Raw genomic sequence first — 140,347 nt, 5'->3', positions numbered from 1 at the left:
CCAGGTGTGTTTGTTTGGTAAGAAATAAGACCTGAGCTGCAGGTTGATAATGGCAAAGGGATCCTTGCCCCAGTCTCTGGGACAAGGACACCACGAGGTTAAAAGAGGAGGTTACCTAGAAAGAGCGAAGGGCCTTTCAGCCTCCTGAGCTGGGTCAAGATGCCCCCAACTCCCTTCAGAAGAAGCCCAAGGGGAACTTTAAAAAAAAATGGAATATGGGAAGTTCTAAAATTCATCTGATGAATAAATGCATAAGGATTGCTGAGAATATTTTGTAAAGGAAGAATGACGAGGGAGGATGTGCCCTATCAGATACTGAAACATACTAAAAACAACACAGCCAGAGCAGTCTGGGACCCACAGGGAGAGCTAACCAAGGGTAAGGACACAGAAAGGAGGGGAACAGGCCACGTGGGTCTTTACTATGTGACAAAGGCAGTATTTCAAATCAGTAGGGAAGGATGGAGGTGTCAATAAATGTCCCTGAGACAATTAGCTATATTGCTGGAGAAACGAAAATCCATTTCCTGCTCACATAATACATAAACACATTTAATTGCATTACAGAGCCGAATGTAAAAATTATTTTTTTAAAGATTTTATTTATGTACTTGAGAGAGAGAGAGAGAGAGAGATAGTGAGAGACAGCAGAGAAAGCAGAGAGAGCACGAGTAGGGGGGAGAGGGAGAAGCAGGGTCCCCGATGCAGGGCTCAATTCCAGGGCCCTGAGATCATGACCTGAGCTGAAGGCAGATGCTTAACTGACTGAGTCAGCCAGGTGCCCCCCAAATGTAAAACTTATTAAGATACTGGAAACACAAGGAAGTATCTTCACAATAGTAAGGCCTTCCTAAATATGAGATGCAGAATACATAACAGCTTTGATGACACTTAGAATAATTGTTGACAATTCCTTACAATGCAAAGTCAATATGCAAATGGCAGACCAGGAGCAAACATCTACAAACACCCAAAATATACACAAGCTTGTCTCCTACAAATCAATACAAAAAAAGACAACCTAACAGAAAAATGGGCACACAGTCTGAACAGGAGATGAGAGAAAACAGAAAAGGTCAATAAATGAATGAAAAGATAGTTAATTTCCCTAGTAATGAAAGAAACAAAAATGAAAACAGTAATGAGATGACATTTTCCTTCTGATTAACAAAGGTATAAAATATTGATAACATCCAAGGTTGATGCGGGAGCAAATTCTCTCCTATGCTGTTGGCAAGAGTGTGAACTAGGGCTTTCTTCTCAGGAGACTGGACATGAGCTTTCAAAAATGTTGGCCAGGACCCTGACCTAGAAATTCTACATCTAGGAATCCACCTCGAGGACATCGATCCAGGTGTGCGGGGACACAGTTAATGAAAGTTGTTGCAACCATTTTTATAAGAGCAAAAACCCAAACACGACCCAAACTCCATCCATAGGGGAATGATTAGGCAAACTATAGCCTATTCAGACTAGGAACTACTATGTGGTTGATTTAAAAGAAGAATGAGGTAGGGTTCTATGTACAAACATGAACGAATCTCAAAATTATAAGCCTCCTTTTGTTAAGGACAACCCCACCAGTGGCGTGCTGGAGCCCGCTCACACTGGCTCCTGAGGGCTGGAGGTGTTCCGTTCGTCCCGACTCCACGTTGGTGGTAGCTTATCCATGACTTGAAATAAGCCACGATGGACAGATTTGTACATGCAGACTGGAAAAATGCTAAAAATCAAGTTTTTTTTTTCCCCTTGAGAGCCAGATGTTAAACATCTGCCAGCACACCTGTGAACTCACCCCACTCCAAACCCTATATCTGCATCTATATCTCTGTCATGGGTGTAAGAGGGCCCGGGAGGAAACACAACAGACCATTACTAAGCAGCTCAGCAAACATGAAGAGCTGGGCCCTGGAGCCTGATGCCTGGGCCCAATGCTGGCTCTGACACTTATAACCTGTGTGACCTTAGGCAAATGACTTCATCTTCGTTTCCTCATCTGTACAGTGGAAATAATAGTACCTACCTTTCAGAGTTGTTGAGAGGGAGCAGGGCTTGGCACATAGTCAGTGACCAGACAGGGACGAGAGGTGTGACAGGGACCTTTGTGTTCTCTTTCCTTGTATCTATACTAAGTTCGTTACAAGCACGTGTTTCCCTTGTATTAAAACAAAAGCCCCAGGAGGAAAGAACTAATAAACCCAATTTAAAAAGCAGTATCAGGGATCCCTGGGTGGCGCAGCGGTTTGGCGCCTGCCTTTGGCCCAGGGCGCGATCCTGGAGACCCGGGATCGAATCCCACGTCGGGCTCCCGGTGCATGGAGCTTGCTTCTCCCTCTGCCTGTGTCTCTGCCTCTCTCTCTCTCTCTGTGACTATCATAAATAAATAAAAATTAAAAAAAAAAAAATATATTAAAAAAAAAAAAAAAAAAAGAAGTTCACTTTAAAAAAAAAAAAAAAAAAAAAAAAAAAAAAGGGATCCCTGGGTGGCGCAGCGGTTTGGCGCCTGCCTTTGGCCCAGGGCGCGATCCTCGAGACCCGGGATCGAATCCCACATCGGGCTCCCGGTGCATGGAGCCTGCTTCTCCCTCTGCCTGTGTCTCTGCCTCTCTCTCTCTCTGTAACTATCATAAATAAATAAAAATTAAAAAAAAAAAAAAAAGAATAAAAAGCAGTATCAGGGCACCTGGGTGGCTTAGTGGTGAAGCATCTGCCTTTGGCTCAGGGCATGATCCTAGGGTTCTGGAATCGAGTCCTGCATCAGGCTCTCCACAGGGAGCCTGCTTCTCCCTCTGCCTATGTCTCTGCCTCTCTCTCTTTCTCTGCATCACTCATGAATAAAATAAATAAAATCTTTAAAATTTAAAAAAAAATTTAAAATAAAAAAACAAAAAGCAGTATAGACAGGTTTCTGTCCTCCTCCCATCCTCCGCTGCCACCCACTACTTACCATCAGTGAAAAGAGGCTCAGGTAGTTTTCGGAAGAAGGACTTGAGCAGACTGCTGATCACGTTGAGGTCTTGCCAGCGCTGGGGAGAGGGCAAAGACATCAGGCCCCAGGCAGGCGTGGTGCGGCGCGCATGCTTCCATGCTTGTCCAGCCCTCAAGCCCAGTCTGCCGCAACCCAGGCCCTCCCCGGGGAACACTCACAGCTGTGCCCAGACCATGGATCTCCAGGCTAAGAAGACTCCTCAGGGTGGTGGTGGCAGAACAGTCCCCAGCTGGGTCCTGGCCCCCTGAGCAAATGGCCCCAACCCCCTCGTGTTCCAGAAAGCCAAGTGGTCTCCAATCTTTGCCTACCCACAGAAAGTACCATCTACCTACCAGCTACCTGCTTTGGTGCAAGCATTGTGGGACAGAAGTAAGTGAAACCTCCTTGGTGACTGGGCTTCTTTGGGCCTCCTAGAGCCCCCTCCCTGCCTCCCAGAGCTCCCCATTTAGCAGAGTCATCCCTGGACCCCCTCTCTTTATCCATGGCCCAGTAGTCACTTGTGCCTGGCACCTTGCTGTCTCAGGCCCTTTGCACTTGCTGATTCCCTCCCCCAGAACCTTCCTTTCCTGCCTTCACAGGCCTGGCTTCTCATCCTGCCCAAAGGTCACTTCTTCAGGGAGGCCTTCCCTGACAGTCCCAGCTAACGCAGCCCCCACTGCCACTGCCCCGTCATCTGTGCAACAGCCCTGACTTTGTTTCTTCTGTGGTGCTTGCCACACTTTGTAACTGTGGTATGCATTTGTCTCCTTGCCCCTGCCTGTCTGCCTGGCAGACTGCAGCTCCCTGAGGAGCAGGGACCCTATCTGTCCTGTCCCCCACCGTGCTCCTACCACCTGTCGAGCTCAATGAGCCTGGCACTTAAATGGTCTAAGTCGGCAATTCTCAACAGGAGTGGAATCACCCCCCCAGGGACATCTGGTGGTATCTAGAACCACTTTGGTTTCCACAACTGGGGAGTGCCACTGGCATCCAGTGGATAGAGTCTGGGGATGCTTTCAAACTTTCTGTGATGCACAGGACAACTTTCCATGACAAAGAACTATTCTGCCTAAAGAGTCAAGATTGAGAAACCCTGTTCTAAATGAACGGGTTGTTAAATGCAAGAATCACTGAAGCATGGACGGGTCATTGTCCCCTCTCACCACCAGGGGGCACCACCATCGTGCACAAAGTCAAGGGTAAAAGACTTGAGAACCGCTTAGAATAATTCAGGCACAGAAAACAAGGCAATGCTCTCCACAAAGACACAGAGCTCCACAATATACACACTCTGTACAGTGGGGCCACAGCCCAATGCCACACCATCCCACAAACAATAGCTTCCCCTCAGGCTCAGCAGGAGTTACAGCCACCCTGCCCACAACAATTAACTTCCAGCCATCCCCAGGATAAAGGACAGGACTGATGCCTGAGACAAAACCACACACCCAACACAATGGGTGTACCCACACTCTGGGCCTTGACGTGGGCCAGCTGCCTGTCCAGCTCTGGCCATGCTTCTTCCTGGCTAAGGTTCCACGAATGTGCTTCAGCGCATACCTACCCCTGCCCAGTGCAGCTCCTGCCCACCTGCCCCTTCAGCTCCTGGCTTGGGGGATGGTCTCTTCTCATCTCCCAGCTGCCAAACCCAAGGCTTCTGGACCCCTCTTGTGTGTGCATATCAGCCCCTCATCCTCAGCCTCACCTGAGCCCTCTCCTCTGTCCCATGCAGAGCCTGGCCCTTCACTCCTGATGCTCTCTGTCTGTCCACCTAGCAGTTCCCTCCATTGTCCTGCTCTGTGCCCCAATGTGACCACACCCATCCCCCCAGTCCACTCTTGGGCAGTGCCTGATTGTGCCATCACCCCAAATCCGATGGAGGCCCTACCTGACATATCCTCTTCTCTGGCCCTACTCCCCCAGTTTCTGCCAGAGAGATACTATCAGCCCCCAGTTCAAATGTTGGCTCTTCCCTGCCCCTCCTCATGCAGTCAACTCCTAGAGCTGCTCCCATCCTCCCTAATTCCTCTGGGACCACTGTGTCCTCCTGGCCCCTGGCACTTCCCACATATCAGCAGTTTCCCCTACAGATGCCCTACTCTGGGCCTCCCTCATTCATATCCATCAGGCATAAGCTAACGCAGACCCCATGCTCATTTATACCTCCCCAGCTGAAGAACCAGTGAAGACTCCCTATTGTCCACTGGATCAAGATCAAAGGCTCCAGTGCAGCCATCAATAGCCCTCTGCCTCCTGCCCTGGGCTTCACCCTCCCCACTGCCAAGCTCAGGAAGGAGGAAGGGGGTGGGTCTGTTCTCTCTTGACACTCAGACCGTTCTTTGGGATTTTGGAAAATGCTATCATTCCCAGCCTGGACTGCCTTCTTGTCCACCTGCCCACTCCCATTCATCCTTCAAAGATTCCAACACTCAAGCTTCCCACTTGCTCCAGCCCTCAGCATCTTCTCCTTCCTCATCACAGTCTGGTCCTTGATGAGAGATCAGCCTTTTCTCATGGCTACTATCCCACATATCATGTCTCGCCACTTCCTCCCCAAGGGCAGGAAGACTGGCATGTATCACATAAGGTTTCACAATATGTGACTTGTGGGACTTCATTGCCCAGATTCATGGCCTTCCACATCTTTCTCAGCAGAGCCCCTTTTGTTGAACAGAATTATCCATGAAAACCCAATATGAAAATAATTGACATTAAAAGAAAAATTAACAACGCAGATTACTCTAGTTCAAACAAGGAAGGGGGGAGGCGGTACTCTGACCTGTTCCAGGCCTCCCACAGCTCCTCTGGGGAAGATGGTTTGAGAAACACTGGCCTTGCTGCAAATACTTTTGTTATTTTCTTTTTCCACACTGAAATATGTTTTTGGCTTTTCTTCCAGCTTTACTGAGATGTAACTGACATGTAACCTGCTGCGAGTTCATAAGTGTGGCTGTCACATTCCTTCCCGAGCTGGCTGTGTCACACCCCACCAGCCCCTCCTCTTCCCGTGTTGTAACCGCTCAAAGTGCTGGCTGCTCCAGAAAATACCACATGCTCGCCTTCTAAGCCAGGGGTCTGCAAACCATAACCTGTAGGTCAAGTCCAGCCAGCTGTCTGGTTTTGTATGACCCTTGAGCTAAGAATGGTTTTTACACGTTTAAAAGGCTGGGAAGAAGAAGAAGGAGGAGGAGGCAGAGGAGAAGGAGACCGCATGATGGTAACCAATGTCTAAAGCATTTGCAACCTGGCCCTTTACAGAGAAGGTGAGTTGACTACTGGCTGCACCTCTGCCCTGGCCATTCCTTCCACCTGGAATGTGCCTACCTACCCAGCTTTCACTGACACTGGGGAACTCTATTCATCCTCAAGGCCTCAAAACCTATTACCTGCAAGCCTCCACCTCAGGGATCCCCAGTCATGACTGTGTCTGTCTCTCAGGCTTCAGCTGGGGTGATGGCCATCCGCGGGACTAGCCTGCCTGGGCAGGTCCTGTCTCACCCATCTGGATGCCCTGGCCCACTGCCAGGCACATCACAGGGTCTGATGAACACAACAGACACACATACCACCTTGCCCCCACCTCCACTCCTGCTTTCAGACTCCCCAGCTGCACCCACCTCATCCTGTAGGTTGATGTCACCGGGCCCACGGTTGAGCTGCTCCTGCAGGCTGGACACCACTGCATTGTTGCCTGGCACTCGGTAAATGCCCGTGGACTCCAGCCCCCGTGCCTCCACAATGCGACAGCACGCAGCCACAATCAGGGGGACCCTCTGGGGACACAGGCAGGGCAGACATGTTAGGAAGGTAAAGGGCAGGCCAGAAGAGGCGGAAAGGCCAAGACGGGAGCAGCAAAAGGCCAGAGCTGCTACCCAGAGCCCCGTGCAGGGGCATAAAAGGCCACTGTCTCCAGTTCAGGGGCTGGAAGTAACACCAGAGCCTCGCCAAGGTCTGCAGAGGACTACCACCCAAGGGTCAGGAATTCTGGGTTCTGCCTCAGCTCCACAGTTCCCTCTCTGAGTGCCCTCCGACCACTGTGTCTCTAAGATGAGCTGGAGAGCTGGTTCCAAAGTCCCTCACAGCTCTGTGCCTTGGTCTCCCCCATTAACCGCTGGCTCTGGAGTGTAGCGGGGACTCACCTGGTTCTCGATGGCTGGCTGGCACTCCTCCAGCCGGACCCCAAATGCCCGAGGAGCTGCCTTCTTGTTTTTCTTGATAATGTTGATGCCCCAAGGGGTTTTAGGAGTGGCAGCACTGTCATCTGGGGAGGGGGGGGGAGGCAGACAAAGCCAGGCTGAGCTGGGGGCAGGGGGAGGAGTAGCAGCCACACCAGGTCACACACACCTCATCCCATGCTTGGACGTATGGGGACTCCATCAAGAGGCGACTGAAATGATGAGGGCTGATGGGAAATTATATCCCAAGGGATAGCCTAAGAGATGAGGGTGTGTATTCCTGACAAGACAGCCTCAGGGTAATGTAAGGACTTCTATATGGTCTCAAGGGCTAAAACAACAAGGTGAGAGCCAGAGATTCTGGTACAACCAAAGAAAGAACTTTCTTTTTTTTTTTTAAAGATTTTATTTATTTATTCATGATAGTCACACAGAGAGAGAGAGAGAGGCAGAGACATAGGCAGAGGGAGAAGCAGGCTCCATGCAGGGAGCCCGATGTGGGATTCGATCCCGGGTCTCCAGGATCGCGCCCTGGGCCAAAGGCAGGCGCCAAACCGCTGCGCCACCCAGGGATCCCGAAAGAACTTTCTAGTAGCCCAAAGTGTATAAAGATGGAAAAGGCTGCCTCCAGAGAGAATGAGCCTTTAGCTCCTGAAGGATGACACAAACAGAGACTTGGAGTCTACCCAGCTAGGATGTCATGGGGGGGAAGTCAGGTTCTAGGCCCTTCCAGCCTTGAGACTAGGAGCCCGCAGACCCTCAGAGGCACACATCCACAGGCGTGCACGCACACACACACACACACACACACACACACACACGAGCCCTTGGCACACAGGCCAATCCACGGGGCTGACCCCCTCCCCATCTTCCCACACGCATGCACACACACACATTATCCCCTCAGCAGCCACCTTCATACCCTTGTTTCCTGCAGGCTGGTCCTGAGTCCGGAGGCCACGTGCAGCACTCTGTTTGAGGAACTCAGACTTGAGGCCCCCCAGGCCACGAGAGATTTTTGGGGAGGAATCAGCTTTGGGCGCAGAGCTATGGCTGTGTAGGAAAAGGGGAAGAGAAGTCTTCATCTGGGGTGACCCAGTGTGCTGCCTGCCCCAGCCTCCTACCACTTTGGACCTCCCCTCCGTCCCTGAAGCAATGAGTTTGATGCCCCTGCCATCCTGCCTGCCCCCCTGCAGAGGGTGACTCGGGGGCTGCCCTCAGGCCTGGAGGTGGGCCAGGAGGATGACCTCTGTTTGGAGTGTCCCTGCCCTATGGCCAGGACCACTTAGGAGAGCCGGATGACCTCTGTTTGGAGTGTCCCTGCCCTATGGCCAGGACCACTTAGGAGAGCCGGGCCTCACCTTACTTTGCGATAATCATTAAGCTTCTTGCTGATCAGAGCTTGGTTGGCACAGCCGGGGTCCTGGAGGAGAGGAAAGAAAAAGCAGACCCCATCAGTGCCCACAATCAGCCAACTCAGGTCTCACCCCTGGTCCCTGCCTCGGCTTTGCCTCCCCTCTCCTCCATCTGCCAGCTGGAGGGCTCACACCCTGGAGTGAGAAAGACCAGGGCTGGACTCCTGAGCACCCCTCACCAGCTGTGTGACCTAGGGTAATCCACTAGCCTCTCTGAGCCTCAGTCTCACCCACAGTAGCAAAGGAGAGAATATGGCAACCTCAGGGTTGGGGTGCATAACTATGCATCTGGCACTGATCACATTCCTGGCAAGGCACTGAGGAGGCACCCCATGACCGGCAGCTATTGCAATAATGAAGGTCACTTAAGACCCCCCCCCCCGCCCCCGACTGTGCCCTGCTGGGAACAGCCTCAGCCAGGAGCCCCTAGAGCAGGAGCCACAGTTTCCAGGTACTTTCCTCCTTACAGTAAGGAAAGACAATGTCCTGAGGGAAAGCAGAGCCTGGTTCAGTGAGAGCATATGCCTCCCCTCAGTGAGAGGGCCTGTGGCTATGTACTAGTGTCCCTCTCCCCGTGGCCAGAGCAGGTGCACACCTGGACCAGGGCGCAGGCCCACCATCCTCATGGTAGAGACCAGCCCCTGAGCCCAGGACCCCCACATGACTTTGTGCGGAGACAACATGGTGCAGGCACTTGGTGGGGAGGGCAAGGGGAGGCAGACAACCTCCCAGCCCAAGCTCCTGGTGTGAGGCTGCAGCTGCCCAAGAGGGGGCGCCATTTAAAAATTACACCGAAATCCCTGCCAAAGCCTTTGGCTCAACCACTACAGCTTGCTGCCAAAGGCCAATCCTCTTGGCCTCCTCCCAAGGTCAATGTGTTCATGCCCTGCTGACAGGCCAGGCCTGTCAGAAGTGCCAGCCACAGTTCTGGCACGGGGGCACCTCATTCTGTAATACACTCCAGAAGAAACCTCTGCTTCCTGAACCCCAACTTGAGGTTGGCCTGGAGCTGACCTGTCTGTGCCAGAGCCTGCCCAAGGCAGTAATAATAATTAATAATGATAATAATAATAATTAGTGTCATTCCTCCAGTTATTATTGTTCCTGCCAGCCAGGGAACACTGAGGATGCCAGGTGCTCTGTGAGCCACTGCCTGCATTTTTCTCTTCACACCAAAGCCCAGGTGGGTACAGCTACAAGGTGTACTCCTGTTAGCCCATTTTCTGGCTGAGGGAACTGAGGCTCAGAGCGGCAAAGCGAGGTCCACTGGCAGGTGAGGAGCGGCCCTGGCTCCCCACCCTCCCGGCTGATCCCCGCCCCGGCCCGGGTGGGCGGCCGGGCCCTCACCTCGCCCTCGGCCCTGCTGTTCTCTCGGATCGCTCTGATCCAGCCCAGCATGTCATCCCGGTCCTCAGCCTGAAAGAGATATTCACAGAAGTCAGCGGTGGTCAGCCGGAACACGTGCCTCCTCTTGGTCTCGCTGTAGGAGATGTCCACCAGGCAGGAGCCGATGCAGACGGGCGCCGCCTCGTCCTCACCTGCGACGGCCGCCGCCGCCCCCGCCGCCGCCGGCCCGGGCTCCCGCCGCTCCTTGCTCAGCGAGAGCGAGCGCGCCCGCAGCGCGGCGTACACCCGCTTCCACTGGCGCAGGCCGCCGCCCGCTTTCTGCAGGGAGACACGGGGGAGGGGGAGACACGGGGCGCGTGAGAGGCCGGCCCGCCCCGCCCCCACAGCCCGAGGGGGCTCTAGGAGCCGTGGGCGGCCACAGCCGGGGGCCCCCACTCCTGCCCAGCCCCTCCCCTGCTGGACCCCCCACCTATTACGGTTCTCAGTGCCCCCTGCCCCCGTGTCCCCAGTCGTCCTTGAATACCAGCGTCAGCAGCGTCTGGCGGCGGCACTGCCATTCCCAGGCCACGCTGCCCCCTGCGCAGCTCTAGCGCAGAGCTGTCCGCCGCACCTGCTCTCCCCACTCTGGCCGCTGGCTCAAGCCTCTGCTGAGTATCCCGGCAGAAGAGGCTCACAAGGTCAGCCAGGACGCCCATGTTACCCAAGCCAGTGGCAGCTTCTCCGTCCTTCTCGGCTCTTTCTTAACCCCTCTGAGGCATGTGACCCAGCCTGACACTCCTTCCTTCTCTAAACCCTCTCTTGGCACCTGGGACCCCAGGGTCCCTGTTTTTCCTCCTAAAATCCCACTGGCTCCTTCTTGGTCTCCTCCATTGGTTCCCTTCCCCGCAACATCCTCTTGCCAGCCATTCTCGATGGAGGCGAACCGGTGCCCAGGGGACATTAGTCTGGAGACGTTTTCAGGTGTCACACCTGGGCAAGTGCTATGACATCTAGTGGGTAGAGAGGCCAAGGATGCTGCTAAACATCCCCTGATGTCCAAGACAGCCCCCTACAACATAGAATCGTCTGGCCCCCCATGGCACTACAGCTGATGTTGAGACCCTGCCCTAAAGCACGGGGTGGCGCTCCAGACCTCTATCCTGGGTTCCCCTTTCCATCCATGCCTCTACTCTGATGTCATCCACAGCTGTGGCTTTAAATCCCATCTGTCTGCTGACTCACAAATGTATCCCTGGTCTGGCACCCCCCACACACCCCAGCCACAGTGCTGCACCCCCCACTGCCTGCCCAGTGTCCCCACTTGCATTCCCATAGGCACTCTGCACACTACTTGCTCACCATGGGGCACTTGGTTTGTGTCATCAAACTTGTTCTCCACAGCAGCCCCCCCTCCAACTCCTCCAGCTCAGTAAATCCACCCAGTGGTCCAGAAACCTGGGGGTTGCCCTTCACCCCTCCCTTTTCCTTACCCTTGACATCCAACCCATCACAAAGTCACAGCTGCTCTGCTTCCAAAATATCACCTGTCTCCATCCTTCTTGCTCTCTACCACCTTGCCCATGCCACCAACGCTTCTTACCTGGGCAACTACACAAACCTTCCCAGTCCCCACCCTTGCCTCCTGTAATCCACTCTCCACCCAGCAGCTGCGGCCACCATGTTTTTAAGTAATCTCTGCACCCAACTTGGAGCTCAAACTCATGACCCTGAGACCAAGAGTTGCACGTTCTATGGGATGAGCCAGCCAGCTGTGCCGCGGCCACCATTTTAAAATGTAAATGAGATTGTGTCTCTCCCCTGCTTAGCACCCTCTCAGTGGGCTCCTGCTGCCCCCGGAATCAAATCCAAGAATTTCTGTGTCCCTCCCCCTCCAAACTCAACTTCTCCACCGACTTCTTTCTCACTATATCACGACACAGGGGCCTTCTCTGTGAACAAGCCAACCATCCCCTGCTAGGGACCTTGCTCTCTCTGTTCCTTCTGCCCAGAGTCTCTTCTCTTGCTTCTCCATGTGGCCTCCCTCTTGCCCTTTAGGTTTGCTCAAATGTCACAAACATCACCTCCTCAGCAAGGTCTTCTCTGACCATTTTTTTTCTAACAGCAGCTTCCCCACTACCTCCAAATTTAAAGGCAATCATGTGGGCAGCCCTGGTGGCCCAGTGGTTTAGCGCCGCCTTCGGCCCAGGGTGTGATCCTGGAGACCCGGGACTGAGTCCCACGTCAGGCTCCCAGCATGGAGCCTGCTTCTCCCTCTGCCTGTGTCTCTGCCTCTCTCTCTCTCTCTCTGTGTGTCTCTCATGAATAAATAAATAAAATCATATATATATATATATATATATATATATATATACATAAAGGCAATCATGTCACCCAGTTCATTTTCCCTGAGTGCTTACTGCAACCTCCAGTTATACTAGTTGCGGATCTCTCCAGTAAATGGAAAGCTCTTGGGAGCTTGTCTCTCCTCTCACGTCCACACCCAAGAGCCGTAGAGCAGCCACAGGCATAGGGTAAGTGGTCATCAATATTCACTGAATAAATGAATTAATCATTCCCAGAGCACACTAAGGGCAGGAGCTCCATCTCCCTCATCAGATGGAGGGCTCCCTTCCTTGGGCTGGTGGCCTACCTGCTCCTCCTCCCCCAACACGGGCCTCTGCCCTCAGAACAAACCAGGTGAGGAAACTCCATGGCTGGCAGGGAACACAGCCACATCTGGCCATGAGCCCTGCCCACCACCGCAGACCTGCTGGACCCAGAGAGGATCGTCAGAGCAGGAGACGGCATGGTCCTCCAGGGGATTTTTTAATGTCAGGGTGAGGTGCTGGCAAGGTACCCCTTTGAGACCAAGCCAGCTAGATGACCTTGGACAAGTCGGTCCCCTGGCATCAGTGTTCCCTATTGGTAAAATGAAAAGTGAACTAGCTGGTCTCAAAGGTTACATCCAGCTCAAATGCTGGGTCTGTGACTGCAGGGACTTGTCTTGTCACAACCATGCACACCCCCCCGCCCCCGCCCGCTGCCCAGTAGTGAACAGCCTCTGAAAGAGGAGGCTGGGGTTACCCAGGAGAGGCTAGATTTGCTAGAGTGGACAACATCTGTCTGGCAATCAGTTTCCTGGACAGACTAAGGGCCTGAAGCTAACCTAAGGAACCCTCTCCTAACTCCTGGGCCACAGCATCTAGGGGATAAGTGAAATCGGGTCCTGGCCAAGCCAGGAGTGGAAGCCTCTGTCCTTTGGAACTGGTCAGTGAGCAGGAAGGGGCCAGCTCCTCTCCCTGCCTGGGAGAGACACTGGTAGGGCTGCCAGGAGCCATCCACAGCTGGGGGACAGGATACCTGCAGGCAAGAGTCAGCAGCTCTCCCCAGGCCCTCAGAGGGGCTCAAACTTCAGGCTGGAAGGGTTTGCCCACCCTGGCTGCCCTTCCTCAGCTCCCACAGCTGGCTCCTGCTGCTCCTCCTAGGCAACCCCTCCTGCCATCCTGCTGGCTTTCCTTCTTGGTCTGCGTTCCCCACTCCCTCTCAAGGTGTAGCTGGGCTCTTGCCTTCTCCCTCAGTGCTCCCCAACCCATGGAGGCAGAGGCCCATGCACACCTGGATGGACTCCCTCCTGAGTGCCATGCCTCCGGAGCTTCTGTTCCCAGGACACCTCCCCTGGGATACATCCCAGGGCCCTTGGACTCCACAAGTTGCCATATGAACCCTTGGCTTTCTCTCACCAAACCTGCCCCTCCTGTGCCCTATGGCTCAGGGGAAGGCTCCATCATCCCCACAGCCATCATCTGCCTCCTCCACCCCCTCTCACCTCCTGGCCATCAGCAAGCCCAGGGCATCCCTCCCTTAATCTCTCCAAATTGTCCCTTCCCTTCAGCCCCATGCCACAACCTTGGTCAGGGCCCCCACCCTGGCTCACCTGGACAACAGCAGTGGTGTTGTCTTCTCCTGTCACAGACATGACTCTTGCCTCCTAGGCTTACATACCTCTCACCCCCATTGAAACCCCTGCAAAGGCTTGCTGTGAGTGTTGAGGTCCCACGAGGAGGCGCCTGATTCCCCACCTCGGCTTCCACCTCGCAGCCTGGCTTGCAGCCACCCAGCATGCCCTCTGTTCTCCCAGACTATCCAGGAGGACATCTCTGCTGTCAGAGCACTCCTTGCCCTCCCTGCTTTGTGGATTCTCACGCACCCTTCAAGTCATAGCCTCCTGGACATCATTCTGCACCCCACCAAGGCTGGGATCACCTACTGCATGCTGCTCTGCTCTTCCACCATAACAGCCATGTACCGGCAACTATTATGCACCATGTGCTTTCTCTGCTTATCCTGAGCCCCAGCAGGGCAGGACTGGTCTGGCTCCCTCTCTACAAAATACCGAGAACCTTGACCTCAAATCGGGAACACGGCAGGCACTCAGTCATTTCACGGACTGGACGAAGGCATGGATGAATGAAGCCGCCCCGCCTGGCCTACCCAGCTCACTTCCCCTCACACCAGTCCAGGGCACAGGATAACCTCGTCCCCATCTTACAGATTGGAAAAGTGAGGCACAGAGGTTAAGAGGGCTACCCAAAGCTTTATGCTGGCCAAAGTGGCTGGGCAGGAACTCCAAAATTGTCTGACTTCAAAGCTTATGTTCTTTCTCCAGGTACAAGACCCCTAGAAGGCAAGGCAGGAAATTCGAATCACAGCCAGAGCATAGCTTCCTGGGTACACTTTTTGTGGGCCTGGCTACACTTTTGCTCAGGTCAACTTGTTTGATCCTCAGCAACAGATGTATGTGCTGGGGGCTGTCATTAGCTCTATTTACAGATGAGGAAACTGAGTCATAGGCAGCTGAGTCACCCAAGCTCTCCCAGCAATGCATGATGCAGTCAAGGGCCAAGCCCAGGTTTATGCTAACCGCTCTCCTCAGTCCTGCCTGGGCTGTGTCTCTTCCTTCCTCCTCAGCCACAGCATGGTCTGGAACCAGGGCTTCAGACTCAGGGGCCCCGCCCTCTCAATTTGGGATCCTGTTGGTCTCCCTCTGCCACCCTCGGGCCCAGCCATTTTCATCGCTCACCTGGATCACTGTGGTGGCTCTTAATTGGTCTTCTGGCCTCCAGTCGGGCCCTCTCTAACTCATTCCCCAGGAAGCCAAATGAAAGAGGCCCCGGGAGCTTTCAATTGCTTTAGGATAAAGACTAAAAGCTCTGCTGGCCCTGCAAAACCCTGAAAAGTGGAACCTCTGCATTCTTCTGGGGTCTCAGCTCCCCTAAGAGAATCACCCTGGCCTTGCCCCTTCATTTTCCAAGAGCCCCCGTAGCCGTTCTTGGGGTGATCTGCCAACCAAAGATTACTGTGGGATGGTTCTGTCAGAATTCCAGGCACAATTTGACCGGACCCATCCCACAGCAGAGACCATCTTTCTGGTTAACCTCTGTTTCAGGAGTTCTTTAGGTCCCCCAGGAAACTCTTCCTGACATCTAGCTTTCACCCCTCATGCTACAGGCTTAGCTGGTTCTCTCTGGCTCCAGAGGCTGTGGGATAGGTGTAGACGCTGAAGAGTTCCGCCAGAGATGGCTTCCATCCACCTCTATCTCATTCTGGCAACTACCTTACCTTCCCCTTCTTGGTGAGGACCTGCTTATAATACAACCAGCCTTCTCTCCTGATATCACTGAAGGTTGCATCCGAGAGGTCAGAGGTGGAGTGTCGCTTAGAGGGAGCATCGGCATCTTCAGAAGTGCCCCAGCTATCCAAGGACTGTGGTGAGACAACAGAGGGCAACTTAGGGTGACTCCCACAGTGCCAGCATGCCAGGAGCCCCATGGACCTCACACAGTCACACAGGCCTGGGATATGCCTGTGGTATGCTCTGCTATGCTGTGTGGCTTCACGGGCCCCACATGCCCTTTCTGAACCACTGTGCTGAGGTCATGGGACGTATGTGCCAAGGAAACCAGAAAGCAGGAAAGGCCATGCCGACCACATGCCTCATCACGCTAGAAAAGCCAATCTGGAACCTCCTGTCATTTTACAGACTTGAAGAAACTAAGGAAACAGAGGAAGTGATTGTGTCAACATGGAGTTAAATAAACAGAGGAAGTAGAAACATCAACAGAGGCTGAGTTAGTGGAGCAGGTAGTCATGTCCACAAGGAGTTAAACAGAGGAAGTGATAGTGTCAACAAGACTCCAGCAACAGAAGTGACAGGTCAAGGGAGAGTTAAGTAAGCAGAGGAAGTGATAAGGAATAAGGCAGGTGACAATGTCCTCAAGGTGTCAAATGAACCAAAGATACTGAGGGTATGAAATCAAAATGGCTTTTCCAGTCCATCTGCAATCACAAAGAGTGAAGGCCATTTCAGAACTGACCCTAGGGGCACCCAGGTGGCTCAGTGGTTGAGCATCTGCCTTTGGCTTGGGTCGTGATCCCAGGGTCCTGGGATGGAGTTCCACATCAGGCTCCCCACAGGGAGCCTGCTTCTCCCTCTGCCTATGTCTCTGCCTCTCTCTCTGTATCTTTCATGAATAAATTTAAAAAACAACAACAACAACAACGAACTGACCCTGTGTGGTCCCCAGGGGTGGAGCCTGGGAACTCCAGCCCATCCATCACTCTCAATGCTGTGTCCCCCTCCTTTCCAGTGTCCCCTTGTCCCCTGAAGACACCACGCAGTTACTGCCCAATGCTGCACAGGGAAGGCAGTTTTAGGGACCCACGGGAACAAGCAAGCCAAATGAAATCCCTGTCCTCAGGGAGCTTACATTCTAGCTGGGAGACAGGCAAGCAAGGAGACAGATGTATGCATGGTATCCCATGAGGAGTGCTAAGGAAAAAAGCCTAGGTGGCGAAAAGAGGCATGAAATGTCAGGGGTGAAGACTTGAAATCTCAGAAAAAACCTGAAGAAAGTAACAAAGTGAGTCACATGGCTATGGAGGGGTGTGTGTGGAAAGGACATTCTCGATGGGAGAAAGACAAGGGCTGAGGCCTTGGGTGGGAGGGTGCAGGTGTCTTTAGGTGATGACAGAGAGCCCCCATGGCTGACGTGAGGGGGGTCGGGCACAGCAGGGGGAAGGGAGACAGGAGCCAGAGTGTACCACTTCTGGTCAGGGGTGTCACTCCAAGACTGGACTTCGGAGCTGAAGCATTGGTCACTTCCAGCCCCCCCCCCCCCCGCCCAACATTGTTGCTCTCACACACACTCACCACTCACCCCGTCAGTGAAGAAGCTTCGCAGCATCCGCAGGCTGGGTACCCGGTTTGGCAGGCGCCTGGGAAGTGAGAACTGAGTGTGAGGGATATAGGAAGCGCAGCTGGGACTTCCCCCCCAAGTCCCAAGGCTCAGAAGCCTTCCCAGGAGGGAACTCATTGGCCTGGAGGACAGCAGAGCCAAATGTCCCATCACAGCCCAGTTGGGGTGGCTGGGATGCTCACACCCTGTCCTCACCTCAGAGCCCTGCCCTCTTCCCGGAAGGTGTTGAGCCCATCGTCACAGGACTTGGAGCGCTCGGTGGTGATGGCCAGAAGGTAGGAGGAGCGGCGGCCGGCCTTGATGCTACCTGCAAAGCCGCCCACATTGGGCCACAAGGTCAGCAGGGTGGTGGGGCAGGGACTTCCCTGGAGCCCTCCCGTCTGGCAGGGCCAGGAGGTGACTTTACCCATGGGGCCCTGGGGTAGCAGAAGCCAGCAGGAAGAGGCCAGACATCAGGCAGCAGGCCCGGCAGAGACCTCTGAGGGCCAAGCAGCCAGGGACAGGATGGGCTGGGATTCAGGGAGCACTCACTGCAGTCCTGGGAGTAATGGCGGCCGAGAGCAAAGGTGAAGGTTGGGGAGGATGGGCTGGTGCCCAGGACAGGGGCTGAATTCATGGCGCTGGAGACCACAGCAGAGGCAGGGACGTGCTTGGCTTGGAGGTCAATGCTGGGGCTGGTGGGTTCATCTGCAAGCAGAGGGAGTGCTGGCAAAAGGTGGCAGAAAGCTAAGCCTGCCTGCCTCCCACCCCCAGCCTCATGTCCAGGACCAGATCACATTCCCAGGGCCCTGCTGGCAATATGCCCATGGCCAAGGGTCCCCACCCTCCTAGACTGTGGGCATGGAGGCTCAGTCCCCCTCCCCCTTCACACTGAGGTGACCCAGGCATGAGATTGACCCACCCTCCCTAGACTGGGCTTCTAGACTGAGAGTCTCTTGAGGATAAAGACCACCTCGTCCATCGGTTGGGGGTTCCTTGAGGGTAGGTGCTATGTTTCTCCCTCAGACTAGGAACAATTTGAAAATAAAGGCTTCACCTCTCTGAGCGAGCTCGGTGCTCTGGTTCCTAGACCAGGAACTTACTAAAGGCTGTGTCTGCCTACTCAGACCAAAGGCTGGCCAGGGAAGGTCAGGGCTGGGTCTCCCCTCCCTGGTCTGGCCTCTTCTCCCTCACTCCCATGACTACACATAGGGTGAGCTCACCATGCTCAGCTGTAGGCACCATCTCTCGGCTCCTGGCTCCCAGTCTCATGATCTTGCATCTGGTCTTTCTCTCAAGCCCCTACACCCAGCCCAGCCCATCCTGCACCCTCATGACACAGTAGCAAACCCTAAGCCTTTTCCTGCCCTATTCTCATTCCCAATATGGAGGGGAGGCACAACCCTCTAGCTAGGCCAGAAACCTGGGAATCACCTGTCCTCTTCCTTACCCAACATCTGTTTCCCTGGCAGCAAACTTTCAGTGCCTCCTCTGCTCTCAGGATAAAGTCCAAACTCCCCCAGAGAATGACACGGCCCCTCTGATGACCTGGAAGGGCAGCCTGCCTCTCTCACTTCAGAGTCTTGGTATATTCTATTCTCTTCCTTGATAGTCTCCCCCTGACTCACTCCTTCTCATCCTTCAAATCTTAGCTCTAATCTCCTTTCTTCAAGATTCTCTCCTTGGCTACCACGCCTCAATTTGGCCATGTCACCCTTCTCTGTCTCCTAGAGTTTCCTGTACTTCCATCACACACACATCATGGCGTTGTTCTTGTCTGATCATCTGTCCCCGCTGCTGGACCACACACTCCAGGAGAGCACGGAACCTCGCACAGTGCCTAACACAAATATTTGTTGGATGAATGGATGGATGGAGGGTGGATGGAAGGAACAAGGAGTGAAAGGAACAAAGGAAGGATAGAAAAAAGAAAGAATGGAAGGAAGAAATGAATGGACAAAGGGAGGAGGGAGAAAGAAAGGGAGGAGGAAAGAAGATAAATGATGAGGTAGGTGGGTGGGTGGGTGGGCAAAAGGAAGAAGGGAGGGAAAGAAGCGAGGCAAGACAGAAGGAAAAATAAAAACAGAGCTGAAGAGAAAGAGGGAGAGAGCAAGAGAAGGAAGAAGAGAAGGGAGGGAGGGAAGACGGCTGGGGGAGAAACGAACAGGAGAAAGGATGACAGGATACAAGACAGCACAGAAGGATGGATGGATGGATGGATGGACAAATGGATGGATGGACAGAGAAACAGACTGATCCTAACAGCGCTCAACCCAGGTTTCACCCGTGTGACAGGTGGGTGGGGTACAACAGGGCACAAATGACCAAATCTCCCAAGCCCCCTGTACCATCACTCACCAATGAAGGGGATGGAAGCCAGAGAATCTTCGGTAGTGGCCAAAGGGGCCATCTTCCTGCCCAAGCGTTCCACGCGCCCACTGGTCTCTGGCTCTGGGGACTCTTCACCAAACCCAAGGTTCATCTGTCTTGCAGGGGGCAGCTGGACCTTGCGGCCCGTGGGAGGCTTTTGCCTCAGGACCACCTCGTCGCGGCGATCCTCAGTGGGAGGCTCCAGAGCCCGGGTGCCAGGTTCTGGGCGGACAACCCTTGGTGGTTCGGAGGCCTCCGGTGGGAATGATGCTGGGGACTGGGCCAAGTTGAAGGTGGGTAGCCCCCCAAATGGTGAGTCCCGGAAGGAGAGTGCATGCAGGAGGCCAGTCCGGCGCTGGAATGATGGACTGTAGCTCCGGTATCCAATGTACCCAATGTCGTCCAGGCCTTGCAGACCAGGCGGGGGTGGGGCCTGGGGTGCGGGAAGGTCCCTGGGTGGGCAGGCAGAGGTGTGGGCAGACGGACGCTGGGAAGCCCAGCCACAGCGCTCAAAACGGGGTGATACCAGTGCTCCTGGCCCCAGTGCCTCAGCTGAGCGGGTGGCCCGGCTCAAGTAGTCGTCTGAGCGAGCTCGGTGCCAGCCTTCCTGGCCCAACTGGCTCAAGGCACCCTGGGAGGTGGAGCAGGGCCATGGGTGGTGGGCAGTCACTTCCTCTAACCGGTCCTGGGAGGCACTGCGGGCCCGGGGGGGCATGGCAGGGCACCGTCTCTCCCCCGCCCTGCGGGGTACCTGGTTTGACAGCCAGTGTGACAAGGCCTGTTGGCACTCCAGTCTGCTGGGGGGCACCCGGCTGCCAGGCTCAGGGAAGGCACGGGGCATCCGGGGCTCCGGGGGGAGGCGGGGGAAGGCACCAGGGCTGGGGCGGGGCTGGCTCATTCCCGAGGAAGAGTTGTCCAGATGGGAACGGGTGGTGGAAGGGACGCGGGGCCCCGGGTCGCTCCAGGCAGCAGGACTCCGGGGGTCACTGGGCAGTGCTGAGAGGGGCTCAGGCACCATAGTGGCCCAGGTGGAGACCCGGGCTGGCGGGGCATAAGTCTTTCGAGGGTAGCAGATTGGGGGTGGCTCTGGGATGCTCCGGGCCTCTCCAGAATACGGCTCGTTCCCCTTCAGGTAGGCGTCCTGGGAGTAGGCCTGACCGGGGACACAAAGGCAGGTGAGCAGGGTGAGACAAGTCCCACAAAGCAGGGCTACAGCAGCCGTGGGAGATCAGGACCCTGGGGAAGGGGACTGAGGGAACAGACCAAGCAGGGGAGCCCTGAGTGGGTGGGGGAAGGAGGGCATGCTCCACAGAGAGTCAAGTGGAAGGAAGGGAGAGAACAAAGAAATTAGAGGCCTTTGGGAGTCTCTCTGTCATACATACACACACACACACACACACACACACAAACACTCTCTTTCACTGGAGAAAGAGCCAGGATTTCTCTAAGACTTATGACAAGGACTGCCTTTAGCCACAAACATTCCGACATCTGTTTTCTGGGGTCCTTCCCCCACACTGGCCTCAGCTGCCTCCTTGCTTCCTGACATCCAACAGTACCCACAGTCCCTCTAGCAGAGCTGGGAAACCCCACCAGAGACCAGTCTAGGTGGCCAGAGACAGAAAAAAGCCGACTAAGGGGTGTGTCCACAGTGGGGTGGGCTGGGAAAGCCCAGCTGTCCCTCTGTCCCTCCCCACCGACAGGGAGCTGGGGCCTGGCTCCTGGGCCTCTGGAGTGAGGAGAAACTTGCCCACCTCTTGCTCCCTCTAGGCCAGGCTTAGGGGAGGGGCCAGACTGCCTAAGGGGCCCTGGGCCACCTCCTGCCACCCCAGGCCTGGAATCTGGCCCTGGGAGCTGAGGCTGACGCTGCATTGCTGAGGAGTGACAGGCCCAGTGCCCAGGCCCAGCCAAAAAAGGAGGCAGCCCCCAGGGACCGCGGCCTTGTGGCCCTGGCCTGGCCTGGCCCATGGGTGCGCAGGGGCCTATTGCAGGGTGAAGTATCAAAGGCTGGGAGGGTGAAACACACAGACACACTCACACATGCGCAAGCGCGTGCATGTGCCACACCACAAGGAGATACCGGAAAATACACACCCAAAGACACACACACACAACGAAACACAATGAGACACACACACACACAAATAACTATACCTCCAGTCCCAGGCACACACATCATGTGCTGAAGACAAGTTAGACCACACCCCCCCACACACACACACACACACTCAGCCCCCTCCAGACCCATACACCCAGTCGGCAACACTCACATACCTCTCCCTCCTGCCATCCTGCCGGCTCCCCAGGCTCCCCGCATCAAGGCGGTGGCGGTGGCGGCGCCAGCATCTCGGCCAGCCTTCGGCCTCCCAGGCTCCTCCGGGCTAACCCCCACTGACCACTGTGCTGGCCTAGCCTCCGTTCCCCCCCACACCCCCAGTCTGGGCTCCCAGCGCCTGCCCTCCGCCCCCACCGGCGCTCGTGCTCGAGCGCTCGCTCGCGCGCGCTCGCGCACTCTCTCTCTCTCTCTCTCTCTCTCTCTCTCTCTGCTGGCGGGAGGAGGAGGAGGGAGGGGAAGATGGGTGTGGAGGGGCCTCGCCGCGTCGGCGGTGGCGTCAGCAGCTGCCGAGGCCCCATTGGCCCCCAGCTTTGGCTCCCAACCACAGGAATGCCTGGGCCCCACCCTCGGGCTGGCCCAGGGTGGGGGGTGGCAGTGGAGGGCCCCAGATGCTAACATCTGGGGCTGCCTTCCCACCTCGATCTCAAACCTCTCAAATCTCTAGAAAAGAGCTCAAGGCTGCTGCTCTGTCCCCACCCCTGTCCTCCTCCAGCGCTGGCTGGCGGTCACTCCCTCATTGCTTGCCTCGCCTCCGCCTGGGGAAGCATACCCACAGGGCCTTTGAGACTTGCGGAGTTTGGGAGGTTTGCGAGTTGAGTTCGTTCATCTCTCTGGGCCTCCAGCCTTACCTCCCCCTCCCCAGGAAGGACAAGGGGGACAATCCAGGTCAGAGGGCGGAGGTTCCCAGAAGGGCTCCGTGCCAGGCATGGCACTGTGATTACAGTGATTATGAGAGTGTGTCCAGGGCAGAAGCCAGCACGGCGGCTCCCAGGGCCTCCTGGGTTTGGCCCTCAGCCTCCCCCCCAGGGGGCTGTGACCTTGGGGGCAAGCAAGCTGGCATCTGACTGAGACCCATGAGATCAGGAAACTGGACACTGGGCAGAGAGGACTGCCCTGGGCTCTGGGCCAGGACTGAGGTTGGGGTGCACAGAGACAGCATGTGTGTGTGCACATGTACGTGTGTGTCTCAGGGCACAGAGCATGTGGGGCAGACAGATATACATGTTAGTGCTGGGTACCGGCTCTGTGTGTGGTGGCCCAGGGCAAGTTCTGGGTGTGCTGATGCACCCAGGTGTGGGAAGGGGCATCTGGAGTGTGTATCACCATAGTGTAAGTTTTGGTTACTGGGCTGACATGTTGGGCCGGAGCATGCTGTGATGTCCGTGGGCATACGTGCCATGACAACAGAGAGTATCTAATATCAGCGAGTTTTCATGTTGTGGTAAGAAGTAAGAGTCCGTGTGTTTTGACACCTCATGGTATATTGTGGGGAATTGAGACACTGAGGAACACGTTGTGCTATTTTGAGGTTTGTGTATGGTGATGCTTCAGTATGTGTGGGTATGTGCCTGTGCGCAGCACTGAGAGATTGTTTGTGTCATGGCACGTGACTGGTATGATATAGCTGGTTTACTGCATGTTATCACGTCCTGTAGTGTAGGGTGTGCTGGATGAAGGGTAGGTGCTGTGAGGTTATGTTGTGTGACTGTGTATCTAGCATGTTCTGCTAGCGTACCAAGTGGTTCATGGTATATTATATGAACAAAAGCACTTGAAGGTGGAGTGGGGTAGGGTGGGGTGGAATGTGCTGTGTGTGTGTATACGTGTGTACGTGTGGACACATCTACAGGAGACATGCTCACTCAGGGCCAGGCAGGGAGGGGGTGTGGAGAACAGGCTCATGGGAGCCGACAAGAACATGCCAGTCTGGCAGGGCCCGCTGGGCCACCTCCTTCCAGATACCCTGGCAAGAATCCTGCCTGCCAAGGCCAGAGCCTCCCCCTCCCCCAGCATAGAGCAGCCCTGAATGAAGCAACAACCAGCCCCAGCCCAGGGATGGGCCTGGCATCCCCAGTTGGGCAATAGTGGGTTGGTGCTGCACCCCCTACACTCTTCTTTGCCTCCCAAAGTGTCCAGTGTAGAAGGGAGGCCCAAGAAGAAGGGCTGTATCCTGCCCACAGGCCCCAGGGCCCTCCACCTCAGATGGTAGGGCAGGACTCACCAGCTGGAGGATATCCTCGTCCTTGGGCATGATGGAGAGCTCCAGAGTATCATCGCTACAGAGACAGGGCAGGGGGTCAGGCCAGGCTGAGGCAACAGGGTCTGGGAGAACAGGGATCCTGGTCGCCAGGGCACCCCCAGGGTCAAGGGGGTGAGGTGCAGGGACTCAGTAAGTAGGCTGGGAGCTATTACAGGAGAAGGGAGGCAGGGGGCGCTCACCTATTCTGGATCAGAGCTATGACCTGGGAGTAGGTCTTCCCAATGACGCTCTCCCCATTCACCTTCACCAGCCGGTCCCCTGGAGAAGAAGGGCAGGGTCACACGTGAGCAGGCAAAGGGGCAGCAGTAGCTTCTCCTGAGAACCCCTGTCTCAGGTATGGATGATGGTACCAGGACAGGCGCTTCCCCAACACCCAGATCTGAGAATCCTATCCTTAACCAGAAGTACAACCAGAGAAGTACAATGAGCTGGGCCACTGGGACAGCTCACCTGTGCGAAGCCCCGCTCTATGGGCAGGGCCATCATCCTTCACGTTCTTGACAAAGATGGTATCCATGGGCTCCAGGCGGTGGTGCCGGGGGGAGGGTCCTGGTGAGCATCAGCCAGGTTAGCTGGGGGTGGCCGCTGAAGGTCACACGCACAGCTATACACACAGGGGACACACACTCAGAGAATGATCACACTCACACAGACACAAACATGGGTCCACACATTCACAGAGACAGGGATGCATTTGGAGGAGACAAAGAGACACAACCCTGGGAGAACAAAAACCCATGTGGACGAAAACCTCCACGGACATATCAAAGTCACTCCTCAGATACCTCTCACGTCTTAGCACTCTGCCAGAAAGGAGACTTATAAGGAAGGACACATGTGGGCCTTGCCCTCCTGCAGCTGCCCAGCCAGTGGAGCGGACACCCACACATGCAGAACGTCCACGCCCACGGACCTGGGGGAGCCGTAGAAAGGCCCTGCAGCTCCCAGACAATCAATCCCCACACCTCCCACCCTCCCCCTTCCCCAAGGTCAAGGGGGCTCTAAGCAGAGGCCTAAAGATCCTGAGATGGACGCTTTCCTCCATGCGACATCACATGACACCCCGGCAATCATCCTCTGCTGCTGTCTCCATCAGAGAAATGGGCCTATTCTAGGTCAGCTGGCTCTTGCCCTCACCCCCATGGGCCTCTGTGATGGGGACTCGGGAAGACAGTGTTGCCATGGCTTCCCAGCAGAAGCTCCAGTGGCACAAAAAGAAGGCTGCCCGTCTTAAATACCCTGGGTGGCAGAAAGGGGCCCTCTGGCTTAGCAAGGGTGACAGCCAGGGGAGTTAGGCCCACATCTGAAAAGATAAAGACTTCAAGGCTCCCCTTATACCCAAAAGAACCCCAGTGTCTCTGTCCCTGAGGACAGTCATTGGTCAGTTTCTTCCTACCACTAGCCCCCAGGCTCTGCAACCCTGTCTGTGCCTCAGTCTAGGCTGGGAGTAACTTCCAGGGGCAGGGGCCAGGTCTTAGAAAGGCCTCTGCTCTCCAGAGTGCCACCCCGAGTGTGAAATGGACAGGCCCAGAGGGAGAGAAATGTGAGAAAAGAAAAGTAGGATCGAGAGAGAGAGAGAGAGAGAGAGAGAGATTGAGAGAGAGAGAGAAAGAGAGAGAGAGAGAGATTGAGAGAGAGAGAGAAAGAGAGAGCACAGATATCCAGAGTAGACACAGAAAAAAGATGGAAAAAACAGTCAGGGCCGAGGTTTGGGGGTGAGGGACAATAAAATCCAGGCTGATTTGGGGTAGAGGGGGAGGACAGGCCCCAGCTCAGCCCCAGCCTTAGCACCCATCCTCACCACTCCTTACCTCCTCCTCCTCCTCCTCCTCCTCCTCGGCCTCCATTCTCTTCCTCCTGTGGGGGACAGAGAGGTAGGTGTGGGGCCTCTATCCAGCGATCAGCAGCAACACCCAGGCGGGCCCCTCAAGCTCCCCCACCCAGCAGCCTCCCTCTTATCTTCCTGCAACTAGCCCAGGACCCAGAAGGCGCGGGAGGGGTGTCAGCGGGGACATCGAGCCCCAAGCAATCTTCCCCAGTAACATGAACCCTCTCTCATGACTGCTGATCCCACAGCCTTGTATCTCAGCCATCTGAAAGCCCCCAATTCAATGGGGGGACCCATGACCCCTTCCCTTGAGGAGCTCAAAGCCCGATGGAGGAGGTTCCAAACATGCTAACTCACAGAGAGAATTCAGGCAGACACAGATAAGCAGGCAGGACAAGTGCAAACAGTGGCTATCAGCTCATAGAGAATGGAAGGGAAGGCCTGATTAGCACCCCTCTGGGGGAGGGGATTTTAAGGCAAGTTTGGGGAGGGAGGGGGAGGGCGTTGTGGGGGAGGGAAGGGGGTATGCAGGCACTGGGTGGGAGAAAGAAGCAAGCAATTGTGGGATTGGATCAGCTGAGCTGAAGGAGAAAGAAAGCAACACCAGCAAGTGACAGAAGCCAGACTAAAGCATCCGGGTGTGAAAGGAGAGAAAGAGGGACCCGGTGAAGGTTCCTGGGTGGGAGAGAGCAGATGAGAAATGCCAGTTAGGGAAAAGGAGTCTAGCATCTAGCAGGGCTAAGAAATGGAGTCCAGGAGCCCTACTAGGGAGGCCTTAGGGATCATCCCAGTAGTTAGAGGGAGAGGACTGGATTTGGGGAGGAAACAGAAATGAGAGAAAGAGAAGAAGGTCAGAGAGACAGGACAGGGTAGCAGGATGTGGTACATTAGAGCTGGATGCGATGTCTGCTGTCATCTTATCTACTACTCTCCTGCAGACCATCCATTCTACAGCAGATGACGGGGTGTGACTTGTCCAAGGCCACTCAGGGACGGTAGCAGAACCAGGGCTGAAACCCAGGACTCTTTGGCACCCCAGCCGGGACACAAAGGCTGCTGGGCACTGCTGGAGAGCAGTCCCTTGGCCCCTGCCCTCCCCACATGGAGTGCGTGCCTGCTGATGTGAGCTGACAGCAGAGTGAGCTGGTGGCAGAGGCAGATGGATACATTTAGATGGCTGAGCTCCCTGCGGGCTCCCAGCCCTGGGCAGTTTCTGGAAACGGGATGGAGCCTGTCCCTGCCCTGCCCTGCCCTGCCTAGTGTTTTCCAGCACCCCACAGGAGCGAGGTCTCTCTGAGACAGGTCCACCACCCAGCCTAGACCACTCGGGCTGCTTCTGCCCCAGTCACCCCTCAGCAAGGTCCCCTGAGAGAAGGTAGCCGGGGCCAGGCAGGAGGGACATTCTGGAGTAAAAGAAAGGAAGGACTGGAGGTTCCAGGGCAGGGACCCAGGACGCTGGGGTCTTCGGGCTTCAAGGCTGGGGGGTTGGGCCCCTCTCAGACACCATCACCCTCCACTTACACTCTGAAGCATGGCTGCAGCCAATGAGAAGAGTTCATGCGGGTACTCCCAGATTCAGACATGGATGAAGGTACACAGCGACATGTACACAAGATGCATTTCTACAGATACTCACATGCACATGTCCAGATAGACAAACATACATGCACATGACCAGTATACTGTGCACTCATCTGCACACAAAGAGAACCAAGCAAGTCCATAGACACAGGCCACGAAATGCAAGGCTTTGGTTCTCTGGCAGGTGGGACCAAGCTCCCCAAGGGAGAGCCCCCAACAGCTGATCCCAGCCCTGAGGGTAGGGGAGAATCGGGTTCATTGACTCCCAAACAAATCTGTCGCCTCCCCTGCTGGAAGAGAGGCAGGGGAGGTCTCAGAGCCCTCAGGGGGAGCCCTGGTTCCTGCCTAGGAGCCCCCCACATCTTCCTGCATGCCTGCTTCACCTCCTTCATGGTCAGGGAGCCCCCCACCCCCCGGCCACATTGTCAGTTGGGCATAGCAGCCCTGGTTCCTGGTCTCGGAGAACCTGATATTTATATTAGGGCCAGAAGGGCTCTTAGGGGTCAAGGAGATAAATGCCCTCATGTTACAGCAGGAGAAATGGAGCCCAGAGAGGACTGAGACGCCCTCAAGATCCATAGGGAATTAGGAGCTGCACCAGGATTGGAACCTAGGGCCCCCTTCTTCCAGCCTGGTACGGGCTGGGCCACTCCAGGAGAGTCCCAGAGGTGTGTTAGGACAGATTCTCCAGGAGTTCAGGCTAGGGAGGGCGCAACAAACCCAGCTCAGAAGCGGCCAAAGAAGACCAAGAGTCCTGGGAACTCCATTTCTCCGAGTTTTCTCCATTTCTCCATTATTCACTTTCCAAAAGCCAAGAGTCTATGGGTGGGCATGAGCATCCCAGCTCCCTCCAAAAGTTCCTTGCCCAGAACCATCCACCCTGCCCCTTCTCCTGGGAAGACCAAACCCAGGGTAGTTAGGGATCTTGTCCACAAGCATACAATGCATATGACCCAGCCAGGGCCATCTCTACCTCTCAGTGACCCTCCTCCCAGGCCACAGAAGAAAGGCTATGGAGGGGCCGGTGTGAAGGAATTTCCCCTCGCCCCATTAAAGCTTCCTTAGGACAGGACAGGGCAGTGGGCAGGTCGGGTGTACCTTCAGGCTACAGTGCACGGCTGACTCTGGTGGGTACACGATGAAGTGGCGCAAGGTGAAGCCAAAGCCATCCTGGAGACTTTTGTGCAGCAGCAGTGTCCGCGGCCCTTGCCAGGGGAGGGGGCGCCCAGGGGAGCACCCATCTCTCGGGCCCAGTGGCAGCTGTGGGAGCACAGGGAGACAGGGCTGAGTGGCCGTGTGGCCCACACTTCCAAATCTGCACATTGCCTCCTGCAGCCAGGAGGGATGGGGCACGGGGTGAGGTGCATGGGCCCTGGGGTTCCAGGCCCCCTCCTGTGCTCCTGACCTCCTTCTTGCCCCCTTCCTTCCTCTCCCACCTTCATTAGCCCAAAGCTGCTTCTTTCTTTCCCCTCCCTCCCCTCATGACACCTTTGCCTCCAGGGAAACAATTCCCTGCAGCCAGCCAAGTATTTTCATTCAGGTCAGTTTGGCAAGTGTTTGCTGAGCACCTACTGTGCTCTGGAAGCTGGACACACAGCCTTCTTGCCTGGGAAGTGTCTGCTGCCATCTGAGCTCATCCCTGCCTGCTGCACAATCTCACACACAGACACAGACACACTTCTGCGGACACGGACGCATCCACACACACTCCTGCAGACAGAACACACCATACACCCAGACAAGCACACTCTGGTGCAAAGGTGTACCCAGACGGGCACGCCAATGATTATACACATACATACTTATGTAGACAAACATGCGTATGTCACACAATCACACCTAATCAGTCACACACAGACACATGCACACAGCACATGCAGCAGACATACAGACACACATGTACAGACAGACTGGCACACACGCATCCTGCAGGAGCAGCAGCAGCAACAGGTAAGGGCCTAGAGCCATGAGGGAGCAGACTGGACATCAGACAACTGAAGGCTGTTCAAACTGACTTCCAGAGGCTCCAGAGCACAGCCAGAGGCATGGCTGTTCGCTGGATCTGAGAGGGGAACAGGGGCGGGGGGGTGGAGGGAGAGACACTCTGCTGCGCTCTGGCCCTACCAGATGGAATGCCTAGGATTCCCCAAGATGATATGGCAGAAGATGTCTGAGGACTAGGGTCTGGGGGCACACAGGTCTGCTTCTGGGGCAAGAGGGGGAGAGAGGCCTCACTTCAGGTCCCCTGTTCAGATGCAGAGAGGGAAAGCGGGTGATAGAAGGGTGTCGAAGAGCTGCATGCCCAGGGAGGCAGATAGCAGATTGGCAGAGAAGGAAGACAAGGGTGGGCTGCCTGGTGAAAAGCCAGGATGTCTCCCTAGGGGCTCTTTAACCCACAACCTCAGGCATCCTAACCTGAGGACTCTAAAATCCAAACCTCAGAGGACAAAAAGGCCCTATCCCCACCCTCAACAGTCCTCAACCTCTTCACTCCTCCTTGGCACCAGGTGGGAGTCCTCAGGGGTGGGGAGTGGGGGGAGAAAGGCAGTCTGGGTGTAGAGGGAAGAAGCCCACCAGCTCTGGGGTGAGGACTCCCCCCAACCTTTGCCACTCAGATGACCTGATCCTAAGACGTTCCTTCATGTATCCATTCCCCAGCCTGTTCACATTTCTGGTGGAAAGTAGCCTTGGGCCCAGCCCTTTGCTAGGGATTTCTGTGTGGGGTAGAGATTTCTAGGTGGCACAGAGGTCAGAAAGGCTTGGGAGAGGGGGTGTATCTTCACATCTTCTGTATCCAAAAGATGAAATAAAAACATGACAGAGGCAGTAGGTTTGCTTCATGTAATCCCAGCGAACATAGCTAGGTGGAAGGTACAGGAGGCCAAGTGAGGCCCCGGCCAGGGAGACCAACCTAATCATATCTGTCTGGAAAGCTACCAGATGAGGTTGTGAATGCACAGTCTCCTGAAGGGTCTGAGCAAAAACTGGGTGCTCCCCAGTCTGGGAGGCCTTGGCTGAGATTCCAGCCTGGGTCAGGAGGTCCAGTGATAGCCCTTCGGCTCCTTCCACTTGTGGCTATAGTACAGCCAGTTCCACTGAGCCCCACACCCCCCCCTCCCCCATCCCAGGGGTCTGAAGAGTCCAGAGGAGAAACTTCTCTGGGAATTCTGCTGAGGTCTGAAATCCCCTGGATTTCCTATCTCTGCTGACCTGGCAAGGAACTGATCAGGGAGGGGAGAGGGCCTGGGGGAAGCCCCCTGACTGCTGCTACCAGAAGCCCCTGCTCCTCCCCAGTGTGGGCTGCCTCCCCTGAACGCCCTCTGCCCGGGCTCAGAGCTGAGAGGCTGTTTGCAGGGCCCATTGTTTTGCCGGTGTCCTGGATTAAGGTTTAAGCCACCAGCTGCCCCAGTGATGAGAAGTGGCTGGGACAGGTCCCCGCACGCCCCCCACCCCTCCTCCAGCACACATCCTGCCTGGAGCTGCCAGCTGCCTTGCCTTGGGGGTGCCACTCTCCCAGGGCCTGGCTGTAACCCAGGGCAGGCCTTCTTCTCTCAGGTCCCCCCTTGGCCCAAGCAGCCTCCCCCCTTATCTCTGCCTCTCCCTTTCCTCCTTTCCTTCCTCCCAGTCTCCCTTCCCCCATCCCTTCCAACTAGCTCCTGAGAATGTCAGTGTGGTAATGCCCCTGCCACAGCTACTATACCCCTGCCTGAAGAGGAGACACCATAGTCCCCATCAACTATTAGATTTGGCAGCTCGGCTCCCCTGTGGGAAGTTCTTCTTTGATTTTAACCTCAATCCTTCATGTTACTATGCTCAAATTTTCTCTCCTCCCCTCTGACCTGGGACAACACTGGGTCTGGCTCTCATCTTGACAGGAAGGGAGGTGATAGACACAGAAAGAGAGAAGGAGCCAGCAATGGGAACAGAAAGGTGACTAGACTGGGAAGGGGTTTAGCTCACACACATCCCAAAATCTGCTTCTCTGGGGTAGGCACAGAGACAAGGGGATGGAGATGGAGAGGCTCAGGGGACATGGGGACATCACTGATTACCATCCTCCTAGCCCAGATCTATCTCCAAATGTTCTCAGCCTCATGTCAGGAAAGAAAGAGACATCCAGAAATGCCAGCTGATGGTGGGAAGAGGGCAGATGGCCCCAGGGCCACAAATTAGAACTAGACACGTGGTGGGTTAGCAACACCAGGAACCAGAACCCAGGAGTCCTGCTCCTCCCCCCTAGGAGCATAAAGAGGTCATTGCAGGGAGCACAGCGTTCATGCTGGGCATGGTTCCCACTGTGACTCACGCCCTACCAGCCCGGTCGATCCCGGACATCAGACACACTGTCCCCACCCCCTATCTCCAGCCCTGTCAGTCCTCACCCCAAGATCACCCATTACCTGCCACCTCAGCCTCCTTTGCCCACTAGGAAACCCTTGTGTGCCCCTGTGCCCACGGCCCCTACGGGAGAGGGTAGCGTGGTACCCTCCACTCCACTTACTAAGACCCTTGCCTGCCTCTGACTCGGGCTCCCTGCCCAGCAAAGTCCTCAGGACTCCAGGCCCCAGCATCTATTCAAACAACCCTGGTCCCTTCTATCCTTCCACTGCCTATAAACCAAGAAGTTTGAGGCCCTAGAGGCCATCACTCAGACTGGGGAGCCTCTTCCAGCGCCCCGGGAAAAGCTCCCGGCCACAACCTGCCACCCTGGCCCGCATCTCTCCAGCTCCTCACTCACTCCGCGCTTGGGGACATGGGTCCCTTGGGGGCATGGGTCCCGGGACACAGGGCGCACTCAACTCCAAGACCCCAGGGGGCCGGCGGCCTGACCCCACCCGCCTCGAGGAGGCCCACCCTGCCCTGCACCTCCACCCCGCCGGCCCGGCAGCCCGGCAGCCCGCGGCTCTCACCCTGGCGAGGCGCGGCCCGGGCGCGCGGCGGTCGCTGTGGGCGAGGCAGGGCAGCCAGAGGCAGCGCGGCTCCGGGGCGCTGCAGTCCACGCCGACGGCGCGTTCCCAGCGCCAGCCCCAGGCCCCCGCGCGCTCCACGCGCCACACCGCGCTGCCCACGAGCGCCGCGGCCGGCGGGGGCCCCCGGGCCCGGCCGCCGCCCCGGCCCCAGTGCGCCGCGGGCCGGGCTTCCGGAGCGGGGCGCGCCGCGCGGGGGCCCCCGGCTGTTCCACGGCGCCCGGCCGGCGGCGTCCTCGGCCCCCCGGGTGGCGGCCGGGCCCCGGGGGCCCCCGCCCGCCCCCCGGAGCCGCGGGCCCGGGGCCCAGGGGCCCCGAGGGGACGGCCGGCCCGCGCGGACGGCGGCAGGACGGCTGCAGCAGCTCCGCGCCTCCCGCGCCTCCCGAGCCTCCCGGCTGAAGGCGCCTGAGCCCGGACACGCCGGCGAGTCGCGCAGGGCAGACGCCTCCCCCTCCGGGGCGGCCCCTGTGCGCGGCCGCCCCCATCCCACACACACCCACATGCACGCGGGAGGCCCGATACAGCGCCCCCGCACAGCCACACGCGGCACACTCTGCACACGGGCGCGCGCACACACTTTCACCCTCCCACTCGCGACGAAAACTCACGATGCACCGGCCCCACTTGTACTCGACGGTACACACGCACAACCAGCCTCACGTGCCTGAGAAACACACATTCACTCCAGCACATATGTTCCTCGCATGGATGCACACATGTAAACACACACCCTCTCCACCCTATACAGACCCACACCACACCCACACACATCTATACACCTGATATTCTCACATCCACACACACACACACTCACTCTCCCTCTATCCACAGACACTACATAAACACACTATTCCCCTTACATATACATTGTGTGTGGACACCTTTCCATATACACACACACTTTGGACACCCTCCCATGCATATATGGTCCACACACCCCAAAGAGACACATTTGTGAGCATACCCACTGTGTCCCTAAAAGCACACCAGATCCCCTGGTACCCACCCATACACTCCCCACATACCCACAGAGATACCCATGAAGCCAGCTAGATGACATGCACACATTGCCCAGGACATGTACACATTGCCCAGAACACACACTCCATACATTGATGGTGTACCTCCTTGGTTCACACACACACATAACACTCCACACCAGAGTTATGATATACCCTAACGTTGCAGGTGGAGTCCCCACCACCACTTGTAGGGAATTGTGACCAACCCTCTTCCCCAGGACCCCCCTGCCCATTAGTTCCACCCAGAGGGGCAACGACCAAGCTGACAATGGGCTCCAACCTGGCCACCCCCCTCCCCCAGCATGTGAGTCAGACAGGAAGCTCATGTTGATGGCAGACCCTGCCTGCCTCCCTTCCTGGCGGTCTCTTCCCAGGCCCCTTCCCGGGTGGGGCCTTGGCTAGTAGGTGTGTATTTGCCACCACCATTTCTATCTCGTCTGACTGTTCACAGTGTGCTTCTCCCCACAGCCACTCACTGTGGCCCAGGGCCCCTGCTATGACCCAATATTCAGGGAAGGCAATGGAGGCCCAAGAACACTCAGCTTGTTATGGCAGCATGGAACTCCAAGCCCAGATCCCCTCATTCCAACTTTGTATCTTATATCCAAATTCTAGCCAGAAGCCAGAGAAGGGAGGCTGGGGAGGGGGAGCAACTGTAGCCCACCCCTGCTCCCAAATTTAGGAGTTCAGGGAGGAAGAGCCATAGGGCTGGGCCCTTGAGGGGCAGCCACCAGAAGGGAGAATCCTGCAGAAGGGGTACCTCCCTCTGCCTGCCCCCATCCCATCACCTGCGTCCTCTACAAGGACAGCCACAGGGGTGGATTGTGGTGGACTGAGTGGGAGGCAGAGGTAGGGGCACTAGTGGACTACAGGGCTGGGTAGGAGCAAGGGAGGGAGAAGGAAGGGAGGAGGAAGGGTGAGGGTGAGGCAGGCGAGTGGGGGCCAGGGAGCCAGGGAGCGGTTTTGTTCTCCTGCTTCCTGTTTGCCGCTTGCTGGGCCCCCTGTACAAGAGCTGGACCCCCACCCCCACCCGGGCGGAAGCCAGACGGGAAGAGCAAGGCTGCCACCAGCGCTGAGTCAGGAGGGCTTAGGGGCAGAGTAGGAAAGAACTGCAGTCAGGAGGAGCAGAGACCAGGCATCTCCATTAGCACTCTGCCTCCTGTCCCTCCATCACCAGAAAACCAAGGATTCTGGGTCAGGCCCACTCCTGCCCTTGCCTGCCCTGTGCCTCCCTATCAAGCCCCCGCCAAGATCAGGCCTTCAGAAACCAGCTGGGAGCTCCACCAAGCTGTCCTCAGCTATGTCAGACTCCAGACTCTGTGGCCCCAAGCAGAGGGCAACGTCCATAGGGATGTCCTCGTTCAGAGTCTGGCCTGCTCTCCCAGTAAGCAGCCAGTAAAGTCCTCCCAGCTGCCTGACTTCCTTTCCTCTTGCTGCCAATGCAGCCCCCTGCTTCTGAGGAAGTGGAGTAACTCTCCCCCCTCGTGCCCCACGGAGCCTCTCAGGGCCAACAGGTGCTGCTGTGGGTCTGGATCAAGAATCCACTTCCCTCGAAACTGCTGAGGTTTCTGAGAGCTACAGGGAGGGGCGAGGCCGAGAAGCAGCACAGGGTTTCTGTGTTCAGAGACCTAGGAAATGATAAACCCTGTATGATGTCCACTTCCTGCCCTCTAACCTGGCTGGGCAGCAAGGGGGGACCAGGCTCTTCCAACCCAAATGTGCACTTTCTCCACACCACCTCTTTTGCCCAGCCACCTCTATAGGGATGTCAGGAGAGGGGTGCACACAGTAGGGCCTTGAAGGTTGTACAGAGTTTGAATAGATGATTCTACAGGCCTGGGGAGCCTCTCAACCCCCTCCCCCATTTCCTCTGGGAAAGGAATGTGGGGTGGGTCCTAGAGGGTGGGGGGGATGGGGCCCAGGGCTGGGAAATACCAGGCGTTGCTGAGATTCTATTCCAAGCCTTCCTGCCTCGTGTGAGTCCTCCTCCCCTACACCCTCCCCAGCTTCCTCCCCCCAAATCAGGAATTACCCCGCTGAGCAGTCCCTCCCATCATCCTCTAGTTTGACCAGCTTGCAAAATCCATTCACCTTTATCTTGCTAAGGGTCCCTGGGGCAGGGCTTGGGGGCTGTACTTCCAAGGGGAGGGCATCTAGTCTTCCTCTTTCCAAATGAGATAATCATTCTTTACTGTTAGAAAGCACTTTCACTGGATTTCATGTGGCCCTTACCCTACCCAGTGCTATCCAGGGATTGTTTTATACCCATTTTTCAGATGTAGAAACTGAGACCCAAGAGGGCAAATGCCTAGCTCAAGACGTCACTTTTACTAAGCTGACACTCTATCTCAGACTAACTCAGATCTCTTTCTGTTACCCCCTTGTTTATCCATTCAACAACTGCGTCTGGAGTGCCTGCTATGAGCCAGGAGCCAGGCCAGGGGCTAGGACACACGTGGGAGAATAAGACAAGTACACACCTTGCCCTCAGGGGCACTTAAATTTCTACTAGCATCCCAGCTCCTGAAACCTTCAGGGCTCCCCAAATTCCAGATTCAGGTCTGAGCCAGCTGCCTCCACTCCCACCAACAGAGACCCCCACATACCAAGGGAGTCCCTGTGCTAGGGGCTCGGGCCTCTTCTATGAGGAGACAATTTGTTTGACGGTGGGGTCAGAGGCCTTCCAGGTTAGACCTCCAACAAGAGGGTGGCCTGGGCTGTAGAAGCGGAAGACTGCAGGGTCAGCCTGACAACCAGGGACTGGGAAAGAGGAGGAGAGCATCCTGGGGCCCAAGGGTCAAGGCATATAAAAAGAAAAGCAGGGGCGCCTGGGCTGCTCTGTTGGTTAGGCGTCTGACTCTTGATCTCAGCTCAGGTCTTGATCTCAGGGTCGTGGGGTTGGGTCCTGCGTCAGGCCCCGCATTGGGCCCCACAATGGGCTCCATTTCTCTGGCTTTATTGCTAAGCCTCCTCCCAGAATGTAGACCCCCAAACCACATGACAAACAATGCCTCTACTCCAAAAGAATCATCCCACATTTATGACTCTCTGACAGGTCCCATATATTCATCACGTACTACCAAACATGTACCCATAACCACCCCACAACCTCACACACAGACAGTAAATCTACCGCCAGTCCCCATCCATCCCAGGCATGCGGGCAATGTGATACCCAAGGCATGCCCTTCCAGCCCACGCCTGGGCCTCTGACCCCTGCCCCAGTCTCTCAGCTCAAGGGCTGCCTCCCCCAGGCCTCCTCCACCCCTTTGCCCCATTCAGATGCCTGGTTCCCAGCACCACTTGTGTGCAGTCCTGGCATGCCCTAACAGGCCAAGCTGATGAGCCGGCCAAGCAAGCCTGCGTCTCTTCAACTAACTCAATGTGCCATAACCCTGCGTCACTGGGAGCCCCGGTAGCCCACTCAGACTGATCTATGGGGCAGAGGGTGGTCCAAAGGGTCTTTCCAGACTCCATGCTCTTCCCATCCAGAGCCAATCTTGCCCTGAGTTGGGGTGTTTGTGAAACCCTCCTCTCTCACTCTCAAACTGGACCAGAGCCAAGGAAGGCTGGAGGAGGAAAGGGAGGAGGAAGCACTTGCCCTGCCAGGAGTCCTACTGTCGTCTCAAGGAGGGATTGACACAATCTCAGCAGTCAGAATCCCTTGGTTATTCCAAAGAGAGCATGGCTCAGGGGGTTGCATATGGGCTCTGGAGTCCTCTAGAGTCCTCAACTTCAGAATCTGAGTCCAATCTCTACCACTTCCTGGCTGTGAGACCTTGGGCAATTTACTTAACTTCTTGGAGCTTCTGTTCCTCACTAATAAAATGGGTATGACACTCATTTCCACCTCATAGGTTGTTGGGAGAATGAAGTAATTTAAAGGAAGTCCTGAGCACATAGTAAGAGTTCAAGAAATGCAAGCTGGGTTCAGGGTGATTTTTTTTTTCTTTACAATTTTTTTTATTGAGGTATAATTGACACACATATTAGTTTCAGGTGTGCAACCTAATGATTCACTATTTGTATATATTACAAAATGATCACTACAATAAGTCTACTTAACATCTATCACCACACATAGTTACACAAGTTTCTTGTGATAAGAACTTTTAAGATCAGGTCCTTGGGTGGCTCAGTCGGTTAAGCATCTGCCTTTGGCTCAGGTCATGATCTCAGAATCCTGGGATGGAGCCCTGCATCTAGCTCTCTGCTGAGCTAGGAGTCTGCTTCTTCCTTTCCCTCTACCCTGCCCCTTGCTCATTCCTTCTCTCTCTTTCTCTCAAACAAATAAATAAAATCTAAAATAAAAAGAACTTTTAAGATCTTTCACAACTTTCAAATATGCAATTCTGTATTATTAACTATAGTCATCATGTCCTACATTACATCCCTGTGACTTCTTTATTCTTTTATTTTTTTAAAGATTTTATTTATTTATTCATGAGAGACACACAGAGAGAGAGTCAGAGACACAGGCAGAGGAAGAAGCAGGCTCCACACAGGGAGCCCAACATGGGACTCGATCCCAATCCCGGGACTCCAGGATCATGCCCTGGGCCAAAGGCAGGCGCCAAACCATTGAGCCAGCCAGGGATCCCTCTTGTGACTTCTTTATTTTATAACTGAAAGTTTGTACCTTTTGACTTCCTTCACCCATTTTGCCAGCCCCAAGCCCCTGCCTCTGATCACCAAATTTGTTCTGCGTGTCTTTGCTGTTGTCCTTGTTTTTAGATTCCATATATAAGTGAGACTATAGGGATCCCTGGGTGGCGCAGCGGTTTGGCGCCTGCCTTTGGCCCAGGGCGCGATCCTGGAGACCTGGGATCGAATCCCACGTCGGGCTCCCGGTGCATGGAGCCTGCTTCTCCCTCTGCCTGTGTCTCTGCCTCTCTCTCTCTCTCTCTCTCTCTGTGACTATCATAAATAAATAAAAAATTAAAAAAAAAAAGTGAGTCTATAAAGTACTTGTCTTCCTCTGTTTGACTGATTTCACTTAGCATAATGCCCTCGAGGGCAATGCAAGCTGTTCTGATTGTCTTCTGGATCTTCACATTCTCTCACACCCAGCCACACTCAACAATCAGACTTGCATGTGTATACACAATCACAACTCAGCCATGTGTACACAAGGACACCTTAACACAGGCAGACACTCACGGAGGTCTGAGCAGACCCAGCTGAACCCATTCACATGGGCATCACCACCACCTCCCACTGTCAGCCCCCTACAGGCTCCCACATGCCCCAATCTCCCCAGGCAGTCAGGCAGGGAGGCATCATCAGAAGGCCCCATTTCCATAGCATAACTTTGACCCTTTGGGAGTGGGGAAGTAGGCAATATGAGACCCTGGTAGGCAAGGAACATGGAGAAGGTGCCAGGCTGGCAGGGCCTCCACCCTGCAGGAGAGCCAGGCCCCTCCTCAGGGACACCAGAGAGAGGGGAGACTAAAGAGCGTCTTTTCTTATGGTGGGAAATGAACACTTTCAGAAAAGGGTGAGTCTGGAGCCAGCCACAAAGTAAACAACAGGGCCATTGCCCGGGCAACCACAGGCTGGTGTGGGACAGAGCCCACCACAAGTCCTCTCCACCCCCTGATTTACTCCACTCAGCAGGCCTGGCTGTCTCAGTGCATGCCCTCCATGTATCCATTCAGGTGTCTGGGCCCATCTGGGACTCCTCAGAGGAAGAGGCTAAGACTCCTCCATCAGACTAAGGGGCTCCCTGAGAGCAGACAGGGGTTTTGTTCTTGTGTTTTGTGTTTTCATCCCGTATCAGTCCAGGGTCTCCAAGAGGTCATGGCCCGTGTCTTTCCCCTCAGATTGGAGACTGCTCAAGGCATGGCCTGAGTCTCCCTCATTAGCCTGAGAGCTTCCTAAGGACAACTTTTCAGAAATGGATTTGTACAACTAGAATGCCTTGTGCTCCGTAGGCTCTTAAAAAATTGTTAATGGTAAAGATGTGGAGAAATGGGAACCTGCATGCTTTGCTGTTGGAATGCAAAATGGTGTCATTGTTGTGGAAAACAGTATGGCAGGTCTTCTTAATTTTTAAAAATATTTTATTTATTTGAGAGAGAGTGTGTATGCAAAGAGAGAGAGAGAGAGAGAGCGCACAAGCAGGGGAAGGGGCAGAGAGAGAAGCAGATAGACTCCCCGCTGAGCAGGGAGCCTGATGTGGAACTCCATCCTAGGACCGTGGGACCATGACCTGAGCCAAGGACAGATGCTTAACCAACTGAGCTACCCAATGCACCCCAGGTCTTCCTAAAATTAAACAGAATTACTGTATGATCCAGCAATTCTGCTTGTCTCCAAAAGAAGTGAAAACAGGGACTCAAAGCAGTATGTGCGGGCAGCCCCAGTGGCTCAACTGTTTGGTGCCGCCTTCGGTCCAGGGTGTGATCCTAGAGACCCAGGATCGAGTCCCGCGTCGGGCTCCCTGCATGGAGCCTGCTCCTCCCTGTGTCTGTGTCTCTGCCTCTCTCTCTCTCTCTCTCTCTGTCTTTCATGAATAAATAAATAAAATCTTTAAGGAAAAAAAGCAGTATGTGCATGTGCACACCCACATTCATGACAGCATTATTTGCAATAGCCAAAAGGTGGAAACAACCCGAATGTCCCCTGATGCACAAATGGATAAACATAATGTGGTATATCCATACAATAGAATTTATCTGGTCTTAAAAAGGAAGGAAATTACAACACTATGAACCTTGAAGACGTTATGCTTAGTGAAATAAGGTGGGAACCAAAGGAGAAACGTTACATGATACTGCTTATACGAGCTATCTAGATTCACAGAGACAGAATAGAATGGTGGTTGCCACTGGGAAAGGGGTAAGTGAGTGGTTGTTTAATGGGCAGAGAGTAGAAAAAGTTCTAGAGATGGATGGTGGTGATGGTTGCATACAATGAGAACATACTTAATGCCACTGGACTTTCCACTGAAAATGGTAAATTTTACAGTATATGTGTTTTACCACAATTTTAAAAAATGGCAAAGTCCTATTCAAATTCAGATTTGAAGAACATTGTTGCCAGAAGATGGGACAAATGAACAGGTCTCCCAGTGGGGCCTGGAGCAGACCTTCTTCACAGAGGTTGCCCAAGATAGCTGGGTGCCTCCTGTCTGGAGGGCCTTTCCCTCCCACCCCTCTCCATTATGCTTTCTCGGAGTCCCTTTTGTCATCTTTGGGGTCCTATGAGTTCCTGAATAGGAGGAGCTCTTAGGCTGCCAGGGGAGTCTGAACTTTGTCATTGATGAGGACCTACCATCTGGACCCATGGAGGCCCAAACTCTTGGCATGTCACACCCAATGCATCAGGACCTTGGAAGAATTTCCCTAGCAAAAGCCTGCTAACTGTGGGGTTGCCACCCCCTGAGGCCTCACCCCCTCAGCACACACGTCTGTTCCAAGCCTACATACTACCTGTAACACATACACACACGAGGGTGTGCACGCAGAGGCAAGTCCCTTTTCTCAAATGCTTTCTCATACATACACTCCAAGAAAAACATGCCTACACACCGAAGAGTGTACATTTTTGTCAGAGATGCAAGGCAGGTCCCATGTGCAGCAGAGCCCCCTGCTGGCCCAGGTCCGGCACACTTATCTTTCTCACAGTCCAGAGTGGGCAGGGTGCCCTCATTCCCTCCACTCCACCTCTCCCCACTGCATTCCTAAGTCCCTCAGCCCCAAAACAGGTCCCAGGACCACCACTCCCCATCTCCTACAGAGGAGCAGATTCTCTGCAGGAGGACAGGATGACTTGAGACCTTAGGAAGGGTCTCCTACTGGAAAGAGGCCAGGGCCCTTTTTCAGACTAGATCATATTCAGGGTAGTTATTCCTGGAGGCAGGAGAATATTTGCAAGGACTCTGCTCCAAAGTTACATCCATTCTCCTACTCCACACTGGACAGTTCATTTCAGAAGAGACTGAAAGAGAACTCTGGGAGTGGCTCTTCCTATGGCCCCATACAACACTCTTCAGAAGTTCTTCCTGTTGTCCGACCACCTGAGCGGAGACAACAGGTGTACCCACTGGGTTTCTCTCAGGGGAGAGCTCAGTCCTAGTCAAGCTGAGACCACATCCCCTCCCAGGGCAGGTCTCAGCAGATTCCGAAAGTCTCCCCCAGGGTACATGGGGCTCCCGGCAGGGAGAGGCTCTCAGCCCCACCCCTGAAACCACCCACCCCCTCACCCCAGGCCCTGCCCAACCCGCCCAGGTCATCCCTTCACCCAGCCTGTGAGCTGAACCTCTCCCTAATCCAGTCCATGATGCCCCAGAAGCAGCTGGAAGGGTGGAGGGGATGGTGGCTCTGTAGGGACAAACAACCTCCCTTGGCTCTTGCCCATGGGGGAGCTGGGATGGTTTCTGGGCTAGGCTCTGTGGTCAGAAGACACATGGCATCGCCTTTGGCCTCAGATCATACTCTCACCAGCCTGCCTGGCCCCAAATTTGAGACATGGTAACTATCACAGCAGTAATTAAGATCAAACCCTTACTATATGCCAGGCATTCTGCACATGTATTCTCTCATTTAACAGCAGAGCAGCCTCTTGGGACAAATGTGGCACATACCCACTCACTACTCTGGCCCTTTGGACCCCCCACCCTGTCTGGTACAAGGTAGGGAATGCTTAGTGCAGAGGCATTGAGGGGTGGGAGACAGGAGGCAGTGAGAGATTGCTGTCCTAGCATGAATTGGGAGAGAGCATCACACTTGCCATTGATACTGGCCCTTCCCCTTTCCTGGGCTATGTGACCTCCAGGTCAGTCAGGTTTTCTTACTTCTTCAGCTACAAAATGAAGGTAGGGATAGGAGCCTGACAAAGTTGCTGGGAAAGCACTCTGAGAACCAAGAAATGGGAAGTTTTATGGCTTATAACCCTATATTTCACTCATCAGAGTGTGCCCTGCTTCCCAAATGTCTCCTGAGTCTACCCACGAGACCACTTTACCATGTCCATCACTCTGTTCCAAGCTGCCATCACTCCTCTGGTCCCTGACAGTCCAGCCTCATTGTTTTAGTTATGACCACCAGGCCCTGTGGGATGCTTCCAAGCTTCATACCCACAACACCCCCCTCCTCTGTGTTCTGCTACCCTGGTCTACTTCCAGTTCCTTTAGGGTCTAGGAACCTTTCCAGCCGCAGGCCCTTTGCACATGCTGTTTCTGGAATGCTGTTCTCTCTTCCTCAGCTCTTTCCCTGCCTAAGCAAACCACACCCTAATTAATTCCTTTCCACCCTGTAGTTCTAGCAAAAAAGCCACTTCCCCAGAAACACCTCCTCTGGGTCCCAGATTGGGTCAGGTCCCCATGTACCAACTCACATCACTCTTGAATTAGTGTCTATGTATTTATGAGTGTGCTGGGCACACTGTTTCTGAATGGGAAGGAATAAATGAAACTCTCTTTAGAGGGAGACCCCATTGGCCAGAACCCTGTCTCCAGGAGGAGTCTATCTGGGGCAGGGGCTGCTTCGGACCTTTGGTCATCTTTTTGTACCCTTTCCTCAGTGGGAACTGGGTCCAGAAAGTGGGGGTGCTGCAATAAGGGAGTAAGGGGTGGGGAGAAAAGGGAAGCTGCTCCAATCCCCTTTTCAGGGCCCTCTGTCCACCCTCACCCCCAGCCCAGCTGGCCAGACCCTTGTCCACCCAGGCAAGGCTGGCCCCCTACATCCACAGATCTCTCTCCCCCTCCCCCATCTTCCTCCAGGTCTCAGCTTGACGGTTTAGGAAAAACTTCCTGATCCAAGCTAAAGAACTTGCCAGGGTCCTGCAGCTAGTGGCTGCTCTGACTCAAGCCCAGGTCTGTCTGCGGGCAGAGCCCAGGCTCTTAGCCACCTCATTACACGCCTCATTACTACCAGTTTCTCCCTCGAGGCCAGGCCAAAAGACACGCCCCCTCTCCGGGCCTCAGTTTCCTCTTGGGGACTGGGCCACCTCTAGATTTCTGGAAGGCTGACGCAGAAGTCGAAGGTGGGGGAGGGAAGAGGCAGGGACAGGAGCGGGTAAGCTATAGGAGGGAGGAGCGCGGAGGGGCGGCAGCCTCCGGCCAGCCAGACGTGAGAAACGCCAAGTATGCGAACTACGCCAGCCCGAGCTATGAATAGTGCGGCCAAGCTGGCAGCCCAGGTCTGCCCAGCCCGCCCGGCAGCCCCCCCGGCAGCACCCCCGGCAGCCCCCAGCCCCAGCCCGCCCACGCCAGCCCAGCACCGGGGGCCAGACATTCGGCGGGGGCAGGGGAGGCGCGCTGGGGAGCGGAGGTGGAGCCACGGGACCGAAGGGGCGTGGTCATGCAAATAGAAGGCAAATAGAGAGCAGTGCGCCTATCTGATTGGCTGGTCTTGGCAGGTCTGGGAACCAGAGCCGAAGGGGCAGTCCACGGGAGGCGGTGGCCACGCCCAGCGCCGAGCCCGGCCCCTGCTCACACCCGCTTCCACCCTGGCGCCTGGAGGTCCTTCGGGTCACCCCGTGGCTGGTATCCCACTGATGCAGTGCCTCCAGAGGAGGCCTCTCACCCTGTTCATAGGCCCTATGAGGCTCTGCCGCCTTAAGACACCGACCCTCCCACCCCAGAGCCAGGTCAGCCCCGCTTTCTTGGAACTCACCTGTCTGACAGATGGCTGGCACTTGGAAAATTTACAGTGGCTCCCTGGCCTGCCTCTGGACACCCTTTGCTCATCAATGAGGGAGCACACTGGCCTAGGGGCAGAAGACTCAGCCCCTGGCCTAGTCCTGCCCTTGTGTGTCCCTAAACACATCAGTCAACCTCAGAGCCCAGCCCCTAGTCTCATTCTGAGACTATTGACTGTCACTGAGGATGAGGGAGTCAAAAGAGATCTAAGATCGGGTCCCAGCTGTGCGACCCAAGTCAAGTCTCTTCCCTCTCCAAGCTTTTGTCTTCTCAGTTGTAAATGGGGCCCTTTAGAGGACTCAGTGTTGAGTGCTTGACACATAAGAGTTGCTGAACAGGGGGATCCCTGGGTGGCAGAGCGGTTTAGCACCTGCCTTTGGCCCAGGGCGCGATCCTGGAGACCCGGGATCAAATCCCACGTCGGGCTCCCGGTGCATGGAGCCTGCTTCTCCCTCTCCCTCTGCCTGTGTCTCTGCCTCTCTCTCTCTCTCTCTCTCTCTCTGTGACTATCATAAATAAATAAAAATGAAAAAAAAAAGTTGCTGAACAAATCTGAGCTCAGTACTCCACAGAGGCCTTTTTTTTTTTTTTAATGAAACCGTCCCTGATTTTATGAAGAGACAGGCATGCAGCAAATAAAGAGGCTATAAAGCATAGTGTCCAAACATTCCTAAAGAGAATTCAGAGGAATCTGAGTTTGAACCCCAACCTGCCCACTTCTTAGCTGTGTGTCCTTGGACTAGTAACTAACCTCTCTGAGTTTTCTATAATTATAAAACAGAAATAATCTATTCCTCATGGAGTTGTGCAGATTAAAGAGATAGTGTATGTAAAGTGCTTGGCACAGCAGTGTCCAGCACAGGAATGGTCAATGTTAGTTGTGAGGTGCCTGGGTGACTTAGTCAGTTAAGCATCTGCCTTCAGCTGAAGTCATGATCCTGGTATCCTGGGATCGAGTCCAGAGTCGGGCTACCTGCTTAGTGGGGCATCTCCTTCTCCTTCCTCACCCCTGGTGCTCTCTCTCTCTAATAAAGAAATAAAATCTTCTAAAAAATTAAATGTTAGGTGTCATCAATATTCCTGTTATTAACACGTGGTTCTCATAATGCATGCCAAATGCTATGGGAATGTTCATTCATCAACCAACAATATTCAGTCAACAGGTCCTGGTCTAGAAGCTGGAGGTAAAGCAGTGAACAAGATTAAGTCCCTACCTTCGTGGGGCTTAAGAACTACTGCCCAAAGGGGAAGTCCCAATATATTTGAGGAAATGGGGTAGAGTTGGGGGCTTACAGAGAAGGGTATTTGAACTGGGCACTGAAGGATGAATAGGAGTTTAAAAAAAACAAAGAAGGCAGGGAAGGCTTTATCAGACAAGGGGAAGAGATGGTATGACAAGTTTCTGGAAAAGGGAAAAGGATGATACATTCCACCTCTACCCTGTCCTCTCCATCCTTACCTCCAGTTTCAACCCTCATCATCTCTCATGTGATCTGCTGCCTCCACAGTCTTAGACCCTTCCACAGCTCCAAAGTGTCTATGGATGCAAGTCAACTTCCTTAGTATGGCCTGAGGGCTCTGCCATGATGGTGGAGGGGAGGGGTAGGATCTGGCTTTCACCTTCCTTGACAATCTCAACTCTACTCTTGGTCTCGCACTCATTGATGCCTTAAGAGGCCAGGCTATTTCACATCTCTTTTGCCTTTGCTCATGCCGGATCCTTCTGTCTGGAATGCTACTCTCTTTCTCCTCCATGAGCCCCTCTGTCCCAGCAGACATCTTTCAAACCCTGGCAAGCCTTGCCCCCTCAGTGAAGCCTTCTTCCACTTAGAGCTGGAGCACCTTTAGAGGAGGCAGGGGCTTTGCCCAAATATACTGATGGAACCCAGGGCACCCCTATACCACTCAAGAGCAAACCCAAGGAGACACGGGGAGAACGCTTGTGCCCAGCATGGTCATGGAGAAGCAGAACATAATTGTGCTGCCTGCATCCACCACCAGATTATGTCTGCCCTCCCCTCTCCTTCACCATATCAACCCCTACTTGGATTTCAAGGCTCAGCTGGGGGCAAGAGGAAGGGTCCACCTTCCCAGAGTGGTGTGGGTGTCCTCCAGGCTTTTCCTTGTCAAGGAATGTAGCAGTGACCACAGGAACAGGCTTAGGATTCAGAAAATCACAGTTCAATGCAAATGCTAGCTGACCTTCAGTGATATCATCTACCTTCTCCAGGTCTCAGTTCTAGTACCAGTAAATATGTAACCACTGTCTGACGGCCCTTGAAAATGATCAAAAGGAGTTTCACACAAGAATCCTCAACTTAGGGGATCCCTGGGTGGCTCAGTGGTTTAGCGCCTGCCTTTGGCCCAGGGCGTGATCCTGGAGTCTCAGGATCGAGTCCTGCGTCGGGTTCCCGGCGTGGAGCCTGCTTCTCCCTCCTCCTGTCTCTGCCTCTCTCTCTCTATGTGTATCATAAATAAATAAATACATCTTAAAAAAAAAAAGAATCCTCAACTTAACAATAGGTTTAGAAACAGGAGATGAGAGAAAGGAGATTAATCTTATCACCAACTGTTTTTTGTTTTGTTTTTTTTTTTTTACTAACACCTACAGCAATTCTATCCACCAACTCTCTTTCCATCGTGAAACCCTTCTTCCCATCTTTGGGACCACAGTCACACTCAGATGATATCACAGTGAAGACACTCCCTTGTGCCTGCTTCTGTCTGGCTCCTCAGTAAAGCCAGGTCATTTTTATGTCAAGAATTTTGGTAAAGGGCTGCAAAAAATGTTCTGGAATGGCAGGCAGTATAGAGATAAATCTCAGAACCTGTGGTTATGACATCTTAGTGAAGCTTTTGGGTGGTAGGAAAGGCAGACAATGAACCCCTTGAGGGCAGAGCTATGTCTTACTCATCCAGATCCCAAGACCATAGAGGGAGCTGGGAACACAGGAACTCTACATAGGAAATGGTCACCAGATGGACAAAGGTCTGTGTGCATTAAGACCTGGTTTGCATTAAGATCTGGTCATGGTCTGATTTCTCCACTTCCTGGAGTCAGGTCCTCCTGCTGCCCCCAGTGAAGTTAGGGAGAAGAGGAACACTCTATGTATATGCCAGGCCTGGGAATGTCCTCACTGTCCCAGGCCACACCCAGTCTCTCAGATAACACTTTAGCTAGAAAGGTGGGGACCTAAGAGTCTGGGAGCCACTGGAAGAGGAACAGGTCCCAGGAGTGAAGGAAGGGGGGCTGTTTCTCTGTCCCAATAGCAGTCTCAGCCTTGTTGCTTAGACCGCTGTTCCTGCCTCCCCCTCCCCTCTTGCAGACATCCCACCACCTGCTGGGCTTTAGGTTCAATCTCAGCTGTCCCCTCACCCCCATCAGAAGCTTCAGGGCAAAAGGAGGGCAGAGTGCCAAGGATTCATTAGAGTTAATGAAGGCTCAGCTCTGTAGATGCCAGTGCAAGATACAAGAGAGGACCAGAACCGCCCACAGCCCCCCATCAGGGCCTGGGGTTCTCAGCTCCTCCTCCCCCTCTCTTGGGGAAGAACCAGGGGCCACACCCTCAAAAGAGGACAGGAAGATTCTGAAGAATCTTCTCAAGTGTAGAGAGTGCCATGATGCAGAGAGATCAGGGTGTGGGGAGGTGAACTACAAAAGAGCCCCAGGGGGATCCCTGGGTGGCTCAGCAATTTAGCACCTGCCTTCAGCCCAGTGGTCCTAGAGTCCTTGGGTGAGTCCCACATCGGGCTCCCTGCATGGAGCCTACTTCTCCCTCTGCCTGTGTCTCTGCCTCTCTCTCTCTCTCTCATAAATAAATAAAATCCTTAAAAATTTTTTTTTAATTAAAAAAATACAAAAGAGCCCCAGGGTGGGGTAGGGTTCCCACCTGGACTGCCCACTGTTTAGTAAAAAAAAAAAAAAAACCCACCAACAGCAACCCACTTCTTCCTCTCCCTCCTTTCATGGAATTACAGCAGGGCAGAGCTAAAGAGACTCTGGGAACTTTTCAGCCGCCTGAACCCCTTTCCCACCTGGCCTGCATCCTCCATCTTCCTCTTATTTCCGCCTGTCCCTTCCCCTCTGTCTCTGCACATTGGCCTTGGCCTGTCTCTAGGCTTCCAGCTCCCTAGTGAATCAAATGTGTGTGTGTGTGTGTGGGGGGGTGCCTCCAATATCCCTCCAGTTAAAATGTTCAGAGATGTCCCCTCTCTACTTGGCTCCTCTCTCCCTCCCTCCCTTTCTCTTGGAGAACAATACAGTTTCCTCCACATTGAGAATGAAGGAAACTGTGGTGGAAGGTGGGGGTCTCCTCTACAGCCTTTTGAGGGGTGCTCAGGAGCAGGAAAAGCTCCAATAGGCCAGACTGCCACTGTCCCTCCTACCAGGGGCTCTAAGTCCTGCGCCAGCACCAGATCCTCTCCAAGGAGTGTTCTCATGCTCTTTGAGGAAATTAAAAAGGAAGACACAGCTGTGGATTTAGAAGCCCAAGGATTAGACAGAAATCAATCTGGGGACTGATAGAAACCAGGCACATGGCCAAAGTGAACTCTCCCCTTCCCTATATTAACCTACACTTGGGGGCCAGGCCTCCTGGAGTGGTTGTCCTCCTAAATGGCTCCCACATGTCGTTGTCCCCCCGCCACCACCCCAGCCTGGCCACATTCCTCCAGCCCACACCCCTCCTGCCAGCCTGCCTTTGCAAAGAGGCTGGCAGTGGGTCTGTTTCAACATCTTCAACTTGCTTGTGGGTCTCAGACATCCCTAAGCCCCGCCCTGGGCTGTCTCTCCTCCCAGGGATTCAGGCTGAACTTTGAAAGGGTCACTTCAAAGAGGACCTGCCTGTGGAGGGCTCAGCCAGACCCAGGGACAGCTCCTCCTCGGCCAGATTCCCGGAGGCCGGAGACAAAGGCCCCACTGTTCCCCCGACCCCCAGACGCCCCCAAATGCACTGGGCATAAGAAGTCTTTCTTTCTGAGTTCCGCTCTCTACAGGCCACAGCTCTTTGCCACTGGGAGTAGCCCTTGCCCCTCCTTCAGGAGAGGCTGGGGTGTGGGGCACAGGGAGCCAGCAGTTCTCCCTCCACCACCACCATACCCGCTTGGGCAGCCAGGAGCTTCGGAGCTGACTTCAGGACTAGTGGCCTGGGTACCTCACTGCCCCTCAACCAGCACACCCTGCCCGGGCCTGCAATGGCCTCCCCATTCTCCCATCCTTCAGAACCACAGCCACCCTTCCAGGGTTCCTCCAGGCAGCCTCCTAGGCTCTTCAGAGGAGCCTCACAGCCCCCAAACCAGAGCAGCCAACCTCTCATGTTCTCAGGAGGCTGGGGCTCTGCCCCCTTTTCCTGGTGCCCTGCAACAGGAACCAGGTCTCACCTGCTGCCCTAACTTCCTCCCACACGGTGCTGATCCCAAAGCAGTGCCCTTAAAGCTTCTGTTTCAACTCTTCACTCAATGCCTGGATAGGAATCCAGTCCAACTTGTGGGTCCTCACCTCCACTGAGGGGAGTCGCATTACCTCCAGGGGTAGTTCATTTGCTCTGACCTTTCCTTATTGCACCAAAGGTATGTCATTCTCATTTCCATCCAACTATTGTCATCTGTTTAACAATAGTTGCTACTAATAGTTGAGACTACCAAGTGTCAGCCGCTTTACCTATATCATCTCATTTAATCCTCTCAATGATTTTGAGGGATTATTTCAGGGGTAAGAAAATTGAGGCTAAAAACAACCTGGTCACAAGGTCCAGATCATACAGCGAATAAAAGGGGTAGAGCTGAAATTGGAATCCCAGCAGGCTGAAGGCAAGGCCCGACCAACCTGCCTCTAACGTGCCAAGGGGCCAGGCCCGGCCCAGGCCTCCCTCCTGTCTGCCATGGTTGCCCGTATATTAGAAAGACATGTCCACACTAAGTCTCTTTTTTCTTAGCCAGCTCCTCCCACCCCCGGTCTTTGTTAACAAATGAAGTGTGGCCTGGCCACACCAATGACTGATATGATTTCACACTAGCAAATGGGGAGCAGAGGGGTAGTCAGAGGGAAAGAGGTCACCTGCCTGGGGGCATGGGTTTGAGGAGGTTGGAGGAGATGACTGGGCCTAAGGTTTAAGACTGGAGATAGCTGGAAATTCAACCACTTCCCATGGAGGAAAGGTGCATGGGTGGCTATGGCAAGCCCTGCCTCAAAAGAGACACTCTGTCTACCCTCCAACTTGAAAGGGGTAGAATCTTCCACCAAGGTGATGTATTGGGCTAAAGATCTCAGGGCCAGAAAGATGAAAAAGGAACAAGACTTTTTAATCCTGCCTGTAGTCTTTTCCCATGTGCCCATCGTTCAGCACCATCCCCTTAGAATCCTGGGGGAAGAAGGAGGGAGTGAGAGTAAGAGAGAAGCGAGAAGACTAGGGCCCCCAGCGGCCCCTGTTAAGCCTTAGAAGGTAGTCATGGCAGGGTGTGAGCTTCCTTTCCTCCCTAGGTTTAGATCAGGCACTCCTGGCACAGATAACAGGTGATGTACCACTAGGCTGCCTTCCCAAGATTCCAATTCCAGAGACTTCCAAAGGGTTAGATTACAGGATTCTGTGGTTTTTTCATGTTCTGTCCATCAGTCAGTCAATAAACATTCTCTGAGTATTGTCTGTGTGCCTGGCCCTTGAGACACCAAGACAAACACCACACCTTTGGGGCTGCTTGGAATGAGGTTGAGAGCACAGTCAACTCCTCAGCTCTGCCACTTACCACTAGCTGTGTGACCTTAGGAAGCCACAGAATCTCTTTGTATCAGTTTCTCCATCTGCTAAACGGGATAATGAGAAGGTACCTTCCTAGTGGTAAGCACTATGGAAGTAGTTTCTATTATTACTTTTCTTGCCCTTCAATAGCTCCAGGATGATGGGGGAGCCTGATGCGTAGTGTAGACCAGCTGTCAGGATGCCAGGGGTAGAGCTGGGCATGGGAGGCCAGGGGGAAGGGCTGAGAGGCCAGGGGAAGGGCTGCTCCCTGGCCTGTACTTCACAAACATTTATAGAGAGCCGCTCTGTGCCAGGCACTGTGCTGGTCACTGGGGACACGGAGATGAACGGGACACATTGTCCACTCATCCTTGCTCCTCCCCTCTCTCCCAAGGCCCAGTCCCAGAACCCTGCACTGAAGGGGGGGAGGGGGGCAGTTGGGGGGGGGGGCATCATGGACAGAACCGAATGGAGAAAAGCAAGACCTGGGAGCCTGGAAATCAAGACACCTGGGTTCATGTCCACCAATCACAGGCTACCTGACCTTGGGCACTCTCTGGCCTCAGTTTCCCCACTTTAGCATGAAGGAGGTGGAAAAGATGACCCCTCTGGTCCTGATCCACTCTGACAGGTAACAACTCCACTCCCATAGAGCTTTAAACTCACCCCAAGTGCAGTCCCTAGGCCATCCCAGCCTGCTGTCCCACTGAGGCAGAGGGAAAGAGATGCCTGCCTGGTACTGACTGGCACTGCCCTACTAAAGAGTTGGCACAATTTCACATGAAATAGGGGGGCGTGGATCTAAAGGCGGGTTGTTTGAAGGGGGTGGGGGTGCTGGGGAAAGGCAGAGCCAGCTCCCACAGGCCCTATTCATGGCTGTCTCTGGGGAGGGAGAGAGAGCAGGATCATTAAAACCAGGCTTTGTCCAAATCCCTGACCAAGCCAATATCTCACCTTTGAACCCCCGCAGCCAACAGAGCAGGGCTGATGCCCCTTTGGAAGGAAAACACCATGAACTGAGCCACAGCCCAAGGGCTGTGGGCTCGCCTGGGGTGGGGTGGGGGGTTTGCAGGAATAAATGAGCTGATTCCACACCCACCAACATGGGTGGACACCTGAGGCTTCACCACCCTGAGGCCTCCAGTCCTCTGTTCTGTCCCAGCCTGACGACAAGCATCCAAGCTCCAATCCAGCAGGAGGTGATCCTTGTTCTTGAGCCATGGCCAAGATGGACCCAGATTCAGGGTGGGAGTGACAGTGGGAAAAGGGAGGGTTCAAGAAACAGGACGGCAGGGTAGAGAGCATGGGGTGTGCAGCCAGATTGCCAGGTCCCTTCCCTAGCTCTGCCACTTGTTAGTGATGTGACTCTGGCCAAGTGACTAGCTCTTTATGCCTCAGTGTCCTCAACTGTAAAATGGGAATAGTAACTATACCCCCATCACAGTGGTATTGTGAGGATTAAATGAAGTAGTTTTTATAAATCTTGGCCCAGAGTAATTGCTAGCTACATCTTAACTATCGGCTGTATTATTAAAGCAATTCCCCCCTCCTTAAAAACACGTTTTTTTTTTTTTTCCGGGCACTAATGTATACACTTATTTGAATATATTTGCATCCCCTATGAATCTCTCCAGATTCCTACACTTGGAATCTAACATCACAGAGATCTACCTAACCCACTATACTAGAGGAAACTTCCTTGTAGGATGTTCTAGGCCAGACTGGGATACTGCAGTTAGCAAACCTCTCCCTACAAGTTCCCCTGAAGAGCTAACTGCAGCCCCTCATACTGTAACTTAGTCCATTCTACTTCTTTGTAGTATCTTTTACCCTTATATACCAGGTAGTCCTTCTAAGTATCCCTGCAATGAAGGATGAAGTGACACATCCCCCTGCCCACCCCTGCCCTGCTCTATTCTGCAACCAGCACCATCCCTCATGCCCATTCCCATCTCTGGCAAAACTGCTGCACCCCTAGAAGACCAGATGGGCTTCATGCAGCCCTTCCCCATGGGTTCAAGGCAAGCCTGGTGAGGGCACAGAGAGGTCCCCATCGAGGCAGCCCAGCACGAGGCCTACTCCCTGGGTCCAGTCCTTCTCCTCTTGGGCTGGGATCCTCTAAATCCTGCCCCACGCCCCATGGCACCCCAAAGCCACCTTCCTAACAGCAGCCTCCTCCCCAAAACTTCACCTTATGCCAGGATCTCATCAGAGTACCCAGGTTCTAGCTCTAGCACTATCACTGTGTAGTGTCATAGGGTTTTGAGGTCCTGGAATCCAGCATTGAAGGTAAAAGGGATTTACTGCTCTCATTATTCCCAAGGGGAAGGCAAGGCCTCAGATGCTGGAACAGGAGTTCCCAGCCTCCTAGGGGTGAACTCAACCACCTTGTGAGCAAATGGAAGAGGCTGGGGCTGGGGGCCTTTGGGTTGTGTTTGGAGGCGAAATGACTGGTTATGTAATGGAGATTCAAATCGCATGCCAATGAGCACATCTCAGTGAGAACAGCCACTTTTGGGAATAAGGCTGTTGCCCTGGCAGAGGGGGAAAACCACATGGAATCAAACCCCATCCACCCCCAGCTGGGCCTGGGGTGGGGGTGGACATAGTAGGGGGGTTGGAGATGAAGTATGTGTTGGTGTGTGGAGGGGGGTGAATCCAAGGGACTCAGGCTTAATGACCTCCACCCCCACCCCCTGTCCATCCTGAATTTCAAGTTTGTAATTAGGAAACAAACACTTTGGCTGAAAGGTGCAGGGAGAGTCTGTAAAGAGAGATACAGATTGATGGAGAACTGAGTATACATCCAGCTCCTGAGACACAGACCAGTCTCAGAAAGAGTGCAGAGCACCAGACCCCAGCTCCAGAATGGGATGGGGGTGTGGGGGGTGGCAGGCAGGGAGAAGGGAGGTGGCTGAGGAAGAGCATCACTAAGTCCTCCAGCCTTGTCAGAAGAGGAAGAGGCCTAGACCTTGACCCCAACCTGGACCCAGAGGGAACTTCTTTTCCAACCTGGGAAATGACTGGCCTGACCGTGTCCAATCCTTCAACTTGGGAAGGAGGGTGGTGTAGTGTTGGGGTACTCCAGCACCAGGCAACCAGGCCCTGAGGTAGGGGCTGGCTCCAAAGGGCCCCAGAGGCCCTTACCGGCCCCTCCCCAGCTTCAGCAGCTGGCAGATGAAAGAACCCAAGCAAAGCAGCCCAGCGCTGAGTAATGCCCCTGGCACCCCGTGCCCAGACCCACCCACAGCCAGCCCGAGGGGGCGGCGGGGAGCACAGCGGAGCCTTCGGGACCCAGGGTCCCCAGGGCCCGTTTCTCTTCCTCCAGGAGCCCGTGGGGCGGCAGACCGGCTCCCTGAAGCTCGGCCTGCGGTCCGGCCCGGCAGGGGGCGAGTGTGGAGCGGGGAGGGGGGTGTCCGGCCGCAGTGGCCAAGGACATCCCGCTCCGGGAACCCCCTCCCCCACTCCCTCTCCCTCCAGCTGTGCCGGGGCCTCGCCAACGGAAAACGAAAACTCGGGCAGAGGAAACGGCGGCAGATGCCCCGCCTGAAAAACCCGGACAAAAGGCGCGGGCCTCTCGCCCCCGCTGCCCGGCCACGGGGGGCCTGGCACCGCCGCCCTGGTGCGTGCCCTCTGCCCTGGCAGCCCCGTGCGCGTCCCGGGCCCCTGCCTGCCTTCCTCCTTCCCGCCGCCCTGCCCAGGGCACCTCTCGCTGCGGCCCCCTCCCCGGCCCGCCACCAGCCCAAGTTCCCTGCGGCCGTGCCCGCGGTGCCCGCTCCGTGCGCCCCAGGCTGTGCCCGCCGAGCGGGGGCGCCGCGACCCCGGCCCTGCCGCCAGCTCCCCGGCAGCTCCTGGATCCGCCCCCTCCCCTGGCCCAGCGCCCTCACCTGAGGGGGCCGGGGCTCCGGGCGGGGCGGGATCCCGACCAGGCAGAAGGCGACTCCATTCATCGGGCGGCAGCGGCGGCTCTGCGGCCAGGGCACTGCTGGGGGCGCGGGCAGGGACCCGGGAGGGGCGGGGCCGGAGGGGGCGGGGCCGAGCGCCGAGGGCCCCCCCCACCGGGCCAGCCCCTTCGCTCCTCCCCGTGCGCTCCCGATGGGGCGCACCCGCCGCCTCTCCCCAGGGCAGCTGACTGGTAACCGGGGCTCAGGCAGGGGTTTGCGCTGGCAGCGGAGCTGGAGGGCAGTTCAGCCTGGGGAACAGAGGTGGTCTCAGGGAGACAACTTGGGCTGGCCTCCCGGGACCCGGCCCAGATAGATGGCGATCCTGGCCGGCCGAGGAAAGAGGCCAAGGGCACCGAACCCAGAACTAGCACAGGGAGAGAGAGGGTAAGAGGGAGGAAGGGAGAGGGAAGCGGAGAGAAACACAGCCAGGAACAAAGACTGAGACACGGAAAGCATGAAAGAGGCAGAGACAAGATCCAGACAGGGTAGAGAGCAGCAGAGAAAGTCAGAGAGAGATAAAGAGACCCAGGATTGAAGAGAGGGAAAGGCAGCAAGAGGCTTAGGGAGCCTTCCATCCAGACACTCATGGAGACAAGGACAGAGATAGTGATGCCCATGGGGGTGGGGGTGGGAGGGAGCTTTCAGGAGCTCCAGGCCCCTCTATCTAGGGCCTCCCTCCCAGGCAAAGTCTCAGCCCAGGACCTCAAGGAGGCAGAAGCAGAGAGGCTGGAAGAAAGAGGCTGGCAGGTGCCAAAGCCCTTCAAACCCCCAGCCAGCAGCCTGGGGCTCAGGCCTCTGGACCAGCCCAAAGATTTGCTCGGTGCTGGACAGCAGTGAGAACAGAGAAGGCCCCAGGCCTCCCAGTCACAAGCTCCCCACAGCCTTCCTTTAAGGGTTCATTTCAAGCTGGGACCAAAGAGCCACTGGAGTCCTGAGCCAGTTCCTCATTCCTTTCCCCCCAAGCAGGACCCTTCCAGGACATCTCCTGAGGATCCAGGAAGAGATAGTCCCTCCGTTCTTTGTTTCTGCTGAGAAAGTTCTTTCTGCCATCTAACTGACATCCCTCTCACTCTCTACAGCCTACGCTTACCTCTTTCCCATGCCTTCTTGCAGTTTTGTTTTGTTTTTTTTTTTAAGATTTTATTTTATTCATGAGACACACACAGAGAGAGGCAGAGACACAGGCAGAGGGAGAAGCAGGCCCCATGCAAGGAAGCCCAATGTGGAACTCCATCCCAGAATCTGGGATCATGCCCTGAGCCAAAGGCAGGCGCTCAACCATTGAGCCACTTAGGTGTCCCCCACTGAGCCACCTAGGTGTCCCGCCTTCTTGCAGTTTTAAAGGGCTCCTGTATTCCTTCACCCAGATTATGAAGAGAAGAAGGCAGAGGCAACAGATAAGTAGGAATAGGATTTGGATAAGGCAGGCAACGAAAGTGGAAGGCAGACTCTACCAATTGGAATCACTCACCCCCTCTGGGGCAAGAAGACCTCATAAAACCTGCTTACTGCACCACCATCACCAGCCCCAAGTTCCCCCAGGACAAGGGACTTGGGTCCTGGAGCAGAGAGAGAGGCCCAGACACCAACTATGCTGTTCCTAACTCCTGTGAACCTGAGGAAGGACATAGTGACTTGTTTTTAAATCTTATGTTTTATTTGATTTAAGTGCCCCAGAAGTCCATGGAAAGGGACGCTTTTAGAATGATGGAAGGGCACTCCTTGATTCCTCTTCCTTCTCCACCTCTCTTCATCAAGATCGCATGTCCACTTCTGAGAAGTCCTTCCTGCTATCTAACTGTAACCAATCATCCTGCCTATATTGTCTCACTGGGTTCTCAACAAGGTTCCTGTTTCTACCTCCCTCTGCCCTGTAGCTCCAGTGGTCCAAGGCTTGCTGCCACCCTGGTGCGGGGGTCCTCTCCTTGCAGAACAAATGGGCTGTCTATGTAAGGGGGAAGCAGTGGCACCTGGGATCCAGACTGAATGTGGCTGTGGGGGAGGGGGAGAGGGTGGTGGCCGCTGGGGTGCCCCTGGCTCACTTTTTCCAGAGCCTGATGCCCTCAGACACTGCGGGAGGCAGTGAGAGGAAATGAGCTCACACCGGCCAGCAGATGAATTCCTCCCTCCACAATGCACTGCGCTAACCTCCCCCACCCTCTCCCACTTCCCAGAAAGTGCGCTCTTCCCCCACCCTGCTGCCCTTCCCACCTCTTCCTGCACCTTGACCTGCACCCCATCCTGTCCTGGCCCTCCCCCATCCATCTTCTCCAGCCCCTCTTCCTCCCATCCTTTTCCTCAGGATCCTTGGGTCTCACTCCCTGGTTCCACCACCCACCCTGAAATCCACTATATTCCTGGCACACTCTTTCCCTGGGGGTTCTGGAAGTAGACCCCAACATGGGTGGAGGGGGTCCCTCACTGAGAACCCTCCTTATACTGCCCCTCTTTCTAAGCTTCTCCCCCAGCCCAGTACCTTCCTCTGTTCACAAATGCTTATTGAGAATCCTAATAGAGGGCAGCCCGGGTGGCTCAGTGGTTTAGCACCCCCTTCAGCCCAGGGCCTGATCCTGGAGACCTGGGATTGTGTCCCATGTCAGGCTCTTGCATGGAGTCCCCAGGCTCCTGCATGGAGTCTGCTTCTCCCTCTGCCTATGTCTCTGTCTCTCTCCCTGTGTCTCTCATGAATAAATAAATAAAATCTTAAAAAAAAAAAAAAAGGAGAGAGAATCCTAATATATAAAAGGGATGAGGGAGTGGAGGTTGCCCCTGGGGATATGGAGATAAGACCTAGCTAGCTCTTTTCCTTGAGGGGTCTTAGTCTTACCCGTCCTGACCCTAGAGTGAGATCTCTGAAAGGGAGCAATGGAAGTCCAGAGAAGCAGAGGAAGGCTTCCAGAATGAGGTGGCCTTGAGCTTTTTGAGCTTTTTAGGGCTTCGTGGGTGAGGTGGGGGTGAGGTGGGGGTGGGATGGGGGGAGAAGCACTCTAGTAAAAAGGACTATCATAGGGAGGCAGGAGAAAGCAGACTCTAGTGGTGTGGCTGGAGCCAAGCAGAGGGTAAGGAGGGTACATATGTGGGCAGGAAGCATGGAGAGATGAGGAAGGAAATGTGGGCGGGGATATGCCGATGGAGTGACTGGCCTGATGAACTTAGATTCTAGCCTGGGGGGGGGATTTAAGCGGAGACGTGGCACAGTAAGGGAGGAGATGAGGACTGTGGGCAGGAGTGGGGGAAGACACTGCACATGGGCAGGGCCAAGAAACATCAGAGGCCCCCCAGACTTGGTGACCAACTGGTGTTGCAGGAAGGAGATGGAAAAATCTGGAGTGCTTTCAGGGAGAAGGGCATGCCAGACCCTGTAAATCCTTTGTATGTATATATGTATTCTCCCAATTCAGCCTTACAAAGGAGCTTCAAAATAGATATAATCCTTATTTTATGGATAAGGAAACTGTGGCCCAGAGAGCTTTGAGTATCTTACCCAAGTCCACCCGGGATTTGAATCCAGGCATTTGGGCTCCAGAGTCCACACACGTAACCCATAGGCTGTATTGCCAGTTGGGAGTAGCAATTAACAGCTTAAACTGTGGGTCTGTCTCTCGGAAGAGAGGCCTGAACTGGAGACATGGCTTTGGAAGTCATCAGTAGATCCAGGAGTGTGGTTCAGACTCTCCAAGGGCAATACAGACACGGGACTGAATATGAGACAGGAGCTGAGGAGCACCCATCTTTGAGGGCAGGTGGGAAAGGAAGAGGCCATGAAGAGGACAGAGAGGACTGTGAGAAAGCAGGTGGCCAGAGGAAGTGGTGCTCTATTGGGCAGAGAGGATACTTTCAGGGAATTGGAGGCAGAGGCCAGATTATACAGTGAGGAAGAGCAAGGGGGTGAAGAAGGGGTAAGGGGCCTGTTAAAAAAAGTTAGCAGCACAGGTGAGTTATGGGGGAGACATGGGGCAGGAGAGCCACGGGAAGGGGTGATGAGTGGAGCTAAGGAAGAAGCAGCAGAATCTAGGGCTCCAGAGGAAGAACCTGTGTTCCCCAACTCCAGGTAGGACGAGGAGTGTGAGGGAGGTCAGGGAAAAGTCCTCAGATCAGAGCCATCCAAGGCCAGGATCAGGCCTGGCCCAAGAGCCAGCTAGTTTTATGGTGTCATCAAGGAGCACTGAACCCAAGAATCCAAAGGCCTGGGTTTGGGTTCCTATCCTGCTCACCTGGTTGCTGGATGTCTTTGAGGAAAAAGACATTCTCTGAACCTGTTTCACCCTCTGCAAGATGAGAACAATAAGGCCTTCTCTTCCTGCCTTATTGGGGGCTCACACTTGATAATGGATTCAAAGCACCTGGGGAGCTGAAAGGGAGAAACAGTAGGTGGAAGGTGGGTTATAGGACCGGTGGCCATGACCCTGGACAACAGCTTGGGCTCTTCCACCAGAGGGAAAAGAGCACCCTCTGGTGGAGAACAGTGGAAGGGCAGGACTAGAGGGGATCGCTAAGAGGCCTGTTCGTGTTTCTCTGGCTTTTAGACCCCAGCTTGTCCTCTGCTTGTCCCTTGAAAGCAACCCATCCTTACTTAAATTTTCATCTCTAAACCAAGTGTGGGCCTGGTTTATTCAAGTCAAAAGAGATTTATTAAGTGTTGATTACATGCAAACTGGCAGGTGCTGTGATGGGGGCTGTTGATGTGCCTGCCCTCTTGGGGTTCAGATTCCAGGGAAAGCAACAAACAGCAAAGGATGGCCTGGATGGTGCTGTCATGTAGTGCAAGCAGAGTACCAAGGAACACAGGACAGGTCTCCCATAATGAGGGCAGAAGGCAGGGGCCTTGGGAAGCAGTGCATGGCCTAGACCTTGATGGCTCTCAAGTGGCAGAGGAGGGAGGTCTGAAATGGAGAGCTGGGGAGGGCATGGGGCCCAAGTTCTGGCAGAAACCCCAGGCATCCCACAAAGTGGACCTTGTTGGGCGTCTTTGATGTTGTGTGTGTGTGGGGGGGGGGCAAGGGTCCACTCAAGAAGATACCAGTCCCCACCCTCCTCCCTGCTGCCAGGTCGCTCAGGAATCTTACAGGAGAGGAATCCCATCTGAACTCCCCTCTGGGAGGGAGGCTACAGACCCCTAGCCTGCCTGGAGCCACAGGGCATTGGTAACCTGCCAGACAGCTGGGAACCCAGCCCAGCAACCTCTGGACAGCTGGCCTGGGGGTGGGAGCAAGAAGCTGCAGCTTCTCCAGGCTGGCAGCCGGGCAAACAAACCACGCCCAGTAAAACCCTGGTGTCAGGGTAGGGGATGAGTGAAAGATATTCAGTCCTACCATCCTCCACTGGTAGCCCCTCAGGGGAACCATTTCTGTTATGACTCGGGAAGAGGAAGAGGCCTGGAGCTGGGGTCTCACCCTGCAGGCTCCCAACTGTGGGACACTGGGTGATTGAGCACCTGGTGGCCTGGACTGTGTGTATAAGACTAGCAGATGACTTCTGAGGACCATGACATCACCTAACACATCACAAAGATGTGTTAATGTGTTGAGTACCTACTGTGTGCCAAGCTTTTTACAAACATTGTTTCATTTATTCCCCATGACAACACTATAAGGTCAGTATTATTGGCCCCACTGTATAAACGAGGAAACAAGCTCAGAAACGTTAAGTAACTTGGTGAAGTCTGATGCCACACTGTTGCCCCACGAAGCAGGTCTTCCAGAAACTGGCCTGGAGTCTTGCTTTTGCCACAGGCCCGCAGAGTGTGCCTAGCTGTACCAAACCCCTGTGCATTCTGCACACAGGAGCTCCCTTGCCCCCTCTCCTCCCTGTCTGCATTTTGCCCTTCTGGGGGGAGGTGGGCAAGGGGACAGGAGGAAAAGAGAGAGGAGGGGAGAGGAGGGAAACATGGAGGGAAGGAAGAGAAAGAGAGAGGGGCGGGGTAAAGGAGGAGGGGAAGGGGAGCTCCCACCTCCCCCTGGAAGCTCTGGAAATCCCCAGCAGCTGCTCCCTCTCCTCTGTCTGGCTCTGAGCCAGCCCTGGGAGGGAGAGGAGAGTTAGATGGGGAGAAACGAGGGGCAGGGCACCGACCTCAGGGGGCAAGCCCCTCTGTCCTGGCACCCACCCCACCTGGCAATTCCAGCCCCTGTGAGAGATTCCAGGCATGCTCCCCTTTAAGAAACCCTACATGCCAAAATCCACACATACCACACAGACACATTGGGGCGGTTCTTGCACTATAAAAGGATTCTTTGCTTTACAAGAGGGCTCAGCACATGGGAAACTTAAAATAGGAGCTTCCCCTGGTGTGGTGAAAGAAGCTCTGATTTCAGAAGCACCCCATACACACCATGCTTCTGGCACATCCAGAAAGCCAGTGACACCCACAGGGCCAGCAGGGCTGAGGCTGCCTTAAGACATTAACATCCTCCTGGGCACCTCCCTGGTTGTGCTGAACATCAGTTTCCCATCTGGGGGGGGGGGGGTGAGGGGGGCGTGTCTCTCAGTCCAGCAGACAGGCTGACTGCTGCTTGGCAGAGGTGTCACCTAGAAAGGTGGCAGAGGACACCTAGAAAGGACCTGGAAAGCCACCACACAGCACAGCTGTCAGGGATCTCACAGCAGCCCAGAGAAAGGACAGATATCCAAGACGTCCCTGTGTCCCTTTGATGGGGGCAGCCAGGAGCCCAATGCCCTACTCTCTTCCAACTCTCTCCTCCCCTCCACAAAGCCAGGGCACAAGGGAGCCAGGCTCTCTCTTCTGGGAAAGAGAACACAGCTGACCCCTAGAAGAGGTTCAGAAGGCTGATGGGGGGTAGCTTTTAGGAGCAATTCAGGCCTAACTAGCTGCACTCTCAATGAGATGCCTTTACGATCCTGTAGGCAGAAAATAATGATGGTCCCTAGCCCTCCTCCTCCTTTTTTTAAAAATTGAGGTGAAATTCATATAGCATAAAATTAACTATCTTAATGTAAACAATTCAGTGGCATTTAGTACTGACCCCCAATCCCCACTTGTTTGCACTCAGAGGGGAGCTAAGGGTAGAGTCAGTAATGACAGCAACAGCAGATAATGACGAATGAAGTCCCCTTCCCCCTGCCAGGCCTGGTGCTGCCACTGGCCATTTAAATTAACAACCAAGATGCCAAACAGGCCTGGAGACTAGACCAGCCCACAGCTCTGCTCCAAACATCACACCCAGGCCAGGGAAGATGCCCAGAGCACTTCATGCCTCCCCAGAACTTAGGATCTCCACCCCCCACCCCCAACTCCCAACTCCTCAACCCTCCACCCCTCCTCTCCACCCTCCTCATCACAATCGGAGACAAACTAAGAACCCCTCTGCCAGAGGTTCCTGGGGCCTGCCTCAGTCTGGACGGGAGGGGGTCTCACAGCCCAGGGCTCCAGGCCACTGCTTTAGGCAGAGCAGCCCCAAAGAGCCCTGGAGTGTGGATAAGCCCAGCGCTTTAAAGGCACGCCCAGGAACAGAAAATCCCACCACTCCAGACCCCACCCCAAGACCTCCCACCAAGTCAGGATGGTGAAGGGAGTAAGACAATCTCTAGAGAAGCCCCCTGACTCCTGCCCAGGCTGCTGCTCCTCTTAGAGCAGGATAGAGGCCCCCCTCACTCACTTAAGGGGACCAGCCCCCCTTGTCTACCTGCTGAGCTCCCTGGAGGGAGTGAGGAGCTCCAACCTGAGGGGGCCTTCCCCCCTGCCCCCTTCTGATGGAGCCTATGTAAAGGAAAGACAGCCCCCAGGGCCCAGCTGGGGCCGCAGGTCTGCATTTGGGGGGCATAAGGAGAAGCTGCCCAGCCCACCCCATCTTTTCACTGCCATGAAATGGTGGCAGCAGCTGCTACAGCTGCTATAACTGGGGGAGGAGGGGAGCCTGGCGGGGAGAAGCCCCTCCGTGTGTAGGTGGGGGAGGGAGACGGTTGTGTCGGTTGTGTCGGGAGGTCTCACTAGGGGATCGGCGGTAGTTGGCACGGGAGAGCTACCCCGCCTCCTGTCACTCCCTCATTCCGCAGGGCCGGGAGCCCCCTCAGGCCTAGGATCCCCGCAGGGCCGAGACCTTACGAGTGGGGAGGGGGCTTCTCCGCGCGGGCGCTCTCCCGGGCGGGGAGGGCGGCAGCTGCGCGGCCTGTGTGCGCGCCTCCCCGTGTCACCGTGTGCGCGCGTGTGTGCGTGTGTGCAGCCCTCAGCTCCGTGACACACCGGCCCACCCGCCCCCAGAGCTCCCGCGGGGCTCGGCGCCCCCCCCCCCGCGGCGCGCCCCCCTGTCCCCCGCGGCCGCCCCCGCCCTGCGCTCCCGGGCCCGCCCCCGCGCCCCGCGCCCGCCGACCTGCTCCATGCTGCTGCCGGCTACGCAGTCCTCGCCGCGCCGGCCCCGGGGGGCGCCGGGGGCGGCGGCCCCTCCATGCGCCCTGTCGGTGCGGCGACCCGGCGGCGACCGCCCAGCGCGAGGAGCGCCGCTTGTCAGCCGCCTGGCCCCCCGCCCCGCCCCGCCCCGCCCCGCCCCGCCGCGCAGGCCCCGCCCCTCCCCTGCCCTCCCACCCGCGGGTGGAGGCGCCGCGCTCACACACGCGCGCGCACACCGGGCACACTCGCACGTAATGCACACCCGCTGCCGCCCAGGGGCTCATCCCTGCCAGCACTCCTTGGACACCCTCCGAGGGAAGACTTAGGAGTTAGAAGGGCCCCGCCCCCTCATTTCACGGGGGCGGGGGAGGGGGCACAGAAAGGTTTGCCCCAGGTCACGCAGCAGCTTGGTGACAGAGATGCCCCCCCCCACGCCCAGACCACTGTCTCCCAGGCCGATGCCCCTCCTCAGGGGTGACCTGAGAGCAGGTCAGAGACACCCACTGAGGCTGGGACACAGGGAGACACAGCACTGGCCCCCACCCTGTGAGCAGGGGTCTGGATCCTGTGACCTTGTGAGGACAGGGGATGGTGGGGTGCCACTCCCTGTTGCCAGGATCCAGCCTCTATTCAAATGTGTTCTGAGGTCCTTGATGGAGATTCCTGTCGCCTACCGTTTGCTTATGCCCTAGGCATATGCCAAGCAGGGGGAGGGGCCCAACTGTTTACCCACTGCCGGATTAGGGTCACCTGATGCCCCAGATGCCAGCCAGGTACCTGACTTGTGGCAGTGGGACCACCTACTCCGGTAAAGACCAAAGAGGTGGCAAAGAGACTGCCTCCCCCATCGGAGGTGGCTCCTGAAGGCCACCTGCCCCTCTGTCCTGCCCCTCACAGGGCAGCGCCAAACTGAGGGCGATATCACATGAGTAGGCATGTGAGAGGCAGGCATGCTGCCCAGGAGTGTGGAGTCCAGAGTGGACAGGGGTGGGAACCAACCTGCCCTGAGGCGGGTAGCAGGGTGGGAGTGTTGGTGTGCCGGGGCTGGCTGTCTAAACCCCCTGGGCCAGTGCCCAGGCTGGTATGAAGAAGGTTCAGGGTTTCACCACTTCTCACTGCATCCTGGCCTCTTTGTTGGGCGCCAGAGGGTGAGGGGGCAGAGGGCGGGAAGCTGAGATGGGGCCAGTTAAGATCCTCAGTTGGCCCAGACAAAGGGGGCTTTATAGGCTGGGTGTGGGGGACATGCTGGGAGGAGGGAGGCAGGAATGCAGGCCGGGGAGGCCCTGAGCTCATGGGCAGCCCGGCTTGGGGCCGAGGTTGGACTCCCCCAGTCCTCACACCCTGTGGCCCTATGGAGCATTTGCTGCTTGGCTCCTGGGACTGCAGCCAGCAGTCCTGGCAGCCCCTCTTCCTGGGCCACCCATCCTCTCAGGGGGTCTGGTGGCCACTCCCCACGCACTCCCGGTCTTCCCCGCCCAGCTGGCTGCAGCCTCTCTTGGCTTCCCTGCCATGCCTCCCAGTGGTTCCGTGGCCCCTGTCTGCTACCCAAGTTGAGTGAGTGCCCTGCTGGCTGCCTAGGGAGGGGAGGGACAGATTTGGGTGGGGTCACAGGGCAGGGCCATGGGGTCAAAGGAACTCTTTGTCTCTTCAGTCTGTGGGGGTCTGAAGAGAAAGAGACCAGAGACTGAGAAGAGTGCTAGCCAGCAAGCATGTCCCCCAGACCCTGACCCAGCCTCTCCCAGGTCGTGGTGGAGCTGGCCCTGGGCTGTGAAGGCAGGCTCCATTCCTCGCATTTGTTTCCCTCTGATTTTCCTTCAGGGATGAAGCAGCCACTGGGAAGTGACAACAAAAAGGAGGAGGTGGCTGTAGTGGCAGCAGCCACCCACGACGAGCTTCTGGAACAGCTGCTGCTTGGCTAGACCTAAAGTCTGGGGTTGGGCTTTGCAAGGTTGAGAACTGTCTGTCCCCAAAGATGCTGATCTGGCTCTAACAAATAGACTCCTACTAGCCAAAGTCACAATGGCTAGATTGATAAACCCTGAAGCTATTTTATCAACACACCCCTGAGAGTCCCTGTGAAGGACTGCAAGATCCATGTGTGCAGCCCCGAAGTCCTCTTCCCTGGCAGCCTGGATCCTCGACAAGCTCCAGCTCTTTATTTCCTATTGCTCCACTCGACATAGGCCAGAATCTTGAGCCACAGCATTACCTCAGAGGGGCAGTGGTAGGGGGGGTGGAGACAGGGCCCAGCCCAGGTCATTTGACATATACCTTATTGACTCTCCTTCATACGAGGACAGTAGTCTTGTCTCTTAATTATCTTGGGCAAAAACCTCTCTTCAGGGAGGAAAAGAAGTCCCAGTCTGGTCAGCACCGATATTTCCAGCCATCTTTGAGAAGCTTGGAGCCCCGCTGGAGGGAGACAGACCAAGGTTTAAGTCCCACGTCTGCCATTCAGTAGCCGTGTGGTATACTCACCTTTGAGCTCTAGCTTCCTCATCCATAAGCCAGGAGTGGTAATACTACCCCTCGGAGGGTTGATGAAAGATTGGGATGTGAGTATAACATTCTTGGTGCACTGAGAGACACATAAACCATCAATAAAAGTTAAGTACTTTCTACAAAGAGCTGAGTTAATTCATTTTATGTTCATTATTTATTAGGTTTAGTTTATCAGGTGACAGTTTCTAACCCTGGTCCCAAATTCTGGGAGACCATACCCTGGCTACAACCAGGTGTTTCTTTTGAGGGTGGCATCTGCCTCCCATTGGATGGGGAGCAGAAATAATGAGGGCAGTTTCCAGCCTGGTGCTTATTTCTGCATCCTCCCCCCCCCCCCCCCCCCCCCCCCCCCCCCCCCGCCCCAGCTTCCTTCAATTCACCTCAGAGCCTCAGGGGCTCCCCAGGGAGCAGGGAGAGGGTGGAAAAGGATCTGAGAGCCGGGTAGGGCAGAGAACTCCCGACTGACTCCCGGGGTGGGGGTGCCATGAGCCTGGGAAGGGAGGAAGGAGGACGGTTACCCAGGAGGGAGTGGAAGATGAGCGGGAAGGGGGGGCATGGACCGCGGGGGGGGGGGCCCACTCCTCCACCTGCTGCTCTGTGAACAAAGCCAAGAATGATGCAATTCTGGCCTGGTTGCAGCTGAGGCTCTCAGCAGGCCCTGAGAGGGAAAAGTGGGCGTCAAGGGTGGGGAGGACAGATGCAGGGAGCCTGTGAAAGCCTGGCCCTGGAGCCCCAGCCTCCTCCTAGAGCCCCTCACCCAAGGGGCTCAGGCCCCTCACCACACAGGCACAGCTGCCTTTGAAGCAGGAGCCAGACATGATGCAAGTAGGACATCATTCCAGGCAGCCTCCTCCGAGGGGCTGGCACCTCCCACAGGGGAGGGAGATGACGAGCCCCAGAGGCGGAGCTGGCTCCCAGGCCCCCCCAGCCGGCCCTTCACGTGAGGGCTGGGGGGTGCTGGGCCGCAGCTCTCTGTCCCCTTCCTTTCATCTGGGAGACAAAGGCGAAATTCTCCGGAGAAGGTGGGATGGGAAAGCTCGGGAGAACCCTGACCCAGGCTCTGCACACAGTGGCACATATTTATAGACTTCAACAAAACCCAAGGCAGACACAGAGATGGGTCCAGGAGGCCCGGCGTTCCCCTGGGGCAGTCATCCAGCCAGGGGGGCAGCGTGGGGCCGGCGGGTGGTCTCTGCCAGCTCCAGGGCTCCCTGCCCCCTGCTCCCCCTTCTGCCTGGGAGTCAAGAGAACAAAGCCTTCGACCTCTCCCTCCACTTGGAGGGAGTCTGGTTCCACTCGCCAGCACGGTGTGGAGGATGTGTCTCTGGGCAGAGTGTCGCGGGGCTGGGCATCGAGTGGGGACAGCAGAAGAGGACTGGAGACGCTGCAGAATTTTAAATCCAGCCTCGCCCACTGCTGCCCAGCCAGACCGGAGGGGACAGCTGGGTGGCATAGCCCGAAGGAGCCGCTAGGTGGCAGGAAAAGCTCACCAACTCTCCTGGTTCCACCTGTTCCCACCACCCGCTGCCCCTGCCTCCCCCCTCCCAGTCCATCCTCTCACAACCTCCCCCACCGCCCCCTCCAGCCCACCCCTCACTGCAGCCGCTGGTGACAGCCCTGAAGTCTTCATTTTTCCTTCTGCTTTAGAGAAGGCAAAAAGCTCCCAGTTCTTCTCTTTGAAATGCCACTAATAATGATAATAATTAGTGCCTGTGGCTATTGACTGAGTGCTGAAGAAGTACCAGGCATTTTACATGCATTATCTCATTTACTCACTCAGGAGGTAAGTAAAAATACTCTCTTTCTTTTCAAGGGGAGACAGACCAAGAGAGCTTAAGTAGACTATCCAAGATCACACGACTAGCTAGTCGTGGACCCTACGTTCAGACCAGGTCTACAAATACTGGGCAGGGCCCCTCGGAGAGTGGCAACGAGTGGGTGTAGGCATGCTGAGGAGACAAAGGAGCCTCAGGATGCCCTTGAGACCTTTCATCCACCATTCTTACCAAGCCCTGCCCCCCATACTTGACCCCTCGAGATTCTAGGAGGGTGTCTTAGTCTCAGGGTGAATGTGAAGTGTAAAGGTTTGCCTGGGGCGCCTGGGTGGCTCAGTCCCTTAAGCAACCTACTCTTGGTTTTAGTTCAGGGTCATGAAACTGAGCCCCACATTGAGCTCCGTGCTTAGCTTGGAGTCAGCTTGGGACTCTCTCGCTCTCTCCCCTTCAGCCCCTCCTTTCTGCTTGCTCACTCTCTCTCTCCCCCTCTAAAATAAATAAATATATCGTTTTCTTTTTAAAGGTTGCCTGAGTGATTTAGGCTCACAAACCCTTTCTCTGGCTGAGAACCGCTGCACGCTACCCTGATGCCTCTTCTATAGACTCCACAAGACATCCTGGCTTCTCCCCTTGCCCACGTTCCCCAGTTCAGGACCAAAGGTGATTCCAGCCCAGGGGACCTCCCCCTGGTACCACCTCTACTTCTCCTCCTCCTCCTCCTCCTCCTTCTTTTTTTAAAAAGGTTTTATTTATTTATTCATGAGAGACACACACACAGAGAGGCAGAAACATAGGCAGAGGGAGAAGCAGGCTCCTTGCCAGGAGTCTGATGTGGAACTCGATCCCAAGATCCCAGGATCACGACCTGAGAGGAAGGCAGATGCTCACCCACTGAGCCCCCCAGGCGCCCTCCACCTCCACTTCCAGCCTGGCTCTTTGACCCATCCCTTGTTTTCAGCAAACATGCAGGGTATGTCTGTTGGTGTGCTGGCATAGCCCTGGGTTGTGGAGGTGGAGGACAGAGCAGAAGATGAACAAGACACAGAACCCACTGTCCACAAGCCATGAGTTCATATCTAAAGCTGGGCCTATACTTATTTCTTCCTATGGTGTCCATTCAGAGAAACAGCCCCCTATCCAGAAGACAAGGATATGTTTGCCTATTGCCCTTTTCTTCGCTGGCACCAGGGCATGCAGAAGGGTGGCAGCTGCAGGGAAGGGGCTCCAGGAGATGACACCCAACATCCAGAGAAACTTCTTGAAGTTTTCTTTAAAAAAAAAAAAATTTTATTGGGCAGCCAGGGTGGCTCAGTGGTTTAGTGCCGCCTTCGGCCCAGGTCGTGGTCCTGGAGACCTTGGGCTCAAGTCCCACATCGGGCTCCCTGCATGGAGCCTGCTTCTCCCTCTGCCTCTCTCTCTCTCTCTCTCTCTCTCTCTCTCTCTCTGTATCTCTCATGAATAAATAAATGAAATTTTAAAAATATTTTATTTTTGACACAGAGTGAGCGAGTATGAGTGACAGGGGGTAGTAGGGGCTGAGGGAGGAGAAGCAGACTCCCTGCTGAGCAGGGAGCCAGATGTGGGGCTCAATCCCAGGACCCTGGTATCACAACTGGAGCCAAAGACCAGGCACTTACTCTACTGAACCACCCAGGTGCCCCTCTTGAAGTTTTCTTTAACTCTACCTATCTTCCACACCAGCTGACTGCTGCCAGACTGTCCAGTCCCATTTCAAACCTTCCAAACTTCTCCCAAGCTCAGCTGTGACCTGCCCACACATACCTCCCAGTATAAAGCTAGCTAGCCTCTCCTATTCTCCACCTATCTCATCACCCCCTGGATTTACAGAATAAAGGCCCAGAAATAAAACCAAGTTTTCAGAAGTGGGCAGGGAAAGCCAGGCCATGATACTACATGGGATTAGACCAGAGGCCCAGGATGTGAAGGGCACCTGAGCTGAGCTCTTTAAATGTAAACTTTCAGGGCACCTGGGGACTCTGCCTTAGGCTCAGGTCATGATCTCAGGGCCCTGGGATCAAGTCCCACATTCACCTCCCTGCTCAGCAGAGAGCCTGCCTCTCCTTCTCCCTCTGCTGCTCCCCTTGCTTTTGCTCTCTTGCTCTGTCAGATAAATAAAATCTTCTTTAAAAAAAATAAATGCAGACTTTCTGTTGGGGGAGAATTTGGCAGGGGGCAGTGGGTGGTTCAGTACAACCTCTGGCCCCTGAACAAAGCCCGCTGACCTTTGTGGGGAGCATCTTCCACCAAAGGGCAGCTCTGGGGCTCTGACACCAGGAGGAAGCAGTCCACACTCCACCTTTGGGAGATCTGGAGTTACAGTCATGTCACATAGTTCACACTCTTACTTCAACCACCAAAACAACTCCCATCCCTTGAGAAAATTCTGAAGATGACTGACATTTAGTAGTTAAGAGCTCCTACCACCATACAATCAAGTCGTTGTGTGTGTAAAAGGGGAACTCCAGGTTCAAGGCTAGCTGACTGGGAAAGGGGCTGATGTCACCTTTCCTCAACCACCACCTTGGCACAGGTACTGACCGTGCCAGCCCTGGGGGCAGGGAGAGCGCTGAACGGGACACAGGCTCCGTCCCTCCCAGACCAGAGGTCACAATGGGCATGACAGGCAAGTAGGCAGACGTGTGGACAAGTAACAGAAGGAGCATTTGTTTGGCCACAAGCAGCCGGTGGAAAATTCCAGTGCTGACCCCAGAGTGAACCCTTGAGGGACAAGTTTCCAGATGAAAAGAGTGACAGGTAAGGGTCCTCCAGCGTGAGGGAGGGTGAAGTGGCAAGAGAAGGGATGCCATCATCTGGGGACACAGCATGTATCATGACCGGAGTGCAGCCTGTGTGGCAAGGGAAGGAGAAACAGCCTTGGACGGCAAATGGAGGAGTTAAAATTTTCTTCTCCAGGATGAGTCATCCATGATTTTCGACTAGGACAGTGACCAGAGCATGTTTTTTCTTCCGAAGAACTTTTTAGAAGGACTGGAGAGGGGATCCAGAAAGCAGAAAGAGTAGCTGGGAAGTTGCTGGAATTGTCCAGGTGAGGAGAGGAATGTCTAAATTAGGACATGGCAACAGAGGCCAGATGCATGATGAAGTCGCATCTTAAATCAGTGCATCGTTGGAAATCTTGGGACTCCGCTGAGAGGTCAGCCTAACTCCACTAATGCCTCTTCAGAGCCGGAGTCGATGCCTGTGCCTTTGGCTGAGCGCCGGAGGAATCAGAGGATTCTGATTCTCCAGAATCCACACCACACAAGCAGGCACTTGAGTCCTTATATACGAGATGCTCACACTACGAGAGGCTGGAGGGAACCAAGACAGACGGAAAAATCCGTTTTCTCAGCTCGCCCTCATCCTCATCCTTGGGAACACACATGCTAGAAGGATGGGAAGGGTGGGGGGGTCGCTCTCTTGCACCAGCACCACCTGCTGCAAGCTTGCAATGAAATTCTGGTCAGGCAGGTGCACAGCCAGGCACCACTAAATGGCCAAGGAACACAGGGGGTGACAGCTGTGGTGTCAGGTGTAGGGGGTGAAGATGATGGCAGGTGCCCGTTTTATTTATTTGGGGCTGTTACCAAAAGATTGCCTCTCCTATGGGCTTTATCACTCAAGTCAGAGGCTCCAGCACCTACCTTTCCTAACAAACCTGACAAGTCATCACGAACAACAACGCTGGTCTGAAATGGTGAAACCCTGCACCTCTACTTCGAAGAAATGCACACCAACGCTCTTGCCTGCTGGTGTGAGCAGAGTCCTTTCCAATGACAACTGCGTGCAAATGGCGGCCATTAGGGCATCTGAATTGCTCGCTCTGAGTTAAGCATCTTCCCTTGTAGTGCTGTTTGCCTTCATTGCTTGGCACACCTTTCTTTATCAAAACGGAGAAAGCTTCAGTTAGGAGTTCTCGCTGTCATAGAAGGGCTATCGGAATTGATACACCATCTCATCCTCACTCAGACCAGTGGCTGGAGGATGAGCTGACTGGGGCAGGTGGGGATTCTCAGACTCCTTGGCCCCGGGAGGCACTTCTTACCAGTCCTGTCCTGTGAAAACGCAACTCCCCCCAACTGGGTTTTAGCTCACGCAGCATGCTTCCTGCTCTGAGGATGCAGGGGATTTGTAGGAAATTCCCCCCAATGTGCCAACATGGCACGATGGCCCCTGAAGTGGGGGACTTGGAGAGGGATTAGGTGGCAAAGTGAAGAGGGGAGGTTCCAGTGGCTCGGAGTACACACGGTTGCCAATTGGAGAACTATTCTGTTCCCTTTCTCTCCAGAGGCACTGGGCTGGCAAGGCAGGAGGGGATGCAGGTTAAACTTATGGAAACCTCATCTGCCATCCTAGGGAAACACGGGGACTGACCGCTGGCTGGGGTGACATGTATACTTTCCCTAGCCACAGTCCCACACCACTGCTCACCAACCAAAAGGTCACACACTGGAATTCTCCTGAACCTGCTGGGGAAGGAGAAAGCAGCTTTGAGCAATGGCCTTGGCCTGGGGAACTTCCAACATCTCTAATTCTGACAAGACCAGTTTTGGATGTGTCCAGCTCGGTGGACAGCATGGAGGTGGCCCAGTCACCAGGGGTGGGTCATGTGATTTTATAGGGCTGGTGGTGGTGCGAGGAGTCACAGGAGATGGAAGGATTGACAAACACCAAATCACATGAAGTAATTTCTAAACATTTTTATTTCAAATCTCTTTTCACCCTTCCCCAAAAAGACATGGGTCAGTACAGCAATCATAAAAAGGAGATACAAACACAAGAGTCAAATGTCTCCCGCACTGACACTTACAAAAAACTGGGAGTTGTACATGGGGTTTCCAAACAGGACCTGCAGCAGCTACTAACGTCCCTTTATAAGAGTCGAACATGCCTATTAATACAGTATATACAAACACCCCGTTCTGGAACTAATCTACAGGGACATCCCAACACCCACCCGTCTATCCCCAGAAAAATACCAAAACACACCCAAAGTGCATTTGTTTTGTTTATATCAAAACATCTTTCCCTTTCCCCACCCACCCACAGACCCTCCCACCCCATTTAACATTGGCCTGCAAGTCTATTTTAACCATTTAGTAATTTTTTATAGTTTATGAAAATAAATTATACAGCAACTATTTTAATAAATTAAGCACAAAAAGGGGAAGGTGAGGAGGAAAACTAAACCGGAAGACAAAAGCCAGGCCACGCTTTGGCTTGGAGGAGGGCAGGGTGGCAAACAAGGACAGAAGTGGTTGCAGGGGGTGTGGCTCCCCTTCTGGTGAAGAACTGGCAACCACTCTGAGCCCAGAATGACACCCCTCTTCATTGAGTTTCTTAAAAACAACCAAAAAATGTACAGCAGTGGCTGTGCCACAGGCAGCACCAGTTTGGGCATTCCAATGGCCGGCCTGCCCACAGAGCGGTGCCTGGATAATGCTTGTCCCTTGGAAAAGGTTCTGGGCCTAACAGTGGGAGGCAGGTCCCTGTTCAAGGGAGCACCAGGGATGGAGCAGCCAGCCTGCCCGCCCCATCTGAGCTGGGCGGAGCAGTGTGTGATTTCCTGGGTTCTGATCAAGAGTGTCCTAAGTTTTCTTCACACTCTCTCTCCAGGAGCAAAGATTGCAGTCCAGCTGCAACCAGACACTCATGCCTTCCCCCCTGGGCTGGCTGCTTTTGACCTGCCCAGTCATGCCTCTGGGCACTTCGGAAGGAGGGAAGGAGGGAGTAGTCCCAGGTACCCTCTAACGGAGATGAGATGAGCACGAAGGCAAGTCACAGACTCCACATGCAGGACCCGCTTCCCAGAGGTAGATGGGAGTGGGAGGGGACGGGGAAGGGGTGCAGAGGACAGGATGGGAAACAGGAGGACAGTGGGCCGGCACCTACCAGGAAGGTCGAGAAGCGATGAAAAGGACAAAGACAGTATGGAATCTGGATGTAGAGAAAGGTCTTTCCCTGGCAGATTAGAGAATCAATATTTTAAATACAATTCTTTACTCTGTTTTTCTACCTGTAGCACCTGAGTCCCCAGTGCTTTCATCGCTATGGTCCAAACCCCACCTCACTCCTCCCAAGGCTTTGCTCTCCCATCTTCTCAAGGCCTCCTGTCCTTTTGTGCTGAGCATGAAGGCTCCAAGGTCAAAACAGGATAAGTCATGGGGACTGGCAGACTCGACTTTGCCTTCTTGAGCTTTGAAGCCCACTAACCCTATAGCTATCATGGGTGGAGGGAGCCACGCTTCGCTTTTTTTTTTTTCTTTTTTTTTCTTTTTTTTTTTAATAAAAAAGATTTTACTCCCCAGGAGCAAATAAATCATTTTGAACTACTGATAAACACTGCTGCAGTGAAAAGAAAGATGGCTACATGTATGCAATAGCACAAATTCAGTGTAAGAACAGCTGTGTTGACAATTAGAGATAAAAATCACTTATCCACCCCCCGCCCCCCCACAAACCAAACCAAGAGGATTCCCATAGGGAAAATGTCTAACTCAAAAGCTCCTCCCTTAGGGACAGGGGGCATGTCATTCTCTTAAAAGGGGAAAACAAATGGTAGGTCTCCCCACAGTGGAGATGCTTTCAACACTCCAACTGGTGGCAAGACTTCTGCAAATGTAGACATGCATGGACACCCAGACACACCCAGGCACGCGCGCGCGCACACACACACACACATAAACACACTTTCAGACTTCCCACTATATCCCAGTGCCTAGTCCTCCATTTTCAGGGCTCAAAGCCAAGGGCGAGGCAGCAGGGCGGGGAACAGTCTAACCCAAGGGAAAAGTCTCTACTAACTCCATTTCCTGCTGGGACCCAAGGGCTTTAAGAAGCCTTGCTCTTCTGGGGGCCTAGGGTGAGGGCTGAAAAGATAGGTGCCCCAGGGCACCCAGCTCTATTTCTAGGCTCTCACGCCCAGATGTGCAAGCACTCAGCACATTTCCTGCTCCCCAGTTCTTCCTGGATGTGCCCTGTAGGGGTGCTTGCAGCCTCCTCTGCATCATTCCCAGCCTCAATGAGGGCCAACACCATCACCAGGTGAAAGGAAGGAAAGGAGGAGTAGAAACCGTGATGATGAGCTCCCCTCTCAGAAGCCTTCGTGCTACGGGGGGCAGCTCCCCTTCACTAGATCTAGGCACAGGCTAGCCACCTGGCCCAGGCCATCACCAATGGTCCCGAACTCCCAGTTACTGCCCACTTACCTAGTCCTCCTAGCAAAGCCCCACCCTCCTTACTCTGTGCTCCTGCCAAAGCACCCAAATTTCAAGTAACAGCAGATTGTAGCAGTAGTTGTCACTTGGCTCACAGTGGCTCACACTTGTCCTGAGGAAGGTTACAGTAGATAAATCACTAACAAGTAAGGGTCACAGAGGCAAGGACCCATTAACAACTTTGAAATCAGTGATGGGTCCCTGGAGGTGAGAACCTTTTCTAGTTTGTGACTTTAAAATACAACAACCAAAAAAGGAATAATGAGTTCCCTCTGTGGACTGCATTTCAATTAGCCCAACACAGAACTGGCAAAGGAGGAGTGGGCCCAGCCTGGAGAGATGAAGGGGATATGCTGTTCTCTCTCTGCTCTCTGCCCCACTCCCGCCTCTTCCTCCCCCTCATCTCCTGATGGAGCCTGTCTTCTTGTGAAACTCTGTCCTGCATCCCACTCTACTGAGGAAGAACTAGGCTACAGCCTGGGCCATGACTAGCATACAGACGAATCATGGACATGGGGACACATTACCCTTTCCCAGGAGGAGAAAGAAGGATGCTGGTGAGGTTGGGGCATGCCTCCTCAGCTGGTTTGGTTCTGGATCTGACTGTAGAATTCTCCAGTGGAAAGCCTTGGTACCACTAGGGGTACAAGGGCTCTGCCTCCCTCCCCCAGACTGTGCTGAGGGCAGTGAGGTCCCTGCCCATGGGCGGGAACCAGCTGACTTCTGGCTTTGGGTTCCACTTCACCATCACAAGCCCTCAGCACTCAGACTTGCTTGATGACTAGAAAGTTTCCGTCATGAAGAGTAACTGACACTGCTGCTCTAACCTGGTGCTGTGTCCTGTTCAACACATCCCTCAGATTTCTGCTTCCATGCTTCTGTTCATGTGTTTCTCATCTCACTGTCCTACCTTTGCCTAGGACCCAAAGCCTCACAGCCACAGAGCTCTCCCAGACCATCTGATCTACTCTGATCTTACCCATCTCAATTTCTTTAAAGAGAGCCCTTGATTTTTTGTACTGCACAGAGTCATTCTCCCATTGCTTCATGTGTAGCAGTCACCTAAAAGCTCCCTTAAGCCGGACATCATGTCTTTCCCCTCTTGTGTTTTCCATTGTATCTAGCCCAGAATCAGGCAAACACATTAAAACACAGTTGAAAAGAATTTCAAAATTATGGGTGGCAAAAAAAAAAAAAAAAAAAAAAAAAAAAGCCCCCAAACCCAAATAACTGCACACGAGCCACTCAAGGATCCCTATGGATTGCAGACTATAGGCTCTAGAGCTGGGTGGCACTTTCTGCACGATGGCAAGTTAATCTGCACTCTCAAGAGGCAAGACTCACAGGGTAAGCCAGTTTCTGGGATCACTATTTTCACTGGTTGGTAATACTACATGGAATCCAAGGAAAGAAGAGGTACTTCATAACAAATCAGAGGTGGGCTGTGTTTATGCTACAAAGCTCATTTTGTGGGCCACATCTTTACAGGCAGCTAATAATGCAAGTTTCTTCCCTGCTCTGCTACAAGCAGGAGGACTGGTCATTCCATGCAAGACATAAGGCAGAAGGCCAATGCTTCCAGATGAGGCAGTCTTTTAAATTACCAAGACACTGGGACCTCATCCCAAACCATCAGGAAACCACAAACCTGAAGATATTATTTATCTCATGAGAAGAGGCAGATATAAGCACAGGGGAACCAAGAGAGGCAGTCTAATGGAACATTTACTACAAAAGAGCAATAAAGACCCAAACAGCTCAATTTTCACATCTTAACAGCAAACCTCTCCCAAGAGTAACTCTGCAGAAAAGCAAACTCGTAATATTACATGACTTGACAATGGCTCACTTCAGAAAAACTCAAAGAGCACTGGAAAGCACCTCCCTCCTCCTCTACTTCCACCTGGAAGGTGGGCAACTCCCAAATCAGCATTTGACAGACTTTCCAACAAACAGGGGGCAAATGGAATCTGACTCAGGAAAATGCATGAGTTGCTAGAGAAAAAACATAGGAAAATAAAAAAGCCCTTGCTACCTCCTGTCCCAGAAGTGGGACAACAGTGATAAACCTAAACACATGAGATGCAGTACTCTCCTCCTCACTGATCCAAAGACATTCCATTAAGGCTGAGACACAGGAGAGCTTCTCCTCAGAAGAGCACTATCACAATAGCTTCGTTTCTCACCATCCTCCATATTCCCTCTCACTAGCTGACAGACATATGGAGGTAAGTAACACTGACTCCTAAGTCATGGGTACAGTCTGCCATTAAGAATCTGGAAGCATGCTCCATTAACTTTAGCAGCTCATGATTAGGGCTCTCAACTGCTCAGGTGATGAAAAAATCGATTGCCTTGACAGCTGGCAGAAGCAATAGGAATGATGTTACCATGATCAGAGTGAAATGTACAGTTATCTAAGGGGGCAGGGTGGAGGGTGGAAGAAGAATGGGACTGACTTGAGGTCACAGAATTCAGGAATTCAGGAAGACAAAACGAACACAGCTTCTATGAGAGGTGATTCTGAAATCAGGTTCCTAAACCTTAAAAGGAAAGGATGTGAGGAGTCACTACTTTCCCCAGCAGAGGCCCTTTGCCAGTCTTTGTTCAGCAATCTTCTTGTCCAGACTACTCACCCTCTCTTCTTTCCTGCTCCTACTGAAGCAACTCATGCTTAAAGAGAAGCAGATCCTCATCCCTTAGAAACTCCCAACTTGATATGTGCTTCTAACTCTTTCTCTTCCCTTCTTCAAGGTCAATGGTGAACACTTGCACTCTGCCTTTGGCACCAGCTGAATGACCGTCACTGGCAATCCCTCCCCTTCCCTCCCTCAGACCTGGCTCACCCTTGGCACCACTTCCAGTCCAATGGGCACAAACCCCAGCTGCCTTTAAAGGAAGTTTTCCATACTGAGAAATGCAAATATCCAAAACAAAACTTCTAAAAAAGGAACAGTGTTGAGACTTCTTCCAGTGTTCCAAGGAGCTTGTCCAGTTCCAGGATACCACAGGGGCTGGAGGTGAAGAGGTGAAGCCCCCGCTCAGAGAGTGTGGTTGTGTGCTTCTCCCAAGCCCCAGGGCTGCAGGGGAACCAAAGTCTTTGCGCGGAGGATCTCAGCCCTTCCAACTCCCTCCTTTCTCCTTGCTCCCTCTTCCACAGTAGCTTCATTTGGTTCTTCAAAACTGGAGCTTGGCAACAAATGCCTAGGTGCAAGAGGGAAAAATTAGAGCAGCTCAATGGAGTGGAACCAAATGGAGAACAGCCCAGCCTCTGGAGGTGGAAAAGTACAGCTCAAAGGGAGAACTGGAATCTGGATAGCCAAGGCTCCCACAAATGCTGGTGCTGGCTCAGGATAAGGAATGGCATTTGCTGGGGATATGAGCAGCCCATGGATGTGGACACCAAACAAAGCTCCTAAAATTACCAATATATTCTAGCATATTTCCTAACTTTTCTCTTTCCTTTTCCTTTGCCCCTTAATTTTCCACTCTTCCCCACTTCTTTCCTGAGGCTCATCTGCTCCAGGCACTTAAAAAAAAAAAAAAGAAGGGCACCTGGGTGGCTCAGTCAGCTGAGTGACCGACTCTTGATTTTGGCTGGGTCGTGGTCTGAGGCTCGTAAGACTGACCTCAGCATGGAGTCTGCTTGATGTCCGCCCCCCCAACACACACACTCCTGGTTCGTCTTTCCCCCGCACACCCCACTCTCATTCTCTCTCTAAATAAATAAAATCTTAATTTTTAAAAAAATTATTTATGATAGTCACACAGAGGAGAGAGAGAGAGAGAGAGAGGCAGAAGCAGGCTCCATGCACCGGGAGCATGATGTGGGATTTGATCCCGGGTCTCCAGGATCGCGCCCTGGGCCAAAGGTAGGCGCTAAACCGCTGCGCCACCCAGGGATCCCCTAAATAAATAAAATCTTAAAACAAAATTGGAGTAATCCCTGGTGAGCCCAGCTAGAAATAGCCGTAAGTCTCTGCAGCTTCTGGCTATTGAAGAAGACTGACATATAATCACAAAGACTGATATGGCTTCTACTCCCTGATTTAAGGGCATCGTTCCACATGTTACTCTGTATACTGACTCCAAGCACCCTGACATGAAACTCCCCAGGTAAAAAAATAAAATAAAATAAAATAAAATAAATAAATAAATAAATAAATAAATAAATAAATAAATAAATAAATAAATAAAAAATAAAATAAAATAAAATAAAATAATAAAATAAATAAAATAAAATAAAATAAATAAAATAAAATAAAATAAATAAAATAAAATAAATAAAATAAAATAGAAACTCCCCAGGTAACAGCACACAAAGACCAAGTGGACCATTCAGAACTCCCAAATTAAAATCAGCCCGACCAACATGAAGTCATAAGGGCCAAATTTCACAACATAAAGACGTCTCCCTTCAGGAGTGTTACTTCCCATTTTTCTTTTCTTTTCTTTTCTTTTTTTTTTACCTCCCATTTTTCTAGGAGCCCTCAAGTTTCAGTCAGGAGTGAGGACAGCATAATGCTTATTCTTTGCCACAGGCAACAATCCTGGTGTCACACACAGCAAAGAGACCCCAAGAATCCAGTTTAATCTTTTGCCAGTACATGACCACCCCCCATACTCACGGCCTGTATGCTTACTGGACCCCTTACCCAAATGCTCTACTCCCAGATCCTCTCCTGGCTGACTCCTTGATACTCAGATCTCAGCTGAAATGACACTTCTTCACAAGGGCCTTCCCTGATCATCCAAACTTGAGTACCTCTATCCCACGACTGATCACTAAACTTCACCAGGTTTTAGTCCTCATTAACATGTACAGTCAACTGAAATTAGCCTATTCACTTCTTTACATGTTTGCGGTCTGTCTTTCCTCATGGTAACTGCAGGTGAGTGAGCTCAGGACCACAGACTACCTGGCTCAGCATGCTCTTCCCAATCCACATGGGTACTTAACAAGGGGGCAGTGCTGCTGAATGCACAAACAAGTGGGGAGCTCACTAGGGCCTGTGAAAGACAATTCTGCCTTTGCACCTGTGAAAGCAGTTCTTCTATAGTGGGACTAAAGTCGAACTCCTTCTACCTTAAATCCATTGTGATTCTTGTCCTGCCCCTGCACACATGGAGTAAGTGTAACTACTCCTCCTCTGTCCTGCTTTCAGCCAGCAAGCCCTGCTTTTTTTTTTTTTTTTTTTTATTCATAGAGACAGAGAGAGGCAGAGACACAGGCAGAGGGAGAAGCAGGCATCATACAGAGAGCCTGACGTGGGACTCGATCCAGGGTCTCCAGGATCATGCCCTGGGCTGCAGGCGGCGCTAAACCGCTGCGCCACAGGGGCTGCCCAAGCCCTGCTTACCCCAAAACTTCTCTGCTCCGTGTTAGTTACTTATTCCCCAGACACTGAAGCTGGGAGCCACCCCCACCATGCTGAGCCCACCTCTGAATGTGCTGTTTGGGAGGGTTCCTCCTGAGGCACAGCACCCGCAGAGGTGGTGCTCTAGCTAACAAGTCCTAAGTACTCCGCAAGGATGCGTCTGTGTAGGCGCGCCTCCCTGGTTCTCTCCTATCTTCCTATCCTAATTTCAACTGCAAAGCCACCAAGCAGAGACATCCTCCTAGATATCAGAACATTTTGATGTTTTAGCAGTTGTTTCCAAGGGCACACAATTTGCATGTAATTGAAGATATGACAAGAGATTGTACACCCAGTCTGGGATGCATTAAATTAAAGCTCTGTAGCCTCCCAGAGTTACGATTTCTTATTCTTAATTTCTCTTCTTTCATTCCATCTCCCCTTCTTCATCCTTTTAGCCCAGTTCACATGCTTTCCCCCAATAGGATCAGGGACTTCCAGAGCTAAGAGGGGAGGCCACGGCCCATGAAAACCCGAGGGGCATAACACCAGTCATCATGCTCTCCAGTTACAAAGAAAGCAGAGAGCGCAGACATCCGTAAGGCTGTCACTCTATGGGTTTTCTCCTTAGTTTGTATCATGTGGGAAATGGCACCGAGGAACAGAGAAGGCTAGAGGAGCAGCAGACATATTCAGTGCTTAAAGAGGACAGTCTACATGAACAGGAGAGACAAGGGGTCATCACAGCTGGCAGATCGCGAGAATGTCAGGTCTTGCATGTAACCCACACTACCAGAATCACAGCTCTCTGGCAATTTTGTTCTCTACTCACTTCACCTCTATCTTTAAATGCTCCCATGAAGGCAGCTTAAAAGACTAATTAGAAGCAATCTGCACAAACCAGTATTCCAAGATATTTAATGGGGAAAATACATGAGGAGAATTCAGTTAATGTAGCAACGTAATGTAGCAATGTAAAGGGCCTCTTAGATAAATGAATTCCTTAGCTGATTCACTTATTCTTTTCAATAATTTACTCTTCAGTGGTCCAGATGGAACTCTAACTAGAAGAGTGAGCTTGTTTTCCTCACCCACATTCCAAGCCATGGGACATGGGAGTTCTCACTGAAGTGCATGCCTGTTGCAATTAAAGACATGTTTGCGTTCTCTTTCATGACATTTCCCTCCCTTTTGGTTTCCTGTTTTAATGTCATTTGTGCAACAGCAGGGAGATTGGCCAAAGTATGAGAGAAGGCTGCACACTTAGCTACATTTATGTGTCCTCCCTTCTTGTTTATATTCAATAATTAGCTTGCACATCTATTGGCAAATACTTTTTAAGCCCCTCATGTCTATCTGCTTTTCTCCCATGATATACCCCGATACCCCATTAACAGATCCGGTGACTCTCTGGGCAGATGCCTGGATTGGAAATATACACATAGGGTGTGAGAAGGGGGGCAAGGCCCACCACATGACAGGAACTCTCCCAGAAAAGACCTGACTGGACAGTGAGGCAGAGAGCTCATACCCTTGGTGGCGATCAGCAGGGGGCCCCTCGCTACGTGGAGGGTTCAACCTCTTGCTTCTGTTTGGAAATGAGCTGCGCTTCCTTTAGAGACAGGTATACCTCTTCCTGAGGATCATAGTAGTAGAACTTTCGGATATAAGAGATCAGAGGTCTGTGAAAAATACAAGAAAGATTAAGTGTTATTTACAAAGACCATAAACAAAAGACCACCTTTGTTCAACCCTTCCTTTTTCCCCAACCCCTATATGACTGTAACTACACAAAAAAACTCTGCCCACCTAAGAAACTTCCCACGTTCTTACTTGCTATAGTTCCATTTTCCTCCCTCTTACCACCTCCATTCCAGTCTTTGTAAAGACTGCAGAAGGGAGGCTCACGCTCACACACACACACACACACACACACCTTCCTCCCTTCTAGCTGCCATGTGATACTTCTAGAGTTAGGTGCTAAGACACATGAGAAGAGAAAGGAGGGTGTCGTGAATAGCGCCAGGCTCTGCCTGTGCAATCAGCTGGCAGGTCTCACTCACATTTCTAACTAAGCCTCCATTCCTGCCCCAACCCGAAAGACCCCATTGTACTTAGGCAGTGGGAGATCCGGGATGTGATCTATCCGGACGAGCTGTCGGATTCGGAATCTGCAAAGGTGCTGGAGGGATTTGACATTGCTGAATCTAGACACTGGATAGAGCAGCTGGACTGGAGTTGGTGGTAGTCCTTCAAGAATGAAAACCAAGGACATATTCAGAAGGAATAATGCAGCTAACTACAACTTATGAAATAAATCCAGGGAAGGGAAATAGGGTTTCTTTATAGTTCGCATGTTTGTTCTGTGCAAAAGCTCCCTTCCACAAAGAACTGGTGATTTCCATTTGCAGAAGCATTACCACTAATATTTCACTCAAGAGACTCCATTCTCTGCCAAGGGCCTCCCTAGCATGACTCTTAACAGCTGAGAATCTAGCTCTTCAGAATAGCCCATGCTAGAGAGCATTAGACTCTCCATGAAAAGTGAGAATCAAAGCATCCCTGCTAGGAATGGGAGATACTTATAGGGCACATCTAGCAGCATCCTGAAGGAGAGAACTCAGGAAGGCTGCTCAGAGGGGTCCCCGGCCAATTCCAACTAAGAAGCTGTTAAGTAGAAAGCAATGGTTAGGATCAAGTCTACAATCCTGCACTCCTGCCATTTACTTCAAGCCAGGACAAGTGGGTTTAACCACCTCTTATTTCCCCACACTGTGCTCCCACCCCCCACCTCCTCCCATCATTCTTGCTCCTGAAATTCTAGGCTGGGTCCAGGAACAGAAAAAAAAAAAAAAATGATGATGCTTTTAATAGGAAAGCGACTACAGTAGCTTGGGCAAGCTGGAAGAGTAGCACTCAGTGCCAAAGTGCTTGCTGCCTAATGCCAACCAGGCCCAATGGGACACACCCTGGTTTCATCAGTATCAGAAGGCTTGGGAAATTCCAAGCCCCAAGGGTCAATGCCACGGAACAGAGACATCCACAATGGCAGGAACACTTAAACCAACTCAAGGGAACAAAGAATATCCTGGTTTCAAGAAACAAAGGGCCTGCAGAAGGTAAATAAGCAAACTGCTCTCAGAAAGAATGAGTTGCAAGATCTTTGAAAGAATTCTTTTCTCAGTCACTGTCCTCTCGAAATTCTGCAGACACGTCTCATTGGAAAATAACATATATGTTTTTACAGTTTAATTTCAAGCGTTTTTATTTTTTTTTATTTATTTTTATTTTTTTTTAAGATTTTATTTATTTATTCATAGAGACACAGAGAGAGAGAGAGGCAGAGACACAGGCAGAGGGAGAAGTAGGCTCCATGCAGGGAGCCCGACATGGGACTCGATCCAGGGTCTCCAGGATCACGCCCTGGGCTGCGGGCGGCGCTAAACCGCTGCGCCACCTGGGCTGCCCAATTTCAAGCGTTTTTAAAATTTGGTTTGAAGGTGTGAGAAGAAAAACTTAAAGCTTGCAGATCATCTCCCAAAGCCTTTGCATGGTCATTGGTAGTGGACTTTCTAAAAAAGAAAAAAGTTAAAATACTATGATACTGTTACTAAGCAAGTTAAGCATGACTTAAAAACATTTAACTCACTTAGTCTTCAAACTATACTTTTAGACAGGTATCTCTATTATCCCCATTTCACATATGGAAGAAGCTGAGGCTTACTGGGCTCAGAGAACTTGCTTGCCACACAGAACCAACAAAATTGACCTGCCATGAACACCTCCTTTGTCTCATGAAGAGCTGGGTCCACAGAACCTCAGAGGGTTTTTCTAGGTGTCTCCCCAGAGCACTTGCCCTTCTGCTGTCCACAATAGTCCCAGCACTTTGATGCATGACTGGTCTCAGTCCACTCCTCACTCCTATTCCTTCAGTCCTTGGCCTTACACCTTGAAGCACTTAGCCCTCCTCCACCTGTATGGTTGGTCCTTTCCTCTCACATACAGTTTAAAAAAAAAAAAAAAATCACACTTGGGTTTCTCCCTTGAATATATTTAAACTCAAGTGGTTTTAAAATGGTATTGGGTTCAAAGGCCTCTTTGAATTTATACCCTCTCTTATATGTTTAAAAAATATTCTTTAGTAAATTAAACTATGGCAAACAGAAAGCTTTTGGGGGTGGGTTGTAATAATGCTAAATCCAAAATGATGTTTCAGAGATAAAATTTATGAATCTATTTATTCCCAAAGACACAGTACTATCGGACTTGTGCTTAAAGATATCAGGATAATAAGCAGCATAAAATTATCCTATTGTTTGCCTACTTGAATTTTAATGACCATATATGCTTGCCTATTTAATTGTGTTACTTTTAGCCTTAGGTTGACAAATAGCAATTTGAAACCTGTTAATTCTCTGATATTCCCTGGTGTCAACCTGACCATTTACTGTTTGCCCCCTTACACAGCAAACAATTGGAGCTCACACAACCAGAACATGTTAATGGAAGAGGTTAGAAATGGAAATAAATCTGAGATAACACTCCAGGACAGCAGAAAGAGAGAGGGTGAGGTGAAATAGTGACCATCAGAAACCTTCCTTTGGTTCTTTATATCAAGGGTTTTGGGCACCAATCTAGCTTCTGGCCACTTCACTGTTTGTCCCCACCAAAAGGACCAGATTAGGGGTGACAAATTTCTTCCAAGTTTGAACACCCCCTACACACAAGTCTTTCTGCCAAACCAAACTTCCCTGAAGACCAGAGTTATCCAGACCAAAATGTCAATAGTGCTGAATTAAGAAACCCTGGGAAACAGTGAAGACCTGTCACTGAACAAATAATTATAAGATTAAGGATGGTTACAAAAGAGAGATAAATTTCCTTAAGAGTTGTGCAATTCAAAGTGTGATTAAAAAATAAAAGGTATTTGGATTGCTGGCTGGCACAGTTGGTAGAGCACACAACCCTTGATCTCAAGGCTGTGAGTTCAAGGACCATGTTGGGTGTAGAGATTACTTAAAAATCTTGAAAAAAATTGTTTTTTTTCCCTCATGCACTTCACAGATGATGAAGATCCTCTCAGCTAAGAAGGATATGCTCCCTTTGAGTTTTGGTTCTAACAGCATCAGGGGTTCCATACTAATCCAATCATACTCCCTTTTTGAGACTGCTGCATGGTGGTGTTAGGCATTTGGTTTGTAACTGTGGAATGCACCAGACTGAGATGCAAACAGTGACTTCAGTGACCATGCTCCACTACTAGGGAGAGAGAAGGGGGAAACCAAGATCAGGCGCCATCATTTTTATTTTCACTAAGGGTACCTCTCCTAATGCCAATTATTCCATTTATTCTAATTAATTTCCTTCCTTCTGTTCCTTACTTGCCACCATTCAGAACTTTCCATTAGTCCTAGCTTTATGATTCCTATGATCCCTGGCGTCCCTTTAACACCAGTCTGCATGGCCTGTTAGTGCAGCCAGCTCTAGTATTGAGCCAGAAAAAAAACCTTTGAATCCTGGCTCTGTAACTCACTGTACCTCTGTGGTGTGTGTGTGTTTAGATAGGCTCCACACTAAGCCCAATGTGGGGCTTGAACTCATAACTCTGAGATCAAGACCTGAGTTGAGATCAAAAGTAGGACATTTAACTGATTAAGCCACCCCAGCTCCTCACTGTACCTCAGTTTCTTAATCCGAATGAATGAATGAATGAATGAATGAATGAATGAAAGAAGGAAGGAAGGAAGGAAGGAAGGAAAGAAAGAAAGAAAAGAAAGAAAGAAAGAAAGAAAGAAAGAAAGAAAGAAAGAAAGAAAGAAAGAAAGAAAAAAGAAAGAAAGAAAGAAAGAAAGAAAGAAAGAAAGAAAGGGAGAAAGGAGGGAGAGAGGGAGACTACGTGTCTCTTTAAAGGATTTTGTAAGGGAAATGAAATAATACCTGGCTCCTTGCAGGCATTCGGTTATCATCATCCCAAAGTCTCAATAAACAGGCTCCTTTCAGATTCTGAGTTAAAAATCCCTGGTGCAGGTTAAGAAAGTTTGACCTAGGGCAGCCCGGGTGGTTTAGCAGTCTAGCACCGCCTTCAGCCCAGGGTGTAATCCTGGAGACCTGAAATCGAGTCCCATGTCAGGCTCCCTGAATGGAGTGTGCTTCTTCCTCTGCCCCCACTCCCTTCTCTCTTTGTCTCTGATAAGTAAATTTTTAAAAAAATCTTAAAAAAGAAAAGAAAAGAAAGTTCGACCCAAATGCTAATGACTACCTCTTCTTCACAACAAGTCCCTGCTAGAATCAACCTCACAGAAATACCTAGACTTTTATGACAAGCAAAGGACAACAAACAATGGTAAAGGAGAATATTGGCTTTGTCTTTTGTCCCAATCCTTCAAAGAGAGGTCACTTATGGTCTAGGAGTAAATATTAACTCTGCTTTGCCTTCTCTGTTTGATTATAATTTTAAGTATAAATAGATATCCTTTTTTTAAAAGATTTTATTTATTTATTCATGAGAGACACAGAGAGAGAGGCAGAGACACAGGTAGAGGGAGAAGCAGGCTCCATGCAGGGAGACCGATGTGGGACTTGATCCTGGGTCTCCAGGATCACGCCCTGGGCTGAAGGTGGCGCCAAACCGCTGAGCCACCGGGGCTGCCCATAAATGGATATCCTATCTGTAGCTTTCCTTACGGGTCCTAGAAAGACATCCTCCACTAATAAACACACTTCTGACTTCCTTATGTAGTCTCTACAAATCACAGCAAACTCAGATTTCAATCTGCTTGCTGTTACTTTTCCCCATTAATAGAGTGGTTAGTAAATAAAGCAGAGAATTTGGAGACTGTTGAGCCTGGGTTTGAACTTTGACTTGAGCACTGATCAGCTAAGTGACTTTTTTTTTTTTTTTTTTTTTTAGATTTTATTTATGAGAGAGAGAGAGAGTACATGCAAGAGAGGGGGAGAGAGAGAGAGAGAGAGAGCAAGGGCCAAGGGAGAGGGAGTGGGAGAAGCAGACTCCCTACTGTGGGGGCTCCATCCCAGGACCCTGGGATCATGACCAGAGCCCAAGACAGACGCTGAATGACGGAGTCACCAGGCGCCCCCGCAAAGTGACTTTTAGAGTAAGTAACTTCACATTTGAGCCTCAGCCTCACTTTCTTCACTGGCAAATGAAAATGGTCTTATCTATAACTAGACCAATCTATTAAATAGCTTTGGGTTGTTATAAAAAATTATATTTATTCCTTTGTGTTTTTTTTTTTTTTTCCTTTGTTTATTTTTAAAGATTTTATTTATTTATTTGATATAGAGAGAAAGAGCCAGAGAGCACAAGCAGGGGGAACAGCAGAAGGGAGGGAGAAACAGGCTCGGAGGCAGGGCTAGAACCCAGGACCCTGGTATCATGACCCTAGCCAAAGGCAGATGCTTAACTGACTGAGCCACCCAGGTGCCTCAGAGATGAGAGATGTTTAAATAAAGAATCTGACAAAGTAACTGGCACAGGATACACAGTTAATAAATAGTAGCAACTGTTACAAGTTCTAGCCCTTACCAAAGTTAAGAATCTTAGTTAAAGTTTCTGCAGACATGGCACATTTGTACAAGGAAATGAGCTATACCGGAGGAGTCCAAGACTCCTCAAAGTCTCTCAAATACCCTACAAATAGATATATGCTCCAGACCCCTCTGAGAAGATTTCCCTGGTTCACCCATAAACAGAGCTGCTTCCTTTGCCCTTGTCAATCACTGACCACCATGCCTTGTATTGAGTTCTACATGTGCCCTTGCCTTTACCTTCCTACCTATTCTCTCTCTGAGGCTATGAGATCTCTGAGGGTAGAGGTGTGGCTTATTTTTGATACTGAGTTACAGAATTAATGTTTGTCAAATAAATAATCTCTCAAAGTCACAAGCTTTAAAAATTACTAAAGAGTCAATTCCTGTAAGAAAGGATTCTAACTTTTCCCGTTAACCAAGTCAACTGCACGAGACCCAACTGTGTTGACAGCACTGAGGCAAATACAAAATGAAGTGAGAATTAATACAGTTCACACCCTGTCATGCCTTATTTAAATCACCAAGATTATAAAACACATTCCTGTAACCTGGCTCAATCCTGTTACTGATGTTCTGCCTGGGGCTCCCCTGGAACTTCTTTTTAGAGCAATTTCTTGGCACATAGTTTACTTAAGAATCTTAATTTGATTCACTGGGAATGCATGAAGTTCTCATTTTAAGTTATGTTTGAATCTTAAAAATTCCTCAATTAATATGCTTGCCATTTTGCCTTTCCCCAACCCTATAAAATAAGGAGACAGACTCTTCCAAACCATCCCTTTTCTCCCTTCGGTAGAGATTATATAGATACCTCTCTACTTAGTGGGCAGAAAGATTATATAACCATACCAGCAAAGATGGGAACTTCCCAATCTTCCCAAATGGAGAAATGCCTTTATACTTAACACTGGTAGAGATATGAGATACAACAAGAACTATCTACTCTTTAATAGCAAGTTTAGTACAAATGGACAAAATCCACAGCTGACTCCCATTGAATTCAGTCTCCTAGACTCTCATCATGGCCTTTCTAGTGAATACTCTTTTACCTTCCCCATTCCATAGAAACGGCCTACGCAAGTTGTCCCCTCTCTGCTTCACATGGAATTGTGAGATGCTTGGATTAGGGATAGGGACACACCTCTGAATGTTAAATATTCACATGATGGCTGGACATCAGAGGTAGCATTTGTTTTCTCATTTGTGTGTTCAGAAAAGCAAAGATTCCTTCTCGGTATGTTGAAGGATTAATGTTTTAAGAGCAGGGGGACTAACCACTGGACTCTAGGAAGAGTGGTTGCAATGGGAGCCAGGAAAAAAACTTCAAGTAAATGTGGCTTTTTCTAGGGGGCAGGGGGACATATTTTGATACTAGACTGCATCATACCCAAGTAAGTTAATTAATGTAACCATAGCCTTACCTGGAACCCTGGATCTCAAGAAATAGAGAAACTTCCCATTCTTGGAATGCATGATGGCTCTCTTAATGAACTCCACCACTGATTGACAGCGGTCCTCAAACTTGGGATGACACCACAGGCTGAAAGTTCCTGCCATGGAAAATTAAAGAGAAGTAAAGATGTAAAAACTTACTTTTAAAATATCTGGGAAGCTAACCTGAACATCTTAATGATTCTCAAGTCTGCGATGATAGTTTGTAGGCAAGTTGTCAGACAAAGGTCCCTGAAGCCATCTGTTCCTGTTTGTTCCACAATTAATGGAAAGAAAGACATTGTGTTTAGTAAGACATTAGTGTGAACACTGATCTTTAAATCATATGTCATAAGAAAAGACTGCCATAGGAAAACCAAGTTTAAATGATGCCCTTTTCAGAAGATCTGTGTTCAAGCATTTACAGAATAGTCGAGACAAGAAAGGAAGATCAGTTTTGCAAATCTCATTCATTCATGTGTTAGGCACAAAACATTAAATTCTAAGTCTTTTCTTCTTTAAACTTTTATTTTTATTTTTTTAAAGATTTATTTATTCATTCATGAAATACAAACACACACAGAGTGAGAAAGAGAGAGAAAGAGAGAGAGAGAGAGAGAGGCAGAGACAACAGGCAGAGGGAGAAGCAGGCTCCACACAGGGAGCCCAATGCGGGACTCAGTCCTAGGTCCCCAGGATCACACCCTGGGCCAAAGGTGGCGATAAACCGCTGATCCACCCGGGCTGCCCCATTCTTTAACTTTTAAAATCAACTCTCCCCGCCATGGAATGTTGCAAAGATCCCACCCCAAGTTTTAGAGTCCTAAAAGCAAAAGGGAATCTGAACTCCCATGACTAAAACCAAACCAAAACCTCCAAAAACTTAAGCATTAAATGCAAAGGAATTGCCTACAAAAGGGACAGAATCCAAGAGAACTACAGATTTGAGTCTCTCTAGTTACTCTCACAGTATCACTTAAAAAAGATGAAGACAAATGCTCCATTGCAAACTGGCAACTGGGAGACCCACAAAGCTTCTATTAAAAATCCCGTTTATTCAAGGAAGAAAGCCCCTTTGAACAATAAGTAACGAGAGCACCATTTGAAGGTTCTCTCATTACCGGCCTCTCACCTATCAGGGACCTAGAGGTCAGGCGTTCATTCCTCATTCTCATGCCCTAGTCAGTCATCATTTTCATAGCCTTAAGAAATACTGCATTCTGAAATGCTTTAATTTGCATGGTGTTTTTCTGCTGGCTTGATTTTGGCCTTTGGGAATAGGAGGAAAGCAGGCAGCAGGCTACACCACAGCAAGCTAATTCTCAGGCCAGTGGACTGAAGGACCTTTCTCTTCATGTACCTTTAAGGCAGGGGTGGGGACAGAGGAAACCATTGACAAAGCTGCACTGGCCTAATGCACTACTTCCTGCCTCACAGGAGAAGCGAACCAAGTAAATACCACATGACATAGCTAAGAGCAGAAAAGGCCTGGTGGTGGCTGAAGAGACCATGCAGGAGGTCCTCACTTGTGATGCCATGTCTAACACAGCTTGTGTAAGACTGATCACAGGTGGGGTGAGTCCCTGAAACTCCCCAAAGTTCTCTCCACTTTTTTTTCTTTTTTTTTTTTTAAAAGATTTTATTTATTTATTCATGAGAGACCAGAGAGAGAAAGGCAGACACAGGCAGAGGGAGAAGCAGGCTCCATGCGAGAAGCCCGATGTGGGACTCGATCCCAGGTCTCTAGGACCCACCCTGGGCCAAAGGCAGACGCCCAACAGCTGAGCCACCAGGCATCACAAGTTCTCTCCACTTTAAAAATTTTTAACACAGGCAAATTTGACAAAGGATGGATTACCCAGCCCTGCCACCAATGATCATCATGATTTTCTGTCCCAGGTCAGAGACAGAATGCCACAATGCAAAGTCAGTCCAGACGGCAGGGTTGAAAGAATCAGCCTCTAGACGTGACCACAGCACTCAGCACCTGCTGACCACAAAGGAGGAGGTACCCCCAGGGAGGAAGACAGGTAGTCTAGGGCATGATGATCCCAAAGAGTCTCTGAGTTCTGCTCACTATTTTCTAAGAGACCACACAGGTGACCTAAAGAAATGATCACCGTACTGCCTGGCAAGAAAACCTGATGTGATGGACTCTCAGACAAAGAAATTCACCACAGGACAGTCCAAGGATCAACACTAAATTCTCTTCTTTGTGTATAGGATTTAATAGAAAGTCTCTCTAGATGTTGAGCCTAATTACGAACAGAGCTTGGGAGAGTTTGTGGAATGGTCCTAGCTTATTTTTTCCTTCTATTAGGAGAGTTCTACCAACTTTGTTCTGTTCATCTTGTTCAGGCTCTCCTCCTTCTAAGACAAAATGCTGAGAATACTTTTCCATAGAACCCTCACCTTCCTCCCTATCCCAGCCAACATCCCTTCTAGTGACTGAAACTAGTACCCATAACAACATTCAATGGAGTATGAGATTTCCTCCCTCTCTGTAGTCCACCTCTCTAAAACCTTCCCATGAGAAGGCCAGCTAGCAAGAATAGAGAGTAGCACCAGGGGAAGAAAGTGTTCCTCAAACGGCAGCATGTCTTACCTCTGTAGTGCTCCATTCTCGTGTGGTGGGTGATACCCTGTGACCGGAAACTGAGGCTCAGGATGTAACGAGGATCAGAGCTATCTCGTACCAGGAAAGAGCCATCTGGCTTCCCTTTCAGCTTCATCTCTGCATCTTCCCAGTTCATTGGTCCCCAGTACCAACCACACTATCAAAAATAAGAAGTGGTCAGGTACTTCACAGCACTGGGGAAACATGCATGTTTTCAGCACAATCTATTTTACCACAGAAGAACCACTCCCTTCCCACCACTTTCAAAATATTTTACTAAGTAAGAGTTGCTAAGGGCATCTTAACCATTAGCAATGAATAGCCGGCTCATTCTTTTAGCCCTCTAAAGTAACAAAATAATAAGTCTACAATCCCATTAAGAAGGCCTTACCAAAAAAAGAAGAGGGAACTGGGTCAGTTAATCTGTCAAAGTCAGCCTCAACTAGGTGAACAGCTCTCCACAACTGTTCTTCACCACTTTCAAACGTTTTTCCCCAAGATTCAATTTTACAATGTCCCTTATGGAATTGATCATAGCAGCATATTGCTTTGGCACTGTAAATACAGAGGCAAGATAACTATTCTTCCTCTAAAAATAAGAAAAGGAGAGCCCAGGACAGAAGAAGGAGAGTGGGAGAGGAGACCATCCGCCAGTCTCTGGGCACCGCCTACCTTCTCCAACTCTCGAAGGCTGGCTGCAAAGCTGCTTGAGTCGGGCCGGTAGAGCGGACACTGGAGATGCTGGGGGGGCTGGCTGTGCAGGGATTCAGCTGCTCGGATGGGAGCAATCCGGGGAAACGCATCTGCGGGGCAAGACAGTGGCGGTCACTTGTTCACCCTCCTGGCTCCCAACCATATAAGCAGACCCTCCTCCCAAAACAGAGATGCTAACTGAAGAGGGGTAAGGCATTAGAAGCTAAGCTGGAAAGGGTGGAAGCCAAAGCAGTGGGAAAGAGCTGGATGGGCTGGAACAAAAAGCTGTGTGGGCTCGTGTAAGCTGTGAAGGATGGGTGGGGGCATTCGACCCCAAGAGAGGGGGAGGGGAGCTGCTCACTAACCTGACTAAGGTGACTACTTCAGGGGCTTCACCAGCCTAGAGCGATTCCAGCTTCTCCCACCTCGAGGTGAAGCGCCGGTAAAGCAGCCTTGGAAATAGTGACTCGTTTACTTGCCCAGGGAGAGGAACGATTTTGCCAGGCAAGTAGAAAAGAATGCCGATTTCATTCATTTTACTCCTTGGGTACTGGAGGCTGGCAAAGCAGGTGTGGGCTACTAAATGCTTGGTACTTATTTACAAGGCTGCAGTAAATACTAAAAACTTAGAAACACCAGAGAATTTTGAGAACTTTAAACCTTGCCAACCTGAAATTAAAGAGGTCTCCTAACTGGTATCTACTCAGAGATTGCAAAGCAGTATCAGCAGCAAAGAGGTGAAAAATTCAATAGTCTTTTATCCCTACCAAAAATCAGATTCACCTCCACAGGGAACAATGGGTTAGAAAAAAACAGTTCTTGGCCTCAATTCCAAGGAGTTCTGGCCCAGCCAAGGGGATAAGATTTAAGCTTTCTCATAAGTCCTATGATTTCCATAAATAGACTTCTCCCATCCTTCAAGAGTATATCACTTTGTACTCCCAACTTTTACAAGGCTTGCCTCTAAACTAAGCTAACCTGGGGCATGGGGTGGAGGAGGCGGAGGTAGGGGAAAAGACTGCAGGGAAGACCCCATCGGAGCCACAAGGACAGATGTAGGCAGCGTCCCACTGATATCATCTAGAAGAGAGAACAGAAGCAAGAGGTTCAGAAATACGAGCACAGATGAGTGAGGTGAAGCAGAGGAGGGAGAAGGATCATCAGGCTGCCCTCTGGAGCAAGATGGCCTGACCTTCACCCTGTCTTTTTGCACAAAGGGCAACAATCATCTTAACCTGGTTTCCTTTGTTGAAAGCAGAAAAATAAGGATATTCCTAAAGCAGTCTACTAGCAGTAGATTCAGGGCAAGGTAAGTACAGATCTAATCAACATATGGACAGTAAATGTTACAGCATGCAGGTTAAGAGACCCATTTAACTGCTTAAGGAGATGACAAGGGTGCTGAGAAATGGACGGGGGATAATTGGGTCATTATTAGAAACCCAAGAGCTTGTTGGCTCCTGGAAAAGAACAAGAGGTCCCTACAGCTCACCCCCTCCCACTAGGGCAAGAAGGCATACAGCGATGGAGACTATACCTAGGAGGCTGAGGCTTCTTCTTGGAGGAGGAGGGGGAGTTGGAGGGTGTGGAGAGGTCAGGCCCCGCTGAGAGATGTCCACATCCACAAGCGACACAGTTTCACCTGAGGGATTCATGGAGCAAGCACGTTATGGAAGCACCTTGCCCAAAGCTGAGGCCAAAAGCAAAGGAAAGCAAGGAGCAAGCAAGCAAGGCTAGGGGCCCCAGCTCTCAAAAATCTCAAAATCTAATGCTTCCCAGAGCCAGAATCACCCCAAACACCTGTTTACAGATGTGTGTACAAATTTCTGCCTTAGGGAACAAGGCAAGTCACTTGTTACAAGTCCAAATGGACATGGAAAGCAGGTGCCAGAAGAATCTAAGAACTGTACCTAAGTTGAATGCAGATAAAGGTCCCAAGGTGAGCCCCAATTTCTTCCTAAATGGCTTTCTACATCTAGATTTTCCAGAATATTCACTCATAAGAGAACCAACCATTTTGGGTATCTAGTTCCTAATGGCTGAGGCTACAAAGGCCACAAAGTATATTTACACTCCTAATAAGGAACCTCTTTTAGTCAGCCAAATCAGGTAAGCTCCATGGGAGTTTCTCCTACTTCCTGCATATCATGCAGTTCTGTTATCTGCTATATACCCTCCTTCTTGCCACCCAAGCCCACCTACCCTCTTTCTACTTCAGTCACCAGAGGATAAAGGGTATTTTATTAACAAAGACTGACAGACAAGTTTTGGTAGGTCTGATCCACTGAGGAGAACTCAAGATTTCTCTAATTTGGTCCCTGGGGTGTTATTTCCAACAATTTTTTCTCATTTGGGAGGCTGCATTAGCCCCTCAGCTAGAATTTTATCATTTCCCAATTAAGAAAATGAGGTAACCAATATCTCTTAAAAGGCCAAGAGCTGAGCTTTCAGAATCTAAAACACAGTTGTTGCTGTTATTGTTTACAAAGGTCTTGGCACTAATTAAGATAAGCAGAAAAGCTCTGCCTGCGTGCCTGGTTGGTCTGGTCGGTAGAGCATGTGACTCTTGATCTCAGGATCATGAATTCGAGCCCCACTTAGGGTGTAGAGCTTACTGGGCAAGGGGTGGGGGTGGTACAGAGAAAGAAAAGCTCTGGGAAGCCGGACTCCGTCAGACTCATCATAAAGCTTAGTAGCTGAAAACCCAGCAGCCCAGAATAATGCAGTGAGTCCACAAGAGTGTGTTTCCTGAAGGGTCAGAGATCTAGACAACAGGTATAGCATGTAAATTTTTAAAAAGGGGGAGGGGGATGTAATTCAAGAGAGCTAAGTTTGTCTGAAACAGGAACACCAAACCTGAAGGTACAAATGTGGGTGAGTATACCTTACTTTAAAGAGGAAACAATTATGAATGAGAAAAACATGCTGCTACAGGACAGGATTCTTTAATTCTGGGCTTTGGGTAAGAGAGGCCTCCTTTTCCATCTGTGCCTACTACAGACACCAACTCACTTGTTCTGACAACTCACAGCAGTCCATGTAGTAATAGGGGTCTCACTAGCCTGAACATCTTCTGGAAATGTCCATTCCTAAGTCATAATTCTTCCAGTCATCTTTTTGAGGAATACAAGCTCCAAAAGAGTTTGAAGTTAGGATTTTGGGGCTGGGCCACAAACAAGGAGGAATCCTCAGTTCCTGACACTGGAGGCAGTGTGCTAAAGATCTTCCACCACCTACCCAAGCAGAAGCTTCATATACAACTGACATAACAAAAAAGCTCCTTATCTGAGCAAGTTCCCTATTAAAGGGAAGGCAATTGTTCAAAGGATAGTCAAACACTTTCCTACTTAAGCAACTGTGTTCTCTGCTGCAGGAGGAAAGATTTAAATTAGACACAATGAATAATTTTAACAGCTGCAAGAGCTCCTGGCTCCTAAAATGGGTAAGACAAGAGTTCATGTAATCCCCTTTGCCCAAAGTCTTTAAAAATAGACCAGATAATTGTGGATCATGTTTATTAGATAATCTATGAACTCCCCTGGAAGCAGGGACAGGAATTGTAGGACTTCTAGAGAGTGGTTTATGTACTGTGAGCCTATAAGTTTGTAATTCCTACTTTTAATTTATATGTGATGACCTTGAACTAAGCACTGCATAACTGCCAGGGCCACCTAATTACCAGCAAGCAGTCTCTATCTCAAACTATAAAGCATCCAAAGTCAAGAACACATTCCACATCATAAAAATAGCTTCAGCCCAAACCCAGCGGGCATGGAATGAAGGCAGTAACTGTAGGCCCGCCTGCAGCTCCCCCTGCAGTGCCCCTGCAAGTGTCTCCTGACAGGTCTCAGAACACGCCTGCTCTCGGATGTCAGAAGAAAAAAGAGAGCGATCACCCTTACCTGTGAACAGGGGGCTGAAGGAGACCGGAGAAAAGGCACTTTGAGTTCTTGTCAACCTGGGTTTCCTGGGAGGATGAGAAAGCACACAGAGAATATAATGAAGGGTGGGGGAATAAACACATACACATTTAAATCACCATGACACCCAATTCCAGATGCCCTGAAAAACCTAGTAAACCATAGTCACTGTCAGCAACACCTTTGTAATAAAGCCTAAAATTAAAGGAGGAGAATGAAATAATTCAGGCAATTTAAAAAAAAATTTTTTTAAGGGATCCCTGGGTGGCGCAGCGGTTTAGCGCCTGCCTTTGGCCCAGGGCGCGATCCTGGAGATCCGGGATCGAATCCCACGTCAGGCTCCCGGTGCATGGAGCCTGCTTCTCCCTCGGCCTGTGTCTCTGCCTCTCTCTCTCTCACTGTGTGCCTATCATAAATTTATTTATCATAAATAAATAAAAATTTAAAAAATAAAAAAAATAAAAATAAATTTTTTTAAGATACTTATTAATTCACGAGAGACACAGAAAGAGAGAGAGGCAGAGACACAGGCAGAGGGAGAAGCAGGCTCCACGCAGGAAGCCCAATGTGGGACTCAATCCCAGGACCCCAGGAGCCAAAGGCAGACACTCAATCGCTGAGCCACCCAGGGGTCCCAATTCAGACAATTTCTTAAATGGATTTGGCTACAAAGTTCAGCCTACAAAGCAATGAGAAATCCCTTTGGATCTCTCCACACCCAGCAAGAGCAAAACACCTTGAGTAGTAATTAGCAAGTCCATTTCTAGAGGAAAAAAGTCAGATGCAAGGTTGATTTTCATGAGAGCCAAGAAAATGGCTCTTGACCTAACAGATGCCATCTCACAGCAAAGGTTTTCCCTGTGGCCTTGCCCCAAGGTGCAGAAGGTCCCAAAGTGAACCAGGGAATAGATTTGGACTTGAGAATGGCTCTACAAGAAGCACAGGCAATGTTCAACCACTAAGATCCCTGATTTCTACACAAATACCCCCAAGCCATGGGGCAAAGCCATCAGCTAACAAGGGGACCCCCTCAGGTTAGGGGCTCTGCCTGGTACCCAAAGAAAATGGCCTCTTCCCCCTCTCTGAGCTGCCAGTCATATAGCTCTCCCCATGACTTCTTGATGTGGCTCCAGGCAGCCAGCTGGAAAACCCAGATCTCCTGTGAAAAGATATACGAAAGGTAACTTCACTTTGTACCAATTTCAACCGGCTTTTCAGTGAGAAATGAAAGAAATCCAAAAGACTCCAACGAAGACTTTCTGGCCAGAAATGTGCTAAGCTCAAAAACCTCACCTCAGGATGATTGAATTGACTACAAGGGAAAGAACTCACAGAAGTGATAAAAATACGCTCTATCTGGACTGTATGGCAGAGCTTCTGTGACTGTACATACTTGCCAAAATTAATAGAACTGGACACCAAAAGAAAGGTGTCATAACTTTTAGGTGGTCATAAATTATACCTCAACAAACCAGACTTGAAACAAAAAACAAAAACTTTTAGACTTTTAGGTGGTCATAAATTATACCTCAACAAACCAGACTTGAAACAAAAAACAAAAACCCACAACTTGAATGCCTGACTCTTGGCCTTATACCTGGCTCACTTTCCACAATTACTCTCACCCAAAGGACTAAATAAAACTTCAAATGCACCAACAAAGAAGCAGCATAGAAAATCCAAGATGAAACCCTATTTAAATTATTTGACTTTGGAAAATCTTTACGCATTTGTTTTAACACAGATGCCTAAGCTTTTCAAAACCATCTTGTGAAGACCTTACTCAGAAAAAGCCAAGACGGTGGATTCCAATCTCACACTCCCTGTGCAACTTCTGCGCTGAGACTTCTCATCTAATGATGGTGCCTACTGTGCCTGCCCCACCCAAGGCACACATAGGAGACACGGCTGCATCAAAATAAGACACAACCACACACAGGCCTCTGTTTATAAAAGTTGCCCGTGACAGTCTGCAGCTCCGTTCCAAAACTCCAGAGGGCTGGAATGGAAAGTTAATTCCACTGGACATGAGCTTTAAGACTGAAGAGCTTCCAAATTGATTTTTATTTGATAACTTGTGGGTACCACATGAAGCCCAGCAAGTAGAAACCTAAAGCACTGGCCTCTCAAAGGGTTCACACCTCAGCCATTTGGCCGTTTGCCTCTTTTCAAAGGAAGCTGCATTACTCTGCCATCTGCCCATGCTGGGGACGAGCCTCTTCAGTGCCAAGCACTGAAGAACGGCAGTACCCAAATGCACACATCTTGCGGGGGCCTTCTCACTGCGGCTCATCCTCTCCCCCACCCCCGGCATTCTGCAGAAGAATATCAGTTTCTAGGATCTAGAAAAAGAAATACATCAGACTCTGAATACAGGCAGAGCCATTTGCGAGCTCTGGGATGGCAAGTAAGGGGGCCTCAGGGCTGGAGGCTTGAAGAGGTAGAAGGTCTAGGAGACGGATAGGCTAATAACAATAATAAGTGTTTCCTTCTCTCTTCAGGTAGACTCTAACTAAAAATCCAAAGCAGTTTCTGTCTCAAGGATCCTGAGAGCATTCTAATGGCAGTCATTCATAAAAAGACCAATCTAGACAACTATAAAAAACAAAGCAAGGGAACAATTAACATAAAACTGAGGATGGTGGTTATATGGGGGGAGGGAAGAGATGTAATCAGGAAGCAACACACAGGGGTCTTCAAAGCCACTGATAACATTCTATTTGCTAAGCTTAGTGGTGGGTACCCAAGTATGCAATTCATTATTATTGTTGCACATACACTTTATGTATCTCCTTTTGTATACATGAAGAATTTAATACGATAAAAGCCCATCTAAGCTAGATGTGCCATTTTGGGAAAGTAACATGAATGATTCAGCTCCAGTGACATTTTTAACTAACCCTTCTATACTACATTCCCATGTTGTTTTATTCCTCCCCAGATGACCCGGACAAGCATTAGGGTGCAAAGGTAAGTCATTTTTACTTTGCCAGTGGGCCACTTGCATCTTAGCAGCAGAAAGACTTGAGAGGTTGGGTGGGGTAAGATCAGGTGGGCTATATCTCAGGTGGCAGAGAAGAACACAGGCAGCAGAAGACCTGAGGTAAAGGTCTTCTTTGGGGCTAGCAGTCCTTTGTGTCAGCTATGCATCACTTGTGCTACAGATAACAAAGAGAATGCCTCTGTCCACTTCCAGTCTGCAAATTGCGGATTGTACAGCAACAGATCCATGGGATAAAATGAGTTAAAAGCATTACACTAGACGGGCCAACAACACATTGATAAAACCACTGGCCACTTTTCAAATTTCTTGAAATCTAAAATATAAACCATGAAATAATATTGTCCTCCTTCTCTTGTTCATAAACCCCCTCTACTGATGTCCTAAAACTTAAACCCGTCCTTTTCTACAGTAAATCTCAAATTCGGATGTCCAAATGTCAAGTTTGATGGCCACAATTTACCTCTGTGCCTGCTAGAGCATGCAGTGCCAAGTCAGCCAGCCCGTGCCATTTCCAACACGTCATAAGCTAGTGTCTGTTCATGTGCTACAGGCACAAAAACCATGTGTTCATTTGTAGTTCCAATACACAGACATCTGTGCAGCAAGGTCAGATCCAAAACTCCATCATAAACCAACTTAAAGAACCTATGGAGGGAACTTCCGGGGAAGAGCCAAGAGCCACAACCCAATGTCTAAAGCGTTGGAATGATTTTAGCAGGGAAAATGTTAAGGAGAGAAAGACACAGGCTCAAATGGACAGAGATTTCTGAAGTTAGGTTGCTCATTCCAAATGATAGATGCTAACCAGAACCATTTTGTGGGGCAAGAGTTGAAAAGATCAATGGAGTATGGACCCGAAACCCAAACACAAAGTCAGAACTTCCTCATCACACACCGTAAAATCATCTTGCTCTCAGCATGTCATGCTATTCCTCAAAAAAGACCCCCTCAGACCTGGAGACCCAAGGAAACAGAAAAGGCTTTCTCATGTCTGCCAGGTCTGTCCATGACAGAAGGGCCCCAAACTAATGCCAAGACAGCCTGCCTCTCTTTCCAGAATTATATATCTTTTTTCCAAACAGATAGGAAACCACTACAGAACTGTTCTCCATTTCCCCACCTCTCAATTAGAAGACTGCCAATAATAATCTCAACTGTTAACTCAGAAAAAACAAACTTTGAAAAATGAACAAGGTACCCGTTTCCAACCATGTGTGTATTATGTGATGATTTTAAAAGGTTAGATCAAATGCTATTTCTCACTAAATACAAAGGAAGACAATCAGCTCAACATATGTGAAACAGACAAGGGAACTTCACTGGTTTTCCTGAAATAGCAATTCTATATCACACCGAGGCCCACAGGCATCAAGCCCAGCTCTTTGAATTCTAACATATGTGTGCTACAAGGCCTAGCCCAGTTCTCCAGAACAGAAACCTGATTAGTTGGTGGGCCCACTTCCTCCTTCACTTGAAAAGGGTTCTCTAAGCTAATTCACACAAGGCTTAAGACTCAGTATATCCAGGCAGGTCCACTTAGCAGACTCTAAAGCATTTGAAAGGAATTAAAGGTTTGCTTAACGTTAAAATATGGAAAGTATTAAGCCTCATAAAATGACCACAGGAAGTACTTTCTACTGATAGCTGTGGGAAAGGTAGATGTGGAGAAGGGCAAAGAGAACCATACCCAGAGGTTACTTATTGAAAAGCCCCAAATTATACAGCAAAGACTGCAGAGACTTGTAATTAACTCCAACCAACAACAAGGAGGGAGGTCATATACCTCCTGGCAAAAGACTGACATTTCTCACAGCCTCTAGGTCCCTACCAATCAAAACAACAGAACAAGCTAAAATTCCAAACTCATCCTTCCTCCCGACAGGGCGGACTTAGGTGCAGATCATAGAAATCACAACTACCCTGGCCAGACTTACCGAGTTTCTCACAGCTGCGAGGCTGCCAACAAGACTGGCACATAGTAAGCTGTGGAAAAGCTAACAAGCAAATCTAGCAGCACCAAATCCTAAGCATTTAAAAAAAATTACCAGTTCAATCTTATTACTTCTCCTCCAAAAGCACAAAATATTCCATCTCAATTTCTCTCATCTTCACTCTATTCCTATAAGGACAGGAACAAGACAAGAATCGCTCCCATTTTACAGATGAAAAAAAAAAAAAAAGACGAAGAATGAAGACAAAATTGGCCTACATTCCACAGCTGATGTTGGAGTTGTTAGCGGAATCTAGATGTTCTCTGTGCAACATGCTGCCTCCTAATAGCAGTCAACCAAACGTTCACACACAAATACCTAGCTCTTCTTCAATTCATCAGAAAAAGCCCTTGGACCAAAAAATGTAATTCTCCAGTGCCCTGAACTAAGCTTCTTTGCAGAGCTACAGCCCAATTTGCTCTGCAGCAGAAATCTGTATTGTGCTTAGTGTGAGGGTTGGTAACAGAGCAGCCAATGACCATTAAATTCTGCTTCCAAAGGCAAAAAACCGTATAATGTTATATGCCTTTTCCTCTTCCTAATCTATTAGACGTAGTAGCTAATTTCACGCCACACCTCATATTTGGCGTCTCTGGAATCTTAGACCAAGTCCTGGTCAATATGGAACAAAGGCAAGACAAACCACAAGAAAATTAGCAGTCTATCCTATGTCATTACCCACAGCTTCAATCCTGCCCTCCCCCCATCTGATGAAAATTCCATCTATATTGGTAAGTGGAACATCGAATGCAGAGCCTACTACAAAAAAGCTGTTTCGGCAGCCACACATTTTTTTTTTTTTTTTTAAAGACCTGAGCTCCCAGCATAAGTTCACTGGGAAGCAAAGACAGAAACAAACATCTGCCGGGCGGGGGTGGGGGGGGTGGGGGGCACAACACATATCAACCTACCAGTCTCTTTAGGGAATTTGATTTAGGTCTGATCCCCAAGATGATCCTCTGGCACAACTATTCAGAAAGGGCAGCAAAAACAAAACTGACCCCACTCTTGGGAGTATGCAAACTCCACTGACAGGAGAAGTCCATGGGTGAGAGGTTCCCAGTCCAGGTCACACTTCAGGGTCATGGGGGAAGCTTTGTAGAAATTCAAACTCTTGGGCCCTCAGGCATACTGATCTTTTCCCAAAGCTCCCCATGTGATTCTGGTAAACAGTAAAGTTCTCAAATGTATAGGTCTACCCCGTTCTTCAGACTTAGGTTGTGGCTGCCAGTGTGTCTCAAGAATCCATCATATGAGCTGCACTGAAACCAATTCCAATCTTTGTTCAGAACCCACTCAGCAGTGCAAACCACAATGGCAGGTACCACAAAGGAAGTCTCACTCCTTGACACAAAAGTTGACAGCTCTCTAAACTAATATCCAGACCTAACATGGGATGCCAGAGTGCTGTCCACCCTTGAAAAATGCAGAGGGAAAAAAAAAAAATCAATGTCTAAGTTTGGAATTTCCATCAATAGGCCTAGAACTCACACACCCATGCCTATATCTCACACTTAGAACACTCACATGAGTTTGAAAGCAAACTGTTTTGTATTCTCACAGGCCACAGGCTTGAGATACCAAGTCTATCTAAGAAACCAACCAGGAAAACATTAAAATGTTGAACCAAGATACCCAAACCATTGCTGGCCTACAGCTGCACCAGTGTGTCACGTTATTTGTCTGCATGAGGGTGGAAGGGGTGGGGTGCTGGTACACAGAAAGAATAACAAGCAAAATGGTTACAACACCAACTTTTTACCCCAAAGACCAAACGTTTCCAGCAATCTCCCTACCAGGTGTAATGGTAGACATATATCTTGGAAAACTTTAAAAGCCAGGCCGGGGTCGGGGTGGGAGGATGGTTTCAAATCATCTCCCAATTGGAGAGATGCTAACCAGCTGAGAAATGTCACCAGAGTGAACTCTGAAGGGTGGGAGCTGTTCCCACCATCAGCTCTGACCTAATGGGCGATGTCACCACCTTTAGCCCTAAGTCTCTATGCCTCCTTATGAAAAGCGCGGATCCTAAGAATTATCAGGACCGTGTTCGCAGCAGGAGAAAAGGGAAATGAAACAAGAAGAGGAAGTTTTGCCACGCAGCCCCTGCCAGCCGGTCTCACCTGCCCGCGTCCAGCTCCCGGGCCGCAGAGCCTCCCATGTCCGTCAGGCTCGCGGCTGAAGCAGCCAGCTCTCCAGAAGGCCTCTTGCCGGCCCCATCCCCACTGCTGGAGCCGCCGTTGCAGCTCTTAGTGCGAAAGAGGCGACTGAGGCGGATTTTGAGGGAGCCCTTCCGAGAAGGGCCCGCCAGTGGCCGGAGGGGCCCGGGAGGAGGCGGGGGCGGGGGCGGTTGCTGCTGCTCCCCTCTACCCAAGCGCCCTGGGGGAACCAAGTCCTGCATCGGGAAGGGCACCGGGGGTAATTCAGGACCCGGGGGCTGCAGCAGAAGCCGGCCGCCCCCTCCTCCTCCGCGGCCCGGGCTGCTGAGCTCCTCTTCGGAGCAGCTGTTAGTCTCCAGGCTTTCGGCCTCCGACTCCAAGCCCTCCAGGACCAGCAGCGCGTCGCTCGTTTCCGTGGGGTCCTCCCCGGCCTGCGGGGCGGCGGCAGGCGGCTGGGGCTGCGGAGGGGGCGGCTGCGGGGGGCACGGGCACGGGCACGGGCAGCAACCCGCGCCGACCGTCTTGACCCCCGGCCCCGCCGGCTGCCCGAGCCCCAGCGCCGCCAACTGCGCCTCCAGTCCAGCCGCCGGGCCCCAGGTCCGCTCGAGCGCCAAGCCCGGCGGCAGGGCCTTGGGGTCCAGGGCACAGCGGTGCCGGGGACACAGCAGTTCCGAGGGTCCCGGCTCCGGGGCCGCCTCCGCGTCCTCCTCCTCCGGCGGCCGACCCACGTTGCGGAACACCATCAGCTGCGGCGGCCGGGAGCCCCGCGGGCCCGGCCGCGCGAGGAAGGGGGGCGGAGGGGGGCCATGGCCCGGGGGCGGCGGCGGCGGGCCTGGCTCGGGGGCCGCCTCTCCATAGCCGAGCAGGCGGCTCAGGACGCGGTACGAAGCGGCCGCCGCCGCCGCCTCGCCGTCCCGGAGCTCGGCCCCCTGCATCGGGGAGAGGAAGGGAGGGCGGGCGGCTGGGAGCCGGGCTGGGGTGGGGACTAGGCCGGGCCCCGCCGGAGCCCCGCCCGCCGCGGCCCCCGGAGCGACAGCGCTAACGGCCGCCGCGGCCTCTGCCTCATAGAGGGGGGCGGGGGGCGCGCGGAGCCCAGCGCTAGCCCAGGCCGCGCGCGCCGCCGCCGCCGCCGCCGCCGCCGAGGACCGCCCCCGGATGGCGTCACTTCCGGGAGGCTGTGACCACGCCCCCTCCCCCAGGGTGTGCTCGGGCCGGCCTCCGCGAAGCGTGACGCTGAGTGCAGCCTGGGCCGCTATTGGCCGTGGGCTGCTTCTCGCCTGGCCGTTGGTCCCCTGCCCCGACCCTTGCTTTTCACTTCCCGGGCGCTGAGGCCGAAGCCGCCCTGCCCGGTGAGGGGGAGCGGCCCTGGAAAGCCTGGCTCGGTCCTGGCCGAGAGCCGCTGGCCCCGGGAGCACCTGTGCATGTGGTCCCGCCCTGTGCCCCTTGCGATGTGTGACCGTGGCCGAGTCATTTCTTCACTGACTAGCTGTATCCCCGCTGGCATCCAGGGAATATTTGCGGAATGACACATGAATAATGCGTTTTCTAGAGCCAGTGGTGTGCTGATAAATGTTGAACAGACGGCTCCCTGGGGGAGAAGAGGGCAGTGTGTGTGTGTGTGTGTGTGTGTGTGTATGATAAAAATTTATCATAAAAATTTATCAGGTAAAGGATGTATGGCACACAATTTACAAATGTTAATAATAGTATACAGTTGCAAATCCCATATAACCAATTGGTTCTCAGGAATCCTTTCATTGGTTTTGGCTGAACTCTTGTATGGGTAGCCAACCTATGGTTTCAATTGACCAAGGAACTTCAGCATGAATGTTGGTTGATATTTTCCACAATGCCAGTGTTAAGAGGAAAGTGAAAAAAAAATAAAGATGGTCTTAACTGCCAATTATGGAAGTGACTTGCTTGCTGAATCAGAAAATGGCTTTCAAATACTGAAAGAATATTTTCTTAATTTTGGGGGGGGGGGGCGCCTCATGGCTTAGTCGGTTAAGCATCTGCCTTCAAGTCATGATGCCAGGGTCCTGGGAGTCTGCTTCTCCCTCTCCCTCTGCACTTCCCCTCCCCTCCCCCCATGTGCTTTCTCACGCTCTCAAATAAATGAATAAAATCTTTAAAAAATACATTTCCGGGATCCCTGGGTGGCGCAGCGGTTTGGCGCCTGCCTTTGGCCCAGGGCGCGATCCTGGAGACCCAGGATCAAATCCCACGTCGGGCTCCCGGTGCATGGAGCCTGCTTCTCCCTCTGCCTGTGTCTCTGCCTCTCTCTCTCTCTCTCTCTCTCTCTCTCTCTGTGACTATCATAAATAAATAAAAATTAAAATATATATATTTCCTTATTTTATGCTATTCACCATGTAATGGCTACAGGCATAACACATTAAATTTAAATCTGAATTACTAACTTTTCCTCCATCACTTTCTTAAATCTAGATAATTGACAAAACAATAAATCAAGGCCCTGATTTGGAGCATTTGCTGATATCCATGGTTTAAATATTCCCACCATGGCTTCAGAACACAGAGTTACTGAACACAGAGATGAACAGTAGCATAGTAGCCTATCCTTATGTAATAGTTTCATCGTGCAGATAAAATAACAATCCCAGGAGCATGGGTCAATAGTAATAGTAAACTTAGTAGAAAGTGATGAGTTTTTGCGCAGCCCGGGTGGCTCAGCGGTTTAGCCTGGAGACCTGGGATTGAGTCCCATGTGGGGCTCCCTGCATGGAGCCTGCTTCTCCCTCTGCCTGTGTCGCTGACTCTTGCGTGCTCTCTCTCTGTCTCTCATGAATGAGTAAATAAAATCTTTCAAAAAAAATTGATGAGTTTTTGAAAAACTTACTACCTTGGGCAGCCTGGGTGGCTCAGCGGTTTAGCGCCGCCTTTGCCCAAGGGCCTGATCCTGGAGACCTGGGATTGGGGCAGGGTCCCACAACCGGCTCCCTGCATAGAGTCCGCCTCTGTGTGTGTGTCTCTCATGAATAAATAAATAAAATCTTAAAAAAAAAAAGAAAATCTACTACCTTTGTTTTAAACATCGTCTAATTGTAAGTGTGCATAATTTGATTTTTAATAGTGGCTGTGTTTCACAACTGGCTTGCAAAACCCCTGAAGTTTTAACAGTTGGCTTTCACAGTCCTATATGAGCCAGCTCCACAGCACCTTCATATCTCAGTTTTCTCATCTACAAAATAGGAATAAGTGTGGATGCTTCACTGAACTTCACTGATATGCAGCTTCATGCTTCACTGATATGCAGGCATGCAATATCAAATAAGATAAAGCTTGCTGTGTAGAGGATACTGGACTGGAAGAAAGAGGACTGGGCTGAAGACAGCAAGGAGGGAGGTCAATTAGAAAACTATTGCAGTTGTCCCCTGGGAGATGTTGAGGGATGCGAGACATAAAGAGGGACCATCAGCCAGCAGAATTTGATAACTTTGTATCTGAGGGTGCATTGGAGCTAAGAGAGTATAAGTCCTGGAGTCAGAGAGGAAATGGAGATTTGTTAGGGTGCCTGGCTGGTTCAGTGGGAAGAGCATGTGACTCTTGATCCCAGGGCCCCACGTTGAGTGTACAGATTACTTAAAAATAAAATTAAAAATAAAAATAACATGGAAATCTGTCTGTAACCTGTGATTATAACTCTTCATGGTTTCCCATTTGCCTTAGGCTGAAGATAATACTCCTAAAGGAGGCCTTGGGGTCCTGTGTGATCTAACTCTTGCTTCTGTCCGGCCTCTTCTCCCACCAACCTTCACTTTGTTCTCTCTCTCTCTGGCAGTTCTGCTAGCCCTGTGTGAAGGTCATACACATATGGCCATTACATAACCTATTCCCTTTTCTTGAAAGGTTTTTTTCCTTCTCTTTTTGCTTAGTAAACTCCTACTTATCCTGAGGTTGAACTCATTCCTCACTCCCTCAGGGAAACCTCTCTACCTGGATACTTACTGATATGGGAAAAGACATTAGAGTTTGAAGCTGATGGCTAAGAAAGAATTCTTGAGACGTCTTTGGTGCAGAAAGGTGACTTTATGAAAGCACAGGGGCAGGACCTGTGGGCAGAATGAGATGCACTGGGGTCATGAGGAGTGGCCCATTATATACTTTCAAGTTGGGAGGGGGTTAGGTATAGTGTGAATCTCTAAGGAATTTGGAAGCAGGGTTTCCAGGACCTTGAGGGGGCTGGCTACTGTTGGGAAAGGGTCACTTATTACCATTTAATAAAACCTTAGTCATGAGACCCTTCAGGTGTATATGACCCTTCAGATGGGTCATATGCTTGGGGGATGATTGCCAACACATATCTTGGGGGGGTTTAGAGATAAAGAAAGTTTCTAAAGGAATTTTTATATGTTAAAAAAGACTTACAGGATCCTGGGCATTGGGCTAAGATTGCCTTTTGCCCTTAGCAAAGTATTAATATTGAGGCAGCTGAGTTCCTAGAAGAATGTCAATCTGCCTGTTTCAAGGACTTGTCAATGGGCTGTGAGTAGTAAGAAAATTTAATGATTTCTCTTCTGTCTTTGTTTCCCACATCATTTATTTCCTGCCCTTCCAGCTCCAAGACCACTCCTTTGTTGCACTTATTACACAGGTGTATTTTTCCATCTATCCATGGGGTTACTGGAGTAAAATCAGTCTTTCCTACTAAGCTGTAAACTCCACAAGGTCAAGGAACAAGTTCCAACAACCGGATGGTTGTTCTACCTCATGCTTTGCAAGGGGTGCCTGATACAAATTCATCTCTAATTTTGCACAACACGATATCTTTCCTTGCCCATGAAGAAACTGAAGCCCAGAGTTATTTACCTAAGGTCACACAGTTTGAAAAAGTATGGTGGAACTCAAAACCACTCACCTTCCCTCAGCTACCTTGCAGGTGTCACTCAGATTTCTGGAGAAAAGAACAGAAATTGCTATAGGATCACAGAACCCCTGAGACTTAAGACCACCCTGAGATCTCTGGTTGTCTCTGCAAACCCCCAGAACTGATTAGCCCATGAATGCAAGATCTGTGGCTCTGCAGTGCCCTCTGCTGCCCAACTACTTACTAGGCCGGGGAGGGAAACTATGTTCCCACCTGGTGTATCCCCATTTGGGGTATCTCCACTCCACCAGAGCACACAGAGGCACAGGGGAACACACAGAGCTCTTTCTAAGGGAGGGCAAGGAATACTACCTTTCTCCATTTCCTTAAATGTCCAGGCCTATAACCTAGGTCCTAGGTAAAAGTATTGAAAATTAAGCTTCAAGCAAAGGAAGTATTATTTTTGTATGTGTTGGGTTTGTGTGTATTTGTTGAACAGGTTTTGTGTCTACACATATCTCTTTCACTGAGGCCTATCTGGGTAGTCCCTGAAGCATCAGGACCCTAGGTTCAAAGGTCTGGGAAGAAAAACTCAAGAGAACTGAAACCAGTCCTGAGGTTCACTTAGTCATTCAGCAATGGGCTAGACCTTGGGAGTGCAGTGATGGGGGAGACAGCCACTGTCCCTGCTTCTCTGGAACTTGCCAGTAACTCTGGGTCCTAAGCACACCATTTCCTGGATGTATGACCAAGAGCAAACAATCTAGTATCTTTGAACCTGTGTTTCATTGATAAAAACAGTTCAGTAATAATCCTCCCTGAGGGGGTTTTGTGAGGCATTAAATGAAAACTTACACGGAAATGCTAAAACACTGGGTGCCTGGGTGGCTCAGCGGTTGAGTGGCTGCCTTCAGCTCAGGTTGTGATCCCAGGGTCCTGGGATCAAGTCCCGCATCAGGCTCCCTGTGGGGAGCCTGCTTATTCCTCTGCCTATGTCTCCGCCTCTCTCTGTGTGTCTCTCATGAATAAATAAATAAATCTTAAAAATAAAAAAAAGAAATGCTAAAACGCGACACAAACGTTAGTAGTTATTATGAAAAGCTTCTTAGAGGACCAAAGCAATGTGTGTTTGGGGCCCTCCACGAACAGTAACCAATAAGACCAAGAACTTGGAATGGCGCCCTCACCCCTCTCTTAGCACCCAGAATCACAGAGGCCACAGAGAGGAATATGCATGTGTATACAGGTCTGACTCCACTCATGGACGTTGTGGCTTTGAGGTCAACTCCACTGGCCTCCTGTTTTAGTTTTAGTTTTAGTTTCTTTCTCTATTGGAGAAAGGTCCAGGCCAGAGAGGCACTTTCAGTTCTGACATCACAGGGGTTCTCCTGGGGGGTTGCCCTCATGCCCCCCACCCACCTCTTACATTCCCACTTAGGTTCCAAAGAAGAATTGTTTGCAGAGCCTACCTGTAAAGCAAGGGGAGTTTTTAGCAACCATCATTCATCCTTTCCTGCATACACTCAGTGCTCTGGGTCATCAAAGATTTGAGGAAGAGACAAGAGACAAGAGACAAGAGACAACCTGTGTATGTGGGTCCAGATCTGGGGCTGAACGGGTTGCCCATCAGTGACAGAAGAGAGAGGGAGAGGAAGGCAGGAGCTTTGTTTTATGGCTACCTGCAAGATTCCACACCCTTCTGGAGCCAAGGAGTGTTAACTCTACCTCCCCCCGACACACACACCAGTTATTGTGCCCAATGAAAGGAAGGATGTGGAAGGTGGGGGGGAAAGCCGGAAAGAACACAGAAGTTAGACACAGTTTTCATGAATGAAGGAAGATAGGACTTAGGATGACAAAATGAAGATGGAAGTAGCAGAAACAAAACTTTGTTCACTCTCTTCTCCCTGTCCCCATCTCACACACACACACACACACACACACACACAGAGAGAGAGAGAGAGAGAGAGAGAGCGCATTGGCTGTAGTTGTTACCTCTGTGGCGCTGGAGAAGAGAGGCTCCCCATCCAGGGGAGCCTCCTCGTTGAGGCTCCCACTCTGTCAGGAAGGCCAGTGTGATCCTAGGGGAAGTCCTTTTACCTCTCTGGGTCTTGGATTCCACCTCTCTAATGAGGCTTTATTAATGTCTCTGAGGTTGAGTAACAGGGTCATAGGAGTTTGACCAGGGCCAGCGTGGAGAGTCAGAGCTCCAGGTTTGAGTCTCAACGTGAGCAACTATGTGATCTCAGGTGAGTCTCTGAGCTCAATGTCTGCATCTGTGAAATGGGGATAAGAATATTGACCTTATATATGTGCTAGTGGGGAAGATTCCTTGAGATAACACACAGGAAAAACACTTTATAAACTGCCGCAGTTTGTCCAAGATCCACTGTGGTTATATCAGGCTCTCTTCTCCACCCTTGCCACCCCAATCTCAAATTCCGGTTCAGCAGCACTGTGTCAGGGGGGTACAGGCAGTCAGAGCAGATTGCCAGGAGCTGAAGCTTGGCCCTAGATCATGCCCGTCGCAATCGCTGCCAGGAGGCTGAGTGGAGCAGAGGGGTGGAGAGAGGGGCACAGCTCATCTGCGGTTGCTATGGTGCCCCATCCTGGATTTGCCCATCTCTCCTAATGGAGCAAAGGGCAGAGGGAGGGAGAGAACGACTGGTCTCTCTCTCCCCTCCCATTTCTCTCTCCGTGGAGCCCGATGTGTGATGGGGAGTGGGGGGAGGGAGCCTCGATGCTGGATGAGAGGAGGAGGGAAGAGGGGTGGTGCCAGGATTAAGAGGGTTTGCAATGGGGGGTCACACTGACAGAGGAGGGGCAAAGCCCTCATGCCTACATCTAGAAGCCAGCTGATGACGTTAGAGAGCAGGAAAAACAGGCAAGACAGCGCAGTGTGAGAGAGAGGGGGAGAGAGGAAGAGAGAAAGCCAGGATAGGAGGCGTGGAGCCAGCCAGCCTCTGCCTGGGCTCTCCTGAGCCACCAGATTCCCCAGGCAGCCTGGACCACAAGGTACCCGAGAACTGCCTTGAGGATGGGCACCAGGGTAGTGGTCTCACCCCACCCTGTGTGGGGGCTGCTGGGCTGCTGTTTCCTCTGCAGCTGGGCTCTGGGGGGTCCGCGGCCCTCCCGCTCTCTGCCACCTCTGTCCTCCCAAGTCAGACTGGGGTCTGTGCCCATGTGGGTGCCCCCAGAGAGGGCTGAGGCAGCCCTGGCTTTTCTCTACTCTGGTGATGCCCAACAGCTGTTGGGGGCTAATTGCAGTGAGCGCTACGAAGCCCATGGCGCAGGAGCCAGACCAGGGCTCCCCCCAGTCCTATGGAGGGCAGCAGGCACCCTCGTCCAGGCTGCTAATTTCCTCAACATGCTGCTACAAGCCAACGACATCCGTGAGTCCAGTGTGGAGGAGGATGTGGAGTGGTACCAGGCACTGGTCCGCAGTGTGGCCGAGGGGGACCCAAGGGCATACCGGGCTTTTCTGACCTTTGACCCTCCACCAGGGGCCAGCCACCTGCAGCTGGCCCTGCAGGCCACCCGGATGGGGGAGGAGACCATCCTTCAAGACTTGTCTGGGAGCAGAGTACAGAAGGAGAGCCCTACCCGGGCCCCGGACACCTCTTCCCTACAGAAGCGAGTGCTGACCAATGACCTAGGGAGCCTCGGCAGCCCCAAGTGGCCACAGGGGGATGGCTATGTGGGGGACATGCAGCATGTGAAGCTATCTCCTCCCTTTCTGGAATGCCAGGAGGGTCGGCTCCGTCCTGGCTGGCTTATCACACTTTCTGCCACCTTCTATGGACTCAAGCCAGACCTCAGCCCAGAGGTCAGGTAAGTAGGTTTGTGCAGTATTTGACGCATTTGTGGGTATGTGAGGGTGGGGGCCTCAAGTCCAGCCAGCTGTGAGTGGGCCATTTGGCACACGCATATGTATCTGGGGGGCACAGATGTGTCTATTTGCATTCAGCTGTGTATATTTGCAGTTGACTCTGGGAATCCGTAACTGTCTGTTAACACATACAGGTGTGAGTGTACATAGTGTTATGAATCAATCCACTTATCCATAGGTATACACATAGGCGTGTGTACAGCTGGGCATAGGTCTTGGCCCCCAGATTATAGAAGGCAGGAGAGGGTATGGTGTGGATGACAGTGATAGGCCATGTGTGAGCTGTCTTGGGGGAGCCAGGTGGGCACTCCAGGAGTCAAACCTGCTGCTCTCTAGCAATCTAGAGCTACAAAAGGAGGTTTCTCCAAGGGAAGAAAAGTTCTTCAGGAGGAAGCTTGGAACCATTGCCCTTTCTGTTTAGGAGTTGGCCAGGTCCCCAGGGTCACTCCCAATGGCTATATTCTTACATGAAGTAGGTTCCAGTCCTGCCTGTCCTGCCTGGTACCCTTCAAATAACTGAGTTCCTCCTGCAACCAGAATAAAGAGGTGATTGGGAGCCCTGGTGGGAAAGAGGAAGCAAATGGGCACAGAATTGCAAGGCGTGCAACAATCCACATTGTTTTTCCAGCTATGTGTCCCTATTCATTGCTCTCAGCAGGCTCTCCCTCCTGCCAGCCAGCAGCCTGGCTCCTATCCAGCTCTACCCACTCAGCCCAGAGCAGGGGTTGGGAGCACTTAGGCCAGGCAGCTCCATTCCATAGTTCCTTTGCTGTGATCAATTCTGATCTGGTTTGGCCAGAGTGAGGGGGTGGTTAATAGCTGAGCTCTGTGTGTGTGTGTGTCTATACATGCAGTGGAGAAGTGTGGAAATCTCCTTTGGACAGATCATCAGAGCCCCAGCTCCCCACATGTCTTGACATGCTCCCTCCCTTTACCCATTGATAGAAACCAGGAAATGCTAGGATGTTGAAAAGCTGAGGGATTTGGGGGAACAACCTCCAGGGAAGAAGATTTGCCCACAGAAACAGGATGAAAAGCACTGGAGAAATGGAAAGCAGGTGTGCCCTCTGTCCTGACACACTGTAATCACTAGGCTAAAGCTTGTGAAGCTTGCATTGCTCCCTAGTCTGGGGCCCAGAGACACATATCCACCTTGGCATCCTTCACTGTACTCCTAACTGCCAATTCACTGCCCTAGGGGGCAGGTGCAGATGGACGTGGATCTTCAGAGTGTGGACATCAATCAGTGTGCCAGCGGGCCAGGCTGGTACTCTAACACACACATGTGTGATCTCAACAGCACCCAGGTGAGGATAAGAAGGATGGTGGGGTGGGGCACTGGGGTCCTGCCTCCCTTTCTCTTTCCCCATCACTGCTATCACCCAGCTCCCAGGAGAAACTAACGAAAGCCTTAGGCTTCAGGGGCATCCCTAGTGATGAGAGAGCAGAAATGAGATACCAGGCATTTTATTTATTTTATTTTTATTTTTTTAAGATTTTATTTATTGATTTATTTATTTGAAATAGTGAGCATGAGGTGAGGGGCATGGGCAGAGGGACAGACTCCCCACTGAGCAGGGAGCCCATCCCAGGACCCTGAGATCATGACCTGAGCTGAAGTCAGATGCTTAACCCATTGAGCCACCCAGGTGCCCTGAGAAACCAGGCTTTCTAAAAATGAGGACACTTACTGTCAAAAAATACCTCAATAAAAAATAAAAACTAGGGACACCTGGGTGGCTCAGTGGTTGAGTGTCTGCCTTCATCTGCCTTTGGCTTAGGTCGTGATCCTGGGGTCCTGGGATCAAGTGCCGCATCAGGCTCCCTGTGGGGAGCCTGCTTCTCCCTCTGCCTATGTCTCTGCCTTTCTCTCTGTGTTTCTCATGAATAAATAAAATCTTTAAAAGAATAAATAAAAACTAAAAATACAAAAAAGTAAATTCAGAAATGATATGTTGACGGTCATTTCTGAGAAATTCCCAAATCCTCCTGCTTGAGACATAATAGGCACTAAAGTTGAATGAATAATTAAAAATATGAGCATCGAAAAGGAAAAATAAGGGGGCACCTGGCTAGCTCAGCCCGTAGAGCATGTGACTCTTGATCTTTGGGGGCTGGAGTTCAAGCCCCATGTTGGGTGTAGAGTCTACATACAAAAAAAAGAAAAAGTGAGGACACTTACAGCCTACCCCCCATCTGCTCCTGAAGACAGCCACCCTCATTCCTTGAAATCTCAGTATGCCTCCCTGCCTGCTCTCCCTTTTGGTACTGGGTACTCTAGGATCCATCCCCAGGACTGCTTCCTGAGCCCCTATTAATCATCCCTTTCCCTTCTCCTGGACCACATTGTCCATGTTGACCGAGCTCTGGGTTCCTAAGTGCAATTGTTGGTTGAGGTGTGGGAGGAATCTAACCAAAGAAGGAACTTGAAGAGCTCTGGGACTGGTAAAGGTGATGGAACCCAAGCCAGATGCCAACAGAATCAAAGCCATGGATGTAGGAGAATCTGGATGATGGGAGGCAATGGCTGGTAATCCTGCAAGTCCAGGACTGAGAAACCGGGAGGCCAGTGAACTAATCCTCTCCACAGTTGCACTTGACTGTGTGTTGTTCCTGAGCTGAACCGAAGCCAAAGCAAACCCTGCAGCCTACTGGGAGGTGGGGCAGGTTCGGGCATCTGTCGCTCTTTGGGACACTTGCCTTCGGAACTGTAAGTCCAGGGATGGAGAAGGGCTCCCATTATGCAGTGCATTATTAAACCCAGCCACATTATGTCTCAATATGCGTTGGTCTGATTGTGCAGACTGTGGCAGGAACATAGCGCATTCTAGTGCTCCAGGCAAGAAGGGAAGCTGAGCCACAGTTTCAGAAGTACCCACCCTATAACTTTTCTAGGTGAAGTCAGGTGCTGGATATGGAATCTCGCAAGGCAGACCCCTTCCTCTGCCCCACTGCTCTGTCTCAAGCCACTGCCTACAGCAGATCTGACCTCATCCATGTGCTCATTTTCCCTGCCTGGCTCAGAGGTCTGCTCCATCCCCTGCTGGGCAAACATCAATGGATGGAGGTGGAATAAAGAGCTGGCCTTGGCATCCCACCAGCCTGGCATTAGCATGGCATTAGGGCTGAGGAAAGCAGTCCTGTGCCAAAGCCAGATGGCCCCTGGTAGGGGAAGCTGCTCCTCCGTGGGGGCCTTTTAAACCCACCTGTGAGCCAAAGAGGGAGGCTGATGGGAACCTTTGAAGCATGATGTAGGCATATAGGTGTGATTGGACTATATATGGAAAGTCCCATATAAATACCTATCATGTTTGTCATCCCCACAGTGTGTCCCCTTGGAGAGTCGGGGCTTTGTCCTTGGCCACTACCTTTGCCGCTGCCGACCCGGCTTCTATGGGGCAAGCCACTCTGGGGGTATGTTAACTGTGGTGAGGGCCAGACTGGGCTGGGTGAAGGGGGCATCTGGGGAAAAAAGACTGAGAGTCTTGTGGGGCAAGGGCAGAAGGTTGGGAGAAGCAGGAGACACAGGTAGGATCCAGTCCAGGGTGCCTTCTAAAGATGAGCCCACAACATGCCAATCTGATCCAAGTTGAACTTACAATGAGCTCTAGCCTAGCATCACCACTTCCTGTTACCAGGTCATCCCCTGGGAACATCCACTTCCTCATTCTTCCCCTGTGCCAGCCCTACCACAGAGGTGACAGACCACAAGCAGGGCAGGGAGAGGGCTCTGGTGACCAGGGGGAGAGAAGGCTGGGGTGCCCCGGCCATGCCCCTCTCCTTGCACCCATCTTGTTCTTTATAGGGTTAGAAGAGAGTGCTGCCCAGCCGACTGGACAATTCGCGTCCTCTCAAGGCAGCTCTGGGAGGCTGCTGCAGTGCCAGCGATGTGCCGAGGGCTGCACCAGCTGCATAGATGCCACGCCGTGCCTGGTGGAGGAAGCCCTGGCGCTGCGGGCAGCACTGCTAGCCTGCCAGGCCTGCTGTATGCTGGCCGTCTTCCTGAGCATGCTGGTCTCCTACCGTTGCCGCCGGAGCAAGGCAAGGAAGGCCCCACATCTCTCTCCAGCACATCCTCCCTATCTTGGGTCCTTAGCATCAACTCGAGACCAGAGACTCCCTAAGACTAGAACTCAGAAGAAATGGGTTCTGGTCTTCATTCTTAATCTAACCCACCATGTGACATTGGGCAAGTGACCCCACTGCCTTTCATTTGCTTCTTCACCTGCAAAATGTAGGTATTGGACCTGATTCACAACACTGTGTAGGCACTGGAGAGAGGTGATCCAGACCCACATGGAGCTCCCAGTGTAACAGAGGAAGCAGGCATATAGAGAATGACAACACAGCAAAACAGAGGCGAGGATAGAAGTGTGTGCTTGTTGTTGTGGCAGCTCAGAGAGAGGACCCCATTAGTTGTCCTGCCTGGGATGGCCTGGGAAAGCCTTTCTGGAGAGCATGACATTTGAGCCAGAATTGAAGGTCAACTGAATGGTTACCAGGCAGAGAAGGGGTTACCTAGACAAATAAGCAGTCTGACCCAAAGTTTGGAGGAATGCGTGAGATTCCCTCTAGCTCCAGCAACTTGTGATTGGAGCCCAGGTCTGCATCAAGGCCCAGGCTGGGACTGGGAGAGGCATGGGCTGGGGGAAGGAACTATGTGCTACCTAGGTCTTGGCCAGACTTAGTGCCAGTGCAGCCAAAGGCCTGGGGTGGGAGTGGGGGGCATGGCTGATATTACAGGGTGAGGCCTTAGCCCAGGGCTACTGAATGACCTTTAAAAGAGGCTGAGGGCAGCCCCGGTGGCGCAGCGGTTTAGCGCCACCTGCAGCCCAAGATGTGATCCTGGATACCCGGGATCTAGTCCCATGTCGGGCTCCCTGCATGGAGCCTGCTTCTCCCTCTGCCTGTGTCTCTGCATCTCTCTCTCTCTCTCTCTCTCTCTCTGTGTGTGTGTGTCTCTCATGAATAAATAAATAAAATCTTAAAAAAAAAAAAAAGGCCGAGATTCTCCCCCATCGTCCAGGCTCTGTCCTCTGGCTGCCCTGCTCACATGCCTCTCTCTTTCCTGGGTTCACAGAGGATCCGAGCCTCTGGAGTTGTCCTGCTGGAAGCCATCCTTTTTGGATCCCTGCTGCTCTACTTCCCTGTGAGTTTGTGGCCAGAATTTGAACCTACCTGATCCCCACCTGGTACCCTCCAAACCCCAGAATCCTTCCTCTTTTCTGCCTTCTTGGGAGATTTGGAGACCTCAAAATCCCTGTGCTCATATCTACAAATGGCAGGCTAGCCTAGTGAGCTCCGGAGCCAAAGAGTTCAGGCTAAAAAGAGCTCTACGGCCTACTGTATGACTTAGAGGACAAATTACCCAACCTCTCTGATACTTCAGCTGCTCCTCTACAGAATGGAGGTGATAGTGCCACAATGGCAAGGCTATTAGGAAGATCAGTGGTGCTCTTAGCTTAGGCCTAGTGCATAGAGGAAGTGCATGGGAGAGCAGTGACTTTTGTCCCCATCCTCCCCAACCAGGTCTTCATCCTGTACTTCAAGCCCAGTGTATTCCGCTGCATCGCTCTCCGCTGGGTCCGGTTGCTGGGTTTTGCCGCTGTCTACGGCACCATTATACTCAAGCTTTATAGGTAGGGTCTGAGGCGGAGCTTGCTCTCGTGCTGCTCACTCCAGGCAGCCCCAGCTCATTTGGGATGGAGTGTTCTTCACAGCCAGACCCTTACCAGCTCTACTCCTCTGTGCACCACCACCCCGTGCCCCAGGCCTGCCCCTATCACCATAGCCCTCCCCAGCATGTAACATTTTGGGGGGCAGGGAGGCAGCAAACCATGGGAAGGACAAGAGAACAGGCATGTGTGGAGGGGAAGGAAGCCATGGGCAGAGGCCAGAGACCTGGCCCCCTCTCCTTGGTCCTCCCCCTATGCCTCTATCCACCATCCACACCCTTGTAGAGTGCTCCAGCTGTTCCTGTCTCGATCGGCCCAGCGGGGCCCCCACCTGAGCGATGGGCGTCTGCTGCAGCGGCTGGGGCTGCTCCTGATGCTAGTGCTGGGCTTCCTGGTGGTGTGGACGGTGGGGGCCCTGGAACGAGGCATCTACACGCCCCTGGTAGCCCGAGGCCACACTCCCACGGGCCGCCACTTCTACCTCTGCCATCACGACCGCTGGGACTACATCATGGTTGTGGGTGAGCTGCTTCTGCTGAGTCCCCCTCACTCTGGCCCTCTCTGCTCTGTACCTCTAGGGGTCCTCCTGACCTGGTCCTCCTGCCTTGTCCCTGGATCCCTGGCCCAGGCTCTCCCCAGCACACCCAACACAGAAAGGGGCCCCATGGCTGCTGGGGTGGTGCCTGACTCTCTGCCCCCTACCTTCCTGCAGCCGAGATGCTGCTCCTGTGCTGGGGCAGCTTTCTCTGCTATGCCACCCGAGCTGTACCCTCAGCCTTCCACGAGCCGCGCTATATGGGCATCGCCCTGCACAATGAGCTGCTGCTCTCTGCTGCCTTCCACACAGCCAGGTGAGGACAGGCCCTCCTGCCTGCGACACCTACCCACCTCACATCACCCTTGCCTCTCCCAGGCCAGGGAACCCCATCTCACAGCCATCCTTGCAGCACAGCTACGCCTCAGCAAGCCAAGGAAAGCCCCCCCACTAGTAGCTCTTTCTTCTCACAGATACCCTTCCTGTACCCCACATTTCACCCAACACCCCAAAAGAGGAAACCCACTCCCAATTCTCCTATTCTTAAGCCACATCTCCCGCATTTCCACCATGCTTCTTCCCACACGTGCTCCATCCTCCCTGGATGGAGCCTTTTCCCTCCCCTTACACATCAGCTGATCCAGCAGTAGACCTGCTATGAATGTTCACAAGGACTTGGTCTTGTGGTGGAGGCAGAAGCAACCCACAGGGCAGTCCATAAGAGAGTTGGGGAGCATGAGTCTGTGCTCTAGGTAACCAGAGTAGTCTGGGAGGGCTTCTTGGAGGTGGGTGTTAACATGAGCCTTGAGGTAGGATCTACATCCTAGAGAGGGCCTGAAGAAGGAAAAGTGCCCTTTACAACCCACCCAGAACCTCTATGGAGATCAGGGCTGGGGTTGGGGGATGAGCGAGTAAGACAGGTGGGGGTGGGGTGGGGAAGAGGTCACTCCCACCCACAGCTAACATTCCCCTCCCTCACCCTCAGGTTTGTGCTGGTTCCTTCCCTGCACCCAGACTGGACCCTGCTCCTCTTCTTCTTCCACACCCACAGCACGGTCACCACCACACTGGCTCTGATCTTCATTCCTAAGGTGAGGTCTTTCCCATCCTGGTTGTGAGCCAAACCCCAACCTCTTTGTAAGGGGAACCGTGGAGCTGCTGCAACTGCAGCGCCCTCTCCAGGCCAGAGTGAGGATGACACCCTGGGGTGAGTGGGCTGAGCCACACGGGGCTGGAGGAGGAGCCCGCTTGGGGTGGGGGTTGGGAGGAAGCTACTGTATCTCTGCCTCCCATCTCAGGGCTGGAAATCAGAGCTAGGGCTGGAGGGGTCCTTGTTACCCAACCAACGGTTTAGTTTGATGGACTCTGAAAAACCAACTTGGAAGCAGTTACAGAGAGAGAGGTCCGGGAGCTGAAGGACACAGCTAGGAATTGTCAGCTGTGTAGGACACCCCCCTCCCCAGTCTCTGAGCTAAAGAAAATCAGGGAGAATAACAAGGAGCAAAACTCTTCATGCCATTGGGATTGCGAATTAGAGAGGGAGGTGAAGATGCACAAAGATGGATTCCATGGGGCAGGTGGGAAGCAGAGTAAAGAGGGAGCCAAGTTGACTCTTACCCCCACCCCTGCCCCCTGTCACACCCACCTTGGTCAGTTCCAGAGGCCGGGGGCTCCTCCCCGAGAGGAGATGGTGGATGAGGTGTACGAGGATGAGCTGGACCTGCAGCGCTCAGGCTCCTACCTGGACAGCAGCATTGCCTCAGCCTGGAGTGAGCGCAGCCTGGACCCTGGAGACATTCGGGTATGTGCTGCCCTCTGTGCCTCCTTCGGTTGCAAAATCACTCCTGTCCTGCCACCTGGGCTGTGTACCACTGCAGGTCCCCTCTCTGGCCCCTAGCTTTCCCTCTAAGACCTGCCCTCCCTCCATTCTCCATTATTGGCTTAGGCTGCTTCCCCTGACCCTGTTCAGAGGAGGTCATACACCACCCAGAGGCCTAGAACCAAATCCCTGAGGTCCAGGCCACTTGACAAGTAAGAGCTCACTCCCACTCAGCAGGGGCATTGTGAGGGGCAGACTAAGAAGCCCTACAGGGCCCAGCACACTTGGGCCAGCTATGGGACTACCAGAGATTTCCACAGCGGGATACCCATTCCCTGGACCTGGCAGTCTTAGAGTCTTACATCAGGAGAGCATCTTTGCTCTTCTTTTTCTGCTTAGGGTGTCACATCACAGCACCCAAATGACAAGCTCAGTGGGTAGAAAATAAGGAAACCTGGTGGTCTAAGCCTGTTGTTTCATAAGATCTAAGGTGTGGGAAAAACCTCGGGAAGCCACTTTGTCCGTTCCCTTCATCTCCACGGGGGCCACCTGTATACCTGACTTGTTTTCCTCTCCTAATTCCCCTCCTTGTCCCGACCGCCTCTGCCTGTCCTTCCCTGCCCCAACCCTGTGTCCTCCTCACTGTCTGGACTCTGCCCCCCTGGGAACAGGCTTACACTGAGGCCCCAGCCGAGCAGGGCAGAGCCACCCTGGAACCTCCACTTTGTGGAGCAGCACCCAGTCTCTCTCCCGATGCTGGCTCTGGGGAGAGATCCAAAGTATGAGACTCTCAATGTCCCATTCCCTCACTTGCACCTGAATATGGCACTTTTCACACCATCAATCTCACGGGATCCTCCTAAGGAAGCTAACAGCAGGCAGCGGGCTCTTGTTACTTCATAGAAGCAGAGGCTCCCAGCGCTCTAGAAAATAGCCTTCGGGCACATGCTGGGCCAGGAGCCTCGAACCCAGGCTTCCTGGCCCCTCATCAGACCCAGCGCCCCAGGGGAAAGAGTGCACCTGCACCCACAGAGCTGAGTGGACGTGACTCAGGGTGGACGGGGTGGGTTCTGAGAATTTTCAAAGCAGGGAGGGAATCAACTTGGTGAGGAAGAGATGCTCCGGAGAAAATGGTGCAGATAATGGCTGGGGGCAGAGGCAGGGCAGCCAGAAGCCGGAGGTTCGCTGTCCATGACAGTGGGATCTGCTCTCCTCACGCCCCCCCCCGCCCCCCAGGACGAGCTAAAGAAGCTCTACGCCCAGCTGGAAGTCCACAAGACCAAGGAAATGGCCGCGAACAACCCGCACCTGCCTAAAAAGCGGGGCAGCTCGCGCCAGGGCCTGGGCCGCTCCTTCATGAGGTACCTGGCCGAGTTCCCAGAGGCCCTGGCCCGCCAGCACTCCCGGGATTCGGGCTCCCCCAGCCGCAGCAGCCTGCCCGGCTCCTCGCGCCGCCGGCTCCTCAGCTCCGGCCTCCAGGAGTCCGAAGGGCCCCCGCCCCTGCGCAAGTCCCGCAGCACCTACGACCACGACCGCCGCGGCCACCACCGGGATCAGGACCCGCCGCTCCTCGACTCGCTGCTGCGGAGGAAGCTGGCCAAGAAGGCCTCAAGGGAAAGCAGGGAGAGTCGGGAGTCAGGGGAGGGGCCCCCCGCCCTGGGCTTCAGGTCAGCCAGTGCCCACAACCTGACGGTGGGCGAGAGGCTCCCCAGGGCCCGGCCCGCGCCGCTGCAGAAGTCCCTGAGCGTGGTGGCAGGCTCCCGGGAAAAGGCCCTGCTCGTGGCCAGCCAGGCCTACCTGGAGGAGACCTATCGGCAGGCCAAGGAGCGAGAGGAGAGAAAGAAGGCCGAGGCAGCCTCGGCGAGCCCCGGGAGGAGGCCGTCGGCCAGGAGGCTGGAGCGAGCTCAAAGGGCCCCCCTGTCAGCCCCACCCTCCCCAGCCAAGAGCCGCAGTGTGGACAGCTCCCACACCACCGGGAGGCTTCAGGAGGAGGCTGCCAGAAGGCTGCCTCACCCACCTGTCCGGCACCAGGTCTCCACACCCATCATGGCCCTGTCTGGAACCTGCCCGGGAGAGCCAAGGATGCTATCTCCCACCTCCACCTTGGCTCCAGCTCTGATACCAGCTCCAGCCCCAGCCACGACCCCGGTCCCGGTCCCAGTCCTGACCTCGGTCCCCGTCCCTGCCCTGGCACCAGTCCCGGTACCCCCCCAAAGCCCCAGCTTACTCACCTTCATCTGCCCCTGGGAGAATGCAGAACTGCCAGTCAAGAAAGGAAATGTGGCTCAGGAAGTTCCCTCAGGCCCAGAGCGAAGCAGCCTGTCCCCTGCCCCAGCTCGGGCCAAGCTCTGGAGAGCCCTCTCTGTTGCAGTCGAAAGAAGGGGCACTGGAGAGAATGGGGTGGACATAGAGGATGGACGTGTCCAAGGGGGAGTTGATGAGGGGGACGAGGACAAGCCCAAGGTCTTCTCTAAATCCCACAGCCTCAAGACCCCTGTTCAGCAGGGCTCCATGCACAGCCTAGGCTTGGCTATCAAAGCGCTGACCCGTTCTCGGAGCACTCACAAAGAGAAGGAGAGCAGGGAAGAGAGTCCCGAGACCGAGAAGGGAAGAGCTTCAGGAGAGGGTGTGGGGGCGTGCCCCAGGTCTCCCAGGCTAGGCCGGCCCAAGGCGGTGAGTAAGCAGGCTGCCCTTGCACCCTGCGAGGATGAGGAGTCCCTCCAGAACCAACAGAACGCTCACACCAGCAGAATGCTTCAAGTCTGTCACCAGGAGGGCAGCAGGGAACAAGCTGACAGAGGTAGGAGGCCATCCCAGGGTCCAGGGGAGGGGAAAGTAGAGAGAGTGGGTAAAGCCAGGTCTGCTACACTGACACAAGCCAGGCAGGGCACGGTTGGGGACAAAAGCACTGAGCGAGCAAAAGAAGCCGCTGTGGCGGGGCGGGAACTGCTCAGAGCTGGCTTTCAGTCCCTAGGCAATGCTGACCGCAGGGTAACAGAGGTACGCCCCTGGGAAGTCACAGAGTCAGAAGTGTGGCAGCCTGACAGTAGCAACAAGGCCCAGATCTGCCCCTGGGAGGTGAGCGAGGGAGCCCCTGAGAAGGGGGCATTACGACAAGATCTAGATGACACTCAAGAGAGAGGGAAAGCCTCAGGAAAGCCAGAGCCCCAAAATGTGGTTGTTGCTCGGAAAAAGCCAGAGAGGCTGGTCAGAGGGCAGGAGGCCATATGTCCCTGGGAGGGTACCGATCCTGGGAGTCAGTCCCCTCGGTCAGCCTCTCAGGACTCTGATAGAGCCAAGGGCAAGTCTGAGGCAGTGGGCAGAACAGAAGCTAGAGGGATGGAGAAGCATCAGCAGGAAGCCATTAGCCCCGAAGTTCATCCACCTGACATTGCAGAGCTCTGCCCCTGGGAAGCATGTGAGGGAAAGAATGGGAAACCATTCCAGGAGGGAGTGAAGAAGCTTCCCCAGGAAAAGCAGGAAACCTCCAAGAAAGCTACTTTCTGGAAAGAACAGAAACTGAGTGGAGACTTGGAGTCTTTTTGTCCATGGGAGAGGACAGATTTCCGGGGTCCCTCAGCAGTCTCTACCCCAGTCCTGGGAACTGCAGGGTGCTCCGGGAGCTTGGGCAGTAGCATCTCGGAGGTGTGTCCATGGGAGTCAGGAGATGCTCCTATCAGGAAAGCAGAGATCTGTCCCTGGGAGCTGGGTGATGAGGTAGCAGGAAAGGAAATGCTAAGTCAGGGGACAAGTGGAGAATTTCTCCAGGAAAAGGGGAAGGCCTCCAGAAAAGGGCTCTTTGGAGAGATGGGAGAACAAACTGGGAAGGCAGTGGAGAAAAGTCATCAACAGCAGGAGTCAGTGTGTCCCCCAGAGAGTAGAGCCCTTGGGCCCTCCAGCCCACGTCTAGATAATTCCTCAGCCAAAGTTGGTGGCCAACTCTTTAGCAATGGAGGAAGAGCAATGCAGGTAGGTCCCCAGGGAGATTCCAGGCCAGAGCTAAAGGAAGTAACACCTGCCAGGGCAGAACTCTGTCCCTGGGAGGTAAATGAAAGAATAAGAGAGGACTGGACAACGGGCCAGACAACAAAAGCAGGAGGATCTCAAAAGGATGTGGAGAAAGCACCTGGAACATCAGGGATGAGAGATGGCACACCTTGGGAGAAGCCCAAGGAACAGATCCCAAAGCAGGAAGCAGTCTGTCCTTGGGAGAACGTGGACCCTGGCAGCTTCTCCCCACAGCTGGGCTCTCAAGACACAGATGGACCCAAAGCCAGTTTTCATACATCAGGCAAGGTGGGAAGTAAAACTGCCGAGGTCTGTCCATGGGATGCGGAGGACACTGTGCCTGCCGAGAAGGCTGAGGTCTGTCCCTGGGAGGTGAGTGCTGAAGCAAGGCAGGAAAGGGCTTTGGGAGTTGAGGCCACTAGGAAATTTCCAAATGACACAGGAAAGGCTTCTGCGGGTCCCGGACCCAGTGAGACAGCTGTTACTGCTTTGAAGATGCCAGAGAGGCCAGCCTGGGAGCGAGAGGTGGCCTGTCCCTGGGAAAGCTTGGATCCAGGCAGCTCCTCTTGGCATTCTGACACTCTGGGCACTGACAGACCAAAAGCTGGATTCCAGGAGCTAGACCGGGTGGGCTGCAGGGCAGCTGAGGTGTGTCCCTGGGAAGCGGAGGAAGCACCTACCAGTGAGAAAGCCAAGATCTGTCCCTGGGAGGTGAATGAAGGAGCTCCTGGGATGGGATTGGAACAAGAGAGCGGAGGTGACTCAGCAAGGCAGGGGGAGAAAACTCTAGAAAAGGAGAGACTCACCTCCTCCGGAGAAGATATATCAAATCAGGAGACAAAACAGAGTCAAGAGCAGGAAGCTATTTGTCCTTGGGAGGACTTGAGGGAACCCCCTGCTCAGGGTGCTGAGGTCTCAGACTCGTCTCTCAGCATGAGTAGCAAAGTGGCAGAGGGATGTTCCTTGGAGGTAAGGAATAAGGCAGCAGAGAAAGGGGACCTGACACAAGACCCAAAGATGGGTTCCCTCCCACAACACAAAACCCCAGACAAAGCCTCATCTTCAACGGCAGGAGAATTCACTACTGAAAATGAGAGGGAAGCAAGCCACGAGCTACAATCGATCTGTCCATGGGAAAGTGGGGCCCCAGCCAGTGCTTTCTCCCCCCCAGACAGTCAGTGCCGTAACCTACCTAAAGCTGGCTCTCAGGGACTGGCTGAGGTGTGCCCGTGGGATGCTCCCACACCTGACAGCAGCGCCAAAGCGGAGATCTGCCCCTGGGAGGTAACTGAAGGAGTCCCTGACGAAGTAATGGCAAGCCAAGACAGAAAAGGAAAACCTCCAGAGGAGAAAGAGAAAGCCCCAGGAAGACCAGAGCCCAAAGCTGTGGCAGCTCAAGAAAAGCCAGAGAGGGCTGATGGGAGAAAGGAGGCAGTGTGTCCCTGGGAGAGGCAAGATTGTGGGGCTCCGTCTCCACAGCCAGCCCCACGAGCTGCTGACAGAAGCAAAGGCAGTTCTGAGGTGGCAGGCAGTGTGGGGGCCAAGGTGGCAGAAATGTGTCCGTGGGAAGCAGAAGAGGCTCCTGCTAAAGCAGTGGAAATCTGCCCTTGGGAGGTGAATGAAGAAGCCACAGAGAAAGGGAGACTTGAGCAAGAGGTGGACAGTAAATCCCCAGGACAGGGAGAAATCCTTCAAAAGATAGCACCTGAAGGGAATGAAGAACACTTCCTCAAAGCAGCAGAAGTCAGCAGAGAGCAGGAGACAGTCTGCCCCTGGGAAGATGCAAGTTCAGGGGCACCTGTCCCCCAGCCAGATGCTCCGAATGCTTGCCCACCCAAAGGCAGTCCCCATGGAGCAAGCGGTATGGTGAGCAGGATGGCAGAGCTGTGTCAATGGGAAGTCACAGATCCAGAAGGAAATAAGATAAGGGGCACCATGGCAGACATTTGTGATTGGGAGGGACCTGGAGCCCCCTCTGAGGAATTTGGCCTTTTGGCTTTACCAGCAACTCGGACAGAAATATTTTTCCCCACGGCCCCTGAGAACCCACCATGCCTTTTAGTTCACAGACCTGCAGGCGGCTTACTTCCAGAGAGCAAAAGCCCCCGCCCTGAGGTGAGCAAGGTACCCACCACTTTTACTCCGGAAGGTGCCAGAGAGCTCCAAGGAACTTCAGGACATGGGCCGAGGACTGGCTCAGCCCCAGAACTGAGTCTCCAAGAAGCTGAAGCTCAGGAACCCTCCCTCTTAACTGAAGACCAAGGACAAGTGGCTTCTACAGCTCTACATGAGCAACTCTCCCCTCCAACTGTCTATCCTTGGGACTGCGAGTAACAAATCCATCAGGTGAGGTCAAATGTCAAGTGGCTGGTTTTCAGGAGCCAAGGTCCCTTCCAAGTCCTACACGTTCCCAAAGAGCTCAGGCGGAGACACGTGGCCACTTCCCCTTTCCAACGAGGCCAGAAGTCGACTCATTCCGAAAACAGACTGTACAAGACAGGAGTGGCTTGGACCCCCACACAAAGTCTCACCCTCTCTTTACTTCCCACTCTGGTTCCTGCTCCAGTGAGCAAAGGCCAGACCCTCTGCTTCTAACTAATCCTCCCATCCAGTTAGAGGACTCAACACAAGCTGTGTCTGGATACCCACTTGTAAAGCAAATGTTAAGGATGAAAGAAGTCAGCAGGCCCAGCCCACGTTTTCTCATAAGGAGACCCCCTTTTCTGACCACTTCTTGAGAAGAAATGAACCCATTGAGGTACTGGCAACATTAGAGACTGAAGAGGGCCATCAAAATCACCATGGGCAGCTTGAGAAGCTGCTTACTTCAAGTTCAAAGATAAGTCAGGGGAAAACTTAAATGGCTCAGGAGGGGCCTGAAATGCCTTAATGACCTTGCTGTTTGGACTCTGGATCCTGCCTGGACTCTGGATTCCTGCCGTATTGATCCACATACCTGCCCTGCTTGGCTGCTGATGGAGAGCCGATCAAGCACCCTAACTTCCTAATCAATGTCTGGCCCAAAGCAACACCAGACAGAGCACAAGGAGGAGAGGCAGTGGCTCCTAGTCCCCCTCACACTGGCCAAGCGGAAGCCCTCCCTTCTAGACACCCTCTCCAGTCTAAGGAGTGTGCCCCTTGCTAGCTTTTTCAGATGGCTCCTCCCTACTTCTGCCCCATCTTTTCCATCTGGAGTTCACCTCACTGGCTCATTCTCCTGCCAAGGTCTGAGGGCAGAGGGATGGGCATCACGGAAACACAGAGCCTTCTTAGTGGGCTAGGTTCTATCCTCTCCAGTCAGTTCAGGCTACCTTGCTTAAGTGGTCCTAAGGAACAGTGCTGGAATGAAGATGCTATCAGAGGGAGCTGAGGAAGGCAAAAAGCACTGGTCAATGAAGTCCTGGCATTGGCAGACGTGAGGTGGGAGGGGGAAACAGGCAGACTAAACATGGCAGAGCTTGGCAGGGGCCCTGAGGATGGCAGTCAGCCCACCCTCTAACTGCCCAGATCCTGATGCCATTCACGGGGAAGAAAAAGACAAAACAAGGAGACCAAATACCCAATGGGAAAAAAATGAGTCTGCACATAAATACTCTGGGAAGCTTCAGGACTGCCAGGAAAGTAGCAAAATGCTCCATTTCCAAAAAACAAGGAATGGAAAAACCCCAGCCGTTCTGGAACCAGATGCCCTTGTTCTCATATCTAGCCCCTCCCACCTACCTGGTCCCTTGCCCCGGGATTTCAGAGCAGTAATTAAAGTGTACTGTTGCTCTGGGCTCTGGCTAGTTAACCTCACCGCTGAGAATTTTGCTAAGCACACATCAGAACAATTCCATTGGGTCGAGTCTAGCTCGGAACAGAAAAGTTGTTCCTATAACCCCTGTTGTGAAATAAACCATGGGGAAAAAAAATAAAGAGTGCTTTTCCTTGACCACTGCAGTTAGTTCTAGCTTATTCATTATAATGATCTTCTTTTTCCAATGTTTTTATTTATTTATGGTATTTATTTATTTATTTATATTTATTTATTCATTCATAAGAGACAGAGGCAGGGACACAGGCAGAGGGAGAAGCAGGCACCATGCAGGGAGGCTGACGTGGGACTCGATCTCGGGTCTCCAGGATCATACCCTGGGCCAAAGGCAAATGCTAAACCGCTGAGCCACCCAGGCTGCCCCTTTTCCAATGTTTTTAAATGGGAACAGTAGATGGGTAAGGAAACAAGCACAAGCCTGAGGTAACTACACTATGGCCTCCAGGACTTTGGGGTGTTCTAATTCTCACCCAGTCCCCAGCAACGTGGCTGGCACTGCAGATGGTCTCTGCCTGGTCCTTCAAGCCAATCCTTTATATCTGGGCCATTTGCTCAGCTGGATTTGATCCCAAGGGGAAATGAAAATTGCATTTATCCTCTGGCTCCCCGGTGGCAACTACTGCTTAGCAGCTATTCAGGATTATCTGGAGACAGATCTAGGGGAGTGTGATGAAACAGCTTATTTGAAGTACTGTTTTTACATATTCAGGGAAATCAATCGGTCATGTGCCCAGTGAGGGTGCTCTTTTCATTCTCTGCTTCCCTCCCCTCCCTGGATTACTTCCCCTTACTCCATACTCCCCAGCTGTGGATCCTGCTGAAAGCACTTGCCTTCTCATTTTGCCTTAATCCAGGGCTCAGGCAAATAGGATGTGGCCGAATCTCACTTGGGCAGAAATGCTGCAAACTGATGTACATTTTAAGCCAAAAGGGTTTAGATGTAAGTAGTATGATAAAGACTGGCTGCTCTGGATTAACCCACCAGTGCTCCATCTTCCCTAGGAAGACACATCTTGTTCCCATAGTCTGCATTTAGCAGCTGTTGTAAAAACATTCGTTTTCCCTAGTGAGGACTGATCTGTTGGCTGCTTTGCTGAGATGGTAGTTTTAGAGAGACTGAGGAGTTAGGTGGTTCTTCTTTTCTTTTTTTTTAATTAACTTATCTGAGAGAGAGCAAGTGAGCGAGAGTGTGTGTGTAGGGCGAGGGACAGAGAGAATCCCAAGAAGACTCCCCACCGAGTATGGAACCCAACTTGGGGCTTGATCCCAGGACCCCAAGAATGACCTCAGCCGAAATCAAGAGTTGGATGCACAACTGACAGAGCCACTCAGGCTCCCCCAGAACTTAGGTTATTCTTGACCTGATTCTAGTTTCTTTGGATTCTGCTCTCGGGAAAAGGTCAGAACAGATTAATCCTGATCCTAAGAGACAGACTCATTAAACGAAAATTCGGGGCTGGAAAAACAACGCATGAGAATTAAGGTCCTGTTTTTTCAGGGCAGCCCACATTGGGTTGATGAAAGTAATAGTACAAGCCACGCTCGCTGCTGGTACAGAGTGATTTCCCTTGTCATACCTCAGATCACCCTGGACACTCAAGCAGGTAAAGTCCCACAGCCTCCTCCTGACAGCCCAGTGAGAGCTCAGGAACAAGGAGGGGCGAGGTTGCTTTGCTCTAAACAGGTTCATATTCTAGTGTGTTTGCCTTACTACCAATGGGGGGCTGGAAAGAAGAGTCCTCATCTCCAAGAGGTGCTAGAAATCAGGGAACAAAGTCTTACAGATGGATTTCCCAAATGCATGACCTCCTCTGTTGGCCTCTGCCTCCTCCGCTTCCTGAGACCACACCAGGATGCAATTGATAATTAAGAACACAATCCAAAGGCTGAAGGATGATTTCTTTGGACTTACATTCTTCTAGGAAATACAAATGCTGATTAGGTGAGTCAGTATGTGAGAAAAGACCTTGAATCTTCAATGAACATGCATTATTTTTCCTAAGTCTGGATTTATTGGAAGCCACATAATTCACAGTTCAGCCCATCCTCTCTGAAGGCTGGTCTACTTCTAGCCTAAGCTGGGGAGAAGACATAACCCACCACAGTGTGTCCAAAACCCTGACAGTGTTTTATTTTATTTCAAACTCTGATCCCTGCCTATAATTAAAAAGAAAATTCTGCCAGTTTGCTCCTGGCGGTCTCTGCTACAGGAAAAATAGGTACTTTTGTTGAGACTCAAAAGCTAGATATACAAAAGCTAGATATACAATTTAAATAGGAAGAAGTGGGCTTATGGCTGTATGTATTCCAGCCACCCACCTGGACCCAGCCATCAGCCGTGGTTGCGGAGGAGACAGCTGGAAACACCCAAGCAGGAGAGGAAAGGTCAAACATAGATGCTTCTACAGCATGGAGAGATGACTGACTTCACAGCTTCCAGACTCCACAGCATCCAGCCACCTCATCACCATGCTTCACATCCGAGGAGTCATTTATGCCACCAGGATAGCTAAAGTTTATGGGCCTCTCCTTGTGGCTCTTCATAGTCTTCCCAGGGTTTCAGCTGGGGCCCAGGGATCATCACCGTCTGAAAGAGCAGGAAGCTGAGTTAGCTACCAACCAAGCCTATGACTTACCCAGAAGATTCACCCTCACCTCTCCTCCATGGATGATGCCCCTTCCCTGCTGCTGCATCACCCCCTCTCTCCACTAGGTGGAGCACAACAGGAGTGGCTTAAGATTGCACAAGCACTCCCCTAGCTCTCTTAAATCTAGTCTTACCTTAAGGATGGGCTGCTTATGGGGTGCCCATGGAGGGGTGATCTTGCCATGCATTCTCCAGCTCCCATAGGGATTTACCAGGTGCTTTTCAAACACAACATACTCCAGGACATCCCTGGGCACATCTTCCTGTCCATACATTAGCCGGCCAAACCGGTCATAGATGGCCAGAGTCTGCCAGGATGAAAGCAAATCTGGCCTGTTAGTACTCAGAGTTGGTTTTCTTGTTTTGCTTTTATTTTTATTATTTTTTAATGCCATACAACCATTTTAAAACAACATACTAAGAATTTCTGGAGGGTAGAAAAAAAATCAATTCAGAATTCTGAATCTAGACTAAATGATCGACTACTGACACTTTACTCTTGGAGGGTTTTTGACTCAGGATGAGGAGGTGGGGGAGGGAGGATCAGGAAGGGTGGAAGAGAGTATCCTCACATCGGTCTCAGGAGTTAACATCTAGCAGTGAGAAGGGCATGCTAACCAAGCAAGGAAGACCATGGTGAACCTTTCCTTAAGAGCCCACAGTCTTGGGAAGCTGTACCCATGACTCCAGAGATAGACACCCAACCTGAGAGTGAAGAAAAGTTAGGAGGAAAACAGAATGGGTCGTCTACCTGTCGGGTGTGCATGCGGACAGTGACCTGGCCATATATGTTGCCCTGGTTCAGCAGATTCGAACAGCGAACCTGAACCACCTGGGGTGGCTCTAAAGATTCTACGAAGCTCCAGCGGACCGTCTTATACTTGATGTCCCAGACCATGTCCTGAGGGCAGAGGAGAACAAAGTCAGTTGGGGTTTTCCTTTCCTTTAGGAAAGCTGTGCTTCCTTCCACACCTGTTCTCACTTCCAGCGCTACTACAACTGTCATGCAACATTTCCCACCAAACACTTTCTTGTGCCTGTTTCTTCTCTCCTCCCCAAGTTTTGACCAAGCTATTGCTTAAGCCCACTTTGAAATGACCCTTTTCATCCAAATCAACAACTCAAGACCTACCTTCTTGAGGAAACTTCTCCAAATCAGTGAAAACCACACTCCAAACTGCCAGTTTATCTAATATGCCATTACTCTCCTTACACTTTAAAATTTTTTTTTTCTTTTACAGATTTGATTTTTAAGTACCCTCTACACCCAACATGGAGCTCGAACTTACAACCTCGAGATCAAGAGTTGCATGCTCTACACTGAGCCGGCTGGGCACTCCTCCCTTACATTTTTATAACCTGCTAGTCGTTGCACGTTTCTGTTGACTGCATATACGTTTGTTTTATCCTCCCCATGGCTGCTAGTACTGAAGAATGGAATTTTACAGGGATCTAACGGCTAACCTGCAAGGACCAGATGAGTTATATATGATTCTAGGGAGATGAGCTGAACTGACAGAAATTTATTTTTGAACCATAAATCCCAATATCAGGGAGTCTCACCAAGTACCCAGCACCCTGGTTAACACACGTGAACACCTGCTAAGTCCTTTCTTACACTGGAGGTGCACACAGGGCTTCCTGACTTCAGCCTCCATACCCCAAGGACTCAGTACGGCTTGCTGTGGAACTTCCTCCTTCCTCCCTTACCAAAGCCCAAGTCAAGTCAGTATCATTTAGCCAAAACCAATGGAACCACAGCTTTTGCCTTGAACTTCCTGCATTTGCGAAACCGATCCTTCTTAGGAAACCAGAGGTGATGTCTAGAATCGGCCCATTCAGGCCTCCAACAGTCCTAAGGAGGTTAGGACCTACCGGAAAACAGTTTTCAGTTACCAAGGTATGAAGCCGGTCATGGTCTGAGCTAAAAAAGAAAAACATATATATCACTGGCTCTTGCTTTAGGGTGCTCTTGCTTTAGGGTGCTCTTGCTTCCCTGATGGAAGATGAAAATGGCCCTCAGAATGAACAACAATTCCTTTTTACAAACATTTTCTACATGCCTACAATAAGCCAGGTAGTATGCTAAGTCCTGAGTACACAAAGATGAACATGATAAAAGACCCTGAGATCTAATTCCAGAGTAAAGTTATGGTCGCTTGTCAGGAGCAGAAATAAATTTCTCAGAAATTACCATACATCCTTAAGAAAGGCAAGAGACCTTCACGAATCGATCACAAAAGATCAAAAGCTCACCTTATCTCCTCTTACCTCAGACATATCATCATTAGCAATTGGATTGTGGATTGGCCTTGCACTTAACACTTTTTTTTTTTTTTAAATAATCTCACCCTCAATGTGGGGCTCAAACTCACAACCCTGAATATCAAGAGTCACATGCTCCACTGACTGAGCCAGCCAGGCACCTCACATCTTACACTCCTATCTGTGAAAACCTAGCTAAAAGATAAGCAGCCATCTTTTCTGGTTCTTTCCTTCCACTTCCTACCACCCCTATTGCCCCCTCAATCTTTGCTGCTATTAGAGTGACCTGGTCATGCTGATTCTATGCAGTAACAGTAAGAAAACAGACAGCAAACCCCAGCTCTTGGACATACAGGATTTTAGAAGGTTCCTGAGGGGCTTCAAATAAACCTAAGATCATGCATGAATTAGTGTCTTTCAGATACACATTCATGACTCTTCCCTACAGTTTAATACCTCCTGACAAGTCTTTTGTTTGTTTGTTTGTTTTGCTTTTTAAAAAAGATTTTATTTATTCATGAGAGTCACACAGCGAGCGAGCGAGAGAGAGAGAGAGAGAGAGAGAGAGGCAGAGACACAGGCAGAGGGAGAAGCAGGCTCCATGTAGAAAGCCCAACGTGGGACTCGATCCTGGGACTCTGGGATCATGCTCTGAGCCAAAGGCAGACCTCAACCGCTGAGCCACCCAGGTGTCCCAAGTTTAAGTCTTTGTTCCTTCAAACAATCTTGTCTCTAATCCCAGAGTAGGTAGGAATTAGTTCTGTCCATGTGCTTCCCTTGCACCTCTGCTCCTAACAGAAGAGATTCCAAGTCATTTCCCCCACTGTAGCTCTAGACTAGACTAGACTAGACTAGACTAACCTGAGTGGTGGTGACAGCTACCATGACCACCAGGCCTGGCACCTCTCAATGAACCCTTCCTCTTCACTATCCTGGCCTAGAGATCTTCAATAGCAATAAATTTCCTTGTCTAGGAGTTCACTTACAATTTACAATAAAAATTACACTTAAAAATAAAAGGAAGACATCCATTTCTGGCAACACAATGGACTGAGCTCATGTGAAACTACTCCTGATATAAACATTTAGAAATGTTGGACAGAATATACACGGACACACATACATTTTTAAAGGCTCTAGCCTAGCCCACAAGAAAGGTAAATTTCCTAGATGCCAAAAGGAAAGAGAACTAAAGCCAGAATGGAAAGAATACAACCTGACATCAAGACAACATATGGGATGACTAAAGGGATCTAGAAATAGGATCTGATGGCTAGGAACAGATTCTTCCTAAATTCTTGAACCCTCAAAGAACAGGGAGTTGGCACTGAGATCCTTCCACAAAGCTCTGACCCTCAAGAATCCTGCACTTGCAGCAAACGGAGACTACAAAAATAGCTGAGAGATAAAGCTTCTCTGTATCTAAGGGGAGACTAAAAAAATTAAAGTCCTAAACCAACATTATACTCAGATGTGGACATAGAATTTATGATACCTGTATGATTTAAGAATTCCTAAGATACAAAATTAACTTTAAAAACTGAACCTGGGGCAGCCCGGGTGGCTCAGCAGTTTAGCGCTGCCTTCAGCTCAGGGTATGATCCTGGAGATCCGGGATCGAGTCCCACGTCTGGCTCTCTGCGTGGAGCCTACTTCTCCCTCTGCCTGTGTTTCTGCCTGCTCCCCTCTCCCCCCGCCCCCCGTGTCTCTCATGAATAAATAAAATCTCTAAACAACAAAAATAATAATAATAAAAATAAAAACTGAACCTGGGGTGCCTGACTGACTCACACACACACACCTAGACCTATATAGGTCACTCTAAAACTCTTAACCAAAGAGGGGAAAAGTCTGTGCCTAGAGTAACAGCTACTGAAAACATAACGGGTTTAAGATAAAATTCACTTACTTGTTTAGACAAAGGTGAGCTTCAATAAAAATATCCTTAGCTTTTTCGGGGAAGTCCTTTATTTTAAAATTAGGATCATGTTCTCTTATCTTCCGGATTCTGTAAAATTAAGTATGAGAATCTTCTTTTTTTTCGTTTTTTAAAGTAATCTCTATGCCCAACACAGGGCTTGAACTCACGACCCCAAGATCAAAAGTCATATGCTCTACTAACTAAGCCAACCAGGTGCCCCAAGAATCATTTCTAAACACTTTACACAATATCTTTAACTTGAAGCTTACATTAACTGTCATTCAAGTCTGTCCTTGTATTCAATAATTATTTTCTGAATGTGCCAAGTCCTGTAAATTCAACCTTCTAACTCACATTTAATCATTCTAAAAAAAGACAAAAGCTTCTCATTCTGCCAATTTCAGAATTTTGGCATTGAAGAAAACATCCTTTCCGCACTAGGAAAGAAAATACAGGTTTTACACAAAAGCTCAAGACTCAGAATGATATCAGGCTTCTAACTAGAAACATTAAAAGTTAGTTGCTATTAATTGAGGAAATTATTTTTAGCTCAGAATTCTACACCTGGGCAAATTATAAATGAAGTAGGAGAGTGAAAGAGTTTTTCTTAGACTCAACTGCTGAGCCACCCAGGCGTCCCAATCTGACACCTTCTTTACATTCTTTCCACTCAGAGCCTTGCTTGTGCTGTTTTGTCTCCCTAGAATGCTATTCCTCACCCCTCTACTTAGCTAACTGCAAGCAATCCTTTAGGTCCTAGCTTTAAATGTCATTTCCTCAGGGAAGCTTTCCCTGAACTCCCAGACCAAGTTATCTTTCCCTATCATGTGATCCCATAACACTCATACTTCACCACACCTGTAATTATGTAATTATGTGCAATCGGTATTTAATGGCTGTTTTCCTCTCCTAAACGATAACTCCATGATAAAACCACATGTGTTTTATTCATCATCATCATGGACCCTACCACCAAAGAGCTCATAGTCCCAGAGAGAAATATATGAGAGGTAATCATCGCAGTACATTACCAGAAATAGTAAGTGTACAGTTACAATTACAGTAAAGGCAGCTCCAAAAAGAGTCAGGGAAGGCTTAAAAGCAGACATGATGCTCAACTGGTTCTTGAGAAATGAGGTGGAGTTATCAAGAAGGAGGAAAAAGACATTTCCAGGCAAAGGAAAGAATGTACAAAGACACAGAGTCATAGCACAATACTGTCAAGGAACTGGCAATTACTTTGGAAATATTGAAGTTTAGGATGAGAAAAATGGAATAAGATGACAACAGTGGAAGGAAGAACCAGATTTACAAATAGCTGTGAATACTACTTAACTTTGGATTTTATTCTTTAGGTAATAACTTATTTTTTTAAAGATTTTATTTATTGGAGATCCCTGGGTGGCTCAGCGGTTTAGTGCCTGCCTTTGGCCCAGGGCGCGATCCTGGAGTCCTGGGATCGAGTCCCACGTCGGGCTCCCAGCATGGAGCCTGCTTCTCTCTCCTCCTGTGTCTCTGCCTCTCTCTCTGTCTATCATGAATAAATAAATAAAGCTTAAAAAAATAAAGATTTTATTTATCTATTTGACAGAGAGAGAGGGAGAGAGGGATCACAAGCAGGGGGAGCAGCAGGCAGAGGGAGAGGGAGAAGCAGGCTCCCCGCTAAGCTGGGGGCCCGATGTAGAGCTCAATCCCAGGACCTCAGGATCATGACCCCAGCCAAAGGCAGACACTTAAGTGACTGAGCCACTCAGGTGCCCCATATTCTTCAGGTTATAGGGAGTCACAAAAGAGGTTTAACGGAAAGGTAATATGTTAGAATCTGTAATTAGAGAAATGAGTTATGGCTACATGAATAATTAATATGCAGAAACATATTGATTCTTTATAAACAACTCGAAGAACCTTTGAGTGATAAATACTAAATGTTTCCATCCTTTCAACTAAAAGAGAGACTAGGAAGGTTTTGGTTTTTGCTCCTTAGTTACGACCTAATTAGCTCCATAGAACAGGTCTTTTTTACTCTTTTTCGCTTTTTATTCTCTGTAGTTCAAACTCTAAGGTTCTTCCTATATAAATATGCTTATTATTTTAGATTTTAAAATATGTGATCAAAAAATGTTCTACAAACTTCTAAGTCGCCTCCCTGATATGACAAAAAATACCAATGAAGGCTGAGATGCTGAAAATCAAAATGCCCATATTCTTCTACATTGACTAATCTCAATTATAGAGAAAAATATACTGTCAAGTTATCAAGGGACTTATGTCCAACCCAATTCACCTAAGATGACCTCTTTGGAATAAAATAGCAACAAGAAATTTTTGTTTTAATATCAATTCCCAGTTGTCTCAGACACCTACGACAATTGTGATGCCACCTTCTTCTTCAGTTGTTCACTTCTCTGTGCCAGTCCTTCCTTTGCAAGAGATGACAAGCGAGCATCACCCTCTGGAGGAACATAGGCATCAAAGATACCAGCTGTAATAAAAGAAGAAAAGAAAGCATTGAACGACTGAGAAAAAGTCATCTTGAGATCATATGAAATTGAGATGTATCCTGGCTATAAAGTAGACTTCCACATAGAGGGAACTGTTTTACATTAGAAAAAACAGAATAAGGTAATTTAAGTCTTCTCTCAGAGCCTTAATTTCTTGTACAAAATGCAGAAATTTCACCCTTGCCTTCTAGGAACAGGTGTGAACACAAAATCAAAGATGACCTCATTAGGGGCATCTGGGTGGCTCTGGTCTCAGGGTCCTGGGATCTAACACCAGTTGGGCTCCTTGCTCAGTGGGGAGTCTGCTTCTCTGTCTCCCCCTGCCCCTCCCCCACCACCTGTGCTAGTGCCTTCGCATGCTCCTTGTCTCTCAAATAAATAAATCTTTTAAAAAATACGATGTACATAAAGTAAATCATCATTGGGGCTGAGTTAGTTAAATACAGTCAATCACAGCCCAAATCACTCCAGAATATCTGTGACAGAAGGAGATTTGGTCAGGGTCTCAGAAATACCATGCCTCACCTGTACAGGCCAGATGCAGTGGACGCTCCAAACGTTCTGGAGGAATGACCAGTCCTGCTTTCCGGGCATATTCCATAAACTCCTTTTCTGATTTGTATTTGGGTTCATAAGTAGGAGGTGTGAAACGTTTTTTAGTTCTCACTGGAACTACAACTGTGGACTGAGTCACCAGGACAGGCTGTAAAACAGGAAAAGGTTAGGATAAAGGTAATCTGGAAAGAAATCTATCCTGAACAAACTCTAAGCAAAGACAGAAAGGGCACATCCAAAGAACGGCTTAGGAACAATTATAAAGCCACATATCAGGAGGGAAATACTCATAGGTGTCTTAACTAGAAGCCCCTAAGCAGCCTTCACTAACACCACTCAACATTTACTAAAGGCTTTCCTCTGGTACGTTCCATAGTACACGACTATGCCAAGTCCCAAGAATGCAGAGCTGATTAAAGAAAGGCTTCTGCTTTCAAAGAACCTTCAGTCCCATGGGGAACTTAAACATCAACCTGACCCTGAAAAGGGCGATATGCTATTATTAAAGCATAAGAAAGGTCCTCTTCTCGTATCTCCCTTATATTTACTCGGATTACATCCTGCTCATTCTTTTGGGAATCTAACTGTAAACTTTGTCATTCTGGCTCCCAAATGATCAATAACGTCTTTAAAAGCCAGTTCTCTTTTCTCTCCGACCGTGAGTTTTGCTCGGCCAGGTACAGTGACCATGAGACTCCCTCTCGTCCAGCTACTGCTCAATGTAGAGCTTGTTTAAGAACCAAGGGGGAAAAAAAAAAAAAAAGAACCAAGGGGAAGTGAGCCCAGACTCCAAACCATGACTTCTTTCTCCTTTAAAACCTCCCCGCCAGACAAATCCAGAGCAAACTGGAGAGACTTCATCCTCGAGAACTTGCTCGTCCTCGTGGCCTTTACGGGGCTCTCCCCACGCCACCCCTTAGCTTAGTAGCTGGGTCCCCTCAACCTCAAACTCTTCCGTAACTGGTGATGATTTGTACCGTCCAAGCCCACCAAAGACAATTGCAAAGCAGGTATTCCCCTCCACTCTGTGGTCCTCCTCCAGCGCCTAGAGTCCTACCCACGCGGTCCCTACCCACCTGCCGAGACCACCATCCTAAGGCTTTGGATAAACAATGCAAACCCCGCGGTGTGGGGGCTGCCATTTTGCTCCCGCAAAGGCCGCTGGGATGGGGACTAGGAGTTAAGAACCAGGGGCAAGGAGAGAGGGCGCATAGGGTGGAGCTAACTCGGGTGTGGAATTTTCCAGGGCGCGCGCCCTCGCCGAAGTGTGAGCGACGCGAACGCGCACGTGCGCGTTGTGGTGGTGGGGGAGGGGGAGTAGAGAACGGGCTGCGCGCGTGCGCACTAAGAGGCGTTGGGGGTGGGGTGGGGCGCACGGCGGTCACGAGCCGGAGAGCTCAGGAGCCCGAGCTGCGCCTGCGCCTGCGCTCGAGGCGTTCTGGCCGCAAGGAGTTGCTGCATTCTTTTAAGATTGGGATGTTGCTGCACCTTGCTTGCACTCCCTAAAGAATGAAAAGGTATTGCCCTTCGGAGACAAGTGTTTTTCCCCAGTGCCTACTTTGATCACAGAAAGAACGAAAATGACTAGTTTCTGAGTCTGTATCTGACCTCAGTATGCTGTGTAACATTAAACAGCGGTACTTTTCGCAATCTGAACCCTGTGAAGAAAATTCTTACTGTCGAAGAGATTAATGCCTACTATGTTTATTGAACAAACATAATGACCACTGTGTTTTTGAAGCAAAAGACACATGGACTGAGGAAAACACTTCTTGTTTGTCCTTTTGGGAAAGAGGCACAAGTTTAATTATAACAAGTAATAGTTTATTTTAAAATGTTTACCAGGGGGCCCCCTGGGTGGCTCAGTGGGTTAAAGGTCTGCCTTTGTCTCAGGTCATGATGTTAGGGTCCTGGGACTCAGCCCCACTCCAGGCTCCCTGCTCCGTGAGGAGTCTGCTTCTCCCTCTCTCTCTGCTGTTTCTCCCACTTGTGCTCTCTCATTCTCTCTCTCAGATAAATAAAATCTTTTTTAAAAAAAATTTTCCAGGGATCCCTGGGTGGCTCAGCAGGTTTAGCACCTGCCTTAGACCCAGGGCGTGATCCTAGAGTCCTGGGATCGAGTCCCACATCAGGCTCCCTGCATGGAGCCTGCTTCTCCCTCTGCCTATGTCTCTGCCTCTCTCTCCCTGTGTCTCTAATGAATAAATAAATAAAATCTTTAAAAAAAAATGTTTTCCAGGTGCCAGGCATTTTCTAAGCATTTGCCGTGTATTAATTCAATCACTCTTCACCACAAACAAGAGTAATACTCTCCTTTTATGTGTGAAGTTGGATCACAGAGAAATTAAGCATGTAATTTATTTAAGGTCACAGGGCTATTAACTGCCAGAACTGGGATTCAAATCCAAGCAGAGTGAATCCAGAAACCGTGCTCTAATTACAATGCCCTACTGCTTCACATTCAGTTGTTAAAGGATTTATGATGTTGGGATCATCCTGGAAAATCCAATGCTGTAATCGTTGCTGAACGGCAAACACTTTCCACACTTACCTGTAGGTTCTTATCTTATTTTGCCAATTAGTGTTTATTGAGCACTTACCTATGGTATTTTGCAATGAGTTAAGAGCTCATGGTACGCACAAACAGCTTACAGGCTGAAATAGGACTGTCACGAAAGTCCAGATAAAATGCTACAGATTATCAAAGGAGAGAAATTACTTTTGG

At 51.5% G+C, this 140,347-nt stretch overlaps 4 protein-coding genes across 6 annotated transcripts in view; 1 reads left to right on the top strand and 3 right to left on the bottom strand.

Annotated features, from left to right (window-relative positions):
* The window catches only part of ARHGAP23 (Rho GTPase activating protein 23), a 73,128-nt gene extending 18,476 nt beyond the window's left edge, over nucleotides 1-54,652 (bottom strand). The window contains exons 1-17 of the mRNA XM_072780311.1: nucleotides 54,530-54,652; nucleotides 28,373-28,534; nucleotides 25,677-25,722; nucleotides 24,316-24,414; nucleotides 24,045-24,123; nucleotides 23,827-23,881; nucleotides 19,478-20,642; nucleotides 17,672-17,827; nucleotides 17,336-17,447; nucleotides 17,102-17,159; nucleotides 15,504-15,647; nucleotides 9,906-10,223; nucleotides 8,505-8,566; nucleotides 8,066-8,196; nucleotides 7,108-7,229; nucleotides 6,586-6,741; nucleotides 2,948-3,026 (exon numbers count right to left, since the gene is read on the bottom strand). Coding sequence (XP_072636412.1) covers nucleotides 2,948-3,026; nucleotides 6,586-6,741; nucleotides 7,108-7,229; nucleotides 8,066-8,196; nucleotides 8,505-8,566; nucleotides 9,906-10,223; nucleotides 15,504-15,647; nucleotides 17,102-17,159; nucleotides 17,336-17,447; nucleotides 17,672-17,827; nucleotides 19,478-20,642; nucleotides 23,827-23,881; nucleotides 24,045-24,123; nucleotides 24,316-24,414; nucleotides 25,677-25,722; nucleotides 28,373-28,534; nucleotides 54,530-54,592 — 3,007 coding nt within the window. The 5' untranslated portion in view covers nucleotides 54,593-54,652. The remainder of the gene's footprint in view (nucleotides 1-2,947; nucleotides 3,027-6,585; nucleotides 6,742-7,107; nucleotides 7,230-8,065; nucleotides 8,197-8,504; nucleotides 8,567-9,905; nucleotides 10,224-15,503; nucleotides 15,648-17,101; nucleotides 17,160-17,335; nucleotides 17,448-17,671; nucleotides 17,828-19,477; nucleotides 20,643-23,826; nucleotides 23,882-24,044; nucleotides 24,124-24,315; nucleotides 24,415-25,676; nucleotides 25,723-28,372; nucleotides 28,535-54,529) is intronic.
* Nucleotides 54,653-71,910: 17,258 nt separating this feature from the next.
* Nucleotides 71,911-104,175, bottom strand: SOCS7 (suppressor of cytokine signaling 7). 2 transcript variants are annotated; one of them, XM_072780309.1, is made up of 10 exons: nucleotides 103,130-104,175; nucleotides 95,994-96,058; nucleotides 93,629-93,733; nucleotides 93,070-93,171; nucleotides 92,071-92,201; nucleotides 91,387-91,555; nucleotides 88,772-88,900; nucleotides 81,914-82,049; nucleotides 81,331-81,481; nucleotides 71,911-77,646 (listed from the first exon to the last, which is right to left on the bottom strand). In XM_072780309.1, the coding sequence occupies exons 1-9, from the start codon at nucleotides 104,098-104,100 to the stop codon at nucleotides 81,361-81,363; spliced, it is 1,929 nt and encodes a 642-aa protein (XP_072636410.1). In that variant the 5' UTR covers nucleotides 104,101-104,175; the 3' UTR covers nucleotides 71,911-77,646; nucleotides 81,331-81,360. The 2 variants fall into 2 exon arrangements, with proteins under 2 accessions (XP_072636410.1, XP_072636411.1); XM_072780310.1 differs by lacking the exon at nucleotides 93,070-93,171 and having other exon boundaries at nucleotides 103,130-104,171.
* A 6,587-nt stretch (nucleotides 104,176-110,762) lies between these two features.
* Nucleotides 110,763-127,850, top strand: GPR179 (G protein-coupled receptor 179). Its single transcript, XM_072780301.1, has 11 exons — nucleotides 110,763-111,824; nucleotides 113,081-113,189; nucleotides 115,209-115,296; nucleotides 115,688-115,923; nucleotides 116,963-117,031; nucleotides 117,412-117,521; nucleotides 117,843-118,078; nucleotides 118,270-118,408; nucleotides 119,078-119,183; nucleotides 119,747-119,893; nucleotides 121,148-127,850. The coding sequence occupies exons 1-11, from the start codon at nucleotides 111,031-111,033 to the stop codon at nucleotides 126,251-126,253; spliced, it is 7,140 nt and encodes a 2,379-aa protein (XP_072636402.1). The 5' UTR covers nucleotides 110,763-111,030; the 3' UTR covers nucleotides 126,254-127,850.
* A 1,872-nt stretch (nucleotides 127,851-129,722) lies between these two features.
* MRPL45 (mitochondrial ribosomal protein L45) lies at nucleotides 129,723-138,890 on the bottom strand. Of its 2 annotated transcripts, XM_072780302.1 has the most exons (8): nucleotides 138,699-138,890; nucleotides 137,593-137,770; nucleotides 136,931-137,048; nucleotides 134,555-134,653; nucleotides 132,256-132,304; nucleotides 131,132-131,281; nucleotides 130,515-130,688; nucleotides 129,723-130,320 (listed from the first exon to the last, which is right to left on the bottom strand). In XM_072780302.1, the coding sequence occupies exons 1-8, from the start codon at nucleotides 138,762-138,764 to the stop codon at nucleotides 130,243-130,245; spliced, it is 912 nt and encodes a 303-aa protein (XP_072636403.1). In that variant the 5' UTR covers nucleotides 138,765-138,890; the 3' UTR covers nucleotides 129,723-130,242. The 2 variants fall into 2 exon arrangements, with proteins under 2 accessions (XP_072636403.1, XP_072636404.1); XM_072780303.1 differs by lacking the exon at nucleotides 134,555-134,653 and having other exon boundaries at nucleotides 138,699-138,857.
* Between the last annotated feature and the right edge of the window lie 1,457 nt (nucleotides 138,891-140,347).

Source organism: Canis lupus, chromosome 16 (genome assembly GCF_048164855.1).
Source record: "Canis lupus baileyi chromosome 16, mCanLup2.hap1, whole genome shotgun sequence".
Lineage (NCBI taxonomy): Eukaryota > Metazoa > Chordata > Mammalia > Carnivora > Canidae > Canis > Canis lupus.
This window is presented reverse-complemented; position numbering and strand designations above follow the sequence as displayed.

Coding starts and splice junctions, on each gene's coding strand:
- MRPL45 (XM_072780302.1), bottom strand. CDS start 138,764: ATGGCAGCCCCCACACCGCGGGGTTTGCATTGTTTATCCAAAGCCTTA. Junction 134,654..136,930: donor AAGGTGGCATCACAATTGTC/GTAGGTGTCTGA, acceptor TTAATTTTACAG/AATCCGGAAGATAAGAGAAC. Junction 132,305..134,554: donor GCTCACCTTTGTCTAAACAA/GTAAGTGAATTT, acceptor TTTCTTTTTTAG/CTCAGACCATGACCGGCTTC.
- SOCS7 (XM_072780309.1), bottom strand. CDS start 104,100: ATGCAGGGGGCCGAGCTCCGGGACGGCGAGGCGGCGGCGGCGGCCGCT. Junction 92,202..93,069: donor TCCTCCACCCCATGCCCCAG/GTTAGCTTAGTT, acceptor CTTGCCCCGCAG/ATGCGTTTCCCCGGATTGCT. Junction 91,556..92,070: donor GCCTTCGAGAGTTGGAGAAG/GTAGGCGGTGCC, acceptor TATTTTTGATAG/TGTGGTTGGTACTGGGGACC.
- GPR179 (XM_072780301.1), top strand. CDS start 111,031: ATGGGCACCAGGGTAGTGGTCTCACCCCACCCTGTGTGGGGGCTGCTG. Junction 115,297..115,687: donor TGGGGCAAGCCACTCTGGGG/GTATGTTAACTG, acceptor TGTTCTTTATAG/GGTTAGAAGAGAGTGCTGCC. Junction 115,924..116,962: donor ACCGTTGCCGCCGGAGCAAG/GCAAGGAAGGCC, acceptor CTGGGTTCACAG/AGGATCCGAGCCTCTGGAGT.